This window comes from Culex pipiens, chromosome 1 (assembly GCF_016801865.2).
Source record: "Culex pipiens pallens isolate TS chromosome 1, TS_CPP_V2, whole genome shotgun sequence".
Classification (NCBI taxonomy): domain Eukaryota; kingdom Metazoa; phylum Arthropoda; class Insecta; order Diptera; family Culicidae; genus Culex; species Culex pipiens.
The window spans coordinates 46,331,482-46,475,660 of NC_068937.1; the positions used below are offsets into that span (position 1 = coordinate 46,331,482).

The 144,179-nt window shown below is 34.9% G+C and overlaps 2 protein-coding genes and 1 long non-coding RNA gene across 8 annotated transcripts; 1 reads left to right on the forward strand and 2 right to left on the reverse strand.

The window, feature by feature from the left end:
- Positions 1 to 2,164: 2,164 nt before the first annotated feature.
- On the forward strand, positions 2,165 to 8,552 carry LOC120417016 (argininosuccinate synthase). The gene is made up of 2 exons (XM_039578952.2): positions 2,165 to 2,744; positions 7,777 to 8,552. The coding sequence occupies exons 1-2, from the start codon at positions 2,238 to 2,240 to the stop codon at positions 8,503 to 8,505; spliced, it is 1,236 nt and encodes a 411-aa protein (XP_039434886.1). The 5' UTR covers positions 2,165 to 2,237; the 3' UTR covers positions 8,506 to 8,552.
- A 7,657-nt stretch (positions 8,553 to 16,209) lies between these two features.
- Positions 16,210 to 111,974, reverse strand: LOC120417026 (uncharacterized). Its single transcript, XR_005605416.2, has 3 exons — positions 111,909 to 111,974; positions 52,344 to 52,423; positions 16,210 to 16,513 (listed from the first exon to the last, which is right to left on the reverse strand). It is a non-coding gene; the product is annotated as an uncharacterized LOC120417026 (long non-coding RNA).
- On the reverse strand, positions 27,290 to 34,569 carry LOC120417025 (uncharacterized). 6 transcript variants are annotated; one of them, XR_008212137.1, is made up of 5 exons: positions 33,943 to 34,569; positions 27,735 to 33,880; positions 27,573 to 27,662; positions 27,405 to 27,469; positions 27,290 to 27,342 (listed from the first exon to the last, which is right to left on the reverse strand). XR_008212137.1 is itself a non-coding variant. In XM_052708263.1 (2 exons), the coding sequence occupies exon 2, from the start codon at positions 33,774 to 33,776 to the stop codon at positions 28,032 to 28,034; it is 5,745 nt and encodes a 1,914-aa protein (XP_052564223.1). In that variant the 5' UTR covers positions 33,777 to 33,880; positions 33,943 to 34,569; the 3' UTR covers positions 27,681 to 28,031. The 6 variants fall into 6 exon arrangements, 1 of the variants encoding a protein (XP_052564223.1); XR_008212139.1 differs by having other exon boundaries at positions 27,328 to 27,662; positions 33,943 to 34,007; positions 34,111 to 34,200; positions 34,273 to 34,569; XR_008212143.1 differs by having other exon boundaries at positions 27,328 to 27,662; positions 33,943 to 34,200; positions 34,273 to 34,569.
- Positions 111,975 to 144,179: the final 32,205 nt, after the last annotated feature.

Consider the following 144,179-nt stretch of genomic DNA (forward strand, 5'->3'; position numbering starts at 1 on the left):
AACGCATCTCCTGGAACTTGAATTTCACTGAAAAAGTGTTTAGACTTGGCTGCCGATGCGAAAAACCAAACGGCTAATATGCCACTCTTATGGGAAATTGCCTTGACGGAGATTTTGTGACAAACACTAAAACGCGTTTTTCTCGGAATACTTGATTTGGCATAATAGCCGAATTTTCAATTATGGGCAGTAATGAGCAAAAGCAACATTTTGATTTTGCCGTAAACTTTGAAAATTTAGTAAAGGAATATTTACAATAACAAGGAAAACTGAACTGATTTTTTTAAATTTCAGACCTAAACTTTACAAGGATGGCCAGAGTTTTTTTTTTTATAATAGAATAAAATAATTTAGGGGCCGATCCGAAACACTATTTATTTCCTTTAAAACGTTACATTACCTTATGTATAATTTTTGTGTTGGTTGTAACAGATGAGAAGGTTACATACCTAACTTCGTATAAATTGAAGTAGGTAAATAATTCAAACAACATAGTTTGAAGTGCATATGTCGGTATTAAAAAAACAGCTTTATTCGCGTAAGCTTTTAGCTCCCCAACTTTTCGGTTGTTTCAGACGAATACAGTTATTGGAATTTGGTAACTAGCTTAATTTGACCCTTTCTGAATTGGCAAATAAAGGATGCATTGGTCTAGGCTCAACAAGTCGTCATGGACTAGTGGTTAGCATTTTTGCTTAGCAATTCAAAGGACGAGGGATTGAACGTCGCCTCGAGCGACTTTGATTCATATTTACTATTTTCAAGTATTTCTATGTCCATAACTTCCCGTCTGGAGCAGATGGGAATCGAAACTAGAATCATTTGCGCTTACAAAGCGAAAATACCGTAACCAGTCAGCCATGGCTGTTCCTTGTTTAGATATTTTTAATGTAAAAATTCCCGAATCTCGAACAAATTTCCCTAGAATCAAGAGGCTCAAAAAATGCCCGCTTGTCACCCTCAGTACCACTTAAGTCACTTGAGATAGAGTGACCAGATCTTCAAAGTTTTTGTCATGAAAAATGTGAGGAAGGCTTCAACCACGTAGGTGGATTAAATTAGTGTATTTTTAAGAATAGAGATGATTTGCCAAAATTATAACGTATTGAAATAATTTCATACTTTTTCAAAATAAACCTCAATTTGCTTGCGCTGTGGCATTGGGATTGGTCATTTAGTTCAATTTCTATACAAATTGCAAAATCTGCATAGTGTGTCCTGGAAATGAGCATCTGCCGTGATTAATTTGCCACATAAACTAGCACATAAATCAAATCTGATTCTAGAGTTATTGGTTTTCAGTATTTGACACCAGATTCATCGAAACGATTTTTTTTCAATCACTTTTAATGTATTTTGGAATTTAAACACCCAAATCTGTTTACAGCCTACAACTCAATGTTGAGTTCATATGAGAAAAAAACATGCTGGACAAACGACACTGTTGAAGAAGAAATTACAACTTTATTAACATTAATGCCTTCAGCCAATTGCCGGAAGTGAATCAGACGCGGATGCCAGAGCTCAATGAATTGGTGTGCCAATTAAAGTGGGAATCGATACCTTTTATTTTTGCACCAGTTGCGATTAAATAAAATGGTAAATAATTTGGTTAATCACCGCACGTGGCGATTCAGCCGTAGTCCCGAGTAAGTTAATCGATTTTTATTTGAGCTGCCGGTAGCAGCGTGTGGTGTGATTTTAATTCGCGTTATTGTAGCTGGAATTAATCTTTTAAATTGGTATGGAATGCGGAAATATGGGGGAGGATTTCTGTCCTGTATGGATTGCTGGCGTTAATCGATACAATTGTTGCATTTTTACTTAATTTTATTATTTTATCAACACACATTAAGTTATTTTTTAAAATAAACAAAATAAGACAAAAATTATGAGAGGAACTCAAATACAATCTAAACTCAAAGTTTAACAGTATGAAATTCCAACAAATCTCAAAATAACTTATTGCATCACAATCCACAACAAAGTTGATAATGAGCTAGAGCCAATTCATTTAACCTCGCGATGTTTTGCAAAACTGATAATAAAAATATTACGCTAATCATCCAAAAAATAGACCATGTTTGTAAATAGGAAAGGTGTTATCGCTGGTTTGATAACCCACCGTTAACGAAAACTTTTTCAAATGCTAAAAATTGTACAGAGGATCATCCCACTCCAGTTCTAAACGATCACTGTAACCGTTAACGTCTCCCGAAAATCGTAGTCGTAGAAAAATGTCCCAGGAACGGATTCTGCTCGCCTACTCCGGTGGCCTGGACACCAGCTGCATCCTCAAGTGGTTGCTGGAGAAGGGCCACGAGGTGATCTGCTTCATGGCGGACGTGGGCCAGGAAGAGGACTTTGGGGCGGCCCGTGAAAAGGCGCTCCGGATTGGGGCCACGGACGTGATCGTCAAGGACATGAAGCAGCAGTTCGTGGAGCGGTTCGTGTGGCCAGCGCTCCAGATGGGACTGATCTACGAGGACCGGTACCTGTTGGGGACGTCGCTGGCAAGGCCGTGCATTTCGATCGGGTTGGTGGAAGCGGCGGCTCAGCGCGGGTGTACGATCATCTCGCACGGGGCCACCGGCAAGGGGAATGATCAGATTCGGTTCGAGCTGAGCTGTTATGCGTTGAATCCGACCATTAAGGTGATCGCGCCGTGGAGGTTGCCCGAGTTTTGTGAGCGGTTCCAGGGGCGGACGGATCTGTTGGAGTATGCGAAGAAGAATAACATTCCGGTAAGGCGATAAAGGGGTTGATTTTCAAGCGGTATACGCACATCATCGAAACGATAACACCGATCAACAAAATTTCTGCGCAGGCTCAAATCGAGGGGAAGCATGAAGTTTGGGGTCCCCAGCAACACGTGCAACACATATTTAGACAGGGCCGAATGGTTTTTCTCCAAAGTTTGTATGGAGAATTAGTGCTGTTCGCAACTCCCACATATTGCATGTAATTTTTGGTAGCAACAGCGACGAACCGCCCTAATTCTCCATACAAACTTTGAAGAAAAACCATTCGGCCCTGTCTAAATATTTTTTTAAAAATCAAAGCGCACATGATTCTGGGGACCCCAAACTTCATGCTTCCCCTCGAGTTGAGCCTGCGTAGTAATTTTTGTCAATTTTTGTAGGTCAGTGTAATCTATCGTTATCGCCATTTCGATAATTCTATCGGCGGTAATCTAATCGCTGATAATGGACGATAAATGATTTTTAATTTTTTTTTCTAAAATTGACTTAATTCAACTATATCATGTTAAATTTTCAATGCATTCACTAAGAACATATTTTTTGAAAATGTATATAGTAAGTTTTAAAGTTTAAATACCTTAAATTGTTCACAAAATACCGTATTTTTTGAAAGTACTCAAATTTCATAATTTCCGACGCATGAAATGAAGCGAAATTTTGCAGGTTTTTTGACTGTTTTGTTTTTTTTTTAAATACTAAAATTTTCTCAAAATACCGTTTTTTTGAAAATTTTCAAATTTTCGAAATTTGCAATATGGGTATCAAACGAAGCGAAATAATTTTGCATGCTTTTTCATATTATTAGACTTTTATGAAAATATTCAAACTTTCAAAATTTGCAATATGAGTACTAAACAAAGCGAAATTTTGTATGCGTTTTCACTTTTTATTAGAGTTTTTTTTGTTGAAAACTAAAATGTTAACAAAATATCGCATACTTTCGAAAACCCCATTTTTTTTTATTTACAATATGGGCATCAAACAAAGCGAAAATTTATGCATTTCAAATTGTTAGAGTTTTTTGGAAATCATAATTTAAAAAAAAAACACCGTATTTTTTCGTAAGTATTATAATTTTTATACTTTGCAATGTAGGTAGAGAACGAAGTGAAATTTGGTATGCATTTTTACTTATTTATATTTTTTAAATACTAAAATTTTCACAAAATACCGTATTTTTCGAAAATACTTAAATTTTTAAAACTCTCAATGGAAGCTTTATTTTTTTGTAAATCAACAACAAAATACCGTTATTTTCTGAAAATACATATTTTTTATAATTTGCATTACAGTCCAGACTCGATTATTCGAAGGCCTTGCCAAAATTTCACATCGGATAATCAAATAACAAATTGGAGATGATGAAATATTGAAAAATGCAATTTTTAATTTTATAGGCAAAAAACCATTCAAATTTTTCTAAAATGGGGTCGCAGAACTCGTATTTGAAGTCAAAAGTAAGAAAATTAAAAAAATACTTAAAACATGTCCGTGATTCGATTATCCGATTTTCACAATTTCGCTTCGTTTGTTACCCATATTACAAATTAAAAAAAATGCATATTTTCGTCAGTTAAATAATTTTGTGAGAATTTTAGTTTTTAACAATACAAACTTTAAAGAAGTGAAAAGGCATAAAAAACTTCGTTTCGTTTGATATCCATATTGTAAATTTGAAAAATTTGAGTATATTCGAAAAAAAAATTAATGAAAATTTTAGTATTTAAAAAAAATATTTAAAAATGTGAAAAAGAATACAACATTTTGCTTCGTTTGATACCCATATTGCACATTTTTGAAAATTTGATTATTTTCGAAATAAATACGGTATTTTGTGAAAATTTTAGCATTAAAAAAAACTACAAAAAAGTTCAAAAGCATACACAATTTTCACTTCATTTGATACCCATTTTGCAAATTATGAAAATTTGAGTACTTTCGAAAAATATTAAAATTAATGCATTGAAACTTATAAAATTTTCAAAAAGTATATTCTTAGTAAAAGCATTGAAAATTTAACATAATGACGTTGAATTAAGTCGATTTTAGAAAGATTTTGAAAATAAGATATCGTCCATTATCAGCGATAAGATTTCGATTAACAACCTTGAAAATGTGTTATTTCAACACTTTTATGCATTGTTACGATACTCCAAGATTTCAGATTAGGGGAAATATACCCATTCTAATCACTCTAAGCCGATCGACCAATTCTCATCACTTTTGCCGTTTTCCGCTATTAAATCAACATTTTCAGATGTATCACCAATGGTGAGTTGCTTGATCACTTTTATTTGAGCTATTTATTACTTTGGAACAGTCAAAAATAATTTATGAAAGCTGAAATTTATGATCAAAGTGCTGATAGGCCGATAATAGAAATAGGCTGAGAAAGGGTATAGTTCCCCTATATGGGCCGATTCGTTTGGACATAGAAAATTCAAAAATCAAACAAATACTTTTTTTGTTAAAGTTTAGTTTGCAAACTAAATTCGCACTAAATCGAATTTGCTAAATGTTAATTCTGTGAAAATAAAATTGAAACTAATTTGTCTTTCTGTTGTTGCAATTAAGAAGATTTTCATAGCTTTGAGATTTGGTAATCCCATAAAAAATACTTCAACTTCTTTGCCATATTTTATTTTTGTTATTTTGTAGATTCGTAGACTTATGACTCTTTTTTAAATTTATCTTTCTTAAATACAAATACCGTAAACCGGGGTAAGTTTGATAGGATTTCAATTTGTTTTCAGAATATTTTCCAACTGGTAAGATTAAGAATATTTTCCAACTGGTAAGGTTTTTCTCAATATTATTATTTTTAAAACATGTACTGGGGTAGACCACACAAAGTCCATGCACTATATAGTAAAAAAAAGTTTTTTCAATAATGTTTAGAAAAACAGTTACGAAGGGGTAGGCGTGGCTGAATGGTTACGCTGTTCGCTTTGCAAGCGGAAGGTTCTGGGTTCGATTCCCATCTGCTCCTATCGAGAAATTATGGAAAGAAGGAATTCTGAACACTTGAATATGAACGAAAAATTCATTAGCTCGCGGCGGGGTTCGATCCCCCGTCCTTTGGGTCAGCAGACAAAAATGCTAACCACCAGACCATCGAGGTTTAGTTGACAAGAAGGATTAAGAATGCTATAAGAATCCAAGAAACTTGATTGGAATCTGTGTGAACCAAAGAACAGGAAAATGCAATATTGAATGCAAGTTGAATTTAAGGACACTTACTGGTTTCATAATTGTTAGGCGAATATTGAACTTTCAACACAACCAGAATTCACCACAAAAAGCTTGGTGAACCGAATTGGAAAGCTTTCAAAATGAATCCAAGAACATACGAAGAATTAAGGACTAAAAATAGATTTGACCGGCCGCATCACTTACCACGGTGAATCCTGGCTTCACACCCATCTTACTAACACCCTCAAACCTCACGTGATACTTTGTCGAAGACGCAGCCGATTTAGCGGTCTTCATCACTCAAGTATCGGACTAAAATTCCTATCCACTTCCCCGTGTCTTACCACTGGTCGTGGCCAACGCTGTGATTGGCTAGCATGATAGGGACATTTGAAAGTTGCGAAGTGGTGATGATTGGTTCCTACTCTTCATCTGTGGTCCACGGAGCAATTCTTGGAGGTCCTGGTCAATAACAGAGTAGCAACTACGGGTAGACACCAATGCTATGCTATGCTATGCTAATGTTTAGAAAAATAGTTACGTTAAAAAATCTTAGTTTTAATTCCAGGGTGACTTTGATAGTCATAGTTTTTCTTGTTAAATCATATTTAAGATGTTCAAACTTTATTTGTACGCTAAATGTACCATCACTTAAGTAGCTGATATAGTTTTTAAGAAAAAAAAAATCAATGTTTATATTTAGTTAACGAAGTGCTAAAAAACTTTTAAAAATACATATAAATTTCAGGTAAAATTGTTGAAAAGTCGGAATTTTGCCTTAAATTTGTTAAAACTAGTTTTGTTTGTAAATTTATCGATTTATAATGCATTTTATACTGAATTCGAAGCACGAATCACAAGTTTTCACATTTTACATGAAATTTGAAATTGCCTATAAATTTGGAGATTTTTTTTAATTGTGTTGCAAAAACACATATTATTTATTATTTACAATCTTTTTTAACCTTCTCGTAGTGGAAAATTGTCCAAAGAATCCGAAAATTCATTCCGTTTTCCGATTAAAAATCATGTTCATTGAGAAAATCATGACACTTTGAGAAGTTTAAAATAATGACTTTCATCTACATTTTCTTAACTATAGTTAACTAACTTTTTAAACTTGTCGAAATTTTATGAAAAGTTCTTCTTGAGGTACTTTGAGCACTTCTCTACCACGGTCAGTATGTTTTTAAACCATTCCTTACGTATTTTAACTGTCTTCTTCATTTTGCGGAAAAATCACAAACCTATCAAAGTCACCCCGGCTATCAAAGTCACCCCGTTTTACGGTAATGTTTTTAGACCCTCTTAAAAAAGCTGTAGAAAATATCAAAATCTTTATCGATTTTACTATTTAATTTAACACCTCCTCTGAATTTTAAACGAGATTTTCTATGATGTTCGTAATCAGTCAAAAACGTGAAAAAACGTACCTACTCATCTTTAAAATCATTTTATGCCTTCAAAACCTAATTTTGTAACCAAATCAGACCACCGTCTCCGGCTTGCAGTTCCCAAGATACCACAGTTGCAAAAAGGAGATTTTTTCAGTAAAATAATTTAAATTTTGGGGTTGTACCAAAAAATAAGGGTGATTCGATTTGGATGAAAACAGATCTTTGCTTGTTTCAATGTATTTGAATTCATTGACTGCATTTGTTCAAGATGGAATGACAATATATCGAATTTATCGTTAGAAAGTTGTTGTCACGCTCCTGATGTTAATACATATAAAACTTTACAAAAATGTCAAACTTGACAATTCCTAGAGTTTTTCATTTTTAAAAATAAACAAAACTTAATTGATGCCTTTTGTTTGCAGGTCAGCGCCACCACCAAGGCGCCCTGGTCGATGGACGCCAACATCATGCACATCAGCTACGAGTCGGGCCTGCTTGAGGATCCGGCCATCGCCGCTCCCGAGGAGCTGTACCAGATGACGCAGTCACCGCAGAAGAGCGCCGAAACGCCCACAACGGTGGAGATCATCTTCAAAGATGGTGCCGCCGTTCGTGCTTCGGAGCTGATTAGCGGCAAGACCATGGAACGTCCGGTGGACATTTTGACGTTTTTGAACAAGATTGGTGGGGAGCACGGGGTTGGTCGGATTGATTTGGTCGAGAACCGGTTCTTGGGATTGAAATCTCGTGGAGTGTACGAGACTCCTGGAGCTACGATTTTGCACGTGGCTCATCGTGATCTGGAGGTGTACTGCTTGGATCGGGAGGTGTTCCGGGTGAAGTCGTTCCTCGCGTCCAAGATGGCCGACTATGTGTACAACGGGTTCTGGTACTCGCCGGAAGCGGAATACGTTCGGTCTTGCTTAGTCGCTTCACAGCGTAACGTTACCGGCAAGGTGGTGCTGGAGATCTTCAAGGGACACGCGATGGCCGTTTCGCGGGAGTCCATCAAGAGCGTTTACAACCAGGAGCTGGCCTCGATGGACGTGCATGGCTCGCTTTCTCCGTACGCCGCTACCGGTTTCATCGAGGTGAACGCCATGCGACTGAAGGAACATCACCGAGTGTTTGGCAGTGCCAATATGAAGTAGTTCGAGGAAGAGCGTTTTCATTAAAGTTGTTTAACGGTTCTGCAAAACATTGTCCTTTGATTTTGGGAAAAGGGGGGTTGTCCCTACTGTGTTGTGTTGACTTTCGGCCAACAATGTACGGTCACAGATGAACGGATGTGAAGCCCATCTAACTTCAGCACTAGCGCAATCTACTGTCTACTAGCACCAGCATTTTTGTCTGCTTGTCTATGGCAAGGTAGTCGTTTTACGTGCCGTTAGTGCCGACTTCCTGCCGAAGGGCCCATCCCAGCCCAGTTCAGCCTAGCCCGGTTCAATCAACCTGTTCAACGCCCCCTCCGCTACTGGGGCGATAGATTTTTATTTCCAGCCCATCGTCGAAGGCCAACTTCGGGAGAGGATGTTGCAAGCCGCCCAGGTCCACACTTTGTGGGGGTGGTCCGGCCAAAGGTTGTCCGTCCAACCTTGCACCATGAACCATGGCGGCGTCGTCCTCATTGCCACCGGGGACAACGGGACCAGTTCCCCGGGAGGACACCACTGGGAGAAGAAAAGTACATCAAATAAATCGAGATTGGGCGGTAATTTACATTTCCGTCGGTAGATAGACTTTTTCCATCGTCGGAGTGTTGGCACTATACGAGGGAGTGAATGTTACGAAAATTGCTCAATGTTAGGCGTATTTTTTTATTCGAATGTACTTTGTTCAGCCGATGATCGGGTGAGGGGTGAGGAGTTGAGTTGTTGAACATTTAATATAACAACATCGAATGTATTTGAAATGGAAGGATTTATTCAATTTGAGTGATAAACATTTAACTAATATCATTGCAATCATGGTTGTGGGGTATAAGTAAGTGAAGTGAACACTTTTTGATGACACGGTATCTACAATTTCCGATAGGCCGGAGTTAGCGTCGGAATCGACCTATACTGTACAACGTTGTATGGAATACATAATGTCAATTTTAGTGGAAAGTTAATGATGACGACTTAACAAACCCACACACTTGTGACAAAGTCCAATTTTTCATCATAATGATCGTGATATCTTGTTGCACTCAAACAAGTTTTTTGAAAACGCGGATATTTTTGCTTATTTTTCTCAAATTTATGTGGATATATATTTGGGTAATTCTCCGCCAACTCACACATCAGTTGCCCCGACCCCTCTTCGATTTGCGTGAAACTTTGTTCTAAGGGTTAACTTTAGTCCCTGATCACGAATCCGAGGTCCGTTTTTTGATATCTCGTGACGGAGGGGCGGTACGACCCCCTTCATTTTTGAACATGGGAAAAAAGAGGTGTTTTTCAATAATTTGCAGCCTGAAACGGTGATGAGATAGAAATTTGGTGTCAGAGGGACTTTTATGTAAAATTAGACGCCCGATTTAATGACGTACTCAGAATTCCGAAAAAACGTATTCTTCATCGAAAAAAACACTAAAAAAGTTTTAAAAATTCTCCCATTTTCTGTTAATCAACTGTAAAATTTTTTGGAACATGTTATTTTATGGGAAATTTAATGTACTTTTCGAATCTACATTGACCCAAAAGGGTCATTTTTTCACTTAGAACAAAAATTTTCATTTTAAAATTTCGTGTTTTTCTAACTTTTCAGGGATATTTTTTAGAGTGTAATAATGTTCTACAAAGTTGTAGATCAGACAATTACAAAAATTTTGATATGTAAACTTAAGGAGTTTGCTTACAAACATCACGAGTTATCGCGATTTTAAACCGTGTGGACACTTTTTTGAAATTTTAGACCTCTCCCCCCTTATCCCCCCTCGTGGACAATGTGGACAAAAGTGGAAGACACCTTCTACGACCTTAAAAGTTTGATTTTATTTCTATTTCTATTTCTATTTTCTTGTTTTTAACATTAAACTTGAGTTCTGAGATCCAATTTTAGTCAAATTTGAATGGTTGATTGCCTATTGAATAACTAAAAGCATTTTTTCAACATCTCATCACCGCCATTTTGGAAGACATTTGGATTTAAAAATTCTAAATAAGTTTAGAGTAGTTTAGGGGTACTTACATACTTAAGTTTGACAAATATTAATCGATTGTTTCGCAACGATTAAAGGGTTGTTGCGAAATTTTAATTTCTGTGCATATTTCATTTTCACTTCGAGTTTGAACAAATTCCACTGCACTATTTTTTGTGTAGTTTAATAAGCACACCAAATTTCAATGTTTAATTAGAAATTGTCCGGGACCGTGGTGTAGGGGTAAGCGTGATTGCCTCTCACCCAGTCGGCCTGGGTTCGATCCCAGACGGTCCCGGTGGCATTTTTCGAGACGAGATTTGTCTGATCACGCCTTCCGTCGGACGGGAAGTTAATGATGGCCCCGGACTAACCTAAAAAGGTTAGGTCGTTAGCTCAGTCCAGGTGTAGGAGTCGTCTCCCTGGGTCCTGCCTCGGTGGAGTCGCTGGTAGGCAGTTGGACTCACAATCCAAAGGTCGTCAGTTCGAATCCCGGGGTGGATGGAAGCTAAGGTGTAAAAAGAGGTTTGCAATTGCCTCAACAATCAAGCCTTCGAACACCTAGTTTCGAGTAGGAATCTTGCAATCGAGAACGCCAAGGCAATGCTGTAGAGCAAATAATTTGATTTTTTTTTGAATTGGAAATTGATCGACTTTCATGGTTACTAAATATAACTGGGTAGTTATAAAAATAGGTTTTGCTGTCTCTGATTACACAGTTCAACAAAAAATCAAATGTTTCCGGTCTCTGAGCACCCGAATCCGAGTTCAGAATTGCTTCAAATGGCCCCAATTTTGAGATACACCCAATTGAAATGTTAGTCTAGGGAAAAAATATCTACTTTGCAGACTATTTTACAAAAGAACTATTGATTAAACAACTAAACCAATACATGTACCTTAAAGTTCACGTTTTCCCTTTCTGAAACACTCCTGGTTTTTGAAATTTGATTGTTTCTATGCATATTTATGGCAATTCAAATATCAATATTTTTAAGTGGTTTTCATTCAAGTTTTCCCAACTTGCATGCAAGTCAAATCTTGCTAGGATATCAATAATAAAAATCAAAAATGTTTTGCAGAATGTTAAATGATGCTGTCTCGTCATTCTTAAGAATAATTTTTAATGTAATTTTGTCTGCTGAATCCATTCCCATCATTAGATTTATTCTAAAGGGTCAGGTTTTTGTGTAAAAGTAGGATTATTGATTAAATAAATTGTATATAATTCACTGACGAATAATTATTGGCATAACCTGTTGCAGAACGTTGTTTGAAATATTTGATTTCTAGTTTCCATCAGGCACAAAAACACTTTTTTTCGACCATTTCAAATGTTACGGTTGATGGCCTATCTACAATCACTTTACTTAGAAAATTGTACTTAGCGTAGGAATTTGAATCCATGCAAAGGAATCTGATCTTCCACAATGATAAAGTAAGCAAATTGGTGACTTGACGTATGGTTTGGAAAATTTCAAAACCTACGGCAAGTTGACGTTTCTATATCAAAGGTAAACAAACAACTGCATAGCAACGTATAACAGCCCAGCAAGTTTGCTAAGTTGATTGTAGATGACGACAGTAAGTTACGTACTATTTCTAAGCAATTTATCTTAAAAAAAAAAAAATTGGAAATAAAAAAAAAAAAATTTTCTTTCACTTTTTTTTTACTTGGAAATTTTGAAAACAATTTTATTCGAAAGATTGAATTTCGCTATGATTTCTTTTGTCATTGCAATTTGGTGTTATAGAGAACCTAATTTTTCCTGTTTGCTTTTCTTTTCAGAGGCTGTATCTCAGCTACTCAATGCCTTTGGAGCCAATTTTATGGAAATTGTCTCATAAAAAAAATGTTATCAGACTGTCAAACTGTCAAACTTTGTGAACGTTTTTCTCTGAACATCGAGTTGATTTACGGGTGCCACGATATCTCAAGATAGGATGGACCAAATTAGCTGAAATTTGCGGTCAAGACTCCCAAGATATCGATGCCTCTGTGCTCTCTTATGCTAACTAGGTAGGAAAACCAGCAAGCTTAGTACAAGAGAGCACAGAGGCATCGACATATCCCGGGTGCATGACGAAGCCCGATTCTGAAATTTTGCTTTAATAAAATACAAAAATCACAAAACTGACGATTTTTGCCATCCTCACCTTACCGACCTCGAAGACCCACCTTCACGTATATCTATCGACTCATCGACTCGACTTGTCGAGTTTTATCCAAAACGAGCAGGGCAGCGGACTGAGAAGTTCAGCAGCAGATTCTCCGTACAGCCTTACTTTCCAACCAGTGGAAGGCTGGCAGATCGTCAACGCTGTGTGTGATGTGAAAACCAACGCCACTGGTCTAGATGGACTGCCGATCAAGTTTATAAAAATCGTCCTCCCCCTGGTCTTGTAGCAAATTACTCACCTATTCAACAGCATCATCGCAACCTCAATCTTTCCTACCTGCTGGAAACACGCTAAAATCATACCACTGAGAAAGAAACCCCATCTGAGCGCTTTGACGAATCTACGGCCCATAAGCATCTTGTGTGCGCTCTCGAAGGTGTTTGAAAAGCTTCTAGAACAGCAAATGTCGTCTTTTATCACCGAGAACCACCTACTCACGGAGCACCAGGCGGGTTTCCGGAAAGGCCAAAGCATACAAACCGCGACTTCCCGTGTGTTCGACGACTTGGCACGCACGACAGACAGGAGAGGATCTGCGGTGCTGTTGCTGCTCGATTTTTCCAAGGCCTTCGACACCATACCCCATAACAAGCTGTGTACGAAGCTCGAAACGCAATTCAATTTTGGTCCATCCGCGGTGAACCTCATCAGATTGTATTTAGAAAACCGACGCCAAACCGTTTTCTGTGGAGATCTACAGTCAGTAAGCAGCATCGTAGATTCCGGGGTACCTCAAGGCTCGATTGTAGGGCCTCTGCTTTTCTGTTGTCACGTTAACGATCTACCACCTGTGCTCAGATATTGCTCGATTCAACTCTACGCGGATGATGTGCAACTGTACATTGGTCGACTGGGCCCATGCTCCCGAGAACTCATCAGGATGGTCAACGAGGATCTCGATAGGAACCAGCTATTTGTCAACCAAGCGAAGAGCAAAGCGCTGTTTGTGCAGGGTCGTCGTAGAAACAAAGCGCAACTCGATCTGCTTCCTCGTATCACCATGAGCGGCCAAGCCATTGAATGGGTAGACAGTGCGAAAAATCTGGGTTTCATCTTCCAAGCAGACCTGCAATGGGACGGACTCATCCAGCAACAGTGTGGAAAAATCTATGGCAGCCTACGCACACTCCGAAGCTGCACATCCGCTGCTCCAGTCAGTACGCGTCTTAAGCTGTTCAAGTCGCTGATTCTGCCTCATTTTCTTTTCGGAGAGCTGCTACATGTCAACCCTAGTGCTGGTGCATTGGATCGGTTGCGTGTTGCGCTAAATTGCTGTGTTCGTTACGTTTACGGCCTCACCCGATATGATCATGTCAGTCACCTACAACGGAACCTGGTTGGTTGCCCTCTGGACAACCTGTACGCACACCGCTCGTGTCTATTCCTGCGCAAACTCCTCACCACGCGCTCCCCACCAGAACTCTACCAGAAGCTGCAGCAGTTCAGAGGCCGCCGCCTGTTGAATTTGATCATTCCCGCCAACAGAACTTTGACCTACTCCAGTTCCCTGTTCGTTCGAGGTGTGGTCAACTGGAACATGGTGCCAACGGAACTCAAACACGGGGTATCGCAAGCAACATTCAAAAGAAACTGTTTAGAGTTCTGGAACAGGGAGTAAACCAAACAAACGCCGGGAAACGAGAGCAGCGTAAGAGCAGCGCGCAGCGTGTAACCACTGTCGCGCCCGGAGGTCCCGGAGCCCCCTAACCACAAGCTATAGGAAGAGTGGCATAGGGACAACCCTCCGGCTCCTCCGGGGTGCCTGGAAAACACGACACGCCAGCTGAAGAATCCACGGAGGTATCAGAGTGACCCGGGGCCCCCCTAACCACAAGTTACAAGAAGAGTGGAATAGGGACAACCCCCCGGGCACTCGAGTCCTCTGGATGAGGTCGCATAAGGGGCAAACCCCCATCCCCTCGGATGAAGCATGGACTACGCATGGACAACTCAACTCACTACTCGCAACTCAAGAGAACATCAAGAGAACACCGAGAAGAACGGCATCAACCAAGGAAAACCGTTTAGTTAATAAGTGTAATATTAGTTAGCAAACACAGATGATACCGGAGGTAGCAATTTAAAAGGTGCAAACCTTACGCTACCAGATTAAATAAATAAATAAATAAATTACTCAGAATCAAATTCTGAGCAAATGTCTGTGCGTGTGGTAAGTCCGTGCATCGAAAAATATGCACACGATTATCTCCGAACTGGCCAAACCGATTTGGACCGTTTTGGTCCATTCGATCCATCTTGGGGTCCCACAAGACCCTAGTTAATATTATGAAGTTTAGTAAAGTTCTTCAAAAGTTATGCTAAAAAACGATTTAAACAAAAGTCCGGAAGATTGTAAAAAGGGTGGTTTTTGTAAGAAATCTTGTCATGCTATATTTGTTTAGAAAGGTATTTGAAAGACATTTATTGTGCGACCCATTGTTGGATAGGTAATCAAAAAACCTTTCCAACGAGCAGAAAAGATTGAAGATCTGACAAACCTATCAAAAGTTATAAGTACTTTAGTGTTTTCAATTAATTGTGTGTATTTTGATAACAATAAGTATTATTTATACACTTTTTTGAGGCTGTGTAGTGTGTTAGCTTAATGAATGCGAAGAAGGCACCAACCACCTAAAGGTGGATTAAATAACGTTTTTATACAATACACATAAAAATATTTCCATTTTTTTTTAAATTAAGTTTTTTAAAATCGGCATTCGTCATCCACACAGGACTTGTTTACCGAGTCTGCACCAAAATAATGCCCTGCAAAAAGATTAAAAAAATTACATTTTTGACGATTGACATGTATGTAACCCCTTAAAATATTTTAATTTATTGTGAATTTCCGATGTACAGCACCGCAAATAGATTTTATTTGGAAAAAAAATGTTCCGTCATTACTTAGACATTTTGAAAATCAACATTTGGACAGGTGTATAATGCATTTTACCATTACTGAAAATTCAATTTATATATTTTTTTAGTTGTTTTCCACACCCACCTTCCCCCCTCGACTTTGGTCAGAAACGAAGGTTAAATTCAAAAAATACTTGCAACGGCCTTTAAAACAAAATTTTATGTTAAATTTTTTTATTTTTTGCGCTTTATTTTTTTGCGAGTAAAGACCATTAAAAAGTGGTTTGATTTTGTTTAGGGTATAGCTATTTTTTCTGAACAATTCTAAGCAATACCTACAACTTGCCTTGCATGGACAAACTAATGATGCAAAATGACTGTTTTTTTTTTGAACCAATCCCATTCCGATGAGATTTACTAAAAAGTTTCCACTTGGTTTATTTATGGGTCCATTTTCGAAATTAGCCACATTGTTTTGTTGGATTTTATAAAATAGTGTCGGTTAATTTTGCATTTCAGAACATTTAAAACAAGAATTACACTTTAAAATTCACTTCACTTCACTTACATAAAATAAATCACTTGATTTTCACTTTAAATCTCCAGTTGTTACAACCTTGCAGTGTGCAGGTTTCGTCGACAACGAACTGATTTTCCACGAATCAGTACAGCCCGTTTGCCGCGAAACCCGATCCAGACAAGGTGTTTTTGCTGTTGTTGCAGAATTATAACTGATGCCAGATGATTCCACCACCGTTCACTTTCACTTATTTTTCCGATCCCACCATCTGTTTTGTCATCATCTGGTCTTCTAGTTAGCTCATGTCGAAAAAAAGCGAAAGGTTAACCAGATACTAATTAAAACTTGTCTAATTAGAGTCCTTGCGACTGTGCCATGAGCTTCGCATATTTTTGAATTCGTTTGATTGCTGAAATACCTCAAGTTGAAGATTTGCTGAGCCCGTTGACTGATGAACTCCGATGAAACGTTGCTGCTGAAATACGTGAAGAACAAACAAAGTTGATTAAGAAGCTGTTGGGAAAGATTTTCCTCTTATTGTGAAGTGCCGGTGTGATAAAAAAATGCTAATTATTTCTCGCGAAACTTGTGCAATGTGCTTCACTAATCAGCATCCTTTGCTCATTTGTGCTGCCAGTGCAAACAAACTACTTCAACGGTCGATCTGGGTGGGAAAGTTGCCAACGGGAATGGCTGATTAATTGTTGATTTCTTTGTAATTTAGCCCACCAGTTTGCCACGTTAGGGGGTGCAAGTTTTTTTTTTGAGAAAAATTGTTTCAATCTTTAAAAATGACACTCCTTCCAAAAATCTAAATCACGATGACAAAGTAATCTGTCATCCTTTCTTCGTCACAAAGGTTGCTCGAACAATCCGACTGCAAATAATTCCCTCCGCACGTCTCAAAAAGTAAAAGTCCCATACACTTTAAAATAAAACAAACCAAATCAAAAAGGCTGCCATCTCCAGTTTTCCAGTCAGGGTTCAAAAGTAAAACTATTCCTAGCTGTCTGCACGGATAGAAATCCTGTCCGAAAAATCGTAAACAAATTGTTTTAAAATCGATAACATCGATTGTTTTCAATTTCGTTTACAATGTTTTCAAAAATGAAAACATTCTCCTCGATTTCGAAAACTTTTGTGTTCGAAAACGAAATTTTTCCGTCACCCTTTTACGAAGCGTAACAACTGTCAAAACGCAGCCTAAAACAAAACGTCAACCAAAAGATGACAGTTTGTTTGTGCCGTTCGCGCAAAGTTTTTTTTCTGGTTTTGGTGGAAGAAAATCTTTGCTGCCCAAGTGTCCAGCTGTAAACACAGCCAACAAAGGCGTTCCGGGTCGAACATAAAAGTGCTTTCCGAAGTGGCGAAATCACCTGTCCGGGAAAAGTGTAAGGTCGATCCGCACCGCCAGCGTCGATTCTGGCAAAAGTGAGTGAAAGTGTAGTTGCCAACGGCCACCCTCGGAGACGGAGAGCAATGATGAATGCATCGCCGGAACCTCCTCATCCTCCTGCTCCACGACCGCCGAGAAAGATGTCCAGCGGGAGTAAATCATCAACGAGCTTCCGTGCTTCCGTTGTCCTCAAGCCTTCTAACATAGGATGGTAGGTTCTGGTGATGCAATCACTGCGCCTTGTCGAGGGTGTCCGTTGGCAACGATTCCGTCTTTCATTCCAGAACTGAACCTGTACTGGTCCCTTCGAGCGTTTCTTTCAGAACCGACGCTGGCGATGCGGATCAAGACTTCTCCCGGACAGGGGATTTCGCCAGTTCCGGAAGCACTTTTAAGCCAGGTACCGCAACGACTTTGTTGGTGGTGTTTGCAGCTCCTCCTCCTCCTCCTCCTCCTCCTCCTCCTCCTCCTCCTCCTCCTCCTCCTCCTCCTCCTCCTCCTCCTCCTCCTCCTCCTCCTCCTCCTCCTCCTCCTCCTCCTCCTCCTCCTCCTCCTCCTCCTCCTCCTCCTCCTCCTCCTCCTCCTCCTCCTCCTCCTCCTCCTCCTCCTCCTCCTCCTCCCTCCTCCTCCTCCTCCTCCTCCTCCTCCTCCTCCTCCTCCTCCTCCTCCTCCTCCTCCTCCTCCTCCTCCTCCTCTCCTCCTCCTCCTCCTCCTCCTCCTCCTCCTCCTCCACCACCTCCTCCTCCTCCTCATCCACCTCCTCCTCCTCCTCCTCCTCCTCCTCCTCCTCCTCCTCCTCCTCCTCCTCCTCCTCCACCTCCTCCTCCTCCTCCTCCTCCTCCTCCTCCTCCTCCTCCTCCTCCTCCTCCTCCTCCTCCTCCTCCTCCTCCTCCTCCTCTTCCTCCTCCTCCTCCTCCTCCTCCTCCTCATCCTACTCCTCCACCACGGTGTGCAGCGGAAAATCATCAGGGAGCTGAAGGGGCCAACTCTATGCGAAGAGTTGAAGAAAGTAGTCAGCACTAGGCTGGCCACACATCTGATGCAGGTACGTCCTTCGTAAAAATTATAATGAAAAAAAACTCACAACATTCCCAATTCGCATTCCGCAACAGGCTGCGACGCCAACATCTTCACCAGATCTGCAGCCAATTCGAATGGAACCACGGCAACGAGGAAAGCGACCCGGACGCATCTACCGAACTCGAGCTCCGTCGGCATCCTGGAGGCGATTTCAGTCAAGCCCCTCCACACACACACAGCCCATCTACACACATTTTGTTACACCCTACCACTACAAAACTATAATCTAAAATTCTTCAATTCTACAATTGTAATTTCAAAAATTCTATGATTCCAAAACCCTAAAATTCAAAAAAAAACTGAAAATCTTATGAAATTCTATAATTCTAGATGTCTAAAGTTCTGAAATTTCTAGAATTCTAAACTTGCAAAATTTTCAATTCAATTCTAAACTTCTAATTTTTGGAAACTAAAAACGCTCAAATTTTCAAAACCAAAAAATTAAAAATTCTAGAATTTTTAAGTTTTAAATTTCTTATGTTTTAATTATTTTTAATTTTTCTAAAACTTCTAATTCTAAACTTCCGAAATTCTTTACTTGCAATATTCTTAAATTATAGAATTAAAAGTTCTTAATTTTGAAATTTCTACATTTTCTATGGGTCTTGAATCCTTAAATTAGGAACTAATACAATTCTATAATTCTTGCTATAATTCCAAATTTCTAAAATTATACAACAGCGACACTCTCATAACCTAAAAATTTAGAATTCTCAAAATACATGGTTTTTAAATTCTACATTTAGAATTCTAGAATGTTAGAATTTAAAAACATTTAAACTTTATGAAAAAACTTCCAAAATTTTAAGATCTAAAATATTAAATTCCTAAAGTCTAAAATTCTGATCTTCTAAAATTCCGATTTTTTTTAATAACTAAAATTGAAAAAAAAAACTGAAATATGTAAAGTGTAGCGTAAAACAACAAAATCTAAAATTATAATGTTGTTAAATTCCAATTAATTTTTTTATACAATTCTAAAATTTCTAAAAAATAAAAATTCAAAAACTCTATAATTCTCGATTTCATAAATTCTGAAAATTTACAATTTTAAAATTCTTATAATCTAAAATTAAAAAAAATAAATTTTGAATTTCTAAAATTCGAAAAAACTAGAATTCTGAACATCAAAAGTTCTAAAATTCTAAAATTCTTAAATTCTTAAATTCTTAAATTCTTAAATTCTAAAATTCTAAAATTCTAAAATTCTAAAATTCTAAAATTCTAAAATTCTAAAATTCTAAAATTCTAAAATTCTAAAATTCTAAAATTCTAAAATTCTAAAATTCTAAAATTCTAAAATTCTAAAATTCTAAAATTCTAAAATTCTAAAATTCTAAAATTCTAAAATTCTAAAATTCTAAAATTCTGAAATTCTAAAATTCTAAAATTCTAAAATTCTAATATTCTAAAATTCTAAATTCTAAAATTCTAAAATTCTAATATTCTAAAATTCTAATATTCTAAAATTCTAAAATTCTAAAATTCTAAAATTCTAAAATTCTAAAATTCTAAAATTCTAAAATTCTAAAATTCTAAAATTCTAAAATTCTAAAATTCTAAAATTCTAAAATTCTAAAATTCTAAAATTCTAAAATTCTAAAATTCTAAAATTCTAACATTCTAAAATTCTAAAATTCTAAAATTCTAAAATTCTAAAATTCTAAAATTCTAAAATTCTAAAATTCTAAAATTCTAAAATTCTAAAATTCTAAAATTCTAAAATTCTAAAATTCTAAAATTCTAAAATTCTAAAATTCTAAAAAATTCTAAAATTCTAAAATTCTAAAATTCTAAAATTCTAAAATTCTAAAATTCTAAAATTCTAAAATTCTAAAATTCTAAAATTCTAAAATTCTAAAATTCTAAAATTCTAAAATTCTAAAATTCTAAAATTCTAAAATTCTAAAATTCTAAAATTCTAAAATTCTAAAATTCTAAAATTCTAAAATTCTAAAATTCTAAAATTCTAAAATTCTAAAATTCTAAAATTCTAAAATTCTAAAATTCTAAAATTCTAAAATTCTAAAATTCTAAAATTCTAAAATTCTAAAATTCTAAAATTCTAAAATTCTAAAATTCTAAAATTCTAAAATTCTAAAATTCTAAAATTCTAAAATTCTAAAATTCTAAAATTCTAAAATTCTAAAATTCTAAAATTCTAAAATTCTAAAATTCTAAAATTCTAAAATTCTAAAATTCTAAAATTCTAAAATTCTAAAATTCTAAAATTCTAAAATTCTAAAATTCTAAAATTCTAAAATTCTAAAATTCTAAAATTCTAAAATTCTAAAATTCTAAAATTCTAAAATTCTAAAATTCTAAAATTCTAAAATTCTAAAATTCTAAAATTCTAAAATTCTAAAATTCTAAAATTCTAAAATTCTAAAATTCTAAAATTCTAAAATTCTAAAATTCTAAAATTCTAAAATTCTAAAATTCTAAAATTCTAAAATTCTAAAATTCTAAAATTCTAAAATTCTAAAATTCTAAAATTCTAAAATTCTAAAATTCTAAAATTCTAAAATTCTAAAATTCTAAAATTCTAAAATTCTAAAATTCTAAAATTCTAAAATTCTAAAATTCTAAAATTCTAAAATTCTAAAATTCTAAAATTCTAAAATTCTAAAATTCTAAAATTCTAAAATTCTAAAATTCTAAAATTCTAAAATTCTAAAATTCTAAAATTCTAAAATTCTAAAATTCTAAAATTCTAAAATTCTAAAATTCTAAAATTCTAAAATTCTAAAATTCTAAAATTCTAAAATTCTAAAATTCTAAAATTCTAAAGTTCTAAAATTCTAAAATTCTAAAATTCTAAAATTCTAAAATTCTAAAATTCTAAAATTCTAAAATTCTAAAATTCTAAAATTCTAAAATTTTAAAATTCTAAAATTTTAAAATTCTAAAATTCTAAAATTCTAAAATTCTAAAATTCTGAAATTCTAAAATTCTAAAATTCTAAAATTCTAAAATTCTAAAATTCTAAAATTCTAAAATTCTAAAATTCTAAAATTCTAAAATTCTAAAATTCTAAAATTTAAAAATTCTAAAATTTTAAAATTCTAAAATTCTAAAATTCTAAAATTCTAAAATTCTAAAATTCTAAAATTCTAAAATTCTAAAATTCTAAAATTCTAAAATTCTAAAATTCTAAAATTCTAAAATTCTAAAATTCTAAAATTCTAAAATTCTAAAATTCTAAAATTCTAAAATTCTAAAATTCTAAAATTCTAAAATTCTAAAATTCTAAAATTCTAAAATTCTAAAATTCTAAAATTCTAAAATTCTAAAATTCTAAAATTCTAAAATTCTAAAATTCTGAAATTCTAAAATTCTAAAATTCCAAAATTCCAAAATTCCAAAATTCTAAAATTCTTAAATTCTAAAATTCTAAAATTCTAAAATTCTAAAATTCTGAAATTCTAAAATTCTAAAATTCAAAAATTTAAAAATTCTAAAATTCTAAAATTCTAAAATTCTAAAATTCTAAAATTCTAAAATTCTAAAATTCTAAAATTCTAAAATTCTAAAATTCTAAAATTCTAAAATTCTAAAATTCTAAAATTCTAAAATTCTAAAATTCTAAAATTCTAAAATTCTAAAATTCTAAAATTCTAAAATTCTAAAATTCTAAAATTCTAAAATTCTAAAATTCTAAAATTCTAAAATTCTAAAATTCTAAAATTCTAAAATTCTAAAATTCTAAAATTCTAAAATTCTAAAATTCTTAAGTTCTAAAATTCTAAAATTCTAAAATTCTAAAATTCTGAAATTCTAAAATTCTAAAATTCAAAAATTTAAAAATTCTAAAATTCTAAAATTCTAAAATTCTAAAATTCTAAAATTCTAAAATTCTAAAATTCTAAAATTCTAAAATTCTAAAATTCTAAAATTCTAAAATTCTAAAATTCTAAAATTCTAAAATTCTAAAATTCTAAAATTCTAAAATTCTAAAATTCTAAAATTCTAAATTCTAAAATTCTAAAATTCTAAAATTCTAAAATTCTAAAATTCTAAAATTCTAAAATTAAAAATACCCAAATTCTCAAATTCCCAAATTCCTAAATTCCTAAATTCCTAAATTCCTAAATTCCTAAATTCCTAAATTCCTAAATTCCCAAATTCTTAAATTCCAAAATTCTTAAATTCCCAAATTCTTAAATTCCCAAATTCTTAAATTCCCAAATTCCCAAATTCCCATATTCCCAAATTCCCAAATTAACAAATTCACAAGCAAATTCATTTATTCTCAAATTTCCCAATTCCCGAATTCTCAAATTCTTAAATTCCCAAATTCCAAAATTTCCAAATTCCCAAATTCACAAATTCCCAAATTCCGTTATTCTAAATTTCTCAAAATTCCCAAATTCTTAAATTTCCAACTTCCCAAATTAACAAATTCACTAATTCCCAGATTCTCCAATTCCCAAATTTTCAAATTCCCAAATTCTTAAATTTCCAGATTTCCAAATTCCCAAATTTCCAAATTCACAAATTCCCAAATTAACAAATTCTTAAATTCCCAAATTCCAAAATTAACAAATCCCCAAATTCCCCGATTCCCAAATTCCTAAATTCCCCAATTCCCAAATTCCCCAATTCCCAAATTCCTGAATTCCTTTATTCTGAAATTCCTAAATTCCCAAATTTCTAAATTCCTTAATTCTCAAATTCTTAAATTCTCAAATTCCCAAATTCCCAAATTCCCAATTCCTTAAATTCCCAAATTACCAAATTCAAAAATTCTTAAATTCCTGAATTCCCAAATTCACAAATTCCCAAATTCCCAACTTCCCAAATTAACAAATTCACTAATTCCCCAATTCCCAAATTTTCAAATTCCCAAATTCTTAAATTCCCAGATTTCCAAATTCCCAAATTCCCAAATTCCCAAATTTCCAAATTCCCATATTCACAAATTCTTAAATTCCCAAATTCCAAAATTAACAAATCCCCAAATTCCCCAATTCCAAAATTCCTTAATTCCCAAATTCCTGAATTCCAAATTCCTGAATTCTCAAATTCCTTAATTCCCAAATTCCCAAATTTCCTAATATCTAAATTCTTAAATTCTCAAATTCCCAAATTCCCAATTTCTTATATTCCCAAATTCAAAAATTTTTCAATTACTAAATTCCCGAATTCACAAATTCACAAATTCCCAAATTCCCAAATTCCTAAATTCTTAATTTCCCAAATTCTCAAATTTCAAAATCCCAAATTCCCAAATTCACAGATTCCCAAATTCCCAAATTCTTTAATTCCCAAATTCCCAAATTCCTTAATTCCTGAATTCCTAAATTCTTAAATTCCTAAATTCCTCAATTCCTGAATTCCTAAATTCCTAATTTCCTGAATTTCTAAATTCTTAAATTCCTTAATTCCCAAATTCCCAAATTCTCAAATTTTCAAATTCTTAAATTCCCAAAATCCCAAATTCCTTAATTCTCAAATTCCAAAAGTCCCAAATTCTTACATTCCCAAATTCTCTATTTCCTATGTTCCTAAATTCCTAAATTCCTGAATTCCTAAATTCCTAAATTCCTAAATTTTTAAATTCCTTAATTCCTAAATTCCTAAATTCCAAATTCCTGAATTTCTAAATTTCTAAATTCCCAAATTCCCAAATTCCCAAATCCCCAGATTCCCAAATTCACAAATTCCCAAATTCTCAAATTCCCAAATACTTAAATTCCCAAATTCCCAAATTAACAAATTCACTAATTCCCAAATACCACAATTCCCAAATTTTCAAATTCCCAAATTCCCAAATTCTTAAATTCCCAAATTCTTAAATTTCCAAATTCTCAAATTCCCAAATTCTCAATTTTAAATCTCAAATTCACAAATTCTCAAATTTCTAAATTCCCAAATTCTTAAAATCCCAAATTCACAAATTCACATTTTCCCAAATTCCCAAATTCTTAAATTCCCAAATTCCAAAATTATCAAATTCTTAAATTCCCAAATTCCTTAATTCCTAAATTCTCAAATTCCTAAATTCCTAAATTCTCAAATTCCTTAATTCTTAAATTCCTAAATTCCAATTTCTTAAATTTCTAAATTCCCAAATTACCAAATTCTCAAATTTCCAAATTCCTAAATTCCTAAATCCTCAAATTCCTGAATTCCCAAATCCCCAAATTCCCAAATTCCTAAATTCACAAATTCCCAAATTCTCAAATTCCCAAATTCCCAAATCGCCAAATTCGCAAATTCCTAAATTCCTAAATTCTCAAATTTCTAAATCCCCAAATTCACAAATCCCCAAATTCTTCAATTCCCAAAATCCCAAATTCCCAAATTCTGAAATTCCTTAATTCCTAAATTCCTGAATTCCTAAATTCATAAATTCCTAAATTCCCAAATTCCCAAATTCCCAAATTCCCAAATTCCTTAATTCCTTAATTCCTTAATTCCTAAATCTCAAAATCCCACATTATCAGGTTCTTGAATTCCTAAATTTTCTTATTTCGATATTCCCAAATCTCTCAAATAACATAATACCAAGTTTCTAAAATCACAAATTCCCTAATTTTGATTCGGGATTCCCAGATTCAGAAAATCCCATATTCCCAAAAACTCCACATTCTTCAATCCCCAGATCCCCATGTTTCCTGATTGTAAAAACACTAATTTCTTGTATTCCCATATTCCAAACAAACACACACACACACACACACACACACACACACACACACACACACACACACACACACACACACACACACACACACTCACACACTCACACAAAGATTAGTTTGTTAATTAATGATGTATTTTTTGCCTCAATAAATAAAAAAACGAATCAACTGTTTTACTGAACCAAAAGAAATATCCAACGGTCAATTCAAAAACCAAAACCAACGGTCAATTCAAAAACCGATTAAACCGCCACCCTTCGTTTGGGATGGCTGCGTGCTTTTTGTTTTGAGCCAGGCGTACCCAATCGTCACGCTTCAGAATCGAGAACATTGTTGTCGATTTCAATGCAAATGTTACCGGACGACTGGTCGACAACATTACGAAACGAATTTTAGAGCAAATCGACAACAATGTTGTCGATTTCCCGGACAGGATTTCTATCCGTGTGGTGCCTACATTTTTCTCCATTTTTCTGCAAATATTATTACGAATTGAGGGAGCACACATACAGTAGTCACCCACACACACACACATACACACACAATCATATGCACACATAAATCGGAAACAATGTTTCCTCATCGCTTCTTTTTAGCATATTTTTCCTCACACCCACCGACAAAGTCACAAGGAAACGTTTTCCAGACATTTTCCTCCTGATCTACCTGTGTGGGTGTGTGTTGCACAAACAGTTTTTCCTTAGAACAAACCACCCCCACCCACACACACAGGTTTTCCCGCCAAAAACAAGCAGAACAAAACAACGAAGGAAAAAAAACTATGGAAAAGGAAGAGGAAAACTTCTTCGCTGGAAGAGCTTTTCCGATATATCGTCCCGAGAGCAGGATTTCAATTTGAATGATCCTGTTTTATAGTTTTGTGTGCTCGGTGGCGTTTTATTTGTTTCATAAATTTATGCTGGAACGTTTTCGTATAGGACGTATGAATCGGATGTTGGGTTGGGGGTTTTCTTATCGTTGAAAGGAGGGTTTTTCGTTGATGTTATATGCATTTATGATAACACAAAGATTTTTTTTATGATTGTTTAAAGACCATAAAAACCTGTTTTGAAAAAAAAGCTCACAACTACAATTCTTGAATATCATTATCTCAAGAGTTCAACCATCCCAAGGCCTGAAGAATCTAATTTCCAACCAGAAAACTCCCTCTTACAGCATCCCGTGCCTCATTTAACGTTCTCCCGCTAGTCTGATCTCGTCGCTATCAGCGACTTGTCAAAATGCCCACACGTGACAGACAGTCAAGGAAATTTGAAACTCTTTCTTCTTTCCCACCCTCTCTGGTCAAGGGTTGATGAGACCACATCGTTGGCCCAACGGTCATTGAAAGCGGTTTTCTCGTTCTTGATGTCTTCATTGGCGTTGTCACCGTCCATCATCGGACACCAAGTCCAGTACAGGCCAATTGGGAGTTGCCTGCTGTTTCTTCTGGGGTGCGATTAAGTGCCTTTTGGTATAATTGACGTTTGGCATAATGTTCGAATATACTATTTCATGCATTTACACATCCTTAAAAAAAAATAGGTAATTCTCCGTCAACTCACGGAATCAAAAAAAAGGTTCCGTCCCTTCTCCGGTTTGCATGAAACTTTATCCTAAGGGTTTTTTTGTCCCAGAAAAATTTACAGTTGAGTAACGAAAAATGGTAGAATTTGAAAAACTATTTCTATATTCTTTTCGATGCAAATACGTTTTTCGGAATTTGGAGTATTTCCAAAAAAAAGTTTCCGCCTGGTTTTTGGACCGTCCCATAGGAATTTTCAAAATAAAGTAAATAACGTCATGATTCAAAATCCGGACACTTAGTAGCATATTATTTTTGTTATAGCTGGCAAAAAATCATGTAATAAGTTGGAAATGTAGAAATATCATCAGGAATTAGTATAAACAGAAAGTTTTAAGAGAATGCATGCAAAGTATGTCTTTTCTGACAAATTTTTCATCAGAATTTGAAAATTAATATCACTTGTTGTGCTTCGAATCCCGGACACTGTTAAAAGCTGATTCGAAATCCAGACACTTTTGCTTCGAATTCCGGACACTCGATTTTGCTTATGAATCGCACAAATTTGGACTGAAATGATACTGAATGGCTGTTCGGACGCCAACGGAAATAAACCTCCTTGCGAATCAGCCCAATTTATTTGAGGCAGATCAAAGCTGCAATTTTAGATTAATATTTAGTACATGTTGTGTTTGTGTGTATGTGTAATTGTGCTTACAATTTGTTTGTTTCCTGTTTTCCGTCCAACCCGATCCGGATTTGTGTTCTACGTTTGTGTTGTAGCTGTAATTTTAGGTTAGGTTAGCACCGCGTTTTGTTTCTCTTCATGTTGTACAAGTTTTGCATGTTTCTGTTGTGTTTTTCATGTTTAACAGGTAAAACTTACTCGTACACAAAAGCGGTTCTATCCTGTCCGTCCTGAACCGTCTCGTCTTCCCTCCGTGGATCGCCACCCGGATCAACCCGCGTGTGGTTCCTGTGTCGCGTTTGCGTGTTTTTTGTGTTATTTATTTCACTGTTTTTTGTTTCAAATTTAATTTAAACTTACGAATTTGTGTCCGTCTACCTTCTGTTTATCCCGAACCACAAATCTTCCACCTTCAATCCTCACAATCCTCCTAATTATCCTCCTAATTATCCAAATCACTTCACGTTCCTTTTTCCCTGCCAAACTTGTGCTCGTTACTTTTGATTGTGAACATTGTTTTGATTCGTCGCCCTTTTTCTCGTGTGTTTCATCATTGTTTCTTCCTTCTTCCTCACGTCTCACGCGCGTGAGATGCCGTCGCGGCGTTCGTTCCCACGCAGCAGCATGGTGTCGACCCCGTCGCGGCAGTGAGCGGCCTCAACATCCCCCGGCCCGTAAACCCGGTTCCGAGGCTTCTGAAGCAGGTTTACCCTCGATCTCCAGCACGGCCAGCCTCGCTGTCGCGCGCTTCACCAGCCCGCTGCTGGTTCGCACCCATGCTTGGCGAATCCTCCCGTCGCCGGACACGATCGGCTCTTCGACCACTCCGCGGATCCAGGACTTCCTGTTCTTCCCGTCGACGATGTAGACCAGGTCGCCCGCCTTCAGCGGCCTCGACTCACCGAACCACTTCGTGCGTTGATTCACCGACGGCACGTACTCCTTGATCCAGCGCTGCCACATCACATCTGCCAACTGTTGCGACCGCTTGTAGGCGTCACGTAGAGCTTCTGCAGGGTGAGGGGATGGCGGGACCGTGTTGGGTTCGTTCGGTGAAACTCCTCGGATGAAGTGATTTGGTGTGAGGGCCTCCGCCTGCGACGATTCTTGAGCCACGTACGTGAGCGGACGTGAGTTTATCATGTCCTCCGCCTCCGCCAGACAGGTCACCAGAATCTCGTCCGTCAGCCGCCGCCCGTCGTCCAACGCCTCCAGCGCCTCCTTCACAGAGCGGACCAGACGCTCCCAGACACCCCCCATGTGGGGTGCAGCGGGTGGGTTGAAGGTCCACTTCGTTCGCGACGTTGTCAGCACCTCGGCGCAGTCGTTCCCGATGCTCCGCACCGTCTCCACCAGCTCCTTGCTCGCGCCCCGAAAGTTCGTTCCGTTGTCGGAGAAGAATTCGACCGGAGGGCCTCGACGACAGATGAAACGACGAATCGCCATCAGACACGTTTGTGCCGTCAGCCCATACGCCACCTCCAGATGCACCGCGCGCGTAACGAAGCATGTGAACAGCGCTACCCAGCGCTTCTCGGACCGGCGTCCAACTGACACGTCGAGCGGACCCAGGTAATCAACCCCGACGTAGCTGAACGGGCGAAGATTCGGTGTGATGCGTTGCACAGGAAGCGCCGCCATCCTTGGCACCAACGGCTGATTGCGGTGCACCTTGCACCAGACGCACGCCGCCGCCACTTGTCGAACTAGATTGTTGACCCCCAGAATGAAGAATCGCTGGCGCAGTTCGTTCTTGATCGTCTCGCGGTATCCGTGCCCGAACTTCTGATGGTAGTGCTGGACAATCATCCGGGTGACGTGGTGATCCTTCGGTAGAATCACTGGGAATCTCAGATCGAAAGGCAGAAACTCCGCGTTCTCGGTTCTCCCTTCCATCCGCAGCAGGCCGTCTTCGTCGACCAGTGGAGTCAGCTTGTACAGCGGACTTGACTTTTCGAGGGCGAGCCACTGATCCGCCGGACGATCCTTGTTCCTGGTCAGCACTTTCACCTCGTCGATGAAGCTCTCCGCCTGCACCATCTTCAGCAGGTACACCTCCGCCTGCTTGTACTCGTCTTGCTGCAACGCAACTCGAACCGACGGTACCGTCGTCGGTCTCAGCATCTTCGCCTGCGCCTTCGTCGCACGCAGCGTCTCCATCGGCAGCCCTTTCGTTTTCCGCTTGAGGTTCGACACGAAACGGTGAGCGCACGCCATGGTCCTCACCAACATCGTCCACCTTGAGAAGTGGTTCACCTCCACGATGGTGTCCACCACCTTCACGTCGTGTAGAAGAAGATGCACGCGAAGTTCCTCCGTGGTGTTCGGTGGGGGCAAGCTTTTCTTCGGCCAGTTTACTTGCTGGTCGTGGATGAACCTCGGGCAGCAGACCCACGGACTGTCAGGCCGGACGTTCGGATCCTTACCCCACTTCGTCAGGATGTCGGCGATGTTGTGTTGCGTTGGTACGAAGTTCCAATCCATCAGCGACGTCATGCTCAAAATGGCACCGATCCGAAACCCGACGAACTGTTTGTAGCGACGCTGATCGGAGCGGATCCACGACAGGACGACCGCCGAATCAGTCCAGAAAAAGGTCTTGCTGATCGGGAAACTGTGGTTGTCGTGAATCGCCTGGGACATGCGCGCCGCAAGTACACACGACTCCAGCTCCAGACGCGGGATGGACAGCATTTTCAGCGGCGCCACCTTGGACCGACTCATCACCAGCGCCACCACCACTTCGCCCCGGACAATCGCCCGGAAATACGCCACGCATCCGTATGCCTTGTCGCCCGCATCCGCGAAGATGTGCAGCTGAATCTCCTCAATCTCGTCCCACCGCGCGTTCCCGAAGTAGCACCTTGGTAGTTTGAAGTGCTTCGCGTCCGCCAAAATGTTGATCCAACGCAGCCACCTCTGGAAAGCCAGCTCGTCGATCATTTCGTCCCACTCGCACCCCGTGCGCCACAGATCTTGCACCAGGATCTTCCCGAGAATGGTGATCGGTCCGAGGAATCCCGCTGGATCGAATTGCGCCATGACCACACTCAGCACGATCCGCTTGGTCGGACGTCGCTCTCCCGCCAGAACGTCGCGGAACTCCGGCTTCGAGGCCACCGCGAAACAGAACACGTCCTGATCCGGTTCCCAGACTATGCCGAGTACACGCTCGTAGAAAGCCGACTTTTCCTGGTTGAAGTGCACGGATGTCTTCACGCTTCGTTCTCCCATCGCGTCCAGCACCTTCTTCGAGTTCGACACCCAGTTCCGGATGTTGAAACCTCCTTTCGAGTGGATGAACTTCACCTCGTTGGCCCGCCGAATCGCTTCCTCGACCGTGTCCACCGAGTCGTAGTAATCGTCCACGTAGTGTCGCTCCTTAATCGCCGCAGCTGCCTCCGGGAACTCCTCCGCATACTGGTCCGCGTTCAGGTTCTTCACGAACTGAGCCGAACTTGGGGAGCAAGCCGACCCGAAAGTTGCAACGTCCATGACGTACACCTGCGGAGCGTCGGCAGGGTTCTCGCGGAACAGGAAGCGTTGAGCTTGCTTGTCCTCCTCTCTGATCCTGATCTGATGGTACATTTCTTGGATGTCCCCACCCAGCGCGATCGGTCTCTCCCGGAAACGACACACAACTCGTGGCAGCGGCACCAACATGTCCGGTCCCTTGAGCAGCTGTGAGTTCAGCGAGACACCCCGCACCGACGCCGCCGCGTCCCAAACCAGTCTTGTCTTGTCCGGCTTCCGAGGGTTCAGGACGACGTTCAGTGGCAGATACCAAACGGCGTTGCTGGGCGTCTTCAGCTCCTCGGCCGTTGCTTTGTGCGCGTACCCCTTGCTCTGGTACTCCGCGATCTGTTGAGAGACGTTTTGCTTCAACGTCGGGTTCTTGTCCAGCTTCCTCTCCAACGCCTGCAGCCGCCGCGTTGCCATCGGGTAGCTGTCCGGGAATCGTCGCTCGTCCTCGCGCCATAGCAGACCGGTTTCGAACCGCTCTCCGGTGCGCTTCGTCGTCGTCTCCAAGATCTTCTTCGCTCGTTGCTCTTCGGCAGACTCCGGCACCGAAAACGACGCAACACCAGCTTCGTCCAGAACGTACTGGTCCCTCATCATGTCGTGGAGTTCTTGGTTGCTGGCCGGCTTGACGACATGCAGATTCAGGAACGTATGCACCAAGGGCTTGGGTGTATCAGGTCCGTACACGGTCCAGCCGAGCTTCGAACGGACTGCAATCGGTTCGCCTTGTTGACCGATTCTTGATTCCAGCGGCGCGAAGAGATGGATGTTGTCAAGACCGATCAAGATGGTCGGTTTCTCCTTGGCCTGCTCTGCAACCTGTACGCCCGCCAGATGACCGTACCGCTTCTGCACCTCCTTAAACCTCACATCTTGCTGCGGCAACTGCAGCTTCGAAACCGTCCGTACGTTCTCCAACTGGAACATCTCTCTCGAACCTCTGGCCGCAAGCGTCAGGCTCACGCGACGAGATTGGTTCTCGTGCCGATCGATCTCGGCTGTCCAGGACACGACCAGCGGCTCCAGCTTTCCTTGCACTCCCAGCTTGTTGGCCACGTACTCCTCCATGAGTGTACTCGACGATCCTTCGTCCAAAAACGCCAGAGTGTTGAACGCCTTGCTCCCCGCGTACATGGTGATCGGAATTGTCCGGAAGATCACCCCGCCGTCGACCTTGTGCGTGTTGCAGTCAACCCGTTGGAACTGCCTCGCAGCTTCCTCGCGGTGAAGTAGCGGATGATGTTGTCCTCGACAATTTCCGATCTGGCAGCGCATCTTCGAATGGCACGCGCTGTTGCCATGGCTGCTCAAGCACACCGTGCACAGCTTCAAGCGCTCCACGGTCTTCATGCGCTCAGGCACCCGCATTCCTCTGAACTCGCTACAGTTCCGTATCAAGTGGTTGGTTTGTTTACAAACGTAGCAAGCCATGCTCGTTCTGCCACCCGCCGCTTTCTCTCTCGTCGCTTCGTGCAGGTGCACGAACTCGTTCCGCTTGCCCTTCCCGCCATGTACTTTCGTCGGCTCCTGAAGCGAGAGCGCCGCAAACTCGGCCACCTCCGACACGTCCTCGACCAGTTCCGACAAGAAGTCGGACAGCATTCTCAGCGGAGTGTTGACCTTTCCCCGCCTGTAGCGCACCCAGTCGAGCTGATGACTTGTCGGCAACCTTTCAACCAGCTCCTGGACCAGCATCGGGTTGTTCAGATGGTCCTTCATGCCCGACACTTCCAGGTGATCACACAGTTGCTTGATGGTGATCCCGAAATGGATGAACGTGTCGAGATTTTCGCTCGTGGGAGCTGGCGCGTTCCGGACCTTCTGCAAAAGCGCCCGAAGCAGCTTCTCCGGCCGGCCAAACATGTGTCGCAAGTCTTCGATGACATCCGGTACCGCGTCCGGCAGCACGAGCCGACCTTGCACCAACGTCAGCGCTGGCCCTTCGAGACAGTCCACCAACCTCTTCAAGTTGTCTACGTTCGTGAATCCGCAGGCTTCAGTGGTGTACTTGAAGCTGCTTATGAAGAGAGGCCACACCTCCGGCTCCCCGGAGAACTTCGGCAGATGTCGCGACATGGCTTGTCTAGCCGCCAACTGCTCCTTCGTCAACTTCGTGACCGGTTTCCCCGGCCCGTTAGAGACCTCGCGCGATCCGGAAACCGGTGTCGTCGGGTCCTCCTTCTCGTCGCTCTCATCACCACTGCTGTCGGGATCGGAATCGCTGAGTTTGGGGACGGGTAACTTCGGCTTTCCTAGAACCCCCTTCGGAGTGTCCGTCGAGCCCGCGCCCGCTCCCTCGCCCTTGCCAGCCGGTGGATCCACCGCGGCCTTCTCAAGCTTCTGCTTGCTCTTCTTGATGAGCTTCTTCATCTCCTTCTGCTTCGCGAGGAACTCTTCCTCCGCAGCCTTCTGCCTATCCAAAAACTCCTGCTCCATCTTGAGCTTCAGCGCGCGCACCTCGTTCGCCGCCGCAAACTCCCTCTCCTGCATCTCTCTCTCGATCCGGAGCTCCTGCTCGGCAAAACTCTTCTCCATCTCGATCCGCTTCATACGGATCATCACCTCCTGGGCCATCTTCTTCTCCCGCTCAACTCGTTCCAACTCCAACTGTTCCAGCACGTCCTTTGGCAGGTCAGCAGCGCCGGAAGTAGTGCCCGCATCGCTCTTCGGCTTCTTGGCGTTCTTCCGGGTCTTTGGCACTTGCAGCGACTGAGAACAGTTCGGGCAAAAGTAGTTCTCAACTTTTCCCGTTTCTCCAGCGCACGCCAAATGTGCCCAAAGCCGGCAAGCTTCGCACTCCACCGTCTCAGCGTCGTCACCCTTCGCTTTGCCGCAGACTACGCAGTCGGCAGGAACATCCGGCTTGGGTTTGGGGGCCATCCTGAACTGTTCCACGCCGGAAACAAATTCTTTGATGATGTTCGGACGCCAACGGAAATAAACCTCCTTGCGAATCAGCCCAATTTATTTGAGGCAGATCAAAGCTGCAATTTTAGATTAATATTTAGTACATGTTGTGTTTGTGTGTATGTGTAATTGTGCTTACAATTTGTTTGTTTCCTGTTTTCCGTCCAACCCGATCCGGATTTGTGTTCTACGTTTGTGTTGTAGCTGTAATTTTAGGTTAGGTTAGCACCGCGTTTTGTTTCTCTTCATGTTGTACAAGTTTTGCATGTTTCTGTTGTGTTTTTCATGTTTAACAGGTAAAACTTACTCGTACACAAAAGCGGTTCTATCCTGTCCGTCCTGAACCGTCTCGTCTTCCCTCCGTGGATCGCCACCCGGATCAACCCGCGTGTGGTTCCTGTGTCGTGTTTGCATGTTTTTTGTGTTATTTATTTCACTGTTTTTTGTTTCAAATTTAATTTAAACTTACGAATTTGTGTCCGTCTACCTTCTGTTTATCCCGAACCACAAATCTTCCACCTTCAATCCTCACAATCCTCCTAATTATCCTCCTAATTATCCAAATCACTCCACGTTCCTTTTTCCCTGCCAAACTTGTGCTCGTTACTTTTGATTGTGAACATTGTTTTGATTTGTTGCCCCTTTTCTCGTGTGTTTCATCATTGTTTCTTCCTTCTTCCTCACGTCTCACGCGCGTGAGATGCCGTCGCGGCGTTCGTTCCCACGCAGTAGCATGGTGTCGACCCCGTCGCGGCAGTGAGCGGCCTCAACAATGGCATTCTTTAGGTCTCAAATAAGCTGTTAACATCAAAACAATCGATAGTTTATTTACAAATTTGCTAGAATTTAAGGAAATCAAAAACATAAATTTCTGCTTTGCCTCCCCGGTGCTTCGGACGCCTATGAAATATTTCAGTTGAAATGTTTCGCATTTTTGGTAAACTTATAATTTTATTTTATTTAATTGTTTTGACATTAACTACAGCGTTCAAACAAACTTTAAATTAAAGTTGATGTTAGAATTCATCAAATAACACAGTTTTGACATTCATAATGCGAACTTATATCCAAATTATTGATAAAACAAGTTGAAGGGTCCGGGTTTCGAAGCGTCCGGGAATTCGAATCATAACGTTACGTAAAACATTCTGAAAAATCATAGACAAATATGCTATGAGTGTGTTTCATTTGATCTGTGTAAGTGTGTTCAGCTTGGTTTTGAAAATGTCTTAATATTTTCATTCAATGTCCACCAAATCAGCTTTCTTTTAAACGTGGGGAGCTGAAATTTATTCAGTCGATCTGGAGATATGATTTTTTGAAATAGATTTTTTTAACAAGATCGTTAGAAAACGCATTTTTTGACCACTCTATTTTGGATAGAACCACTCTAATCGTCAAATAAAATACAGGTCTAGTCGTTTTGGCTATGGAACTCCCATGGAAAATTTGAGCCACATTTGAGCACTTTTGATCTGGAGCCTGATGGTTTGACGTGGAATCGCTGATAAATTTAGCATTTTTATATGATTCTTTTGCAAATCTTTATTAGCAAAAACCTTCTACTAAGTTTTGTTCAGTAACTCGAACAGAAAATTTTGCCATACAATTTAAAAAAAAAATTCTAGACCGTACAAAACAACTTGAAAACTTTTAGAAAAAAATAGATGACATCCAAAATGTCAAGTAGCGTTATACGTTGAAATATCGTTCGGTATATTTTCCACAAGTCCTTTTATGTGTTTCCGCATTTTTACCTACAGAATTGATCCCCAAATGCTCAGATCAGTGCGGGAAACTTTGTGCAAAAAAGATCAGCCTAATAGCGGATCACACTAAGCTTTTCGACTTACTCTCGTCACTTTTGCACTTTTATTCGAGCTGTTTATTACTTTGATATAGTCAAAAACACTTTATATATAAGCCATTTTTGTGTATACAGCAATTCCCCACGAAAACAGCATGATTCGAAAAAAAGTTCTCCGATCGGGCTCAAAATTTTTCTGGGGGATCCTTGGCCGAAATAATTAGACCCGTATTTTTTTGTTTGGCCATTAGGGTGACCTACGCCGTGTTAGGGTGGTTCGAAAAATGGCAATTTTCGTCGATTTTCGCAAAAACCACTTTTTTCAAAAAAATCATATCTCCGCGCCATTTCATCCGATTTTAGCTGTCGTAGACGCAAAAGAAAGGTGATTAGTTTGGCTATTTGGGAAAAATAGTAAGAAGTTTAAAAAATCTAGCTTAACATTTGAAAAGGTTGAATGAAAACATAAAATGCTGTTTTGAAGGTCTCGGGACCAAAGAGCCTATGTCTGAAAATATTTTTATCGGATTTCTCGGAAAATTTCACATAATATGTAAAAAAATGGTGAAGTTATGTTTTCGATACTCTGAGATACGATTTTTTGAAAATAAAAACTGGGATTTTCGACGCGCCACGCGCAAAAAATGGAAAATGACGAAAACGGGAAAAAATTGACTTTTTTCACTTAAACTACGATAACTTTAAAATTTCAGCGATGACCTATACATGTCAGGGTACCAAATTTTTTGTAATTAAAAGACACAACTTTTGATATCATAACATCTATAGGTCATCGCTGAAATTTTAAAGTTATCGCAGTTTTAGTGAAAAAAGTCATTTTTTTCGCGTTTTCGTCATTTTCCAATTTTTGCGTGTGGCGCGTCGAAAATCCCAGTTTTTATTTTCAAAAAATCGTATCTCAGAGTATCGAAAACATAACTTCACCATTTTTTGAAATATTATGTGAAATTTTCCGAGGAATCCGATAAAAATATTTTCAGACATAGGCTCTTTGGTCCCGAGACCTTCAAAACAGCATTTTAAGTTTTCATGCGACCTTTTCAAATGTGCAGCTATATTTTTGAATCTTCTTACTATTTTTCCCAAATAGCCAAACTAATCACCTTTCTTTTGCGTCTACGACAGCTAAAATCGGATGAAATGGCGCGGAGATATGATTTTTTTGAAAAAAGTGGTTTTTGCGAAAATCGACGAAAATTGCCATTTTTCGAACCACCCTAACACGGCGTAGGTCACCCTAATGACCAAACAAAAAAATATGGGTCTAATTATTTTGGCCAAGGATCCCCCAGAAAAAATTTGAGCTCGATCGGAGAACTTTTTTTTTGAATCATGCTGTTTTCGTGGGGAATTTGCTGTATATGGAGCTAATTGTACTCGAAAATGACATTTGAGAAGGGCGTAAGTTATTTAATTTTTTTTTTGTTTTGTAATTTGAAAATTTCTCGAATCCGTTGCATCGTATCAAAAAGTGGTTAAAGACAAACTTGTAGGAACTTGGACGGACTTTCTGGAAAAAAATACACTGAAAGAAAAATATAGTTCATTTCTATGAGATTTTTGATTTTTTAAGTTTAAAAGTTAAATTTTAAGGTGATTTCATGATTTTTTTTCGTTCAAAATTTGTGAAGATATTGCCTAAGATGTTACAAAAATGTAGAGCAAACTTATGGGAAATTTTACGAGCTTTCCGGTAAAAATATTTTCGAGACTGAAATATTAAGTCTGTCATATAGAAATTGCCAAATACCACAAAAAACCTGTTTTTCCAACATTTCTATTTTTAAAACCGCTGTATCTGCATAAGGATTGGACATAGGACAATGGTCAATATGGAGACATTTACGTAAAATAGTCTAGGGAATCGATTCCCACTTTCGGTTTAAACAGTTTTGATGTTTAGACCACGTTTCAAAATATAGTTTTAGTAAAGGTTTTTTGTATTTTTTTAGGAGAGATATAGCATCATCGTCAGTCTTTTTGTAACATTTTTGGCTTTTTCCTCCAAAATTTCGAACTAAACAAAAATCATGACATCACCTTAAAATTTAACTTTTATTTTTTTTTAATTTAAAAATCTCATAGAAGTGGCGTGTATTTTTGTTTCAGTGTTTTTTTTTTTCAGAAAGCCCGTCCAATTTTCTACAAGTTTGTCTTTGACCACTTTTTGATACGATGCAACGGCTTCGAGATACAGTAATTTTTAAATTACAAAAAATATCAAAAATATATAAATAACTTACACCCTTCTCAAATGATATTTTCGAGTACAATTGGCTCCATATACACAAAAATTGCTTATATAGGCCTAGGATAACATGTCTACAAAGTTTCATTGAAATCTGAGAGAGTCGGGTACAGAAGTATCAGAAAAATTCCTGATTTGAGCTGGAATTACTCTTTATGAATGCTGTTATATAAGATCAAAGTTCTTATAAGCAAATAATAGAAATGGGCTGAGAAAGGGTATGTTTCCCCTAAGTAACCATATTATACCAGAAAAGTGTTCCCATTACATTTTTGTGGAGGAGTTTAGTTTTTTTTGACTTAACTCTTGTAGGCCGGAATTAAAAAAATAAGTTTTTGGAAAATGATTTATGTGACCATACGAAATTTTTAGGCTAGTTTTGGATATTTTGATTTTTGGGTCATATATGACACATTTGGCCTGAAAGGATTGATTATTAAGCTAGGCTTTTCGGATTTATTATTTTAGCCGAATAAATAACTAAATCTTTATTTTGTAATACAGACATCTTGGTTTATAAGGCTGGTACAAATATTTTTAAAAGTTTTTGTCACCCCCCCCCCTTCAAAATTGGCCCGAAAAATCAAGGGGCAAAAAAAATATTTTTACAATAAACTTCAAAATTTCAATGAAAATTCAAGTGCAACCAGCTGAAATCAAATTAAAATACATTCTCCTGCGTTTAAAATCATTTTTAGCATGTTTGGGTTTATTAAAAAATCTTAAGATTTTTAGAAAATTTTCGATGCAAAATCTTTTTTTTCGATACAATTTTTGTTTTTGTCAGATCTTAGATTTTTTGAAAACTAATGTTTGCAAAACAACTGAACTAGTGTAAAATGCATTTTAAAACACTTTTTTCATTTAAATGTGAAAACTATGGCTTGTTATGCAAAATTTGAGCTTAACCGGAGTTGGGTGTTCAATTTTTCGAACATTAATTTTGCCAATATTTTAAATTTGAGTTAAAGTTCAGAAGTCCGCGTTAAGTGTTGGAGTTTGTCAAAAATAATATTCATATAAAAATACCATAAAAATCTACTTAAGGAAGATGGGCGGTACAGAGTCCAACTTCTCTTAAAAATTTCATTTTTTTCACAAAGCTCTCAAATTTTATGTTTTATACCATAAGGACCTTATTTCAAATGAAATGCACTCCAACTAACATCGACGTCACTACCGCATCACCCACGAACGGTATCTACAGTTGTCTCGAATAATGTGACTACGTGAAGTTCGCCACCACTTCAGGATGAGTCCAGCCTGGAGCAGCGATATGTGATCAATAGAGTGCCCAGATATTTTGAACAGTGCATCTTGTAAACTGTTCCTTACGCCTTTTTTAAACTTCTAAGTCAAAACTAAGTCAAATCGGTTAAATCGGTCAAAAATTCCATTTGTTGCAACTTAAATTTTTTTGTATGAACTTAATTGATTATTAGTTTTTTTTTAAGAAACCCAGCAACACTAACACAATGAAATGACAACGTGGGAATACACCGGAAATGGTACCACTCCCAGCTGTGCACGTTCCCACGTGAATCTGTGACCATATTGTTACTCCCGTTCTGCAAGCGTTCAACAAGTCCTGAAATCACCAACTTCTCACTCCTACGATTTCAGCCACTTCCGGTGACGAGCTACCTGCGCCTCAACTCCAAAGTTCTGGGAACACACAGTGCTATTCATTATATGCAAAAGTGACGACACACACACATACGTCGAGGGGGACGCCTGGCGGAAAAGACACTCAACTCTGGAGACAGGCGGCCCCGGCCTGATAACGGTGAGAGACAGAGAGAGAGATATCAGAACTAGCTGAAAAGGATTCCCGTCCCGGTAGACAGACGGTAGAGCCGAAAATGGCGCTAGTCTGGTTTGAAACAGAAGCAGTAGGTGACAGGTCCCTTTCCAAAATCTCTTTCAGGCCGGAAGTTGACTTGCCGTCGTCGTCATCAGAATGCAGAACTAGGGGGACAGTTTTTCAGGCAGTCGCAGTTTTGCAACGGGGGAGATAAGCGATTTATTGGTGTTTTTTGGTGAATTTTGAGAGTCTATTTTGCATTTGTTATTCAAAATATGTAATTTATGGGATAACGTTATTTGTTCTTATTAGTAAAAAACATGGATGTCATTTTAACAAAAAATACAGCAGTGTTGCCAGATTTTCACCTTTGTAAAGCTTTTCAATAATCCATCTGATGATACACAATAAAATGGTTTCAAAATTGAGTTATTACAACTTACTTTGCCAACTTAAAGGAATTTCACTTAAGTTCCCATTACTTTCAACTAGGTTGCCAGATACCAGGGAGGCTTTAAGAAACATTAACAAAAATGTCCTCTGACCACTTTATCTAACTTTCTTGCCCGACTTATTGCCACCTACCCCAGTAATCATTTACCAACTCACACATACAGCTCGTAACGTGTGCAAGGTTGCTCTGGCAGATAAACTTAAATAAATTATGCTTTTTAATTTAGAGCTTTTTCGTCGGTGGTATTCTCGAGGCCGAGGCAAGCAAAGTGTATCTTCTTACTGCTCTGCTCCGTAAGGTCGACGACGACAACGTGGATTGTAACTGAACCTGGTAGCTGTATCGTGTGTCCTTAAAGTAGGGTTAGGGTGTTTCAAAAGCAGTGGATTAAAGGTATTTTGACTGTATGTCGAAATGAAAACAGAAATCTTTATGTATAAGATAACTAAACTAAAAAAATATTTTGAATGCTAACAAAGTAGATTTTCTTTAATTTTTCCTGGCACAAATAATCTGTACAGCAAATTAAGATTTGGAACACCCTATTTGTTATGAGTACTAAATTGTACCTAGGTTCAGAAAGTGTGTTGCAATTTTGTTTTTCCTTATTAAAGTTTCGCAAGGGCGCATATCAACGAAATTATTTTACATGCTTTAGAAAACTTCCTAACTCAACTGAATATTAAGTTAAGTAATCCTCGAACGCAAATAATTACGATAAATATAGTTTAAAATGGAAATGAAAAGTTATAAATGTCGCACTAGGCTAACAATAAAAATTTGTCATCCGGGATATCCCTTAACTCGATTCATTAGGGCAAAATAAGTAACTGTGCCATTTTTTAGCCAAATTTTGCCGGATTTAGCGTGACGTACTTTATGGATGAAGCCTAATGCTGTTTTCCCTCTTACATTTTTAGGAGTTTTTTCCATACAAACTTCAACGATCTTAAGGGACCCGAACCGATTTGGCTCAAAATTGCCCAAAGATTTTTTCTATAGATTTTTAAATTTTTTCGTTTTTTTTTGTCATTCTAATGTCGTAGTAGTGACTTTTCTTTCTTATATTTTTGGTTGCAAAAGTGGCATTTTGAGAATAGGAAATCATTTAAACTTTTCTTCTTTCATTCTATTGTTGTTCAACATCATCTTGATTAATTTTCATTATTATGATAGCTTAATACATAATATTCAATTAAAATATTTAGCTTCTTTCTTTTGTGTTTTCATATTTTTTTTATTACTTATGTTCTTACTCTGCTTTATAGTTCAGTAATTTGCTTTAATTAAAACTTTTTTGCTTCATCTTCAGTACCGTCATTTAGGGAAAATCGGGGCACATGGGGCGAATTGGGAAAGCTTATTTGGGCAGGTTCTTGCACTATTTTGATATTTTAGGTTGATTTTGGTAAGAACAGATACAGATCAATTGAATTTGTAAGATGATTTACTTATTTCAAGCTTTTAAGTGCTCTAAAAAATGCTGTCCCTGTTCAGACTTTAGTCCCGATTCACCCCAGTTGACGGTACATCAGAAAAGCCAAACCCTCAAACTTAAATGTAGAACAATTCTTCCAGAAATCAATCTTTTAAGGAATTGTTTTGCCTGACGTAAAATGACTTCTATGGCAAGCTTTTCTGTTATAAAAAGTTAAGGTTAGTCGAAAAATTCCTAGCTGAAATTCTGCATGAAAAACTAAACATTTTTTTATATTGCTTAGAATCATTTCATTTTGATTTTTCAAGTAGATGTTTGGATAAATATAAGATTTTTCAGGTGACAAACAAGTAAACACAAATCAATCGCTTTTATTTGAATTTTTCCAGTTTTATTTTTCGTATTTCATTGCAGAATTGGATTTGATATTTATTTTGCAGATTTTAAAGCCTACAATCACCCGTTTTTCATTCCTTTAGAGTAGTCCTCTAGAATTACGCAAAATATTTCGCGTTTTATTTGGATGAAACTTTGTCAATTTATTTCCTTTTTTAAAAGAAGTAATGTGGCATCATTACTTTTTCCATACTAATTTCCATACAATTAAATATACATAGTAAAAAATATTATGGTAATATTACGTCTGGGAATGAGAACATATTTTATTTAAAAAAAAATGAAATATTACCTCTAAAAACGTTAAAATCTTCCACTTTTCCGTTGTACTGTCACTGTTTTCAGTCCAAATTGAGGTAATATTACACCATTTAAGCGGTTATATTCAACCTTCCAATTTTTCACCTTAAAATTTACACAATTTTTGCTGCGTAAGAAAATTTGTATCTTGAGATTTTCTGATCGATTTGGTATCTTCATCAAGTTGTATATTATAATTTAGGACTTTTTATAAAAATTAGTCACAAATTAAAAAAAAAAATTTTGTATCTATCCTTTTCCCATTCAAAGTTTGATGGTGATGGTGCAAAACTTGGTTCCAAGGATATGATTTAAAAAAAAAAAGATTTTGAAAAGTATTGAAAATGTGTTAAAAAAATAAAAATAGAAGATAAATCGAATTTGTAATCGAAAACTAATTGTCGATCAAGTGCACCGTTTTGGAGTTATAATTACTTTCAGGTTAAAATTTTCGTTAATTTATCAATTTTCGTATTTTTTTAAAACAACCCCCATTGTCAAACAATTGTACCAGATACTTTGAAAATCGGACAATTAGTTTCTGAGATACGGTCTCACAAAGAATTTGAATCGAAGAAAATGAGTTTTATTAGAAACCTAGTTAGTCTCAAATTTTCATCTGACGATGTCTCCAAAACTATTAGTTCAATTTTCAATGTTATAAAATGAAAATTTTGTGAAATTTTCTAATGTTTTTGGTAAAAATAATTTTAAAATTTTATTATTTGCGCTGAAATATGAAATGAAGAAAAAAAAAATATTTGAAGACCTTTTCAAAAGTCTTCTACAACCCAACCCAAAGGCGGGGCCTTTAGACGGGCTTCGATTTAAAAAATCGCTAAAAATCCATTTTGTAACCAATTTTTGATCTCTAAAAAGCATTGGAAAGAATGTTTTTTAGAAAATTGATGGGTTGGAAGTTTTACTTGTTATATGTGACTTTGCCAATGTTTTTAAAAATGTAATTTTTTAGGGGTCAACTTTGTCTGTGTTTTTTACTAACATTTCCAATATTTTTTGTAAAAAGGAGTATGCAGCAATTTTTGTAGTGTCCCAGAGTATGTCTCTAAGCATTTTTTTACAATTCAAATGATAATAGCGCCATTCTACAGCAGAAAATGTGAAAAACAAGCAAAAAAATTAAAAAGTGACTGTAAAAACATGAAAAAATTAGATAGGCAAAATAAAATGATAGATGGTGGTAGAATAAGCCAAATACTACCAAAAACAAACATAAACTAAACAAGATAAATGCAAATTAAAATACTAAAATTGAAACAAGAAAAACATAAAACAAGAGAAGTAAAGTTTTTCGTAGAACAAAAGTTGCTCAAAATGACCTCCTAAACACGGGAAAAATAAAAATCTTCGAAAAAAATGGGGGGTAGAGGGTTAAAGTTAAAAAAAACTGAGATGAAATCGTAATGAATCGCATTTCGAAAAATAATAATAATGTTCATTTAGCAATAAAAGCTTTAAAAACATCATTATTATTTTGGAAATAAAAAGAGTAAGTGAGGAATAATTATTTTGAAATTATTGCGTTGCTGTTATTTGAACTAAAAACTTATTTTTTTAAATAAGGTGCTTCACAAGTTTGGTTATTTAAAACAAATTTGAAAATATTTTCGATTAATCCTCGAAAACAAGAACTGATATTGTTCAAAGACCACTCTAAGCCCCCCAATAGAAATTTCTTGCGGCTCGCCAATGGTCCGGATGGTCTTTTTACTCCCAGACACACTATCTTTATTTGTTTTTCCCCGGTAAAATTTATGTGCGTAGACGGACATGACCGGCCACTGCTATTTTTTTTATTTGCTTCATCTCTTTCTATTTCCAGCAAAATCCGGACAGTAGGAAAACGGAAGAAAATCCCGTCGTGGAAGTGCAACGGGCCGGCCACTTGTTGTGAATCTTGTTTGCTGCTAAAGTTAGAGTGAGTTGGTGGTGGGGGGAGTCAAGCGGAAAAGCAATAATTGGTTGTTATTAAAGTTTTGATAAATTATCACACAACATCTTGCCTGGAAGGTGGTAAGCTTAAGGAAACGATTTGGTTAAGCTTGGTGGAATTTGTTTTATGATGGTAATTGTGGGATTATTTTGCGTTAAATTGTGTTTTTCACTGAAATAAAAAAAATAAACAGATTTACTTCAAAGTTGAGATTCAAATGCCTCTACTGCTGCAATCTACCTAGAAAAATAGACACCAGCCAGCTTTTCCCGCGTAATCGAATTTATTTTATTGCATTTTCCACCAGCCGGGAAAATCCTCGAACCAAATGGAGCATTTTCCAGCCTCGGAAGCTCGTCGTAGCGCGAATCTGAGCTCGGGATTAATTAATCGTCGAGTCAATGTCGTGACAAATTTAAAATAACTGCCCGGGACTTGGGGCCGTGGTTTGGTGATGGTCCTCGTTGAAACTCGAATCTACGGTGCTCTCGCCTCTAAATGGCTAACGAGCGGCATCAGTTGAGGCGGCAGAGTACCCATCCGAAAGTCATTGTGGAATTAGCAGGTGTTTGACAGAGGCCAAACCGAGCCACTGGAGTAGGCCCAGGTCATCGAGTGGGATAGGGCAGGGGTTCTTTTGCTTCGTTTAATAAGGCTGATCGTTGATTTTTTTAATTTTTTGTTATCGAAAGTTTAGAAATTAAAACATTTTTTTTGACTTTGAATTTACCTAGAATTTAAAGTATTCGTTCCAATTTTTGAGAACCTCTGCTTCCCCATCGTGATGACCCCACAAACATTCAACTGACCAGGGGGCCACAACCCGGGTCCAGGTCCTGCGGCCAGGTCGATCCAATAAAGCGTGAACGTAATTAAAATAATGCAAATTTTAATCACTCTGGCTAGGCTGTGCGCACTAGCCAGTGCTCCCAGTTTGGCGGTGTTGGGCTGAATTGGGGACTTCAAATGAACTCTCCGGGTGCTCACTCCAACTCTTCTGTTGACTAAATCTGAGCTTCAATTGAACGTGTAACACGACGTTATTGCTTTTAACCCTCTACTGTCAAGATGTTGAAGTTATTTGATTTATTTCAAATATTTTTTGAACTTATTAATTAAATTAATTAAAAAAAGTTAAAACTTCAGTAATTTTTTTAACTAATTTGTAGCGATATAATCCATATTGTGAAGGGTTAGTCAGCCGAGTCAAGGAGGTGTCGTTGAACGCTCGACGAAAACATCCACTTTGAAGGCACTCATCCACAAAATCACGTATTTTTGTTTATAATTTCCATCGACGAGCTCGTTCGAACGGTGCTTGTTGGTGGCGCCATCAAGCGGATAGAATATAAATTTTAAACTTGAATTTATTTCTTGATGGTCTCTCCTCTAGTCCTGGAAGAAAACCGCTCAAGGAAAAAAAAAACCCGGGAAACCCAAAGGTGGACGGGGAAAAACTCCCGGTGAAAAATTGCAATTACCTTTTCTTCGTTCGTCATCCTCCCTCCCTTACCAACTCCAACTCCGGGATAACGATCAACTTCTCGTCGTCGTCGTCTTCCGCGGACGCCTTTGACGCCGCAGGTCGGAAAAGGACGATGACGAGGACGCTTAACTGGACCACCCGCCGGGCAACCGACGGGAGACGCCGCCGACGACGGTTTGTCTTGATTGGACAAATTTGGCGTGGTGAGAGCGAGATAGAGATAGAGAGAAAGATGTTCTTTGGGTTGTGCGAGAAAGTTTTGATTAAATTGTAATGACTGCAGAAGGAGTGTTGTGGGAAATTGAGGTCTAATTTCTTTTCCTATTAAATAATGAACGCATGATGTTTGATTTTATGAAAAACATTACAACTTTTAAAAAAAAAGTGTTGTTCCTCGACGAGATTTCACAGTGCTTCAAGCATGATGCTGTTTTTATAAACCTTATTGAAATGATCTTAAAATAACAGCTTTCGTGTTTTGAAATCTTAAAATTTTATTTCAAGTCCCCCCTCTTAAAAATTATACTACAGAAAATGAGCGAACAAAACAAAAAAATTACTAAAATTTTAATTTACGTTGAAAAAACGTGTAAAATTGATTGTAAACTATTCCAACATCATTGGAAAATACTTAGGGTAGAGTAGTCATCAATGAGACGAGACACTTTTGTTTTTTAACTTTCAATATTTTTTGTATTTTTTTCTTCAGGTTTCATAATGAGCTGTTGCCTATTGCTTCTTTTAAAGTGTTTTAAGTTATTCAACTTTCTCATTGTAGACACACTTGGCAGGAACAATGAGACACTCAACGAAAATTAATACTTTTCTAGCAAAACATCATCCTTTTGTAATGTTTCATTGCAGGCGACTTGTCATGAAAATTTAAAAGCAAATTTGCCAACTTGAAACTTTAATTAATGAAAGTTATACTAAAAAGTATTAAAATTATATAAAAACTTCAGCCGGGACCGTGGCGTAGGGGTAAGCGTGGTTGACTCTCACCCAGTCGGCCTGGGTTCGATCCCAGAAGGTCCCGGTGGCAAATTTTTCAACGAGATTTGTCTGATCACGCCTTCCGTCGGATGGGGAAGTAAATGTAACCTGGAGGTTAGGTCGTTAGCTCAGTCCAGGTGTAGGAGTCGTCTCCCTGGGTCCTGTCTCGGTGTAGTAGCTGGTAGACGGTTGGACTCACTATCCAAAGGTCGTTAGTTCGAATCCCGGGGAGGATGAAAGCTTAGGTGTAAAAAAAGGTTTCCCATTGCCTCAACAATCAAGCCTTCGGACACCTAGTTTCGAGTAGGAATTTCGCAATTATAAAAGAACTTTACATCTTTGGTTAAATGTTAAAACTAAATAAATGTGCCAAAAATCACTCCCACTTCATGTTTTGTAAGATTTCCATGGATTTTGAAAAGTTTATTGAAGAAAAATCAACGTGTCTCATTAGGGTGACAATAAAAAAAATCAACATCAGGGATACCCCCTGGCTCGATTCTTTAGGCAGTAATAAGTAACTGTGCCATTTTTGAGCCAAATCGGTAAAGGTTAAGGGGTCGCTTATAATCGTTGAAGTTTATATGGGGAAAATTGCTAAAATATATGGGGGAAAACATCGCTTCAGGGTTTTTGCAGGTCTCGCCCATAATTTTCCAAGTATGAGATTTTTGTAGGAAATTTAATTTCCTACTACTTTGCCGAAGGGTGGCCTTATACCCGAAAATCAGCCTGATTGCTTAAAACTACGATTTGTGAGAGCAATTTTATCGTTGTTGCCCGTGTGTCATTGATTACTACTCTACACAGCTAAAAAAGAAGTAATCCAGCTGCGTGTAAAATAAATATTGCATTATTTTATGCAAATTTATTTGATTTTACACTCTGAAATATGTAGCCAATCAGTATGAGAAACCTACTTGACCGAAATGTCAAGCTCATATATGCGTTTATCCTTTCAGATTTTCATCGGTCTGATGGCCGAGTGGGCTAAGGCGCCAGTCCTTACTGTTGGTGCTGGGTTTGAATCCCGTCGGTTGCAACTTTTTTTGTGTGTTACAAAAATTGTACATGCAGTGTGTTATATTAAGTGTTTATTTTGACGAAGGTGCTTTTGCATGCGATTTTACCATCGGATTTTTTTCTGTGTACTCTATTAATGTATTTTTTAGAATTGAAACTTTTTTTTATGTTTGGATCACATAAGAAAAAAAAACGTAATAGTTGAAGAAAAAAAAATTCTTGACATAATCATAACTATCAAGTATTTTGTGATTATTTTTATATAAATAGTTTAAACATACACAGTAAAAAAAATCTGTGTAAAATCGCATGCAAAAGCATGCACATCACCTTTGTGAGCAAAAGCATGTAATATTGTATGAGAAAACGTGTACACAAAAAGCATGTAAAAAAATAAATAAATAAATTTTGCACACCACAAAAATAACATCAATCTGGTGAGAATAATTTCCAGATTACCAAGTCCGCGCCCCAACCATCACGGCTATCTCGCCGCTGTGATTTATGCTGGATCAACACCGATGTAGCTGTACGTTCCCCATATATCGTATACAGTTAATTCAGTATACGACGTACGGGAAACCTATTGGTACATCGGCGTTGAACACCAAATTTACAAGACGGTGAGATAGCCGAGACGGTTGGGGCGCGGACTTGGTAATCTGGAAATTATTCTCACCAGATTGATGTTATTTTTGTGGTGTGCAAAATTTATTTATTTTTTTTTGTTACATGCTTTTTGTGTACACGTTTTCTCATACAATATTACATGCTTTTGCTCACAAAGGTGATGTGCATGCTTTTGCATGCGATTTTACCATCGGATTTTTTGCTGTGTATGGCTTGACAATTAAAACTAAGCTTTTTATTATTTTTTGCCAAACATCTTTGCAAAAACTCCAATTCCAGGGGGTAAAAACATATTTTGTCAAAAACATTATTGATTTCGAAGTATAGCACCGCACAAAAAATTCCCAAAAAAATGTCTTTTTATATTTTGAAAACTAAAATTGGTTAAAAATATAATGGCTCGTAATTTCATTTATACATTTTTTGTTTGCTTTTGACACCTATTTAATTTTGTTGAACACACTTGAAAATGACATTGCAAAGTTACAAAGAAAAAAAGCACTTTATCTTTAGAAGAACATTTGTTTTCAATAAATAAATGATACATATTTTTTATTTCTTTTAATCATGAACTTTAATCTCTAAAAAAGTAACCCATGCGAAGTTACAAAAAATAAGAAGTAGTGGAAAAAGTAGAAGAAGTAAAAATTTTCTTAATGAAAAATACCTTTCTTGTTTTAGTGCAGATTCAAAAAGTGGATAAAGTGAATTGAATTTCGTAAAAACTAAAATGTCTAATGATTTTTAACAGTCGAGTAACGAGGAATAACAGCATAATTTTCTATTGTTCACAAATCAAATTGCCTTTGCATTTAAAAAAAAAAATATTTTGATAAACTTTGTCCAGAAGCAATTTTGCATCACTAGTTTTTCCATAAAAGGCTCCATACAACTTTGCGGGCTGGTTATACAAAATGAGTATAAGATTATTTTTCGCTTACTTTTTCAAGAGGTCCTATGTACATACGAAACCCATGGCGGATTGGTTGTTTTGAAAAAGTAATGTAGATGATCAACTTTCTGATCAACTTGGTGTCTTCGGCAAAGTTTCTTTTCAAATAAAATAGGAAGAAATACTGGAAAAATAACTGTTTATCACTGAAAATGAATTGCTTAATTAACGTATTTTTTTATTTTCGATTTCTTAGGGGGGTAATTCTATACCAACTCACACGAAATCGGGAAAAGTTTCCCTGACCCCTCTTCGATTTGCGCGAAACTTTGTCCTAAGGGGTAACTTTTGTCCCGTTTTTCGATATCGGTGGAGGCGGAACATGCGAAAAAAGACATGTTTTTCAATAATTTGCAGCCTGAAATGGTGATGAGATAGAAATTTTGTGTCAAAGGGACTTTTATGTAAAATTGGACGCCCGATGGCCTACTCCGAATTCCGAAAAAACGTATTTTTCATCGAAAAAAACACTAAAAAAGTTGTAAAAAATCTACCATTTTCGGTTACTCGACTGTAAAAAAAATTGGAACATGTCATTTTAAGGGAAATTTAATGTACTTTTTGAATCTACATTGACCCAGAAGAGTCAATTTAGTTTTGCTTATAAACATCACGAGTTATCGCGATTTTAAGAAAAAAAGTTTTAAAAAAGTTGGTCGTCGTTGATCATGGCCTGCAAAGTTAGAAAAAACACGAAATTTTGAAATGAAAAATTTTGTTCTGAATGCAAAAATGACAGTAAAAAATGTACATTTAATTTCCCTTAAAATGACATGTTCCAAATTTTTTTACGGTTGAGCAACGGAAAATGATAGATTTTTTAAAACTTTTTTTGTGTTTTTTCGATGAAAAAATCTTTTTTTTCGGAATTCTGAGTACGACACTAAATCGGGCGTCTAATTTTACATAAAAGTCCCTTTGACTTCAAATTTGTATCGCATCATCTTTTCAGGCTGCAAATTATTGAAAAATACCTCTTTTTGCGCATGTTAAAAATTGAAGGGGTCGCCCCTCCGTCACGAGATATCAAAAAATGGACCTCAGATTCGTGATCAGGGCCAAAGTTACCCCTTAGGTCAAAGTTTCACGCAAATCGAAGAGGGGTCGGGGCACTTGCTGTGTGAGTTTGTGAAGAATTACCCAGGGACTAAAAATGCGCTAGAGTTTAGGATGGTGCTAAATACGTTACCGGAGATCTAACTTTATGAAAAAAATGTGAGGTTTGGAAAAAAAATCTCAAATATTGTCAAACTAAATACAAAGATGCAAAATTAAATTTGCAATCGAAAATTACCAAACACATTTTTTTATTAAATGCACCGTTTTCAAGTTATAGGCATTTAAATGAGAAATTTTTGAAAAAATGTTTGTTTTTTACAATGCGAAAAATTGAAGGAAAAGCACCCCTGTTGTTTGTCGCACTCCTCGTTGTGGCGATACATTTTTGAAGGGTTTTTTAGGTCAGAGATTTAATTTTCAAATCTATCAGAAGATTTGATTATCCAGAAAATAAGTTTTGTCAATTAAAAACACTTTATCGATTAGAAAATCTGAATCTATTTTATTGCATTGTATCTGATATTGAACTTTAAATATATTTAAGAACCATCATGGTGCTAAATACGTTACCGGAGATCTAACTTTATGAAAAAAATGTGAGGTTTGGAAAAAAAATCTCAAATATTGTCAAACTAAATACAAAGATGCAAAATTAAATTTGCAATCGAAAATTACCAAACACATTTTTTAATTAAATGCACCGTTTTCAAGTTATAGGCATTTAAATGAGAAATTTTTGAAAAAATGTTTGTTTTTTACAATGCGAAAAATTGAAGGAAAAGCACCCCTGTTGTTTGTCGCACTCCTCGTTGTGGCGATACATTTTTGAAGGGTTTTTTAGGTCAGAGAATTTAATTTTCAAATCTATCAGAAGATTTGATTATCCAGAAAATAAGTTTTGTCAATTAAAAACACTTTATCGATTAGAAAATCTGAATCTATTTTATTGCATTGTATCTGATATTGAACTTTAAATATATTTAAGAACCATTATTGTATGGATATTTGCCAAAGTTGTATTGAGACTTGTAAGAACACATGGAGTAAATGGTTTCTTTTTTTTCCACCACAAAGTTTTGGCCTAATCGAAAAACAAATATTACAGCAAAAATATAACATTTTTGCACAATTCATTGTGTTTTTACTTGGTAAATTGAAAGCTTCAAAAATACTACGAAATTTTATTTTTATTTTCGATCTCACCCTAAATCCGACACAAAATTGTCATTCCTGTTGCGCGACGATGACAACGATGACACTCCTCGGCGCTGATGATGATACATCGCTTCATTGGATTTTGTCTGTTGCACACACACCGTCGTCGGTCGTTCGTTCGCTCCTTGGTGATAGTCTTCAGTCCTCTTACTCAACAGGTTAGCCCGTGATTGCGGCTCTCTGTTTTCTACCTTAGTCCTGGTCCGTCTTCCTTCGTCGTCGTTGTTGTTCGTAAAGGTGAAGTGGCTAGAGGTTCAGGATGGTCGTCGGATGATTGGAGGCCAGTTCCAGAACAGCGTCCAATTTAATACTAGAGAGAACACAAACAAGCTCCTCTCGTCTTACACGGCTGGGTTTTTTATTTGCTTCAGGGTGGTCTTTAGTTAGGTCTGTAGTTTAGTTGGGGCGGCTTTACAGACTTTTTTATATTTTACATTTTTTTTTGTTTTAAATTTTTGTTTTCAAATTTTATGAAAAATATTTGAAAAGTCAATAGAGAAGAATTCTTCCGATTTCTACCCTGAATGATAATTTTATAATAAAGTTACTTAAAAAAAAAAGATTATTTTGAAAATGATACCTATGCACTTGAAATTTTCTAAATAAATTTGATGTCTTTCCAAAACAACTAAAAGGTAACCCAAGTTCATTGGCACCTCACCATGCGATTAAGGGGGTTATTTTCCGTTCGGTGATTTCACTCGACGCATCCTGAATATGCTCAGTCAAGGGTGTAAACCTTACACACTCTCTGTCTTACCTCAGTTTTCCAGCAAAAAACAACGATTTATCTTCCGAGGCGAGGTGAAGTTTACATTTTCCACTGCATAATAATCATTGCTGAAAAGAAAATTGGAAAATCGAAGAAATTGGTTAGTTTGAGTGATAAATATTGAAGCTTTAAATAAATTATCATGTTTTTCTTTAAAAATTTTAACTCAGAAATTCTCCACTTCCCATTTCCGTGACATTTCAATCTGTTCTTCAAATGGTTATGATCACATTTGAATGGATTATTATTATCACAATCATCACCACCAGCACCACTAACGTCGCAGCACGTATTTGCCTATTGTCGTGGGAGCTGTTATACTATTATTTATTTCATTGATGCCGCCCTCCTTCCCACAATAATAACACAAACACAAAAAGCACACCAAGACTAGTGTCAAGAAAGGAGTAGGAAAAAAAATCCTTTTCCATGCTTTCTTATGCGAAAATCACGGCCAAAAAGGAGACAACTTTTATTGTGCACTTGAGCAGCAGCCTCGACACACCCACACACTCACAGCGATAAATATGAAATGATTTTCAACGAATCTCACTCGTTGGCGAGACAGGATCAGGATCTGATCCGTATCCGGAGACCCATTCAAGCGCGGGGGATAAAGTGCGAGTGACATCCCCACAACAGCAGCAGCAGAATCACAAATGCCAATCCAATCTCCAATCGTCACCGCCGGTACGACGAGTTGCAGTTGTTGAGGTTATGCTCAGTTGGCGTAGATGTAACTTCTGGGTTAAAGTTTTGTTTGAAATGTTTTTTTGAATCTGGTTTTATTGCTAAGAATTTTGATTTTTTTTACTATGTGGAGAAAATAAATAAAGCAGATAAAACGAAAATTTGGCAGCCCTGCCTCAAGATAAAATTACATGAGTGAAATCATCTTTCCATTTCTAAGCAGGAAAACTTGAATTTTGATTAAATTTACTTCTACATCGTAGTATCGCCTTAAGTAAATTGTTTTGATATACATTCAGTATAATTAAAAAAAAGGAAATTCTGGCAACACTTTCGTGTATCATTATTATAAGGTTTATCCAAATTTCAATTTTCTTTAAAATGGAATAAAAAGTTCCACAATCATGCTTCAAAATGGCGCTTACGTCAAGCAAGCGTCACAAACAGTGTGGTGACATATGTATGATGGGCCACATGGGTGGCGTGAAACGATGTGAATGTGTGATTATGGAATGGTCCTTTGTTAAGGTGGTGTTGACGGGGCTGCCTTTTAAAGTGCATCGGTGGATAATCGCACACAATTTCAATGGGATGAGGTTGGATAGCAGAATTCAAATGGGCATTCAATTTTGGGGAAATCAGTGCAGTTTTAAGTTCTTATTTTTTATAATGGAAAGAATGGCATTTTCACACAAAAAAATGAGGTAAAATTACATCGAAAAAAAGGTAACAAAAATATTTAACCTTCCAAAATTAAACCTGTTTTTTGCAACAAAAATAAAAATTTTAGAACACTTATCTGTATAAAATTGTCTAAAAAACAATTTTTTAAATGCTTACTGAGGCGTTTTAAGGAAAAATGTTTTTGTGAGCGATTATTTTGAAACAAAAATCAATTTGCAATTGGAATCAAATCAATAAAACATTTTTCGATAATATTAAATAAAAGTGTTGAACTTTTTCACAATGTAACGTACGCTCTTTATAAGCATAATTAACCCCATACAACTCAACCCCGCGTCTAGACTTGCTTTGATGTAAAATTCACCAAATATCAATTTTCAACCAATTTTTGGTTTTCAAAAAGCATTGTTATTTTGGTTCTGTTATGACTAACATTCTAAACAATTGCAGTCAAAATTAGTTTGCAGACGCATTTTGTTTCAATTTTAAAGATAAAATTTGTAAACCGCTACAGTAAATAAGCAAAAGATAACTAATACAGGCTGTATAATTTGCTTAAAACTGACAAAAACAAGAAAAGTTACGTTTTTTGTGTTGAACAAAAGTTGTTCAAAACGACCCCCTGAACACGGAAAATCCAAATTTTGAGTACTCTTTGTAAATGATTTTGACCAAAATTTGCAAAATATTAAAAAAATACATGTTAATATGTTTTAATCGATTTCACTGTTCCCGAACAGACGGTAATAACTAAATTCATGCCATTTCAATAACAAATACTGTTAAAATAACAGAAAGTGTTATGGAATATTCTTGCAAAATCCATTTTTGCATAAGAGTTCAATAACAGTTTATGTTATCATAACAAAATTTGTTATCGGTCTGATATTGATTGAAGGCCAGAACAACTTGAGAATAATATTTTTTGTTATGGAAGAATACCTTAAACTGGTATTGGGATGATCGGATTAGATGTTAAAATAACAAAAAATAATAACAAAGATTTGTTCGAAGAAAAACTTAAAATGTTATTAGTCTGTTATTACAATAACAATCCAATAACAAAAAAATCATAACGGCGAATAACAAATCTTGTTATAAATAACATAAAATGTTATTGGCCTGGTATTTTCAAATATCAAAAAATGTTATTCCCGCGTTATTTCCGTCTGCTCGGGTTTTGCCGTTGCAAAAGTCTTTATTTAATCAACCCTGTTTTCCCAATTTTATAAAAACTTTTTTTTCAACATTGAGAAAGGGAAATGTTTCTGTTAGGTATGATTCTGCGTAGTGAAATGAAAAAAAAAATCATGCAGAAAATGTCTGTTTCTTAGCAAATCTTTTTTTCAAAACAAATCTTACTGGTTTGAGCTCATAAATAATTAGATAAGCATTAAATTTACATTGAAAATCTGTTTTCACTTGAAATACCATTCATATGAAATCACAACACAAATTTTTCAAATATTTGCAGCTGATTTTTAATTATGTTAATATGTTTGCATTTTTTTGGGCACAGATTATAAAATAAGTAGTTGTTTTTTTGTGATTTAGCTTAACAAATAACTCATTTTAAAGAAATTTCATAGCAAGACAGAGAGGTTAGATTTTTTTTTAATATTTGAACATCTTTCGCCCTTGATAGCTCTAGAAATTTTCAACTTTTACCTGTCATTTTTCGAACACATTCAAACAAATTAATCATTTTTTTCTTGAACAATATTCAAACAATGGTCACAGTATACAGAAACGTAAAAAAACTCATTTTCAATTTTAGAAACAAGAATTATCCCCAGTTGTGAATTCTTCATCAATTGATGTTTTTTGAAATTAACCTTGACATAATATTTTCAGATAAGCTGATGAATGTATTGAATGAAATAAAATTGAGTTCTTTCTTTATTTTTTTGTAAATTTAAAAAAAATGTAAAAAAGTTACAAAAAATTCATCCGCTCGAAGTTTAGGAGTTCCCGGGAAATTAACAAAATTTCCGGGAAACGGGAAATATTTTTTTTTCGGGAAATTCCTGTAATTTTCGGGATTTTTTCCCGGGACGGGAAATAGGACGCTCTAGACCTCACTAATCCTGAAAGTCCTTGGTCTAAACTCAGTCAGGGGTCTCGATTCTCAGATTAGGCATTTTAAGCTTATAAATAAACTGTAAAACTTTAACTAACAAAAGTTATAAATGCTCGTATTTCCCTCCTAAATTCAAGATTTTTTATCAATATTCCGCATATTTTGTTAATATTTTTGTGATCGCATTTGGTCCAAAAATTAAAGAATCCTTTAATGGTTTTTGAATTATAATTGTTTACAATGAAAACAATACTCAAATTTTATATTTATTGAATATAACTCTCCAATGAGACGGAATTGTAAAATTGTTTTAATTGACTTTACCAACAGTTCTTGTAATTGAATGCGTAAAAAAAAACTAATGCATGGCACTTTAGAAATTTCTGTGATAGTCCAGAAGCAATACAATTTTTCGAAGCATAACTTTTCAAAATATGTAATTACCTTTTTGAGGGTTATCTTTTTTTAACAGAAATTTATCATTTTTTTTTTAATTTCTAATAATTAAAAATATCAGAAACATAATTTTATGAATACAAAGAGACGAGGTGTTCCTTTGAATTCCGCTATATATTTTAATATCTTGTCCGAGATTCTGTCAGATACGTATTTCGTCTACTACTTGCAGACTTCATCAGTTTTCTGTTCTCGACTAGAGTCGAGATATTTGACACTTTAGTACACTTTAAGGCTGCTTTTGAAAAAAATAAAGAAATTTACGTAAAAGTCTTAAATTAAACTTCGTTGGCTTTATAAATGTGGTTTGTTGTCATAAATAAATTAATAATTTGTCCCGATGGTCATATGCAAAGTCACCAGACACTTTTACAACATGTTGACGAATGAGTCCATGAGGTTGAAACCATAAACAATGGTCTGATTTGTGGAACAAATTACGAATTTAAAAATAGACTTCTTCAAAACTCCAATTGAAGTGATACCTCATTTCAAATCAGCCTCATTTTCCCCTGAAATCTGTGCCAAAATTCCTCCCAACATTCCTGCATCACACCTTAATTAGATCTTTTCGGTTCGCCTAACGCTCCAACAGAGGTGACTGCAAAAATACCTTTGATGGCCAGCTCATCACATCCTGTCGGAAAACCTCTGCTGCTGCTGCTTCCTTTTCCGGGTGGAACTTTAAAAGCAACCTCAGGAATTCGAGCTGGAATGCTGTTTTATTCCTTCTTTTGAAGAGGACTCGTTTAAGGCTTTAGCTCGCCCCTGTTTTTTTGGGCGCGTTTGGAAAATCGATTTTCCGCCATGTAGCGAAACCAATTCAATTAAGATTTAATATCGGAACGAAATCATGTCACACGTGGGGCACCTCGACACGCACTTTTCCACCAGTAGTGGCGTTAAAGTCGTTTGGAACATCCCGGCTTTTTTGGAGGGGGTGCAAGTTAGGGATGGCCAATTTATTTGAAAGTTGATTTTTCATAAAAAAAAATGAATGAGAAAAATAAAACTTGCGTACAAGTTTTGCATATTTATGAAAAATGCAGTATTTTCATTTATATTTTAAATTTTAAACAAATTTCATATATTTTTGAATCCCTCCCTCGTCAAACAAACCGGAACAGGATAAATCCAAATTTCAAGTCGATTTGCGTGAGTAAACACGGAAATGCTCTGCTCAGGGTAATACACGCGGTGAAAGCACGCAAGCAAATCGGCCTGCGGCTATAAATTCACGATGATGGCACCTGATGATATCGTTACACGGCGTTGATGATGACAGGGCTGATTAAGGGGGATGGCTCTGGACAGGGTAAATCGTTCCGGGCCCCTCGGCGAAAACACTTTATCGACCATGGGGTTGCAGTCGGGAAATTTAACGCGGAAATTGTGTTGGAAAATTCTCGTTTAATTTCTGAGCAGATTTGTTTGAAAAACGCCAGAAAGTATGCTTTTTCCAAAAGTCAAAAGAGAATTTTTGCATACAATGTTGTATGCAAGCTTCAAGTGCATTCAAAGCAATTATAAATCGAGACCGTAACGTGTTTTATTTAACAGAATGAAACTTGTGACACCTTCAGCTTCTTCCTCAAATAACTTTAAAATCTCCAAAAAGTTCTCAGCAAATCATCTTGGCCCCCTCTCCTATCACCACCCCTCCCAGCCAGTAAAAGTTGTTATTTCTATTAGCCTCTTGTTATTATGACCTCTCGCCAAATTGCTCAATCGGATTGGGGCGGCAAAACTTTTCTGCGGTGGAAATGGTGGTGACGACGACTTTGTCGGAAAAGTCGGTCATTAGAGTGTATCAATTTCCTGGGGGTGAAACTTTTGATGGGATTTACTTCTTTGCCGTTGTTTCAACCTTATTGATAAATTTGATACTTTGAAGATCAATTTGAAAAATAATTCCCTTAAATTAATCAAAAATCCACTCAATGAAGCACCCTAAAACCGGTCAATGGAGGTTTACCGGAAAATTCCGATGAACTTTCTCCGGACATCAATTGGGGGTTTTCCAGGAATTAGTGCTTCAAACCTGAAGATGATGGAGTAGGAAAATTGGCTGCATCAATTTGCGGCTTCTTCCTGAGGTCATTGTGCGGAGGCTTTTCACTCTTTGTGGTGAAAATTGTAATCCGATTACACAATCGTAGCTCCGGCAAGCAACAAGCTGCCTGTAAATGTCCCTTCCAGTTGACCTGTTTTTGTGGAAAGTTTTCCTGGAGAGGTGAGGAAGTGTGGAGAGGTGTTGTTGTTTGAGGATTTCAGGAGTTTTTGATCTTTTCAATTGGCTTGGAATGAGGTTCACTAGGGGATTTTTTCAAGTGATATGCTTTTGCTTTAAGTTTGAAATCTTGAGTTATTTCTCGATTTCTCGATATTCACTTCCAAACTAAGCAAATAACTGGTTCGAATTTCATCAAATGCTGCAAATGGCAGCATAATTACAGGATATTCTCTGCTTTTCCTCCTCACTTGTTAACGGAGTGTCTGCTTGCATCCAGTGTGCACTCCAATCAACACCTTTTGCAAGAATATGTTCATCGAACTGGACGTTCAACAAGTCCCGGTTCCACAGACTCAACACTGGCATCTCGGGACACGCTCAAGCAGCCATCGAGCGTCGTCGTAAAGGACAACGTAATCCGATATATTACACTCTTGAAGATTCCATCATTTCACACTTCTCTCGTCGTGAGGTCCTTAACCCTCGAGGATCCACTGCATGAAATAAATGACAAACTGGACATTTTTGTGGAAAATATTTGATTTTTTATTAATTAAAATGGATTGGTCTCCGCTAAGACATCTATATATATAAAATTTCGACGGTTTTGTTCGAACGCGAATCAGTTCAACACGGAGCGTCGGATCGAGGTGCTTTTTGTTGCGTTGGGTTCGTATAAGCCCAAGGAAGGTTCTTACGCCAAAAAGTTACAACTTTGGCCACTCTGGAACCGATTCCGGAAAATCTGCGGATTGTATGGGAAACGTTACGTAAACTCAAATTTAGATCACAGGAGGCTGAATTAGCAAACAAGCAAGAAACATCAGGAAACCAAAAAAGGGCAGGACGAAGTTTGCCGGGAAGAGATTGTAGACTCATAAATGGTTTATTAATGAAGTCATACCCAATCCAACTTTCTGAAAGTCATTTTGAATACAATTGTGTTTCCATTGCTTATACTGCCCATGTTCACATAAATGTCCCATATGCAAAAACAGCAAGCTGAGAAAAATGCATTTCTAGAGTTTTTTTTGAAAAGGTCCTATAAACAAAATTTTCAATTTTTGCTTTTTGGGTGTTTTTAGAACCGCCTTGAGTCAGGGTTATTCAAAAACACCCAAAAAGCAAAAAGTGAAAATTTTGTTTATACGACCTTTTCAAAAAAACTCGAGATTTGGAGTTTGTCCCACACATAAGGTTACGTGTTAAGTTTTCACGAAAAAACTGGATTTCCTCCTGATTTCTAGAACAAAGTACTGGATGTTATAGGTTTTTCTGAAAGATCTCGCGATTCTGAACAAAACTGCATCAATAACTCGAAAACGATGAAAATGCATATGGGACATTTATGCGATCAGGGGCAGTATAGCCCTCTTAAAATGTTGTAGGAAAAGTACCCTTTCTACACTCCAACATCCAACTTTGAACATATTATGCATTAGTTCAATTTTGTTTAGTGTTGGATGTTTCGGATTATGCAACTGTTTTGATTTTTAAGCTATAAGTACAAAGTAAATTTTAATTTTCCATCTGAAATAGGTTAAATGTTGTTGGTTTCCTTTTGTTTGTTTATAAAGTATCCATTTGTTTTGAAAATCTTTAATTAGGGACCATCCATAAACCACGTGGACACTTTAGGGGGGGGGGGGGGGTATGGCGATTGTCCACGCTCCATACAAAACATATTTTTTTAGTATGGACTATTGTCCACGAAGGGGGGGGGGGGGGTTCGAGACTCCCAAAAAATTGTCCACGTGGTTTATGGATGGTCCCTTAAGGTTCTTCAGGGTTTAATTGAAATCATGAGCAAGTCTCCAGAATTACGATGGATTTTTTTTTTTCAATTCGGTTTTATTTGTGAATAATCAAGTTACAATGAGTTCATTTAGGTACATAACAGAGTTTTGGTGTTCCTTTCAGCTGTGTTTTACATCGTATTTCAATCGAAAAATTATTACTTATAACTATGGAATAGACAAGAGTAAGAAAAAGTTTTCAAAAAACTTACAGAAAAGCGATGGATTTTTATTTCGATTCAGTTTAAACTTTGTGAGACTCATTGTTATGACAAACGAAGGCATATTTACATCGTTGGTTCGTCCATACAAGTTTTTGTTTAAAAGCAGCTGCTCATATAAAAATTGCATCATAAATTTGAAAATATATAGCTCGAGAACGTAATTTCTAGTAGACTTTTTTTCTGCAAAGTTGTAGCTATCGATCAGAACAATTTTGTTGAAATTTGAACAATTATTATTACTTTACAAGCCTTACCCGACAAACTTCGATCTCCCTTTTTTCGTTTGTTGACGTTTTTTGATTTTTTGCTTATTCAGCCTCCTGTGATCAAAATTTGATTTTACGTGACTTTCTCCGTACAATTTGCCGATGCTCCGGAATCGGTTCCAGAGTGGCCAAAGTGTCAATTAGTTAGCGTATAAACCTTCCTTGGGCTTATATGAACCCAACGCACCAAAGAGCCCCTCGATCCGACGCTCCGTATTGAACTGATTCGCGTCGAAACCGTCGAAATATATTACTTTATTGAATTTCTCCTTATTTACAAAATCGATGAACACAAAACAGTTTTTTTTTAAATCAGATTTGTTAACTGAATAAGGCATACAGTCATGCCCCGGTTATGATTCGTTCAGCTGACTCGGTTAAGCACGGCCCAGTGCATAGCTGAAGCACTGAGCTTATGGGATTTGGGCTGTATAAGAGACATTGGCTATAATCCTATGAAAAATCACCTAAACTTTAAAAAATATATAGTGTTTTGGAATCGGATTGATGTCAGCTATCCATTGCAATTATAATTATGTGAACATTTTCAAAAAATGTGTATTTTTTCCTGTACTTTGAAAATGCAATATTTCTCGAAAAAATACTCAATACTATTGTTATTACAATATGTGTATCAAAAGATCGGAAATTTTACAAACATTTCGAAAGTTATAATACATTTTTTTGAAAATACTAAAATTTTTCACAAAACAACGTATTTTTGAAAAAGTATTAAAAATTTCAGTTTTTTACAATATGGGTAAAAAATATGTGTCAAAACTTTCGAAATGTTTGAAAAAATCTCGATCATTTGATACCTATATTGCAAGAACAATAATTTTTAGTATGTTTTTTCAAAAAAAAAAAAGCATTTACAAAATATAGGAAAAATACGTATATTTGTAAAATATTCATGTAATTATAATTGCAATGGATAGCTGACACCATCCCGGTTCAAAAACGACATAATTATTTGTAGTTTGGATGATTTTTCATAGGATTATAGCCAATGTCTCCCATAAACCCCAAATCCCATAACCTCTGTGCTTCATTTATGCACGTCTCAGTTTTGCATCCCCCTTATGCGGTGCTAAACCGGGTCATGACTGTACACTATCTGACAGTGTTGAAAACTGTTTTTGAAAAAAATATGGTATTTTGAAATCTTTGAAAAAAACAAACACAAAATAGTTTTTAATTTACGATATTTATATTTTGTTAACGTACAATGTTTTCGAAACAAGTTTACCTTAAGAATGATTTTTGCGTAAATCTTGAATTTTGTTAGCTTCCCATAATTGCCCATGTCTAAAATGTTTGTTTTGAGTAATTTTCTACGCTTTCATAAATAGCCTTTTGTTGTTTTTTGCTTTGAATGAAACTTTGTCCATTGATTCTATTGGTCTAAATAAGTAATTTGACATGATTTTTGTTTCATAAGAGTCTCCATACAATTTTGGGGGCTTTCCATAACAAAATTTATGCAAATATCAAAATATCTGTATTAAAAGAAAAGATTTTCTTCAGGAAAGTTGTAGGTAATAATTAGGACTATTTGAAAAAAAAGGTACACTGAAAAAAATTAAATTATCCCTAATACTCGATTTTGACAAACTTTATCCCCTTCGATATTTTTCATTTTTATATGTTTTAGGCCGGTGCAAATATTTCTTGAAGTTTATGTCCCACGACTCTGACCAAAGTCGTAGGGAGGGGGGGAGGAGGTTGTTAAAAAGTTAAAAAATAACAGGCCACGGTTTCAACATTTAAATGAAAGAAATGTTTTGAAATATACAACTGTCCTGTTGTTTTGCTATCATAAGTTTCCAAAATTTCTAAGTGTTGCCAAATTTTTTTTTGTGAAAGAAAAAGTTTTGTCAAAAAATGTATTTTTGAGACTTTTTGTAAAAATGCGCCGTTTTCGAATTAAAGCCATTTTAAGGTGAACAAAAAAAATCCAAAAATAACTCGTTTTAATTTATTTTAAAACGTGTCCATATTCGTTTATTGCTCTTAGAAATATATTTGATAAGTTTAGAAAATTCTCTTATTTTCATATTGGACGTTGTTGATCTGACCTTCAGTTGCTGAGATAAGACCTGGCATCGATTTTAAATTACAATAAATGAGTTTTTATTTACGAGTGCTACCTAACTGGAAATTATTGTTGAGATTTTTAATGTTAAAATGTGCAACTCCTGTGTAATTTGTCATACTTTCGAAATAAACATTTTCAGAGTTTCAAAATCACGACTTACACTTAATTTTTTGCATTCGATTCGATCTACGCAATGACTTATTTCGTCGACCAAAGGGATCAAAATAAAAAAAAGCAAAATAAAAAACAGATTCTTTCTGTGAATTTTTAGAGAACTACCCTTTTGCCACTCCGTTTTTAAACTACATTTGCTGTCATTTTCCAATGCCATAACTTTTTCATCGCAAAATATTAATATTCATTTTAGTTCAATAAAGAACAACTTTTCAACATTTGTATCAAAAAGTATTACTTTTTTATTGCTGTTTTAAAGTTTGACAGTTATTTTGATGACAAATATCATTGTAATAAGAATAACGTAATAATTTCACCGGTTTAGTTTGGCGTCAATGTGTTAAGGTTAGGTCAACCCAAAACCAAACAGTGCCGAAAATTAGAAGCTTTCGATACAAGTGCTGGAATTGCAAACTATTTCGACATGACAATTTTTGAATTCTCTATTTTCAGAAGTGTCATAAAATATCTATCTACTATTTTAAAGTAGCCATTTAGTCCCCATATTTTATTTAAAAGACTGCGTTGTTTCAGCTTTTTAACAGTCGTTTTCCTATGCTGAGATATGGACTTCCTTTCAACGAGCTTGCTAGTACAGAAAACAAAATTAGCTACAAAATCAATTTTTGTTTTTAAATACACGATATCTTGAAAATTTTCGATTCGATTTTCTATGTTAGAGTGTACAGATTCCCGAGAAACGTTTGGGAATTTTCTTATTCTTTATTTCAATTAAGTTGTTTTTTAACAGCAAATTTGAGGGTTATAATCTCACGTACTCGTGCACCAAGCAAAAGTGCTGCATATAAACTATCTTGTTATAGAGTGGGAGGGATAGAGCAAAAAGGGTGCAGAAAGGGGTGTGTGTGTCTTTACTGTTATTGCATCATTGCATAAATGATGATGATCGTTTCTCTTCGATGTGTCCAAGTACCCCTGGTCGAAGTCAACCTGCTGGTTCGATATGCGCTTCGTCGTCTTCAATAGCTATAAAATTTTAATCAAAACTCTCGCACCCTTCTGCTTCTTGCAGCAAAATGGAACGATTTTCCGATTTTCCTTTCAATTGAAGCTTAAGGTCTAGGGGGGTGGTAGTTCATCAGCTCTCTAACTTGCTTATCACCTTTGAATCTGGTTTTAGCCGTCGATGCCCTGCCTCGATTGGGTTCATTTAATCGGTTATTTAAGATTCCAATTAGGCTGCCATGCCGGGACCCCTCTCGAGGACGGGTTTTCCAGTGACTTTACTCTAGTGTGTGTCTCTTCTGTAAAGCATGAAGGATTGTTAAATTGAATAATTAAATAAAGTTATGCTGCCAAACGCTTTTACGTGTGGTGAATCTGAGTTGTGAGAGAGAGAGTCAAATGCGTCAATTGAATTACAAAGGGGCTCTTTATGAGGGTAGCAAGTTTTTTGGGGTAAGGATTAGGGTAATAAACTATTTTAAGTACAATTGGTTATTTGATAAAACTTAAACATTCTAAAATTGTAAAAAAATGAAAATTTAAATCCTTCACCTTGGAACGACTAGCAAATTGGTGTTAATCCCAGCATCCAGACGAAACCCAGAAGCCAAACCAGCGCGATATTCCAATTAAGGGTGAAGATGACCGTCGTCTTCTTCGAATTTCCTGAACCTTGAGTGGCCCTTCAAATTCCTGTCGTCCTAGCCCCAAAGCCAAACACTCTACCGACTGGCTTGACACTGTCATCGTCTCCGGCCAAAGTGTGTTTACCAACCGGAATTGTCTGCCTGCTCGGAGAAAAAATCTTCTTCAGAAAAAGAGGGTGGGAGGAGGAAAACCCAAAGAAAATTGCACTTTAATTGATTTCGAAAATGTGATTTATTGCCTGCGGTGCAAGCGGTGGTGTTGGCGGCGGGAGAAAAAACGTTGAAATGATTACTGCTGGCAACACTGCATCCACCCCTGCTTAGTCACAGCTTCGTAATCCCACCCTAGTTCTGGTGAAGTGATTTAGACTAGGAAAGCAGCTAACCCGAAAGGCATAAACTAGTCCAGAAGGAGGAACTTCTTCTTGGAGGTGTCTTTTATAGGGTTACATAGAGTTTTAACGGGAAATATGAAATTTTGTTCCAACATTTAAAGGTTGTCATTATTTGAAATTTTGATTTGATTTTTTATCAAACAATTTTCACTTTAAAAAACTCTCACGTTGCCTAGTCTAACAACCTTCCCCTAAACTACGGAAGTGTATCCTACTTTACCACTTCCACGAATGGTAATTTTGGAGGAAGAGGATCCTCTAAGGCGCGGCTGACAGCCCGGTTCAGCGAAACAATGAAAAGGTGGGTTTGCTAAATTGCACAACTGGAAGCCAGCTAGTTGGTTAATGAGCAATTGCACAGTCCTTGGAAGTGTCAAGTGAATGCTATTAATTAGGATGAATGAAATTGGAGAGAATCTTGTGGTGACCTTAAAGTGGGTTTAAATTTGGATTTAGAACGAATGCTTTCATTCAAAATCGCATAAAAACTTGATATAAGGAAATAACTTGAAATTGTTTAAAAACTTTCTAAGTCGGCATAAGAACAAGCAAAAAATCCGATGGTAAAATCGCATGCAAAAGCATGCACATCACCTTTGTGAGCAAAAGCATGTAATATTGTATGAGAAAACGTGTACACAAAAAGCATGTACAAAAGAAAAATAAATAAATTTTGCACATCCCAAAAATAACATCGATCTGGTGAGAGTCATATCCATAATACGAAGTCCGCGCCCCAACCGGGTCGGCTATCTCGCCGTCTTATGAAAGTTGTGTTCAACGCCGATGTAGCAGTAGGTTTCCCGTACGTCGTATACTGAATTAACTGTATACGATGTATGGGGAACGTACAGCTACATCGGTGTTGATCCAGACAAATTCACAGCGGCGAGATAGCCGAGATGGTTGGGGCGCGGACTTGGTAATCTGGATATGACTTTCACCAGATTGATGTTATTGTTGGGGTGTGCAAAATTTATTTATTTTTCTTTTGTACATGCTTTTTGTGTACACGTTTTCTCATACAATATTACATGCTTTTTCTCACAAAGGTGATGTGCATGCTTTTGCATGCGATTTTACACAGAAATTTTTTATTGTGTCTAAAAGAATTACCTTTGAAATTTGCTTAAAAAAGAGTAGCTTGACATTGCTCTGCCATGTTCCGGGAAGCACGGAAGTGTGTTTGCATCTCCCCAGCAAGAGTGAAAAACTCTGATTTTTTTTGTCTTGAATTTTTAATATTTCGTCCTTTATTCTCAAGCTTAATTATTTAATCATACTTTGCAATCTGTGATTTGCTATCTTCAAATTTATGCCTTTACTTTTCAATTGTCAATTTGTATTTTTGATATTCAGTTTCAAATTTCCAGTCTTCAATACTTTTTCAATCAAAAAAAATTTCGCTTTAAATACAATTGAATTTTTTTTATTAGAAGTTTTAAATTTAAACTTACAATTATTCATCAACAATAATGAACCATGTTCAATCTTCTATCATTAATTCAATCAATTAATAATTTGGTGGACTCCAGATAGATCCAAATACCCTAAGTTACCCGAGCAGGGGTAAATAACAAAGGAAATTCATAGCATAGTAAAACTTTTCTCTGGTAGCAGTACCAAATTTTGGTATTCTTAAACCCTAGGAAAATTGACTCAATTATTATTCAAGAGCAAAATTCGGTAACCAAATTGTTATATTTTGTTTACATTAAAGTTGACTACAAAATTCATCTGAAACTATGGATAAATTTCGACCTTCTTTGACTAGGTCATTAATTTTGCATATAAAAAATATCTCAAAACACAATCCTTTTTGAAAATTAAAAATACCAATATTGTTTTAAAATATTTGATATACCCTAAGAAAATATCTTAAAATCGTTTAAAAAATTCTTAGTTGCCAAATTTAGAAAATTTGAGTATTTTCACAAATGTATTTAAAAAACATGGTGTTATTTCCCAAAAAAAAAAATATTCAATGCAATATTTGGATACCAGATTGTGGTATTTTGCTGGTATTAAAGTTATCTACCTCATTTCTCTGAAACTATGGTTTAATTTAGACCTTCGGGACCATCCATAAACCACGTGGACACTTTTTTGGGAATCTGTTCCCCCTCCCCCCCTCGTGGACAATTGTCCATACAAAAAAAAACTTTTTTGTAAGGATCGTGGACAATCGCCATACCCCCTCCCCCTAAAGTGTCCACGTGGTTTATGGATGGTCCCTTCTTTAACCAGGTCATTATTCTAAATTGTATCTAAAGGACATATCAAAACGAAAACCTATTTGAAAATTGAAATATGAATTAAAAAAAATCTTAGTTGAATAAATTTTTTGTATTTAAGGGGTTTTTGAGTATTTTCATTAATAAAAAATATTTTTCTGTCGTTGTTTTATGAAAACTCATATAAACCAAAGAAATTGCTGATCAAGTGCCTCTTGAACTGATTGATATATTTTTGGTTTGGTTGTTTCATGAAAATAATAATCATTTAGCAAACATTTTTTAAAACTGCTCGAGAATTAAAAATGGAGAAGGGGTTATTCTGGAATTCAAAGGGAATCAAATTGAGCAAAAAACATCAAAATCAGATAATATTTGACTGAAAACCAGCTATTTGAATTTCAAATTCCGTCTAAAACCTCTTGATGCTGCAGGTGGTAATGTTCACTAAAAATTTTGAGAAAAGTGTTGCATAAATAAATAAAATTTAAATTTTAATGTGTTATTCTCAATCTTTTATTTATTTTTTTTCATGATTTGTTCTATTCATGTAAGTTTTTTTTTCAACGTTCATAAAATTATGAACATAAATATTTTTGTTCAATATTTTAATTTTTTATTCTGATTCTACAACGATTAATATCTAATGATCAACACTCAATCTCAAATTTCCATACTTAGTTTTTTATATTCAATTTGAAATTGCCTTTTTTAAATCACATTTTCTTGTGCTCAATGTTAAATTTTCGAAAAAAAAAATATAATTTCTTTATCTTAATTTTTCGATCTTCCTTTTGCCACATTTTTTTTTGTTTTTTTTTTATATTGAATTGAAATGACGTTATAAAAATTTCTGAGAAAATTAAAATAAAATCAATCAAACAAAAGATTTATGTTATTTCACTCAGTTATTACCAAGTATTAAAACTAGATTCAACTTTACATATCTGTAAGATCCTTGCTTTCTTCGGAAGACTGCTAGAAAAACACTTGGAAAGGTTTAACCTGTTTATTCACCACTTATTCGTTCCACGTACGATCTTTGACTGCCACGAGCGGTCTTGCTCGCAGTTGCACCTAGTCTCTCCCCTCTCAATGTTGGCTCTTTACTCTCCCTGACCAGGGTCGTACTCTAGTTACATAGTTCAACTCTACAATATCCAGTTCCACTTCCAGTTGGCCACAATCCCAACCAGAGAGTAATGCCGATAATGATGCTATCATAACGATGATTATATTTCTTTCCTCCGGAGGGATGCGAAAACCCACCCGGAAAAGCCCAAATCACGACATGACATCTTTTGGGATCACCACACTGTTGGTGACTGTGAGAACCAACATCCGCTACCTGCCATTGGGGAGAGGTGCGAATGATTGATTGAGGTTTTCACCGAGTTTTCATACGAGTTTGGGTGAGTGTTGAAAAGATTTGCTTTATCATGCCCTAAAAGAGAAAGTTTATCATTGACTATCACGCAGAAAGGGAGTTGACAGTCCGTAACGATTTGATTTGGATATCTGGACGTCATCGCTGTGTATTTATTGCTGATTTATTGGGTCATTATTGTAACTTATGTAATGTGATGAAGCAACTTTATATCAAATAACTTTAGAAAATCTTTTATTTTGAGGGAAACAAATGTTACTAGATTACGCCTGAATGTATGCTCTTCGCGTTTTGCACCGGATTTTCCACCAATTTTTCCAACTTAGGCTCCGACTCCGGAGAATCTCTCCGCGGGATGCCTTCCTGTGTGAGCACAAACCACGTGCACACACTCACAAGGCACGTGGAAAAAAAGAAACTAGGCTGAAGGAGGTAGCAACCGGCGTGTTCGAGCATTAAATTTAATAAAAAGTACAGGAAAAACTTCCTCCACGCAAGAGATTAAATCTGCGGGGTTTTAAAATGCCTGCAGGGATTTCCTTTGCTGCTTGTGGAAAAGGGGGAGGGGATGGTGAAAAAGTGTTTTATGCTGTCGGGGAGAGAAAAAATGTACTTCCAATTGGTACCAACATCGAGATTTTCACCCAAGTAGAAGCGCCAAAGCCCCGGTATAACAGGATAACAATCAAAAGTCGATTTGTCGGGCGGAAAAGGGGCCGAAATTGGAATTCGTAACCGAATTTCCGGCCGGGGTGAAACTTGGGGTCTTCACTCTTCGTAACACGGTGACATTTGATCGATTTGCTGTCAGTTTGGGAGGTGAAATTGGGTAACATTTTGGTGAAAACATCTCGGTTTCCAGTTTAAAGGACGCTTTAAGTGCAGAAGAGCGTTGCAACATGAGCTGGTGCTGGTTGATTTCCCTCCAGACATTTCCATCCACTGACTTCACACAGGATGTTTTGTCACGGCCAATTTGGAGGAAATCCGGTGCTCGAAATGCCTTGCAGCAGTTTGCAACATATGTCCTAGCAATGCAAGATCTGGTGAAAATATTTTCTGGACCGTATTTGGATTTTTCAAAAGAAAAAAAAATGTGATTTTTACAGTTGTTTACTACTTTTTAACATAAGTTGACAGAAAAATATAAAATTACATAATTTCATCGCAAATTCACCTTCCGTGTGCTGGCAATTCAGACCAGATCACGATGACAGCTTACCGTGGAAAACTTTTGCGAATAAAGCTCATCATAGCTTTGAAAACTGTCTCCGAGGGGAAAACTCTGCAAATGGTGATGTTTGCAATGGTCCACTATATGCGAGACGACGAGGTGTTTTTTGTTTGTTTTTAATGCTAATGAAAGTTATGCCTGCAGAAAAAAAATGCATTTAAAAATAAACATAATGGTCAATTCCACAAAGAAGCATTGTTTAATTGTTAAAAAACTCCGAAATTGTTTAAAAGTTTATTATGTTTCTGATGTTTTATGTCTGATCAATATAGTAAATGTTTTCAGAACATAAGTGCACTAGCAGTCAAACCAGCAAATGGACCTTTTAGTTATAAATCTAAAATTAGAAACTAAACAAGGATTTTATTTCTTATAAGTGGAAACAAAAATCACAAAAAATTGCTTGATGTTCAAAATGATTTCAATCAAATAAATAATTTTTCCTTGTTTTCTTAATCTTGTATAAAAATTGATTGACTATTCAAATTTATATGTAAACGACACATTTTCAAGACCAAAACGCATTTAATAAGCTTTGAAGAAGTGATAAAGTTGCAAAAAGGCATTTTTTTAATCTAAATGGTATCCTACACTTACATACAGAAAGAATACCTTATGTTAGATGGCCGAACACAAATGCATATTATCAGGAAATTACAATCTGGTCTATTGATTTTGTGAGGCAAATATGCATTATAAGGTCTTTAATTGATGTATCAAAAAATCAAACCATCCACATTCACGACCCCCAGGTCTCTATTGCAAGTTTCTGCTCGAACCTAGGAGTCCGAAGGCTTGAATGGGGAGAGCACCCAAATCTCTTTCTACTCCAAGGAACCTTCCACCCCAGTGTTTGAACTGACGACCTTTGGATTGCGAGTCCAACCGCCGCCAGCGATTCCACCGGAGTAGGCTTGGTTTGGTGTGTTGTTTGTACTTAGGGCATAGAGACGACTCCTACACCTGGAATGACTTAACGGCATAACAACCAAGGCCGGGACCGACATTTTACTTCCTCATCCGATGGAAGGTTGGAGCAGATGGGAATCGAACCCAGAATCATCCGCTTACAAAGCGGACAGCGTAACCATTCGGCCACGCACTGCCAGTATAGAATCCATAAATCGGAATTGGATTCATGTTGAATGCAAGTTGAATACTTAGACTAACAATATTGCAAAACTCATAGGTGCATTTAAAAAAGAATACCACTCGGCCTCACATTTCCAAAAATCACACAAATCCAAGCACAACTTACTAGGGAATGTCATGGAGAATTTCCCTTATGTCCTTAGAAAAGTGAAGCACCAAAACTTTCAGTCTTCCAAATTAACTATTTTCTCCACCAAAGTATACCAAACCTTTTAATATTACACCCTTTTGAAATGTGTCTTGATTGAAGAGATTCGAAGAGATCGGAAAAGATATTTTAACATTGAAAATCGGAGTTGCTGAGATATCGACATCAGAAAAAAGAGGGTTCTTTGTGTGAGACTAAGATCACATAAATTTTCCTGTTTCTTTATTTTAAGCCGCTGTATCTCAGCAACCAGAGGTCCAATCTTCAATGAACTTTTCGAAAAAAAAATTTTCAGGAATGGACAATCATGGACACTATTTTAAAAAGTAAAAAAAACTTGAATATATCAGACAAAATTTTACTTTGAATGGCAATATTTTGAATACGGTGCACTTAATTAAAAATAAATTCGATTGCAAATCCGATTTTACATGAAAAAATGAGGTCACAAAATTTCATGTACAAAATTTGAATTTTCTGCAAAAATCACTATTTAAAAAAAATCATAGCTCATTGGCCAAATTTTGGTCCATACTTCTAAATGGCTGATGCGGGGTTTTGTCCCCTAAAACATATGAAAAAAAAATAAAAAAAAAACGGATTTTGAGAAATTGATTTTTTGCAAATAAAACATAATTCCAAAATCACCATTTTTTTTCCTTGTACCAATTTTTTTCTGAATAGTCCTCATCAATACCTACAACTTTGCCGAAGACACCAAATCAATCAAAAAAATCCTTGAAAAGTTACAGATTTTCGAATATCTACGTACCATTTTTGTATGAACAGGTGATAGGGAAGGTCCCCACAAAGTTTGAGTTAATTCAAACAAATACAAAAAATAAAAATGGTCGAAATCGGCCGATTTCGTAGAGAATTGCTCAATAAGCAATATTTAACAACCCTTAAAATCACGCCTCTAGGCGTGCTTTGATCTTAAAATTTGCCAAAATTCCATTTTTACACCAATTTTTGATCTTCAAAAGTATTGGAAATAAGAACTTTTAAAGTTTTGAAAATATCAAGGTTGGAAGTTTAACTTGGATTATGCAAAGTTTTTAAAAATGTCCTTTTAGTAACTTTTTCAATATTTTATGCATGAATCAATTGCCGTAATTTTTGTAATGTCACAGAATATGCCTCTAAGGATTTTTATTCAATTTAAATGATAATTGCGTCATTCTTTTGTTGAAAACTTGAAAAAACTTGAAAGACAAAAGGTTAGTATAGGACGTGGTAGGACGTATTCACAATATGAAATATAGGTTTGGACCACAGATTTTAACAAAATAAAACAATGGGCAATTCTCTCAAGAATGCGTAATGTGCTGGCCATTCATTTTTTATTTATTTTTTTTATTAGGTTGAAACTTTGTGTGTATTTTTTTTTCTAAAATCAAAGAAGTCATTTTGCCAATTGTGGCAGCTGTCCATTCAAAATGCCATAAACATTTTAAAAAATATGTATCTAAAAACCGGACTTTTTAATCGATTTGAAAAATTGTAAAAATTGTAGGACTGTTCAGAAAAAATAGTTATTTGACTTTTCACACAATAAATATGATTTCATAAAATATATTTTATCAATATTATTTTTAGATAAATGTATTTTTTTACATGACAAAAATGCAAAATTATGAGCTTTGAAAAGATGGTCAAAATTAACTTGGAATGTTGCAAATTTTTTAAAGATAAAGAAAACCGACAAATTTGGCCTATAGGCGTGCTTAGATCTTAAAATTTGCCAAAATTCCATTTTTAAACCAATTTTTGATCTTCAAAAGCATTGGAAAAAAGAACATTTCAAATTCTATCAAGGTTGGAAGTTTGACTTGGATTATGGAACGTTTTTAAAAATGTCCTTTTAGTAACTTTTTCAATATTTTATGCATAAACAAATATGCAGTAATTTTTGTAATGTCACAGAATATGCCTCTAAGCTTTGTTGAAAACATGAAAAAACTAGAAAGACAAAAAGTTATGATAGGACGTGGTAGAATATGCGAAATATTATCAGAAACAAACATCAACTAAACATTATAAATACAAATGTCCTCCTGAACACGGGAAAAATAAAAAAATGAGCTTCATTTTTAAAATGTTATCATACTTGTATTAAATGAATCATCAAACTGTTGTTTCAATGTTCTTTTTGGCACCATCATCCTGGTCAGCACAAAAAAAAGTGACAACCAATTTGAATATAAAGAGGAATATCTAAACACTGTCCATTTCCACCCGCAAACACCCTTCGCAACCAGCCCAAATGAAGGGGCGAAAAAGGTTTCACTTACTCGAACGCCCTCGCGCCACGTGTCCTTTGGTCCAAGGTTTTCCTCTGCTTTTTATTTCACATGTTTTCCCTCTGCCACACTGATTAGAGTCGCTTTTCCCCGGAAAGAGCTAATCTCAACCGGTTTCATCAGCCCCTTCAGTTATGCAGACTCATTTACGCGGCCGTCCTACCTTCCCCCGAAGGTTTTGTGGGGGCGAATCCCACGTGGACATCACCACCGCTTCTGCAGTCATATGTGGCACCACTCCCCCCCCCTGAAGGTTGTTTATGCTCATTTCCTCTTTGAGTAGGATCATAATTAAAATGTTTCTCGTCTTTTTCTGTTGTCTCGTCCGGAATCGCACTCACTCACACTACAATAACAACCAAAAGTGAGGGAGGACTTTTTATGGGGTTTTCCCCCAACCCCACCTTTGGTTTTTCACTATTTGCAAACCTCACAGGATGAAGGTGGAACAAGATCCTTTATTTTCCACAGATTTCCCTCTTCTCTCTCTCTCTGTGATGAAGCTCATTACACCAAACTGTTACGAGGAGTTTTTAGCTACCTAGTTAGAGTCACTAACCTTTGTCCCGAATCACCCTAAACTCGGTCATAACTTGGAAATGATAAATGATCCACTTGAAATTTATAGTTTTTGAAACCCATAAAACCTCAAACAATCGTGAAACCATATTTAGACCCCTTCGACGCACAGCTAAGGGATAGCTCGGTTGAAAGCCATAAAGTTGAAGTCATGACCGAAAGCGGGAAACCGAGCTCGGGCACAACAAGGTGGGTCAAACATTTGGCTTTGGCATAGTTTACAGTTTCATGCGGGCTTATCACTGGTGCGTCTCTGTTTTTCCGGAAAATTGCTACAGAAATGCATTGCAACCGAACGCTAACGTGCAGGGAAAAGGACATTTGAAAATTGTACGGTTTTATTTTCAACGTAAGTTTTTTATCATCAATTTAATTCATTTAGCTGTGGGTCTAAATGTTGCACTCAAGATTTTGTTTATTTGATTTTTTTTTCTATGTTTTAGGAAAAAAAACTAAATGTTTATATTTCGGAAAATAACAGTAATCTTCATTTTTTTCTAAAATTAATAAGGATAGAAATACTCTCAAAATTTAACTTTTCAAAATATCAAAAAATATATATTTCATGCAGTTATTATTAGAAGCATGTTGCATGTTGATGTTGCGAACTTTGCAATACATTTTTGACAAAAAAATGAATTTTTTGACCAGAACAAACATGCAGAGCTTTCTGTTATGCCCTCAGCCATGGTTTTATGTTTTTACTAGCTGTCCCGGTGAACTTCACAATCGGGAAAAGGTTGTTCTTGGGCATCAAAAAAAAAATGATTTTAATTTAATTGTTTATAAAGATGGTAAAAACACAATTGGAAGTGCACTAAAGGTAATCCATTTTGAAATACTTCATATAAAACATAGGTCATATGTAACATAGGTTTGGACCACAGATTGGACACACAAAAAAAAACATGGGCAATTATCTCAAGAATGAACATTTTTTCGGTCTTTTTTTATTGATTTTTATTATTAGCATGAAGCTTTGTGTGAACTTATTCTAAAACCAAAGAAGTAATTTTGCCAATTTTGGCAGCTTTCAAAATTGACTTTTTGATCGATTTGGTGTCTTCGGCAAAATTGAGAGACTTTTCAGAAAAAAAGTGGCACTTTAGGCTGGTACAAATATTTTTAAAAAAATTTGTCAAATAAACCTTAACATTTGATATGGTCGAAAATAAATATTTGTTTGGTCCATTTCAGATGTTGAGGCTGATTTAATTTTTTTTTGAATATTTATATTCAAAGGATCGGAAAGTTTAACGATTACATTTAAAATCGAACTCAAATTTGATAAGATATCTTCTCTTAATAATTTTGTACTATCTTTTTGTGAATGTTGTTTTGAAGCGAGATCTGAACGGGTTATACGGGAACGGAAATATTGGAAAAATTTTACCACCCAGTTTTTTGATAACACAAGATTTAGAAAAAAAATTGTACTTTTATTCAAATTTATGGATTTGCTTCAAATTTTTCTTCACTTATTCATTCTCGTGATTTTTACTTCATTTGATTTTTAAAGATTTGTTCAATTTTGCAATTAACTAAAGATGTTTTGCTTTGCAACAGGCAGCAAGATGATTAGAATTAGAATTCCGTGTCAATCCCTCCTCAAGAATTTTCATCTACTTAAACTGTGCGCGAAAAAAATGTTTGGAAAGTTATCTCTTTAGGTACGTATTTAATAAGATTGGATTTGGAATGAATTCTTTTTTTAGCTTGAACGTTTTGCTACTCTTTTCAATGATTTTTTTTAAAAATGAAAGAATTTTGAAAGTAACATTTTCAGAATATTATCTTTGTAATGATTTTTTTTTCAAATTCATTTAGAATAATATCATAGAAATTAAGTTTATGCTATATAATAAAAAAATATGTTGTTTTCGAATAAAAAACTGCGCTTACTGTCGAAAAAAGATTGAAGTTTTTTTTCTAAATCATTGCGACCTGGCAGTAATAGAACAAAACCTTTTTCAAAATATAAACAATTCCATCTTTATTTTTACTAAGCAATGGTGACAGATACAACATTATCTTAGCACGAACAAATTTAAAAAAAAATGATTGTTTTTGTAAAATTATTAAAAATGTTTTATTTTTTATTAAATAATTCAACAGTTGAAAAATTAAATTGAAAATAATCCAAAAACATTCTTTGATTGATTATTGATTTTTTTTAAATTAATTTAATATTTCACAATTTTAAAGCATAGATATGAATACAGTAACAATCATTGAATTCATAAGAATAATAATTTTATCGTAAAAAAAAATTATTGCTCTGATAATTTAGGAATAACATTATTTCTAAAACCAATATTTCAATGAAATTTTATGTCATGAAAAGCATTTTTTCATCATCAATTTCTAACATGTGATAAAATTCTGCTGGCCACTTAAGATCCTGCAAAATTTCAGAATCATATTTTTACCGTTCGTCTGAAAAAAAAATTAAGATTTAATTTTATTGTCAAAATATTTTTATAATTTACCCAAGTTGGTAACATTTCTGAATGTCCATTATAATTTCCGAAATTTCAAATGATTACTTAACAGTTCTAATCCACCAGTTTCTTAGACCGAATTAGATAATATCGATTTGAATTATTTTTTCCTAAAGTAAATTAAAAATGAAGTACTATTTAGATTTCATTGGATAATAAATAACTTATAACTTTGAGTATAGAATAAAAATAATGTTTGGAACTGATGGAATTGTTTTATGATATTTACGGAATTTATGGGATTCACGGAAATGGGAGTTTTCATTCTTTTAACTTTACAACTTTAAACTTTTTATAAATCCTTATGAATGATGAGATAACGCTTATTTAATACTTTACAAACACAAATTGAATTGAGAATCCGGATTTCTGGATAAAAAAATATATTTTTTATAATTTTTCTTTATAAAAGAAAACTCAGGTTTTCATTTTTTTTCTAGCGAACTTAACATGAGGAGGCTGGAGTGGGCTGGATTACATCATAATTTCAAAACCAACCCGCGGGCTGCTTAGTGACCACTGGGCTAAACAGAGCTTTGATTTTAAATTTTTTGATTTTCCGTACGATCTACTCAACTAGTGGGGCAAGACGAACAACCCGTTTGGGCAAGAGGAACAATGCATGAAAAAACATGTTAATTTGCTAACAGTTGAACTGTTATCACTTAGATACATCAGATTAGAATGGATTTGGAACGTTTCTTTCATTTTTAGATTAAATAATAATATTTTACTAAAAATTTGATCGTTTTTACGAAAAAAAAATATTACCTGGATGATAAATGGTAAACTTTCATAATATCACTATATTTTGTATGGACAATTTTTTTTAACAATTGTTTATAAGTTTTTAAGTATTTTTATGTATTTATTTCCTAATAAAATATGTTGTTGCAGGAATTCCTAATTTTTTTCCATACTAAAAATCCATATGGTACACTTGCCCCACCTGAACAAGATTGTTTAAAAGCTCTCAACAAAAATAACCAAAAATTAAATCATACTTTATAATAGGTGCAAGTCATTGGTAAGGACTCTACCGATCTAAGAAAATTATCATTTTGATAAAATGAGCCTCAAAACGAACCCTAAGCCTTATTTGTACTTTCCAAATATTATGAGAAAACAAAGGTTTTGAAGAAAACTTCATTTAATCTTATGCCCCGTGGCGTTTACGTAGTTTTGGCGGTTATGTGGTAGTAGAATCAACTAATTGCATTGCTAGCAACAATTTCTCATACTGGAAATAATCAAAATTGTAAAAATTACGGCCGTACGAGCGATTGTTCCTCTTGCCCCATATGGTCGTCTTGCCCCACCTTCCCCTAATTCTTATAAGTTTGAATTTCCTCCTTGTTTTCTTTATAGTTTTTTAATGGTATCGTATAAAAATAACCTCAAATTGTCTCAGCCTCCCCAAAACAGGTAAATTTACAAGATTCAATTTCACAAAGAAGATGCAAAACTTTCCCCATTCTCCTCTTCCACCCACTCCGGCAAATTCCCCCCAACCCAGCATCGATTGTGTGACTTCCGGGGCCGAGATCGAAAAAGACGAACCTTTTCATAAATTCTACGCAGACCTTTCATTAAAAATCAATTTCCTTGCAACCGGGACGAGGCTTTTCCTTTTCTTCGGCTTCCCCGGGCATCGATTCTGGGACATGTTCCGAGGCCGGATTATAAAGCTTTATTATGTGGCCACGGTTCGGTGGTGGTGCTGGTGATACTAGATGTGTCACTCAATGGCGACGAATTTGAATAGAAAGATGTGACTTTTTGATAAGATTACCGGGATTTTACACTAATTTGATCGCCATTAGCCTACCGTTAGGCGGCCGTTCGGGCCGGAAATCCCCGCCCGGTGACCCTTAGCCCCATGATGTAGGGTTGTGTATTGAGGAGGCTGGATCCCATATGTCCTGCCAGTCCTCCCAGACAGATCAATTATCCCTTTTGAACAAATGGTGGGGAAGATTGGGGAGGGAAAATCTTCGATGTGTCAAACAAGCGAACGAAAATCGATTTTTTTGTGGGTATCCTTTTTTGAGGAATTTCTTTCAGAAATTATTTCTAAGTTTTATTTAAATTCAAATATAATCAGAAGTTGAAAACATTTCAAAGAAATTTTGTTTGTATAAGTTTATGCGATTGTTTTGTTGAATTAAATGAAAAACAATTTCAAAAAAATAATACTCGAATATTTCTTAGAGAACTTCCCAGCTTCATCCCGAAACCATGGAGAAAGAGTGACAAATTTTTATTTCAAGCTAACCGGAAAAGCGATCTGAGCACGGTGCTCCGGGTATTGATTGATTGTGCCGTTCAGTCACGAGTCACACCTTCGTCGTGCCACGGTTACTGGTTCACGACCTGGGGAGGGGGCTGAGAATGACACCCAGGAGTTGGGATAGCTGGTATGAAATGGGAAAAAGAAGGGTGAAATTTTGAGACAAAAGGTTGGATGCAAAAGAATTCATGTTATGATGGCCTCTGAGCATTTTAAATCGATTATTGTTCATAACAGTCCTTTATTGCATAAAAAAGCAGGAGGATAATGATTTTTCTTATTATTTCCAAATCTGAAGTCAAGAATTGTTTACTAGAAATACATTAAATGTAGAATATTTCATCATTATTTAAAAAAAAAATATTTTGTTTAACATTTGTGGAATCACATTTCACAAGGAAAATTTGTATTTTTTTAGATTCTCTACACGGAGAAAAATCAGTTCCCAAACTCATGAAAAAGTATTCATGATTTTTTAAACCCTGAGTAAAGTAATTTTGACCTCAAACTTCGTGAGGCCTTCCCTATCACCAAAGAAGCCATTTTGTGTCATTGGTTCACCCATACAAATCTCCATAAAATGGGACGTAAATATTCAAAAATCTGTTACTTTTTAAGGATTTTTTTTGATTGATTTGGTGGCTTCGCCAAAGTTATAGGTTCTGATGAGGACTATTCAGCAAAAAATAGGTACATGGAAAAAAAATGTGAATTTTTAATTAACTTTTTTACACAAAAGTTCAATATTCGAAAATTCGTATTTTTTAATTTATGATTTTTTTATATGTTTTAAGGGACAAAACCCCGCATCTTTTAAGCCATTCAGAAGTTGCTGATTTTGCCAACGAGCTATGATTTGTATAAATATAGATTTTTGTTAAAAAATGAAATCTTGTACTTAAAATTTTTTGACCTCATTTTTATGTAAAATCAAATTTGCAATCGAAAAGTACTTTACAATGTTTGTGATAAAGTGTACCGTATTCAAAATATAGCCATTCAAAGTTAATTTTTTTTTCCGATAAATTCTGGTTTTTTGACTAACATCAACTATAACATTTCAAAAAGGCGTATTATTGAACGCTTGGCTCCGTAAAAAACAATCTGAAATTTTCGAAAAAAATAATTTAAGGAATGGACATTAGGCCGTCCCAAAAAAGTTAAAAGTTGTCAAATCTTCGGTGCTCACCCCTAGAATGATAGATTAGGATGTCAGGAACAATGTTTTCATACAACAAAAAATTCCCAAAAATGGTTTACAACTCGCGCGTGGAGCTTAAATGAAAAAAGTGCATTTTTCGAGTATTTTTCAGAAATGCGCATAACAATCAAGACAAACAGTCATTCAAATTTGGTCGCCGTGGGCTTCAAGTTATAGTTTAATGTCCCCTGAACAAATTCCTGTACAGACATAGTCCATAAAAGCTTGTGTTTGGGCATGGCATGGCGTTTTAGCGAGAAAAATTTGTATTTTTTAGCCAAAAAATTCAAAAATCACTCCCATCACATTGTGAGAAAATCTCATGTTTTTTCATGAAATGTTATTAACAAATATCGTTTTTGAGCGAACAAAATAAATATATCCAAAATATATGCTTTCTCGTTTGTAATCATAGTAGCCAATGTTTTATGCTAAAAACGCTTATATATCAAGAATTTTGAAAATTCGTCACTTTTTGTTCACTAAAATGCAAATATCTCGGCTTTTCGTAAACATAAATTCATTGTTAAAAAAAGCAAAATATTCTTCGTAAAATCTCCTATAAGCTGAATGCATAAGTTTTGGCTGCGAAATTTTTTGGCTCGTTTTGGGGAGTGATTTTTGAAATTTTTTGGCTAAAAAATACAAATTTTTCTCGCTAAAACGCCATGCCATGCCCAAACACAAGCTTTTATGGACTATGTCTGTACAGGAATTTGTTCAGGGGACATTAAACTATAACTTGAAGCCCACGGCGACCAAATTTGAATGACTGTTTGTCTTGATTGTTATGCGCATTTCTGGAAAATACTCGAAAAATGCACTTTTTTCATTTAAGCTCCACGCGCGAGTTGTAAACCATTTTTGGGAATTTTTTGTTGTATGAAAACATTGTTCCTGACATCCTAATCTATCATTCTAGGGGTGAGCACCGAAGATTTGACAACTTTTAACTTTTTTGGGACGGCCTAATGGACATTCATGGACACTATTTAAAAAGAAACGAAATTTTTCGCAAAAAAAAATAATTTTGAATGGCCATATTTTCAGAACGGCTATTTTTTATAAAAATCGCTATTTAAAAAAAATCATAAAAACAGTCAGTAAAATGTTGGTCCATACTTCTGAATGGCTGAATGGGAAATTGATTTTTTGTTAAAAAAAAGTTATTTAAAAATCACCAATTTTTTCCGTGAACCTTTTATCTTTATCAATACCTACAACTTTGCGCAAGACACCAAATCAATCAAAAAAATCCTTGAAAAATTACAGATTTTCGAATATTTACGTACCATTTTTGTATGAACAGCTGCCAAAATTGTATGGAGATTTGTATGGGTGAACCAATGACAAAAAATGGCTTGTTTGGTGATAAAAGTAAATCTTTCCCAGTTCCTGAGGGGAACACCCTTGAAGAGTATAGGGGCCGGCATTTACAAAGCGGATTCAATGGCAATTTCATTCTCAACTTAATGTTAACATGTTAAGGTTAATGTTAACATTCCATAGGTCGCCTCCCTAAGGTGTCGTGATAAGGTCCAGTTTGTGACGATACACTACCTTCCCTTTACTAAGCAATCGAATCCAGAAGAGAAAAGATCACCAGTTGTGTTGGTCCGAGCCGGGATTTGAACCCCGATCTACCGCTTACGAGGCGGAAGCATTACCACTGGGCTACGTGGCTCGTGGTGATAGGGCCCCCACAAAGTTTGAGCCAAATTAAAAAATATAAGTAAAATCCATATCCGGGTTTGGTGGAGAATTGCTCACGTATATGATACGTTTTTCATAAACCTACAGTGGAATTTGAACACTTTGGTCGTAATTCCAGATTTCATGAACACTTGTTCAAGATTTTGCGAAGTTGCGTTCCAGATTCCAGACAATTGCTCGCAAAATTCAACAAATCAAACAAATTTGCAAAATGTCTCGGCAAAAAACCTGCACCAAACAAAACTTTTCGCAAACCACTTCGTAACGACACCAAAGAACAAAGAAAGAAACTGTCTCGCAGATAATTAAGCGAAGCAAAAGATTAAACAAGCAAAGTGCGAGAGCAAAAAAAACTCGAAAAACTGCACAGAGTTATGCTGGAAAAACAGCAGGGAAACTCAGCGGACACAAAAAACAGAAACCCAGGAAAACTTGTTGCTTTAATCAGTGAAATGCGATTCCGCGTGGGTGGAAAAATCGGGTGAGGATAAAAGTTTTCCACACGGTCGGAATCCCGCGGGGACCACCTGTGGCCACGCGGATGATGATTGTTTGCTATTGCGGGGTTTTAAGTTTTTATGTCTTTCAGTGTCTCACTTTTTTTTGTCAACTTTTGTTGAAATTGTTTCTTGATTTATCGTTAAAATGCTGGAAAAGTGTGAGACTATCACTTTTCCCCTTCCCATCCTAGACGAAACCTTTCTACTTGCAGTTACTTTTCGATTTTCCTTAAATTGAATGAAAATTTAATTTCGTTCCTTTAATACATTTATACGGTTTATGATCCCTTCACATGGTCTTGGTTCGGCTGGTTCCTGTCTTCTTGTTCGTCGAAAATCTTCGCTTTTTGGTGCTCTCGACCCTCTTCCGCCTCCCCCAAAAATCACTCCACAAATCCGTCACAGATCCCGGCTAAGGACTTTAGAGAGCAAAAGTAGGAGAAATGGTAGGGACTGGTGGTTTCACCTTTTCGGATTTGCCACCACCAGCCCAGGGTTCATTCAAGGATTTCGTGCGGAGCCTGTCGAGCAGATTATGTAGTCAGCTCCGATTTCCTACCTTACCCAAACCCCATTTCTGTCCCTGATCCACTTGGGGAACGCCTCAGTTTAAACCCTCAATTTTCGGAATCAGGGTTACTTAGAAAATCATTAAAAAGATGTTTTATGTAACGAAAACTACAACAAAGAGGTTTCAAGAGCATTGTAAAAATTTAAAGCAATTTAAAAAAAGTAAAAAAAAATCATTTAAATAATGAAGCGATTGAGGGTTCAGGATCAGACACGGCTGCTGCTGGTGTCTTCCTTCTTGAAGGATTACCGCGGTGAATCGGTCGGTAAGAAACTTCCCCGGAACGATGTACTCCGGGAGTCTGGGAGGATGTTGTGTTGTACATCGATATGATGAATATGTAATATGACTGTCGCGTGCCACGTCTTGGGCGGGATATTTTGGGAAAGGATTCTCTGCCCAGGGAGACCATTGAACAAGTTGACTCAAGTTGAAAAAGAATATTCCCTAGTATTTTCTAAAATAAGAACTGAATTCAAACTCAAAAAGCAGAATTAATGCTGGTTTTAATAAATATGTGAATGTATCATCAAAACCCTGAGCAATTACACAGCGTAACAAAATTTTTTTTTTTTTGATTAGCAGGACGATTCAAAAAACTCCCCGAGGGATCGGCTTCCTGAACACAATGCAACCTGGCCCATGTCTTAATTGTTACCCTAGCTCGAGATATTCAATGCAGAAGTTTTGCATATGAATCACCCCCCGTCGAAAAAATATTTTTTATTTTGTTTTCACTGTAACTTAAGTTCTATTAGGTCTTTTTAGATGCTTCTGGTGTCATTAGACGGTAAATTGTTAGAAAAACACAAAATATGGTCCCATTGGTCGGTTCCCGTAACCGGTTCCGGTGGAAATCCGGATTATTGGCCAAAATTGTGCGAAATCTTCAAAATTTTGAAATTTGTTGCTCTTTATGCGAAAAAAACATACTATTGCTTCAAACAATCAATACAAACTCAAAAAATGGTTTGTCCAAGCATATCCGAAGGTGTTTTATCGAAAATGTGGCCATTGAGAACCGGTTCTGGCCAATCCGGATCCGGAAACTAGAAAACATTTAAGCAGTTTTTTTTTTTTTAATTCCTATGTGTCAGACAATTTAGAAAAACAAATGTGGTGTTGAAGCATTTTTTGCTACTCTATACTTTCAGAATCCCAAAATATGGCCAAGGGGCCAATGGGAACCTGTTCTGACTGTCCCGGATCCGGGAAACAGTGGTCACATGACATTTTTATTGAATTTATTAAAAAGTTGTTTTAGTTACCAGAATTTCAAAATTCCTTGAAAAAAAATCTGAATTTATTTATAGCCAGAATCAGAAATGTGGCCATCGGGAATCTGTTCTAAATGTTCCGGATCATGAAACCAGTGGACACTTGACAATTTTATTTAAAATTAAAAAAAAATAAGTTTAATTTTTTTTTAATTAATCTAAATTTTATCAAAATTAGATTCAGACATGTAGCCAAATGGCCAACCGGACCCTGTTTATATATTCCGGATCAGGGAACCTGTGGACAAAATTCAAGATTCCTGGAAAACAAATCAGATCAGAAATTTGGCCGAGTGGCCTACCGGAACCTGTTTTAAATAAAATAATGTCAAATATTTTAATTAAGAAATTTTCAGGATTCCTTAAAATGAATCTGAATTTATTTAAAATCAGATTTATAAATGTGGCCAATGGGAACCTGTTCTAAATAATCCGGATTAGGAAACCAGTTGACACTTGACATTTTAATTAAGTTTATTCAAAAAAGAGATATCGAATTTATAAGATTCCTGTTTAAAAAATCAGAGTTTATTTAAATTTATTTTTACATTTTCATTTAATTTATTTTAAAGACATAGTTACTGGATTTATAAGATCTAAATTTATTTGAAATCATTTTGAAATTTTAATTAAATTTATTATAAAAATAATTACACGACTTGAAAAAAGATTCCTGTAAAAAAATATGAATTTATTTAATATCAGATTACGAAATGTTGCCAAATGGCTAATGGGAACCTGTTCTTAATAATCCGGATCAGGAAACCAGTGGACACTTGACATTTTAATTAAATTTATTTAAAAAAAAGCATAGTCACCGGATTTATAAAATTCCTGGCAAAATTCTGAATGAATTAAAAATTATTTTGACAGTTTAATTTCATTTATTTTAAAAACAAAGTATCTGGATTTATCAGATTCTTCGGAAAATCAGAATTTATTTAAAATCATTTTGAAATTTTAATTAAATTTATTTCTAAACATAGATACTGGACTAAAAACATTCCTGGAAAAAATCAGAATTTATTTAAAATCAGAATCTGACGTGTGGCCAAATGGCCAAATGAACCTGTTCTAAATAATCCGGATCAGAAAACCACTGGACACTTGACATTTTAATTAAATTTATTTAAAAAAGTTACTGGAATTATAATATTCCTGTTAAAAAAAAAGATTTTGTTTAAAATTATTCTGAAATTTTAATTAAATTTATTTAAAAAAAATAGTAGCTGGACTTTACAGATTCCTGGAAAAAAATCTGAATTTATTTAAAATCAGAACCAGAAATGTGGCCAAATGGCAAATTGGAACCTGTTCTAAATAATCCGGATCATAAAACCAGTTGACACTTGACATTTTAAATAAATTTATTTTAAAAACATTACTGGATTTATAAGATTCCTGTTAAAAAATAAGAATTTATTTAAAATTATTTAGACATTTTAGTTAAATTTATCTAAAAACATAGTAACTGGATTTATAAGAGTCCCTGAAAATTCTGACTTTACTTAAAATTATTTTGACAAATTAATCAAATTTATTTAAAAAAAACATAGTTACTGGATTTATAAGATTCTTCGGAAAATCTAAATTTATTTAAAATCATTTTGAAATTTTAATAAAATTTATTTTTAAAAATAGTTTCTGGACTTAACAGATTCCTGAAAAAAATCTGAATTTATTTAAAATCAGAATCAGAATTTAATTAAATTTATTTAAAATCAGAATCAGAAATGGGTCAAATGGCCAATTGGAACCTGTTCTAAATAATCTGGATCATGAAACCACTTGACATTTTTATGAAATTTATTTTAAAAAAAATACTGGATTTATAAGAATCCTGTTAAAAATTCAGAATTTATTTAAAATTATTTTGAGATTTTTGTTAAATTTATCTAAAAACATAGTAACTGGATTTATAAGAGTCCCTGAAAAATTCTGACTTTACTTAAAATTATTTTAACAAATTAATCAAATTTATTTAAAATAAAATGGTTACTGGATTTATAAGATTTTTTCCAAAAATTCTTTATTTATTTTAAATTATTTTGAAATTTTAATTAAATTTATTTCTAAAAATAGTTACTGGACTTAACAGATTCCTGGAAAAATCAGAATTTATTTAAAATCAGAATCTGATGTGTGGTCAGATGGCCAATTGGAACCTGTTCTAAATAATCCGGATCATGAAACCAGTTGACACTTGACACTTTAATTAAATTTATTTACAAAAAATACTGGATTTATAAGATTCCTGTTAAAAAAACAGAATTTATTTAAAATTATTTTGACATTTTATTTAAATTTATTTAAAAACATAGTTACTTGATTTATAAGAGTCTCTGAAAAATTCTGACTTTACTTAACATTATTTTGACAAATTAATCAAATTCATTTAAAAAACATAGGTACTGGATTTATAAGATTCTTCGAAAAATCTGAATTTATTTAAAATCATTTTGAAATTTTATTTAAATTTATTTCTAAAAATAGTTACTGGACTTAACAGAATCCTGGAAAAAATCAGAATTTATTTAAAAACAGAATCTGATGTGTGGTCAAGGGGCCAATGGGAACCTGTTCTAAGTGTCTTGGATCCGGGAAACAGTGGTCACATGACATTTTTTTTGAATGTATTATAAAGTTGTTTTAGTTACCAGAATTTCAAAATTCCTTGAAAAAAAATCTGAATTTATTTATAGCCAGAGTCAGAAATGTGGCCATCGGGAATCTGTTCTAAATGTTCCGGATCATGGAACCAGTGGACACTTGACAATTTTATTTAAAATAAAAAAAAAATAAGTTTAATTTTTTTTAAATTAATCTAAATTTCATCAAAATAAGATTCAGACATGTAGCCAAATGGCCAACCGGACCCTGTTTATATATTCCGGATCAGGGAACCAGTGGACAAAATTCAAGATTCCTGGAAAACAAATCAGATCAGAAATTTGGCCGTGTGGCCTACCGGAACCTGTTTTAAATGTTGTTAAAATATTGTCAAATATTTTAATTAAGAAATTTTCAGGATTCCTTAAAATGAATCTGAATTTGTTTAAAATCAGATTTATAAATGTGGCCAATGGGAACCTGTTCTAAATAATCCGTATTAGGAAACCAGTTGACATTAGACATTTTAATTAAGTTTATTTAAAAAAAGAAATATCGAATTTATAAGATTCCTGTAAAAATCTAAATTTATTTGAAATCATTTTGAAATTTTAAATAAATTTTTTTTTAAAATAATTACACGACTTAAACAAAATCTGCAGAAAATCTTGATTTATTTAAAATAAGAATCAGAAAGTATCTGATTTTAAATAAATTCAGATTCATTTTATTGAGTTTTGAAATTATCCTAATTAATATATTCGACAACATTTTAACAACATTTAAAACACGTTCCGGTTGGCCACTTGGCCACATTTCTGATTCTGATTTAAAGTAAATTCTGATTTTTTGCAGAAATTTATAAAGTCAAATATTTTTTTTTGAATAAATTTAATTATAATGTCAAAATAATTTTAAATAAATTCTAATTTTTTAACAGGAATCTCATAAATCCAGTAACTTTTTTTTAAATAAATTTAATTTAAATGTCAAGTGTCAACTAGTTTCCTGATCCGGATAATTTAGACAAAGTTACCATTGGCCATTAGGCCACACTTAAGATTCTGATTTTGAATAAATTGCGATTTTTTCAGGAATCTGTTAAGTCCAGTAACTATTTTTAAAAATAAATGTAATTAAAATTTCAAAATGATTTTAAATAAATTCAGATTTTTCGAAGAATCTTATAAATCCAGTAACTATGTTTTTTTTAAAATAAATTTGATTAATTTGTCAAAATAATTTTAGGTAAAGTCAAAATTTTTCAGGGACTCTTATAAATCAAGTAACTATGTTTTTAAATAAATTTAACTAAAATGTCAAAACAATTTTAAATAAATTCTGTTTTTTTAACAGGAATCTTATAAATCCAGTATTTTTTGTAAATAAATTAAATTAAAATGTCATGTGTCAACTGGTTTCATGATCCGGATTATTTAGAACAGGTTCCAATTGGCCATCTGGCCACACATCAGATTCTGATTTTAAATAAATTCAGTTTTTTTCCAGGAATCTGTTAAGTCCATTTACTATTTATATAAATAAATTTAATCAAAATTTCAAAAATATTTTAAATAAATTCAGATTTTTCGAAGAATCTTATAAATACAGTAACTAAGTTATTTTTAAATAAATTTGATTAATTTGTCAAAATAATTTTAAGACAAGTCAGAATTTTTCAGGGACTCTAATCATGCAATTAACTATGTTTTTAAATAAATTTAACTAAAATGTCAAAATAATTTTAAATAAATTCTTATTTTTCAACAGGAATGTTATAAATCCAGTATTTTTTTTAATAAATTTAATTAAAATGTCAAGTGTCCACTGGTTTCATGATCCGGATTATTTAGAACAGGTTCCAATTGGCCATTTGGTCACATTTCTTATTCTGATTTTAAATAAATTCAGTTTTTCTCCAGGAATCTGTTAAGTCCAGTTACTATTTATTTAAATAATTTCAATTAAAATTTCAAAATAATTTAAAATACAATCTGTTTTATTTTAACAGGAATCTTATTATTCCAGTAATTTTTTTAATCTAATCTAATCTAATCTAATCTAACCCTAGCGCAGCCATTCTTTCGAGGGCATCCTGGAAAATGCCTTAGGTTGATTAACGCGTAGCATCCTCTTGTAATTATTAACAGTTGCAGTGCCCCAATGCAATAAATTGCTTTGAAACATCACAAACGTTAAAACGGCCAGGCTAACTGCGTAAAGTTTACCACAAGGATGATTCGTTGAATTGGATTGAGTTTGAACACGAATGTTCAAACAGCAATACAGTTCTGAATCTACAGGGGAGGAAGAAACGTGGGGATCCCCCGCTCACGTTCCTGTTTGTTTAGGCAATTTATCGTTGGGAGCCACCATGCTAAGAAGTTTTGGTGCTCCGGGACCCTCGGGGAAATAAATAAATAAAATTAAAATGTCAAGTGTCCACTAGTTTCCTGATCCGGATTATTTAGAACAGGTTCCCATTAGCCATTTGACCCATTTCTGATTCTGATTTTAAATATAAACAGATTTTTTTTAGGAATCTGTTAAGTCCAGCAACTACTTTTAGAAATAAATTCAAATAAAATATTAAAATGATTTTAAATAAATTCAGATTTTTCGAAGAATCTTATAAATCCAGTACCTATGTTTTTTAAATGAATTTGATTAATTTGTCAAAATAATGTTAAATAAAGTCAGAATTTTTCAGAGACTCTTATAAATCAAGTAACTATGTTTTTAAATAAATTTAACTAAAATGTCAAAATAATTTTAAATAAATTCTGTTTTTTTAACAGGAATCTTATAAATCCAGTATTTTTTGTAAATAAATTTAATTAAAGTGTCAAGTGTCAACTGGTTTCATGATCCGGATTATTTAGAACAGGTTCCAATTGGCCATCTGGCCACACATCAGATTCTGATTTTAAATAAATTCTGATTTTTTCTAGGAATCTGTTAAGTCCAGTAACTATTTTTAGAAATAAATTTAATTAAAATTTCAAAATAATTTAAAATAAAAAAAGAATTTTTGGAAAAAATCTTATAAATCCAGTAACCATTTTATTTTAAATAAATTTGATTAATTTGTTAAAATAATTTTAAGTAAAGTCAGATTTTTTCAGGGACTCTTATAAATCCAGTTACTATGTTTTTAGATAAATTTAACAAAAATCTCAAAATAATTTTAAATAAATTCTGAATTTTTAAGAGGATTCTTATAAATCCGGTATTTTTTTTTTTAAATAAATTTCATAAAAATGTCAAGTGGTTTCATGATCCAGATTATTTAGAACAGGTTCCAATTGGCCATTTGACCCATTTCTGATTCTGATTTTAAATAAATTTCATTAAATTCTGATTCTGATTTTAAATAAATTCAGAATTTTTTCAGGAATCCAGTATTTTTTTTAAAATAAATTTCATAAAAATGTCAAGTGTCAACTGGTTTCATGATCCGGATTATTTAGAACAGGTTCCAATTGGCCATCTGGCCACACATCAGATTCTGATTTTAAATAAATTCTGATTTTTTCTAGGAATCTGTTAAGTCCAGTAACTATTTTTAGAAATAAATTTAATTAAATTTTCAAAATAATTTAAAATAAAAAAAGAATTTTTGGAAAAAATCTTATAAATCAAGTAACCATTTTATTTTAAATAAATTTGATTAATTTGTTAAAATAATTTTAAGTAAAGTCAGAATTTTTCAGGGACTCTTATAAATCCAGTTACTATGTTTTTAGAAAAATTTAACAAAAATCTCAAAATAATTTTAAATAAATTCTGAATTTTTAACAGGATTCTTATAAATCCAGTATTTTTTTTTAAATAAATTTCATAAAAATGTCAAGTGGTTTCATGATCCAGATTATTTAGAACAGGTTCCAATTGGCCATTTGACCCATTTCTGATTCTGATTTTAAATAAATTTAATTAAATTCTGATTCTGATTTTAGATGAATTCAGATTTTTTTCAGGAATTTGTTAAGTCCTGTAACTATTTTTAAAAATAAATGTAATTAAAATTTCAAAATGATTTTAAATAAATTCAGATTTTTCGAAGAATCTTATAAATCCAGTAACTATGTTTTTTTTTTAAATAAATTTGATTAATTTGTCAAAATAATTTTAGGTAAAGTCAAAATTTTTCAGGGACTCTTATAAATCAAGTAACTATGTTTTTAAATAAATTTAACTAAAATGTCTAAATAATTTTAAATAAATTCTTATTTTTTAACAGGAATCTTATAAATCCAGTAATTTTTTTAAAATAAATTTATTTAAAATGTCAAGTGTCAACTGGTTTTATGATCCGGATTATTTAGAACAGGTTCCAATTGGCCATTTGGCCACATTTCTGGTTCTGATTTTAAATAAATTCAGATTTTTTTCCAGGAATCTGTTAAGTCCAGCTAATACTATTTTTTAAAATAAATTTAATTAAAATTTTAAAATAATTTTAAACAAAATCTGTTTTTTTAACAGGAATCTTATTATTCCAGTAACTTTTTTAAATAAATTTAATTAAAATGTCAAGTGTCCAGTGGTTTCCTGATCCGGATTATTTAGAACAGGTTCATTTGGCCATTTGGCCACACGTCAGATTCTGATTTTAAATAAATTCTGATTTTTTCCAGGAATCTGTTAAGTCCAGTAACTATTTTTAAAAATAAATTTAATTAAAATTTCAAAATGATTTTAAATAAATTCTGATTTTTCGAAGAATCTGATAAATCCAGTTACTATGTTTTTAAAATAAATGAAATTAAATTGTCAAAATAATTTTTAATTAATTCAGAGTTTTGCCAGGAATTTTATAAATCCGGTGACTATGTTTTTTTTTTAAATAAATTTAATTAAAATGTCAAGTGTCCACTGATTTCCTGATCCGGATTATTAAGAACAGGTTCCCATTAGCCATTTGGCAACATTTCGTAATCTGATATTAAATAAATTCATATTTTTTACAGGAATCTTTTTTTAAGTCGTGTAATTATTTTTATAAAAAATTTAATTAAAATTTCAAAATGATTTCAAATAAATTTAGATTTTTACAGGAATTTCATAAATCCAGTAACAATGTCTTTAAAATAAATTAAATGAAAATGTAAAAATAAATTTAAATAAACTCTGATTTTTTAAACAGGAATCTTATAAATTCGATATCTCTTTTTTTGAATAAACTTAATTAAAATGTCAAGTGTCAACTGGTTTCCTAATCCGGATTATTTAGAACAGGTTCCCATTGGCCACATTTATAAATCTGATTTTAAATAAATTCAGATTCATTTTAAGGAATCCTGAAAATTTCTTAATTAAAATATTTGACATTATTTTATTTAAAACAGGTTCCGGTAGGCCACTCGACCAAATTTCTGATCTGATTTGTTTTCCAGGAATCTTGAATTTTGTCCACAGGTTCCCTGATTTTTCGAAGAATCTGATAAATCCAGTTACTATGTTTTTAAAATAAATGAAATTAAATTGTCAAAACAATGTTTAATTAATTCAGAATTTTGCCAGAAATTTTATAAATCCGGTGACTATGTTTTTTTTTAAATAAATTTAATTAAAATGTCAAGTGTCCACTGGTTTCCTGATCCGGATTATTAAGAACAGGTTCCCATTAGCCATTTGGCAACATTTCGGAATCTGATATTAAATAAATTCATATTTTTTACAGGAATCTTAAATTTAATTATAATGTCAAAGAAATTTTAAATAAATTTAAAATAGAACAGGAATCTTATAAATCCAGTCATTTTTTTAAATAAATTTAATTAAAATGTCAAGTGTCATCTGGTTTCCTTATCCGGATAATTTAGAACAGGTTCCCATTTGCCACATTTATAAATCTGATTTTAAATAAATTCAGATTCATTTTAAGGAATCCTGAAAATTTCTCAACTAAATATTTGACAATATTATAACAACATTTAAAACAGGTTCCGGTAGGCCACACGGCCAAATTTCTGATCTGATTTGTTTTCCAGGAATCTTGAATTTTGTCCACTGGTTCCCTGATCCGGAATATATAAACAGGGTCCGGTTGGCCATTTGGCTACATGTCTGAATCTAATTTTGATAAAATTTAGATTAATTAAAAAAAAAATTAAACTTATTTTTTTTTAATTTTAAATAAAATTGTCAAGTGTCCACTGGTTTCATGATCCGGAACATTTAGAACAGATTCCCGATGGCCACATTTCTGATTCTGGCTATAAATAAATTCAGATTTTTTTTCAAGGAATTTTGAAATTCTGGTAACTAAAACAACTTTTTAATAAATTCAATAAAAATGTCATGTGACCACTGTTTCCCGGATCCGGGACAGTCAGAACAGGTTCCCATTGGCCCCTTGGCCATATTTTGGGATTCTGAAAGTATAGAGTAGCAAAAAATGCTTCAACACCACATTTGTTTTTCTAAATTGTCTGACACATAGGAATTTAAAAAAAAAAAAACTGCTTAAATGTTTTCTAGTTTCCGGATCCGGATTGGCCAGAACCGGTTCTCAATGGCCACATTTTCGATAAAACACCTTCGGATATGCTTGGACAAACCATTTTTTGAGTTTGTATTGATTGTTTGAAGCAATAGTATGTTTTTTTCGCATAAAGAGCAACAAATTTCAAAATTTTGAAGATTTCGCACAATTTTGGCCAATAATCCGGATTTCCACCGGAACCGGTTACGGGAACCGACCAATGGGACCATATTTTGTGTTTTTCTAACAATTTACCGTCTAATGACACCAGAAGCATCTAAAAAGACCTAATAGAACTTAAGTTACAGTGAAAACAAAATAAAAAATATTTTTTCGACGGGGGGTGATTCATATGCAAAACTTCTGCATTGAATATCTCGAGCTAGGGTAACAATTAAGACATGGGCCAGGTTGCATTGTGTTCAGGAAGCCGATCCCTCGGGGAGTTTTTTGAATCGTCCTGCTAATCAAAAAAAAAAAATTTTGTTACGCTGTGTTATCTACGAAACAGACCTTTTTTTTTATTTTTGTGCTTTTTTATCCAGCTGAAACTTTTTTGATGCCTTCGGTATGTCTAAAGAAGCCATTTTGCATAATTAGTTTGTCCATATAATTTTCCATACAAATTTGGCAGCTGTCCATACAAAAATGATATATGACAAATCAAAAATCTGTATATTTTGAAGGAACTTTTTGATCGATTTGGTGTCTTCGGCAAAGTTGCAGGCCAAGGGTGGAATGATACCTTTTCGGTTGACACCCGGTGAGGAACATCCTGGAAGGAGCGGAACTACATCCGTCGTGCTGTAAGTTGATCTTGGTCAAAGCAGCTGCTCTGGTTCCTTGCAAGTTACCCATTTTCTTACCTCCACGTTGGCTTGGTTTCGTCATCATGATGACAACACGTGACCTTGCTGGTGGCCTGTGGAAACGAACTCGTAAACCTTTGACCAGCGAGGGTCAGAGTAGAGACGGCCAAAAGAAAGGGATGCGCAATGTGGGAAGGGAAGATTGTAGACGGTATTGTTTTGATTCACAGCATGTTGAGTTAACTGTTGTGGATGTACCTGATACATCGCAATACGGGGTTTCTCTTCTTTCCACTTTCAGCTACTATCTATCTTCTATTTCTTTATTATGTATAACTGATTTTCTAATTCTGCTTCTGTTTACTATCCACCATTTTATTTTGATTGCATGATCTTTCGTTTCTCTTATTTTCTTATACTAATGCATCTTTTTTGTTTTGTTTTGTTTTTGTTTGTTTCCATTTTCATGTCGTGTCTGGGCCTGCGGTTGGAGAACGATTGCACCACGATAACCACTTTGGAGTGATATTATCACACTGGAGACAACAGCAACAACATTAGAAACCCTGATGTCACTCAGGTTCACGAAAGTAACTGTATCGATATTTTATAGTGTTTATATTTTACTAACATCCCTTTCTTTGCAGAGCACGGACTACATCATAAAGCGGCAATGTGGGAAAGGGAAGTAATTTGTGATTGTAGAAGGTATTGTTTTGATCCACAGCATGTTGAACGAACTGTTGTGGATGTACCTAGAACATCGCACCTCGGAGTATCTCTTCTTCTTATCTCCAACTACTTTAGTCCTGTTTCACTTATCTGTCAAGTCTCCTCTACTTTATTTGCCAGTTTTAACTGCTATGTGTTTTCCCTAACATCCCCAATCGGCTCCTGAAGTTGTCATTAATGCTATCTAAGCTTATATGATATTATTTATCCTTTATCACATAGCTTTTTTCATAAATTATTGCCTATATTTTTAATCTACTTCATACAGCTTTTACTCTTCTTTCCTTCAACATACACTTATTCTTTCAGTATCGAACTTTATGTAGTTTGCTTTCCTTTATGGTCTATTGTTTTAATCTACGCCCTTTTCTTCAAACAAGTAAGGTTTGAGTCCTTACTCAATATATTGAATGATCAAAGTCACACACATAACATTATTGTACTTTTGGTAAACTTTTGAACAGGCCCGTAGCCAGGGGGGGGGCTACCGGGCTGCAGCCCCCCCCGAAATTTTTCCCATTTTTTTAAATTGTACTACCTTTAAAAAATCTCAAAATAATGATTGTATGTACTACCTTAAAAGTAATCTCAAAACAATGATTGTGTGTTCTCTCCACAGAAATAATTTGTAAGATAGAGAATCAAGAATAGATTGATAAAACGAAGTAATTTGCCTGTCCATTGCCGAGCTCAGTTTTCTTAGATTATGGATCCAATATTTAAAAGTTGAGCTGCAGATTTGAACATCGTTCCATTCAGTAACATTTCATTTATCTAATAGTTTTAGCATTACATTGGTTAGGGTGGGCCAAATCTGGGCTTTCTGAGGCTACCCCCTGAAATCAAAGATTGATCACTAGCCTATGTTCCAAATTTGAGCTTTTTCTGACCACTGACCACCAAGTTTGGGAAAAAACGTCAAAATGTATGGAGAAAAGCAACTGTTTCAGTTTTTGACCTGTGGAAGGCGCAATAACTACCCAGTTCTTACCAATTTTCTTAACTAATATCTTCTTTAAATTTTGAAAAACTTTCTCAAAGATACCTTATTTTTTGGGTTTTTTTGCTAAAAAGTTATAAGCCTTCAAAAATAGCAATATCCGGGGCTACATAGAAATAATTAATTTTTAAACTCATGTCTGTGCTAGCTTGCCTGGCAATGCACCTGTTATGTTGCGCAAAAATGGCCATTTTCGGAAGCTAATAATTTTTCGTTGTCTTAATTATGGTAGTCTTAAATTTCGTTGTCTTAATTATGGTAGTCGAACATAAGTAAAAAAAAAAGTAATCCACTTTAACGATCCCCGGGTCTCATTTCTAGGCGTCCGAAGGTTATGTGTGGTGAGCCACCCAAAATCTCTTTTACGCAAATGGACCGACGTTTAACTTCCCCATCCGATAGAAGGCTCGAACTTAAGTATGACCCCTGAAGAAACATAAAATAATTTAGAATTTTTAGATTCAAAGTGGCGGCCAAAATGGTGGCCAAGAAATATTGTTCAAATCTAACTCAAATGTGGTTGCAGATGCCGAATTTGATGTTAAAAACAAGCATATAAAAAAACGATTTCAATTTGTTCATGATTCGATTATCCGAAGTCTTTCGAACTTTTGGATAATCGGTTTGTCGAATTTGGACTGCAAAATTAATAACCCTTCTTTATTTGCATTAAAACCCCTTATCTTTTTGAGGACCTTCATACTATTAACAAATGATTTTTTCTACATTTTTCAAAATATGCCATAATTTCTACAAAATTCAGATTTTGTTTTCAAAATTAATTTCGACTATTATCAGAAATACACTTCTAATATTATCTATTTGGGTTTTAGAATATGGTTAGTTACATATCTGAGACCTTAAAGAAAAATGCTTAAGAAATATCTGTGTGTAATTTTTATTACTTTTTCGTAATCCTTTTTCCCGAAACCACTCGTCCAAAATGCTTACTTTTGGTCACATTTATTTGTTTCCACCGTGGCCACTCTCCAATTTTTATTTAATATATCATAAATCGAAAGATCAACTAAGTGAATCCTTATTATCAACTTATTTTCACTTTGTGCATGAGCTTGCGATTTTTGAAGCAAGAAATAAAATGATAAAAATATTCAAAGTGTAAAAAAAGAAAATTAAAGCTTGGATTCAAAAACTCTGCAGTTAAATTAATTAAACATCATTTTCAAATTGTTAAATTTCTGATAAATAATTCATTTTTAAACTTTTTCATTTCAAATTTTTGATTTTATGGATTAGAATTTCCATTTTGAAGATTTTAAAATTTCTTTATTATTTTTTTTAAATTGTATTTCATTGTAAATATTTTCCAAAGTTTATGTTGCCACCCTTTCAAAAGTGGCAGAGGGCAAATGCAATATTTTTTTAAAATAGCTTCACAGCTTCAATGGAAATGGAAGTCTAATTAACTGAAAACAGTTATTTCTGTATTCATAACTTATTTCGATTAAGTCCTTTTAGGAGCAGTGACAACAAATTTGAATTGTTTTTTTCTGCGTTGATAATCATGTACGACATGTTTCGGCTCGTTTAAAAATATTTAAATTTTTTTTAACATTTCGTTGAACCGCGGCAAGTTTTTTTTCACGAAAAAAGCTTTTCGCCAGTAACTAGATATTTTGAAAACTAATGATGCAAAACAACTGTACTGATTTAAAGTGAGGTTTTGAAACACTTTTAAAATGATAAACCAATGGCTTGTAATTTAAATTTTAATATTTTTCATTGTTTGCTCTACCCTGTCGACTTTGGTCAAAGTTTAGTAACATAAATAATATTTGCAACGGTCTAGTTGAGAATTTAAAATTTTACTGCTTTTAAATTTCTAAATTTTAGATTTCAAATATTTTGGTATAAGACAAAGAAAAGCCAGAAATCAAAAATAACAATAATAAAAAAATCACAAAATTTATAATAAAAATTAAACATAATAATTTAAAAAAAATCAATAGAACAAAAAACCAAAACATAAATAAAATAATTAATATTAAAAAATATCAAAATTTTAAAAATACCATTATTTTCCCATTGATTATTGTAATGATTTTTCTCTTATTTCAAACTTAATTCTGAGCAAAAAACAAAATCCATTCTTAACATATTCGGCATTTTAAGATTCAGCATTTTGACATCCGGCTTCTTGTGGCAATTCTTCAATATTATTTTAGCGAATACATTTTTTTCACACGTTATTCTCAGTCGCATTCAAATAAACAAATCAAAATCTCATCAACACATATTGCACCCGAATAAATATCCAAAGCCGTTTTTGTTCTGTTCCTTTTCAGCTGCGTACCGCTAAAGCAAAATCTTTCCGTAAATCTTTTCTTGACTGTTTCTTGAGCATTTTTTGAATGGAGTTTTAAGAGTCTCCGTATACAGGACATTTATTTTAATTTTCATTTGAATGTAAAATATGATTCTTGTAGCAAAATTCATACTAAGATTAGATTTACAGGAATAATCTACTTGGTTGAGGAATTCTTACATAAAGTTTTCTTTACTTTTAAAACATCATAAATTTAAGATTACAATAAACACTTGATAATTTTAAAAAATCAGAAATTGCAAAATAACAAAAACTATAAAAATAATAAAATAATTAATGCTAAAAATCCTGAATTTTAATAAAAATAAATTTTGATCATTTCAAAATAAAGATATTCAATAAAAAATATTCAAACATTTCAATAAATTATGTTTTTTTAATCTTAATTTTTTGATGCTTCAAATATTTTTATGTTTGAATTCTAGTGCAGACTAAGATTAGATTTACAGGAAAAATCTAATTGATTTATGAATTCTTACATAAAGTTTTCTTTACTTTTAATTTAGCAAGGTTTCTCAAATATAAAATTTCTAAACCAAAAAATGTGCAGGATTTTGTTCCCAGAGTCAAGATATTTCTTGAATAAACATCGATTCTAATAAATGGTTACAATTCTATATTATTCAATTATTATTCATTTGTGTTTTTGTTTAGAAAGATACAGAAAGGCTTTCTATAACCAGCACAACCAACTCACTTTTGCGTTATTTTCCTCCTTTATCTTTTAATATCAACACTTATTTTAAAAATTAATTCAGTTTTGACAGTCATTTCAAAATAAAAAAAATAAGTAAATTGAAGATTTTAATTTGTTAATCGTGTTCGCATTTATATTTTTTATCGCACAAGTTTATTTTTTATTTAAAGAAGATGTGTCTCAGGAACTAATAGACCAATTTCCAATGGTTCTTAGTCCTTATATGATAAGAACAATACAAACTTTGCTTGAAGTTGCTGTTATATCATTTTCATTGAAATTACTTGCACAGCTAAAAAAGTAGTAATCCAGCTGCGTGTAAAAGGCCTGGGTGTAAAATAAATATTGCATTTTTTTATGCAATTTTATGTAATATTACACTCTGAAATATGTAGCCCATCAGTATGGGAAACCTACTTGACCGAAATGTCAAGCTCATATATGCGTTTATCCTTACAGCTTTTCATCGGTCTGATGGCCGAGTGGGCTAAGGCGCCAGTCCTTACTGTTGGTGCTGGGTTTGAATCCCGTCGGTTGCAACTTTTTTTTTTGTGTTTGCAAAAATTGTACATGCAGTGTGTAATATTAAGTGTTTATTTTGACGAAGGTGATGTGCATGCTTTTGCATGCGATTTTACCATCGGATTTTTTGCTGTGTGTTAAACAGTTTGTACACTAGTTTCAATAAATTTGATAATGATAATTTTTGCGTTTTAATGAAATAAGCACTTCGAAGCACTGTGCATTTAATTTTTTTGCCGATAAAAAAATCAATTATTTCTATGAATTCATGGACTTTAAAATATGTTGACTCTGGATATCACTGGATAAGAATACATATGTCATTAAGCATTTTTTGATACTCGTTGGTTGAAATTCCCGCCCGTGTGGATCAATCGGACCGCGCACTGGACTCACAATCCAGAGGTCGCTGGTTCGAATCCCGCGGCGGGCGCTCTAAAATTCTTTGTGTAAATATGGGTATTCGGCGCCGTCGCTCCGTGCCATACTTTCATACACTTAGGAGCCCAGGGCGGCGAAGTCCTTGTAGATAAAAAGAAAGACACTAGTGGTTGGTACTAGCAATGGTGGCCGACAGCTATAAAGTCAACTTCGTTGGTTGAAATTTAACCGTTTATTCGATCGGAAAATTTATTTTTAATTTATTTTTTTTTAATTTCAAAGATAAGCAACACTGAAACGATACATTGAAATTTTATTTAAAAATTACCTTTAATTAAGATCAGATATATTTTCTTGTCATTTTTTTAAATCCTCAAATTCTAAAACAAATTTGTCAGATAAACCATCACAGTGATCACACAGCTGAAAATGTAAATCCAGACGGTTTGAAATTTGATAGTTCAAATTTACCAGTTTGTTCGTGGGTTTTTCTCTCAGTATAAAGTACAAAAATATAATACTTATGGTTAGATAAATCGATATTTTTTCAGGATTTTTTTTGTTTCAATATTTTTATTCAAGTTATGTATATTTTAAATTAAGCGACAGTTCATCACAAAATTCAATTACAATTAAACAATTCAAGAAAATGTAAAAAAACACTTTCTTCTCTACTCCTTTAATACAAACTAGCTGTATGAATAAAGAGAAACTTTTGACGAAGGAGTTTCTTCGATAAAGACATTGAAAACTTAAGAAGAAAATCTTTTTAAACATTTTTGCATACATTATTTTACAATTTTACAATTCATCTTAATAATTATACCATAAACCAAGTGATGGTAAACATAATTTGCTGGTTTCTATACTCTTTGAATTTTTGCACCCAAGCCCCCCCCGAACAAAAATCCTGGCTACGGCCCTGCTTTTGAATAACATGCTTAGGTTCAAAACATTGTAACAAAACACCGCGACAGAAGAAATAGCAACAGATAAACACGACTCAACACTAGGAAAGATTTCAGGAGAAAACAATGCACAGTAAAATAACAATTAGTTTTTGAATTCAAACTAAAAATAAAACAGTTTTTGCTTTAATGAAAGTTAATAGGCACACTATAAATGGTTAGGCGCTTATACTTACATCAAACCCTACGTAATGTACCACCCCCGGCCGAGTTAAAATGCGTAACCGGAAAAGAAGGTGTGCATGCCTGGCACGAACACTCAAAGCGTGTTCTAGCGTGCTGCTCGTACTGACTCAGAGCAAGGGTGAGATGTAGGTGTAAGGGCAGTGCGTGTTCGTCGGGAACCTGGTGCATAAGATCGGTCAAGGCCCGTTCTTACACTGAAAATTGCGAATTGCGAATTGCGATTTGGTGTCTTCGGCAAAGTTGTAGGTATGGATAAGGACTACACTGAAAAAAAGTTATACACGGTAAAAAATGTTGATTTTTAATTTCAGTTTTTGTCACTAAAACTTGATTTGCAAAAAAACACTTTTTTATATGTTTTAGATGCCAACTTTTCAGAAATTTCCAGAATGTGCAAAAATTCTATGACCGAGTTATGAATTTTTGACTTTTTTTTTCCAAAAATCGAAATAATTTTCGCAAAAAATTTTCAATTTCATTTTTCGATGTTAAAATCGATTTGCAATCAAAAAGTACTTTAGTGAATATTTGATAAAGTGCACCGTTTTCAATTTATAGCCATTTTCAAGTAACTTTTTTGAAAATAGTCGCAGTTATATTTTTTAAATAAGTACCCACGTCTGCTAACATTAAAAAAATATCTTTGAAAAGCTGCCAAAAATCTCTCTATTTTGCTTTTTTGAACTTTGTTGATAGGTTTGAAGGTTTAAAAACAGAAAAATTGATGTTTTCTAATTCTAAACCCACCATTTTCTTATGTCGATATCTCAACAACTAATGTATGTATGTATGTATGTATGTATGATCCCCATACCCGCAGGCAACTTGGTCCTGGAACACATGTGAGCGCTAGGTGAACAATTCGATCATCTTTTACTCCATAATCTGTACACCCACGTGCATAAGTTTTTTTGCACGAATTTTTATGCTACAAATACCGGCGCATAAAATAAAATGGTTTCTCTCTTCCTACCCCAAGCGCCGGAAATTTGTAGCGGGTGTAGGGACACTTTGCATAGACGCCCTTGTTCCCATCACGTCACTGAGGGTATGGAGCGACGAGAAATTAATAAGCATGCCCCCTCAGTCGAACCTTCATTAGAGAAGCAGGCAATCCACAACTCACAGCGAACGACTAAGGGAACACCCTACCACGTATATAATAAGGTTGGCGTAGGTTGACTTTAGTGAAATGTGAGAATGTTAGAGTAGATGAAGGAATATGTTGTTATTCAAATAGGAAAGGTCTCACCAAATAAGTAAACCATGGTTTAGGGCTTGATCAAACTTGATGGAACTTGAGATCAGGTAGCCGAAATCTTGCACCACACGAACGACAGCTACCGGCTTGACCTTAGAAGTTTCAGGACGATGGCCATCACTCAGTACACTCAATCAGGAAGCAATTGTTTAAACCGGTGGGAAATGTTGAAGCAAATTCTCGTCCACATCCAGCAGTACTTGAATGGCGTTGGACATTTCTGGTTTCACGGGGCAGGAACAACATGAACGTTTCATTGATGGCCACTTCGTAATTGCCACAGCTCCCATAGTTGACACTTCGCCGAAAAGGACAGCAAAGTCTCCAAAATTAAACAAATTTCACTCTTTTTAAACGAAATTTAGGGGCCAAAAAATGACAGAGGAAAAAAACGCGTCCGGTCGCACGCACGGTTTACTTCGATCCCATGGGGGTCGTGCATAAACCACGTGGCCTTTTTTTGGATAATTTTTGACCCCCCCCTCCCCCCTCATGGTTTTTCGTGGTTTCACGCCAACCCCCCACCCCCCCCCCCCCCTATATGGCCACGTGGCTTTTTCCTCCCAGGTGAAAAATCTTTAAAAAAAAACAAAATAAGTATAGATTTCAAAAATGTTTATCCACAAATGATGTACCGTCAGTGGTGGTGACTTTTGGTCAAAAAACGATATTACTGTTGTTATTTTAACACAATAAAAACATTTCAAATTATATCGAAATAAATATTGTTGGGGAATGCTCCTGAATTTACCAACATTTTCCCAGAATATGGCTAGTATAATCACACCGTTCATAAATGCCAATCGTTTTAAAATTAACTCAAACTCACCCTTTAGAGGGGGTGACATTGGGTCAAATAGAAAACATTTTAATTTGTGTAGGTGCTGTCACACCATTAAAACCATTTTAATAATATATAAAAAAAAACAGAAATTCACTTAAAAGTGTGAAAAAAGTATGATATCACAAAGTTTAAGGTAAATAATAACAGTATAACAATTTATTGAAATGGTACAGAAAGTAAAAAATACTCTCAACAAAACAAGCAACTTAGTAAAAAATATGTATTCAAAATTATGGAATTGCAGTGCAATTAATTGCATCCAGAATAAATATGCTTTAAGAATTAAAGCTATTTTGAAATATAAACAGCATTCATGATTTAATTTAAATGCGCTTTAAAATATTTTCTTAAAATCGAAATTAATTGAATAGAAAAGTTTTGTTTCAGGAAAAAAATATTTTCATTTTATTTTAAGGAAAATATTTAGTTATGAAAGCTCCTAGTTAATATTTATTTTATTCCAAACATTCATAAAAATCCAAACTAAAGTAACTTTTCTTTTTAATTAAACATAATTGATTCCAATGATTCAGTGTGTCCAAAAAAGTCGAGCTGTTTAATTTTTTTCTCCATACAAGAATCAGAGACAGGGACAAACATTCAATATTACGACCTTTTGAAATGTTAGTCTTATTTTTTTTTGAAAATATTGATTTCGAAAAGATCGGAAAATTTCACGAAAGTTTTATTTATAAACATTGAAAATCGCACCATTAGTTGCTGAGATATCGACATAAGAAAATTATGGGTTGTTTGGGTAGTAAACATCCATTTTTCTGTTTTAAAATCTTTGCATGGCAACATCTTAGCAACAAAGCAACAAAGAATTTTCTCAGCATTTCAAAAATATTTTTTTTTTTCAAAATTAGGCAAACATGGGCACTAAATTTTTTAAATTAATAACTGCAACTAATTTAAAAAAAAGTTACCTAAAAATAGCTATAACTTGAAAACGGTGCACTTTATGAAAATTTCACTTATGTACTTTTAGATTGCAAATTCGATTTTACATCGAAAAATAAAATTGAAATTAAGTTGCGGTCAATACTTCGATTTTTTTTAATCAGTATTGATTCAAAAATTCATAACTCAAACAACGATTTTTTGCCCGTTCTGAAAATTTCTGAAAAGTTGGCAAAATTAAAAAAATAAAAATAGTGTTTTTTTGCAAATCATGTTTTAGTGACAAAAAAATGAAATTAAAAATCAGCAAAGTAAATTACCATTTATCATTTTTTTCAGTGTAGTCCTTATTCATACCTACAACTTTGCCGAAGACACCAAATCGACCAAAAATTTCTTCAAAAGATACAGATTTTTTTAATTTTCATTGCTGCCAAATTTGTATGGAAAACTATATGGACAAACTAATGATGCAAAATGGCTTGGGCACCAAAAAAGGTTTCAGACGGATTAAAAAAATCAAAAAAATAATATTTAAGAATAAAGACCGATTTCGTATAGAATTGCTCGAAAATCGATTTCGTGTCTTTGGAAACGTTGTAATTTGCTATCGACTACGTGTTTTGATAAATTTAAAAAAGATTAAGCTAAAATTTGGAATTTATTTTACATTTTTTTTTTCAGTTGTTTAAATAGGCAATTATCTACGATTTAAGATTTTTGATCCAACTTTTGGTTGGAGATATTACCTCAAAATAAATACAAAAAAAAATTAAATAAGTTAATTTTTCAATCTTTTCAATATCTTTGAAATTATTAACACTGGGACGCCCAACCCATGTCCCACGGATGCCAAAGCCTCCCTAAAACGTTGGAACAGTAACTTCAACTCACAGGTTTTCGGGCTTGTCTCCGCGGATTTTCGGGCGATTTTTTTTACTAGAGCAAACAAAAGTTGGAACGACGTTTTTGATCGCATAAATTACAGATTTGATCATATCGAGTTCTGCAAAGTTTAAGGATCATCTAGACATCCTTATAATTCACTCAAAAAAAAATGTACCGGTTGGTTGAGTTATGCCCGAGAACCAGCGAGTTGAAAGTACCGTTCAGGACTTCCTGTGGGATGTCAACGAATCCGCTCATCGAAGCACTCCTCCGTCAACAACTGTGATATTAGTCTTAAGCCAAACATAGATCTAGGGTTTTTTCTCAAAATTTATTTTCCCTAAAAGAGCATGCAGCTAGCAACATCTAAACTTAGAAACATTGATCTCAGTTGAAAGGTTCTCCAAATCTCTGAATTGCAAATGTAACATCCTGGAGCAGAACTGTTAAATTCTAATAAACACCAATTGAATTGAATTGAAAGTACCGTTCCATCTTTTTTAATGAATTTTATTTATGTTGATCTTGACGGCATTGTATTGAAATTTATTTCACAAATTGATATCGGCATTTGAAAATTAAGTGACTCTTTAAAACTTAAATTATTTTAATGTGTCTATATATTTGAGTGGTTTTATCTCAAATATGAAGTTGAGGGTATAGTATATTTTCTCAGCTTAAAGAAAAACTAATATTTTCAGGAAAGGGCACCTTTGGCCCCTATTTTTTGTAATCTTCAATTAATTAATTAATTGAGAAACAAAAACAATGTTTGCTTGAAGCTCGTTTTTTTTCTCTAAAAATCTAAAATGTTTGCCCATGTTTCTCTTTGGCTCAAGAGATGGTCCCTATTAACATAAAAAAAAATACCTACAACTTTGACGATGGATAGTAAACGTGTATTTTATGAAATGTTATGTAATATAACAATCCGAATTGTGTAACCCATGAAATAAGGAATATATTTTAGACCAAAATATTCATCAATTTTTTTGGTGAAACTTAAAGTATGTATCGTTCGTTTTTTCGTTACTGGTTATTTTTTAATGTTAGACGTTTCACTTGCAAATGAGGTAGTGAAACTGAAATTTTGCGCGATAATCCTGAAATTGGGGTTTTTAGTTTCTTTGAACTTAAAAAATATTGCATGAGAGAGGAGATACAAGATATCTTGAGTTTTTTTCAGTGTCAAAAGGAAATCTTTCGATTAAGATTCTTCGATCACTTATAGGACCAGCTACGGTAATTAGCTAAGATCTGAGATTTTGATTTTTTTTTTTTGCACAGAGAATCATTTTTAGACACTTCATTTATAATACATATTTAGTTTTTTGCCTTGTTACGAAAATTTTATAAAATTGTCAGCAATATTTATTTTTTAAGTTGTTCCAAAATAGAACTATCGAAGACTACATCTACTTTCAATGCAAATTTGCAAGCACATTTTTAGCTACTTGATACCATCAACAAAAAAATGAAATTGTGTTTGCATTTTGGTACGCATTTTTTAGGGTATATTAACTTTGGATACTGTCACTTTATTTTTTAACTGCTTTTAAACTTTTGCAAAACGTTGTTACATGAGTATTAAAAAGTGTACATTCAATTACAGGCTCAAAGTATTGATATATATATATAATTCAATATTGAATTGGAAAATATTATGACATTGAAATATAAGTAATAATTTTAAACACAATAATTGTATGGTTTTGAAGTGTAACAAAAAATGTATGCATATAAGTAAATTCAAAGCGCGTATTTTTTTGTTTTTTTTTAAGAAAAGATTTTTTTTAAAGGCCACGTGGTCAGCCGTCGACCCCCCCCCTCCCCCCCCCCCATGGCTTTTCATGGTTTTTTTCGGTCGGATTTCGGACCCCCTCCCCCCCCCTAAGGAGACCACGTGGTTTATGCACGACCCCATGTCGATATCTCAACAACTAATGGTTCGATTTTCAATGTTAAAATATGAAACATTCGTAAAATATTCCGAACTTTTCGAAAAAAATATTTATTTTTTTTTAAATCAAGACATTTTAAAAGAACGTAATATTTAATCTTGTTGTGCGTATGACTCTTCGTCCTAATCCTCATCTCTTTGTATTCATACAGCAATTCCATTTGAAAAGAGCCTAAACCGAGAAAAAGTTCTCCGATCGGGCTCAATTTTTTTCTGGGGGTTCCTTGGCCAAAATAATTAGACCCGTATTTTTTTGTTTGGCCATTAGGGTGACCTACGCCGTGTTAGGGTGGTCTGAAAAATTGCCATTTTCGTCATTTTTCGCAAAAACCTCTTTTTTCGAAAAATCATACCTCCGCGCCTTTTCATCTGATTTTAGATGTCTTAGACGCAAAAGAAAGGTGATGAGTTTTGCTATTTGGGAAAAATAGTAAGAAGTTTCAAAAATCTAGCTTACCATTTGAAAAAGTCGCATGAAAACATAAAATGGCGTTTTGACCGTGTCTGGACCAAAGAGCTTATGTCTGAAAGTATTTTTATCGGATTCCTCGAAAAATTTCACATAATATAACAATAAGTTGGCGATGTCGAACCGTACGTTTCGGAGATATGATTTTTTGAAAATAAAAACTGAGTTTTTCGACGCGCCACGCGCAAAAACAGTAAAATGACGAAATTGGCAAAAAATCAACTTTTTTCACTAAAACTGCGATAACTTTAAAATTTCAGCGATGACCTATACATGTAACGGTACCAAAAGTTGCGTCTTTTAATTACAAAAAATTTGATACCAAAACATCTTTAGGTCATTGCTGAAATTTTAAAGTTATCGCAGTTTTAGTGAAAAAAGTTGATTTTTTGTCGATTTCGTCATTTTCCTGTTTTTGCGCATGGCGCGTCGTAAAACTCTTTTTAATATGTAATGTGAAATTTTCCGAGGAATCCGATAAAAATACTTTCAGACATAGGCTCTTTGGTCCAAACACGGTCAAAACGCCATTTTAAGTTTTCATGCGACTTTTTCAAATGGTAAGCTAGATTTTTGAAACTTCTTACTATTTTTCCCAAATAGCCAAACTTATCACCTTTCTTTTGCGTCTAAGACAGCTAAAATCAGATGAAATGGCGCGAAGGTATGATTTTTCGAAAAAAGAGGTTTTTGCGAAAAATGACGAAAATGGCAATTTTTCAGACCACCCTAACACTGCGTAGGCCACCCTAATGGCCAAACAAAAAAATACGGGTCTAATTATTTTGGCCAAGGAACCCCCAGAAAAAAATTGAGCCCGATCGGAGAACTTTTTCTCGGTTTAGGCTCTTTTCAAATGGAATTGCTGCATAGTATTATTTCTTGTTTGACCCTGCGTTACTAAACATCGAAAATTTTAGAAAATTCTAAACGCAAAGGAATGCATTTTAAATTGATTTCAGCTGATTGTACTTTAATTTCCATTGAAAAAAAAAATGGAAATTACAATTGAATTCAAATACGTGCAATATTCATTTTACTTTATTAATTTATACAAAAGGATTCATAATACGTTAAAAGTCTTAAAAGATTTTAAATCGTTTGGTGTGTGCTGTTTATACTTAAATTCTAAATTATGGGCTATTTTTTTGTAAAGCAAAACTTCGAATTGAACATCAACAAACATTAAACTTTAAAAAAGTGAAAAACGATATTTTTAAATCTTAATTTTGTGAAAACAAAATTGGTTCAATATTATCTAACTGCAATCAATACAAGGATCAATAGCAGGAGGTCTAAATTATTCATCCAAGCAAAAAAATAAAATAATAATTAATTTGGTCCTGGAAACGGATGAATTACAATTATTTTTGTACTTATTTCATATACACCAAATATCTCTTTAAAAATGTTATGGTAATATTACATCTACGAATAATTTTGTATAAAAAATGAATTTTGCATAAAAAAATATTTTGCAACAACTATATGTTGAATTCTACTATCTGACCAAAAATTTGCGTTTGAAATTATTAAAAAAAAAATATTTCAATTTTGTTGTTGTTCCGATATTTTAATTTTTGTTGAAAAAATAGGGAAAGTTAAAATTTGGTACAAAATAAAATCGATTTGATTGTATTTAGTTTTGTTGTCGATTCAATTCCCTTTTTTAATGTTGAAATATTAAATAGCAGTTTGTTTTACACAAAACATTCTTTATTTGTTTAGCAAAAATCTGTGATGTCAGTTTGAAGTCATTAAAAAATTTGCTTGAAATAGATTATATTCCGAAAATTTTCTTTTAAGAATTCATCCAAATTATTAAAAAATATTTGAAATTTGTAGCAATGTTTCAAGCATAAAGAGAGATAATTTCAAATAAAATTGTAAAACTAAAAAAATATATCATTAAAAAAATCCTCACCGGTTGAGAAACACTGATCTAGTTGAATGAAAACTTTATTTTTGCGCAAGAAATGTTTCATATCGACGTTGTCGTGCTATCTTGTCATACGTAGCTTTTTGACATTTCTAGAAATACGCGTTTTATTGCTTGGCCTTGTTTGGTTGGCCATTCTGTGCGCTGTCTTGAAGTTTAGTGGAATTTGGTTGCCGGATTTCCAAGTTGTAATTAAAAAATGTTTACGGTAGTCGGACGTGTACGTGTGTCAAACGCGTTCTGACCTGAAATCCCTCTGGCCATTTGTCGCATTTACATCAATTTTAGGGTGTGTCAAGATAGCAAGACACGATTGAATATTCTTACAATGCTGCACAAAATAGCGTTCATAACTCAATTTGGCCCAAAATGTACGTGCGACAAGATAGAACGACAGTGACGGTACACACTTAAGGAGGTATTATTATAATTTGTTTGTCATAGGCTAATATCTGCTTTAGGCTACAACTGTAGGAAGTTTTGGGATAATATAATAATTATTTGAGTTCAGGCAGAATACCAAAAATGTGAATATTTTGATTAAACAAAAAATGAAAAAAAAAAAAAACCGCTAAGTCAGAGTCAAGCTACGAGTCGAGTTATTTTCACCAACAACTTTATAAGAGTTATTGTTGGAGTCGGAGTCGGTAGATTTGCGAATTATTGAAGAGCTTGAGTCAGAGTTAAAACTAAGTCACTAAATTTTCTGAAATCGCAAAGCAATCCACTTTAACGACCCCCGGGTCTTTTGTGGTCTCTGTTGCAAGTTTCTGCTCATTTCTAAGCGTCCGAAGGTTATGTGTGGTGAGTCACCCAAAACCTCTTTTACGCAAATGGACCGACGTTTTACTTCCCCATCCGATAGAAGGCCAGGAGGATAAGGCGGGAATCGAACCCGCGCCTCACAGCAACTTAGGGATCGGCAGCCGAAGCCGCTAACCACCGCGCCACGAGGCCTTCTGAAATCGGTGTCGCTTAAATAACTAAGTGATTGTGCAGTCCAAATTTAATAAGTTATTTGGCTATAAAATAACTAAAAATGGTTGACCTTGAGTTGTTACTGACAGAAATGACAAGAATTATTTTTTGTAGATAGTAACGGCTTTAGGGGGCCAAATTCTAACAGTTTTTTTTTGAGAATCTTTCTCACTTGCCACTCGCATTTAAAATTAATACTTGAATTTTGTGCAAAATCAATCGATTTTCTAACCATTTCATCAGTTAGAAAGAGAGAATTCCCAATGCAAAAGCTATCCAATTTCATTTCCATCAATTAATTTTTTTTATTTCCTCCTTTTTTATTCAAATTTAAACTCCCAAACGATGTCAACTCCACCGGAGCAAATCGCCACAGAAAGCCAACCTTTCCTCAGTTTGATGGAAGCAAAACATGAAACCAAATTAAATTGCTCATTATTTTGCGGGTAGCCCGTCTCCCGAAAACAGAACCCAACCCAATTTTCCTCAAATCCACCCACCCCCATAGATCATGAACGGTCACACTTGATGGAATGAAAAGGTGGGGGGAGGGAGGTTTGAGGTGGAATTTAAATAAATTGTACTCTCTTTCGCTTTCCACTCTGTTATTTCGGGTGGCGATGGAGTGTGATTGTCGGGTTGAGGTTGATGAATCTATTTTTGTGTAGCTTTTTTTTTTGGGGGGGGGGGGGGGATTACCTTTTTTTGAGCCAGTCTGACCTGCAAAATGGAAAGTGCTGAATTGGAAATGGAATTGAGTTTTTAGAAAGTCGAACATTCGGTTGGGAAAAAAATGTTGGGCAGGTTTCTAAATGGTTTCGGAAAAACTAACAAGAATTTACGAAGCTTTGATTGATGTTTTGTTTTTATGGTAATAGTTTCAACTGATTCCGTTTTTCAGAGTTGCAGGTGTCAATGGTTTTGTTTAATTCATTTTATGGAGCCGATTTATTCATGAATGTACTTTTTTGTTTGAGAAATCTGCTTCGACATCATGTACGAAAATTTACCAAATAATAAATGAAATACCAGCATTGCGATATGTTTTCAGAGCATTATTACGTTATTATTTGGCAAGCAATATTTGTGGGAACTGTAAAGCTTGCTGAAGAAAATTTATTGAATTTCCCTAAAAAATCAGCACCAGACAATTCATAAAATGAATATTTACGAGACCAGGAGACACTGGTTTTAAAGAAATCAACAGTTATTTTGAGTTTTTAACAATAAAACTTGATCTAATAAAATATAAAAATACTATTTTCTAGCTACATGAATTCATAAAATTGCAAGTTTTTATCCTCAAATTCTTGACTCAAGTCTCATTAGGAGCCCTTAAAAGGAAATCAAGAACAACTCACACGTGCAGCTGGCTCCAGAAATGGCCACTTTGCAGAACTTACATCCCCAGGACAACCTCCACGACCAGAAGGCAAAAAACAAAAAAAATACAAAAAAAAAATGAAGTCACGTGCTGTCGGTTAAATGATTCCACCGGTGGGACGTGTTCAAATTAGTGCCCTCTTGTGTAACCGTTTGCCGCTCCGGAGAATGTCCACCGGAGGCAAGTGCCTGTCCCAAACCCCGGGGAATCAGGACATCAGGACCAGGAAGAGCAGAAGCCAAAGCGTAGCGACTAATTGTTGACCCGAGAGCTGCACTAATGTGAGGGGGTTGGAAATGCAACGTTTCGGTGAGGAGCCCCTCGTGTGTGTTCGGGTGGATTCTTGTAATGCTAATTTATAGTTTTAATAAAAGGGGTTTGCTTACCATTTAGTGTGGGGTTAGGGCTACCAGTGGTCAGGCGAAAATGACTTCATCTTGGTTGAGGAGATCTGTGAAAGGAAATTAGAGAAAAGTACTTATTAGCAATTGGACGTTAAAACTTCAACACCGTCATTATCATCAAAAATTAAATATTAGGTTTTTATTCCCCCTCTCATAATTGTTCTTGGTAATCGTTGCTCGATGAACTAATTAGTATCCTGCTTGGTTCAAAATTAGCAGAAGTTTTGCTTCGGGACAAAACTATTTTATACAAAAATAATTGCTAGGGTGCTTCAAATCGGTCGTTTTTCTAGCAAAAGGTCATGGCTTTTGAAAAGGTTTTTTTTAAATCCATGCTTGCTGTAAAAATCTTAGAAATATTTAAATATTTAAAGCAAATTTTATTTTTTTAATTTCTTCAAATGCTGTATTTGTTTTGTTTCTACAACATAGCTGCCCACATAACCTTGGGCTATTTTAACGAAAAATAAAATAAAAGAAATATCACTTCCAAATTTGACCTTAAAAAACCAATACTATGAAATTAATTTGAATTTTGGCAACATCCAAATTAATTTTATATTTTTGGTCTCGTAATACTTTCAAAACATAAATCAATTAGTTACTACTCAAAAGATAATTATTTTTAATGCAAAGAAAATCTTTTTTCATAAATAAAATATATTTTTTATAAAAGTAAAAAAAATCATTTGTTCGTTCATTAAGTGATTTATGAATTAGTAGTTAGTAGTTTTTCTTAAAAATACTCATTTTAGGATTTTCCTGTTTTGGCAACATCCTTGTTTTAGTAATATAAATATCACATAGTGTTGCCAAAAACGGGATGGCGTGTAGTCCTGAAAAATATGCACCAAATCGAAAAAAAATATTCAGAAATACTAATTGCGACCTTCAACTGGCAATTGGGAAATTTAATTTCAAGTTTTTTCTCACCCCCTTCAAAAATTCCGCAAAAAATCAGAAGGCAAAACAAAATAATGTTGCCGAAAAAAATGTTTTTATTGAAATTAAGCTTTGAAATTTTGTTGTAGACCATTCAAAATACAATGAATTATATTTATTTTTGAATTTTGACTGAATTTTTAATCAGCAAGGGTACTTTATGAAATTTGCAAATTTTGAATTTTGGGACTACAGATCGGAAAAGATAGCAACAGCAATAAAAACTAGTTTCAAAAATTCATTACTTTTTTTTTGCAAATTTTCGGTAGTAGCATAACTGTTATAATGTAAAACATATTTTGTGAATCTTTCTGCTTTTTTTTAAAGTTGGGTTTGAAATTTAAAAAAATAGTTATTTTTTTCAAACCCTCCCCCCCCTACTTATTCTAACCCAGAGTTGAAACACAAAAACATTGAATAAAATTTGTACCAGCCTTAATTGAAAACGATGAATTTATTTTCGATTTAGCAAATTCGATTAAATGTTCTTCATGAATGATATTTTCAAAATAAATTTATGTTAATTTTCATTTATTTCCCAAATTATTTTTTCTTCGACAAAAATAACTATGGGTCATTCCAGGTCAACTGAGTACACTTTTGGACTCGACCTTCACCGATTTGGACCAAATTTGGAGGGAACGTTCATATATCGATAGTTAACAGAAATCCCAAGTTTGGTGCTGATTGGACCATCCCTCTATTTTTGGCACCGCCCTCTTTTTTGACGATTTTCTAAAAAACTTTTTTTTCTTTTAATCATAACTTTGCAACTATTTGAGCAAAAGACTTTCTACAGGTTGCATTTTATAGAAAATTGTCCAAGGAATTCGATAAAAATAAAATTTTAACCCTTAAATGCCCACTAGTATTATATTTTAACGTTTTAAGTATAAAAATTCAATTTTGACCAATTGCTTATATTTTTATTTGCTTTATTTTATCATCATCGTGTTCCCCGGACAATTTTACATAATAATCAATGTAGACCTCAAACTAAAATGAACTATTGGCGAGATACAGCGATTTTACTGAAAAAAGTTTGATTTTGCGCAGCACTCGGAAGTACATGGTGTACTTTTCAACATAAAGGGATGAATCCCGCATAGTTCGGTTTTTATATGTGAGAAACTTATTTCGGAATTGAATTCATAGGACAGAGTGCAGCGCAAAATCAAACTTTTTCCAGTAAAATCGCTGTATCTCACCAATAGCTCATTTTAGTTTGAGGTCTACATTGATTATTATGTAAAACAAGCCTTACCCGTCAAACTTCGTTCTGCATTTCTTTTCGTTTGTTGACGTTTTTTGCTTTTTTGCTCATTCAGCCTCCTGTGATCAAAATTTGATTTTCGTAACTTTCTCCATACAATTTGCCGATGCTCCGGAATCGGTTCCAGAGTGGCCAAAGTGTCAATTAGTTAGCGTATGAACCTTCCTTGGGCTTATACGAATCCAACGCAACAAAAAGCACCTCGATCCGACGCTCCGTATTGAACTGATTCGCGTTAAAACAAAACCGTAGATTGTCCGGGGAACACGATGGTGATAAAATAAAACAAATAAAAATATAAGCAATTGGTCAAAACTGAATTTTAATACTTAAAAGGTTTTTATAAAATGCAACCTGTAGAAAGTCTTTTGCTAAAATAGTTGCAAAGTTATGATTAAAAGAAAAAATAGTTTTTTAGAAAATCGTCAAAAAAGCGGGCGGTGCCAAAAATAGAGGGATGGTCCAATCAGCACCAAACTTGGGATTTCTGTTAACTATCGATAGAAGAACGTTCCCTCTAAGTTTGGTCCAAATCGGTGAAGGTCGAGTCCAAAAGTGTACTCAGTTGACCTGGAATGACCCCTATTTATAATGAAACCCAATTTTGTCTTCATAAACTAATAAAAAATACGAATTTCGGAGTTTAGTATTTCTGTGATATTATACATAATTTTTAAATATTTTAATATCAATTTTGTACGGTTATCTGTCAAATTGTATGGAAACTTAAATGGGTAAATCAAAGATACAAATTTAGTCTTGGAGAATGCGTCCATAAAATTTCAGCCAAACAAAATAAAAATTAAATTTTCATGAAATCGGAAGATTCATCTTTTATGTAACTCTTTTTGTAGAACCATCTTTTTTAAATTGGATTTGATAGCATAGCATAGCATTACGGGTCTGTACCACGTTGTAGGGAGTTTTTTTTTAAATTAGATTAGTTGCGTAGTAATGATTTTTTGTTCGTTTAATTTTTTTTTAATTTTTTTTGTTAAACATAAATATATTTTAGATACATCGATTCTGTAATAACATCATGTATTGACTCGAAATGAGTTAACAATATGCTTGTTTAATTCGTAAGGTATTATATGGCTTATTACACAACTCCACATATTTTAGGTTGATATTTGTAAACACTTCAGTTTCGTCATGTTATTATAGATTTCGGCTCCCTGAACATGCTCCAACTAACAGAGTTGAAATTTTAGTAAATCTGTGCCAATAAATAAAATTGTAAATTTCGGGTGTAAATGGTATGGAATCGTCTTAAGCACGTACCCACGTTTATCTGTATCTGTTTTTGCTACCCCTACAGATAAAAGTGGGTGCGCATGGTTGCTTAAGATGATTCCATACCATTTAAACCACCCGAAACTTATAATGTTGTTTGTGCAAGAAATTCACTTAAATTCAATTCTGTCGATCGGAGCATATTCAGGGAGCCCAAATCTAGTATACCTTGACGAAACTGATGCGTTTCCTGTTCGAATCTAATTTTTTTTTGAGTCCAGTTTCTATCCTGAAAATAAAAAAAAACTATCCTGAACAAACTGCTAAAACTCCAGAAATGCTTTAGTCATCTTAAGAAACAATTCGTAACCACTTGTTTCTGTGGGGATAGCATAAATCAAAGAATTACACTAAAATTTAATTCTTTTTTCCACTTTATTTTTTTGACCACCCTACTGGACCTCCACCGGTGCAACAAGTGGCCAAGTTCCAGGGCAAAACTCCCCGGGAAAAAGAAGAAACTTGATTGCGAGAAATCTCCTCCACGTCTTGGTTTGTGTGTTGTTTCACGGATAATTAAGCTCCGGTTTGTAGCAGGTAGCAGCATCGGCAGTAGAAGCTTGCCAAGAAGACGACGCTCCCCCCCTTAAAGCTGTGGGGGTGGTCGCAAGAGTGTGGGATGATTGAATGATGATGCTCTCTGCGCTGGGTGGCGATAAGGATAATTATGCCGGGGGCCTGTCGAAAAGCTGGGCAAGCGGAAAAATGAGATTTAAAAATTAGTTTATGCGATGCGATGCGAATCTCTGTCTGTCTCTCTCTCTCTTGGAGGAGGATGGAAGGTGTTTGCCGTTTGCGTTGGCTGATGGAAATAGACGAGCCAATTAAGGCTAGGGAATTGATTGCTTAATAAACGTGCACGCAGGTATTAGGGCGGAAAAAGGATATTGTTAGTTATTGGTGTGGAAAAGTGTATTTTTTTCGTGGGATCATCAATCGATTTAGTTTAAATGTGATCAACATCATTTGAGATTTTCTAAAATCCACCATTTATAGGTGGAGTAGAGGACCTAACTCCGCCTTTAGACGGGCTTCGATCTAAAAAAAAAATCCGCGAAAAATAAATTTTTCAACCAATTTTTTTATGTTTAAAAAGCATTGGATACACAGAAAAAAAAATTAATTTTGGAATGTTGAAAATTTGGTTGGTTGAATATTACCTCTTTTTGAGTAATATTACATAACAAATGTGTAAAAATGTGAATCTGATGAATATTCATCAAAAACTGATGAACATACATCATTTTTTTTACACAAAATCTGTCACCATTTCCTGGTGAATATTACCATCACCATTTTTTTGTGATAGAAGAACTTTTAAAATTTTAGAAAATTTTAGGGTTGGAAGTTTGAATTGTTTTACATGACTATGCAAATATTTTTAAAAATGTTATTTTTTTAGGGTTCAATTTTAGTTTAAGAAAAAGAAGTATGCAGTAATTATTGTAGTGCCCTAGATTAAGCCTCTACGCATTTTTTAACAATTTAAATGATAATGATGCCATGCCAGAGCAGAAAATATGGCAAACAAGCAAAAAGTGAAAAAGTTTTCCGTAGAACAACAGTTGCTCAAAATCATCTCCTAAGCAAGGAAAAAATAAAAATATCAGGGCTGCGGAGTCGGGTCATATTTCAAGCGACTCCGACTCCGACTCCGACTCCGGCTTTCTGAGATTAGCCGACTCCAACTCCGACTCCGGCTCCGGTTTTCAGCTCCAACCGACTCCGACTCCGACTCCAACTCCGGCCTAACAACTCTAGCCGACTCCGACTCCGACTCCGACTCCAGGTTTCAAAAAATGGTTGGCTCCGACTCCGACTCCACATATTTTTAAATGTTTCAAAAGTTAGTTAACTATTATTTCGAAAACGGAAAAAAAGTTTCTAGTTTTACAAGTTTTTTACGTTATTCAAACAGATATCAAAAAATATTTTCAGTTTTGAAGGCAGTTTGGTTAGTAAATTTGGATTTATTAACTTAACCTCAAATTTTAATTAAATATATTAAAAGCTAAAATATTAAATTGTTATTTATTGAATGACCATTAAAAGGAAGCTGGACTTACCGATAGATTTAACATATAAATTCATAAATAAATTGTTTTTTTTTAAATAACAATTTTAAACGCAACTATTTTTTAAAGCTCCATTGATTTTTTTAAGACGTACATGGACATCACGCCATGCCTGAAGAAGATTATTATTACAATTCAATGTATCTAAAAAAATCTTCGTGGTAAGGACGCCTTTTCAAATATCCGTGACCTAGAAAATATTACCTAGGAATTTTGGATTTATTTTATTTTTAAAATTTTCTATACATTTAAAAGGAGGCGCGCAACACATCTTGAATCTTCCCCTAAAGCTTTTATGTCGCGCCTCCATCAAAATATATGATTAAACTTAGAATTGGATAAAAAACAAAAATCCACTTGTAAAACATTCTCTAGGTCACGGATATTTCAAAAGGATCCTTCTAAGAAGAATTTTTTTAGCTACATTAAGTTGCAATGATAATAACCTTCTGTCATATTGGCGTTGGACAAACAGTATGAGAAAATTCTTACCGGTTTAATAATATTTCGATTTGATTATTTTGAATAGAATTTGACATATAAATTAAAATAATATAATTTTTCTATACATTTTTTATCTTGAAATCATATCCTATCCTGAAATCTTGAGGTTTTTTCAACGATAATATGCAACAATATCAAAATAGTTTAGTTTGCCTAAGGATCAACATTCTCAGATTATAGTAGAGAAATAGTAAACAGTAAGATAATCGATATATTTTACATATTCAATGATTATTTCAAAATTAGTTGCATTTTTTTGATATGTTGGTAAATGACTGTGTGTGTACTGTCTTCAGAAAGAATTGGATTAAATTTGGTCAAAAGGAAGCAGTGAAGAATCAAAAAAATATTGTTTTTAATTTTTTGAGTTATGATGATACTACATACTTGGGTAAGAGTGGATGAACAGGTAATCATTTAGTGATCATAGATCTCTAAAAAATGAAAAATGGCAACGCAGCGCATGCGACTAGGAAAACAATTATAAATATAAAAAGTTTTGTAAATGTTATAGCAAATAAAAAAAAAAATTTTGTTAAATTTAAGATAGCTCCGACTCCGACTCCAACTCCGGGTTATCAGAAATTTTCGGCTCCAACTCCGACTCCGACTCCAGCTAATAAAATTTAGCCGACTCCGGCTCCGACTCCGACTCCAGCTGTTCGAGTTTTGACGACTCCGACTCCGACTCCGACTCCAGGTCCCCCAAAAAGACCCGACTCCACCGACTCCGGCTCCGACTCCGACTCCGACTCCACAGCCCTGAAAAATATTCTAAAAAAAGTTCGGGCAGTAGAGGGTTAACGTTATACTCAAGTCACATCAAACCGGACAAGTTTCGTTCAGCCAATTCTGAGAAGAGAATTTTTGTCTACACCAGGATGGCGACGCATATCTGTTTAGCTTGGGCCGATTGTTTAAAAAAAATCCCGATTTTGCCAATATACCAAATCATAAGCAAGGATCTGACCTAAACGCTAGCGATGTTGAAACAAACGCGTTGGTTTGATATTATTGAAAACAAAAGTCTTTTCACGGGTTAAATCTCATTTAAAGTTTAATGGCAGAGCGCCAGCTCCCGTAATGTTAAATCAAGCTCATATTTTTTTTTTGTTTTCTTTTATAATTCGAGATTTTTTTAATCATTTTCAGAATTGTTAATCAGAATCAGAATTTTTTCAATTTTAATGTTTGCGAAATCTTAAAATTAATTTAATTTATTTTTTTGATTTTGGCTTATTGGAAAAAAATAGTAAATTTGATTTGTTTCAATTTTCATTATCTGCAATTCACAGCAATTATTTATCCAATTTACGAATTTTGTCCGGATGTAGTCTACTCGGCCCAGTTTTGGGTCCCCTAGCTTGTTATTGAAAATTGTAAAGTTTCATTAAGTTTTTTAAAAGTTTTGATTAAAATACTATTTGGCCGGAACTCTGTAAATGAGAGGAAGGTACCAACCACCTAAAGGTGGATTAAGTAAAGTTTTTACCTGAAAAAAAACCCTTGCTTATAAAATGTGCATTAAATAAACAAAAGAGAAGAGCACTTTTTGATTATAATTTACCTTTAAAAATGTCATTTGAAAAAAAAATTAAGCATATTTTTCATATTTTTGAAAGAAAATTTTTTTTTGAAAAAATGAATATCTTCGTGGATTTTTTTTTCATACTTTTCTATAGATCAATATTAAATATTAAATATTAAATATTTTCAATCGATCCTAAAATTGCTACATAAGATGTGGAAAGTGTATTTCATATTGTTTTCAGTTGGATCAACTAATTGTTTGCCCCCTTATTTTTCGGGCCAATTTTGGAGGGCGACGTAGGTCAGTGAGGAAACTCCTCCAAAATACAGATTTTCAAAGTTTTACAAGCTATTTAAGCATAAATAGCTACCTAACAAAAGCGCTGCAAAAAAAATATGTCTAGTCAACTGATTTAATATTAAGGCGGCAGATGGTGTGTTTCACTTTTGAGGCAATGACTGTCAATGTTGGTTCGGAATTCAGGGTCTAGAAATAGTAAATGGAAATGAAAATATAATCACTGTATGTAAAATGCTTCTACAAACAATACAAAGAAAACCATTTTTTGATTGAAAAATTCTGAAACAAGATTTGAATGTTTTTCTAAAACAAACTTGGCAGCCAAATGGCCGATCTGGAATGATGCCTTCCAGAGCCTTAAATGGCCTGATGGTTTAAAGATTGATATTTTTAATAAAAAAAACAATCATTGCTTTGATTTAGAAAAGCAAATTCTTCGAAAAAATATATAAAAAACAAACATTTTTCTCCAAAATTTATTTAAAAAGGAACAATTGCATTAGCAATCAAGCGATCTTATGTGATAATAAGATCAAATGTATTTTTATTAATTTTTTTAATTTATTTTCACCTTTGGAATTCTTTTTGCAGTGCTATTAAATTTTTGTTATTATGTTGCTGTCAGTAACGTACCCATACTATGACAGAAAAGGGGCACTTGAGCCAAAAAATAAATATTCAATAAATTCGATATTCTATGCCAAATATTCAAAAACATATAATGGAAAAAGTATCAAAAAAAAAAAATGCTTGATAAATTATAACAATAATGCTGCTGTTACAAATTTGCAAAATTTCATTAAATTTATGAACCTTTTGTTTTCCTAAAGTACGTATAGTCATTACTGATCTGTGGTTTTCAAATTCAAAGTTTGCGAAAAGATTAGAAGATTTTATTGGATTTGAAATGCATAAATTTACCTTATATATTGTAAAAGTATTCTTTATAGTTCACTATCGATTCTACGAGTTTATTTTTCAATTAAAATTGAAATAGTTTTTTGTTATAAAAAATATGAGATTGTCTTTTAACTAGAAAACTATTGTATTCAATATTCACTTTCGAATAATTTAAAACTCTGTGGTCGGCAACCTAAAAATGACAGTTTGCAAATTAATTGATCAAGTATTAATAATACAAATAAAAGAGCTTGAATTGATAATATTTTATTTGCTGAAACGAGTTTTCATTTCTACTTTACCTTAATTGTTTAAATTATGGTCATCTGGACTTTTTGTCAAATATTTTGATTTTATTGGTTTGTATGTCATTGGTGGCTCTATTTTTTTAGTTTTTTTTTTATGGAACTGTTGTAATATTAATCAAATTAATTCCACTTGTAAGTGACTACTTACCAAAATTGTGCGCCTTCATCGCTTCCACCTTGCAGCCTAAATTCAATTGCGCACACTAACCACTTATGTTCAACTAAGCCAACACATATCACTCAACAGCTCACTTCACAACTCAACATTCACACACTCACATAGTCACAGCTACCAGTTTGAAAGAACTTTCTTTTTTATCATCAACGAAGAGAGTTGATTATCCGTTAGCAGTTCGTCGTCGTCGTCGTCTTCGTCGTCGTCAGCCTGTTGCTTCCTGTTTCGTTATCAGACCAACTGTTGCTCTCAACGGTTCTTCGTCCTCGAGGAAAAAAAAACTTTCCAAATTGAGTTTTCAAGCCGGTGTTGATGCGGTTTTCCCGAAATTCCTCTTCCCGATTCTGGCCAAGTTTTGGGATGATCCTCTGTTTTCTGGAAACTCCAAGTCCTCAAACTTCAGTTGACGCTGCTGCTCCGGCTCCAGCTTAGCGAACCGCTTTAAATCACGTCAACTATTGAACTGATGCTGGCTAGTTCCGTTCTGTACCATTACAGGCCAGGCTCGCCGATGGTGGTCCAGAGGAGACTCCGGGAACTGTACGCCGCACTCCCAACACCAACTTCTTCCCCCTCTCCCTCTCTCTGAACTGAACATCCCTGTTGCGTGTCTAGGATCGGTGTTCGGTGCAGGGGGAAAAAGGGAGAACGCAACAGTTTCCTTCTCTCTCCAGCGCAGAGTGCAGAGTGGATTCTGCACAGATTTGAAGCAAGGGAGGGGAGGGAGGACCTGGGTTCCGTGTTTCACGGGAGCTAACGGCAATGTTTATCGCTGCTGGAAGTACGCGACACGACACGACACCGGAGAGAATCCTGGATGAGCAGCAGAATGATGACGGCGATGATGATGATGACGGTTATGGTTGCAAAACGGATGGTCCCTCGGGGTGGCAGCACATCTTCAGAGGTTGCGAGTTTTGGGTGAGCAAGGGTGGCCTGGTAGCGGGTGGACCCTGGTGGAATTGGAGGGGGATGGAGGTGAAATGAGACAGGACAGGTGTAGGCTTGCAGGAGAATGATGAGACAAGCACATGAAATGGACGGGGGTTGTTGGGAGCAAGGTTGAAGTGCACTATTTTGTCTGAATTTGGGTGAATTTTTGAGTTAATTGGGTAAATTTTATATTGCATGAAATTCATAAATAACAGTTGAGAGTTCATTATTCCGCTTTAAAATTCAAATATTGAATATAACGCCCATTTAAAACGTTATTCTTGGTTTAAAAATGTTGAAAATATTTTTCTCGAAAAGATTGGAAAATTTCACGAATGTTTCATATTCTAACATTGTAAATCGGACCATTAGTTGCTGAGATATCGACATTAGAAAACGGTGAGTTGTTTGGGTGAGACTTAGAAAACATCAATTTTCCTGTTTTTAAACACATGCATGGCAATATCTCAGCAACTAAGGGTCGTATCAACAAAGTTCAAAAAAGCAAAATATAGATAATTTTTTAAAATTTTCAAAAATATTTTTTTCAAAGGTTGGCAAACATGTGCACTTATTTAAAAAATTAAAAACTTTAACTATTTTCAAAAAAGTTACCTTAAAAAAGCTTTAACTTGAAAACGGTGCACTTTATCAAAATTTCACTTAAGTTCTTTTTGATTGCAAATTTGATTTTTTATCGAAAAATAAAGTTGAAAATTTTTGGCGACCAATATATCGATTTTGGGTCTCGTGGCGCAGGGGTAGCGGCTTCGGCTGCCGATCCCGATGATGCTATGAGACGCGGGTTCGATTCCCGCCTTATCCACTGAGCTTCTATCGGATGGTGAAGTAAAACGTCGGTCCCGGTTTCTCCTGTCTCGTCAGAGGCGCTGGAGCAGAAATCCCACGTTAGAGGAAGGCCATGCCCCGGGGGGCGTAGTGCCAATAGTTTCGTTTCATATCGATTTTTTGAAAAATTCAGTATTGAAACTAGTATTTTTTTGCAAATCAAGTTTTAGTGACAAAAAGTTAAATAAAAAATCACCAAATTTTTTTTACCGTGTATCATTTTTGTCAGTGTTGTCCATATCCATACCTACAACTTTGCCGAAGACAGCAAATCGATCAAAAAATTCCTTCAAGAGATACAGATTTTTGAATTTTCATACATCGTTTTTGTATGGACAGCTGCCAAATTTGTATGGAGATTATATGGACAAACCAATGATGCAAAATGGCTTCTTTGGTCATACCGAAAGCACCAAAAAAGTTTCAGTCGGATTAAAAACACAACAAAAAAATCGAATGACCGAAATCTGAGAGAACTGGTCACTATTAATAAATTCCATATAGTCCTTTTGAGGCGCTTTTAACTATGTGTTGATATAGTTTATCTAAAGCTCAGTTCGAGATAACATTTTCAAGCTGTCCTATCTGCGTAGCATACTTGAGAATTGATGAATACAAAATGGCTTTTTTTTATTACTTATGAAATAATTTAATAGTTTAAAGTATATCGCAGGCAGGCCCGTAGCCAGGGGGGTGGGCTTCGGGCTGAAGCCCCCTCCCCGAAATTTTTGGAAGACATATGGGAGAGAGCGAAGAAGAAGAAAAGAAGAAGAAAATTTCTACTTCCAGCCCCCTCGAACCAAAATTCTGGCTACACTGCTGATCGCAGGTGATGAGAAATTATGATGCGAACATAAGATTTTTTGATTAATAGTTATTGCGGACAATATTGTCCAGACTCGGTTATCCAAAGTTCGATTATCCAAAAGTCTTCACAGGGACTTTTTTCTTATTCTTTTTTATACACAAGAGAAATTCTCATAAGTTTGGCAGCTTAAGCACGCGCCCTAAGCTCCATCCAATCAGCTGATTTTCATTGTTTAAACAAGCTATTTTGTATCACTTTTGATAGATTTCAAATTCGATTTCGAATTCAAATTTTGGATAATCGAGTCTGAACTGTATTGGACAAAAGTCGAACATAATTTTCAACATAGTTTTAAAATTCTTCTATTCTAGACTGTTGTTACCAGGGTCGCTAAAAAATCGTTTCGCGCGATCAATGAGTGAAGATATACACACACAGTAAGCGCCACTGCTCTCAACAAAAACAACGCGTTGCTAGTCCCGCTGTGTAACCAAGAAGGAACTCACACCAAAGCGATCGTTCACAATCATCCACTGGGTGGATCTCACCCGATTCGCGTCGTCAAGGGGTTTGTTTATTTGGGACCGCAACGAATCTTGAATCGCGAGCGGAGAGCGATTTCCAAAAATCGCGACTTGTAACAATCCATGATTGTTACAAGAGACGATTTTGGTGTTTAAGGGCAGGACCACGATTAAACGGTTTGATTGAGAATAATTGTATTTAATATTTAATGTTTTCTAGAACGATTAGTTTTAATATGAACGATTATAATAAATGAGTTTAATCGATTACTTATTTCTGGAGTGTGTTAAGCTCATTAAAACTGCATGGGCACGTTGAATGCGTTTCCGTTTGTTTCAGCTCAAAGAACGTGTTCGTGTTTGTGTGTTAATGCAGTTAAATTTGAAGTAAAGGTTGAACAAAGTTGCACAAGCTGTTAACTGCATAAAAATGCGTGATGTGGTGAAGCGCTTTCGACAAGAATTACCTCCCAACAAAAGAGCAACGGGTTTTTTTTGTACCGTAAAACGGGGTGACTTTGAGAGGTTTGCGATTTTTCCGCAAAATGAAGAATACAATTAAAATACGTACAGAATTGTTTAGAATCATTTTAAACTTCTCAAAGTGTCATGATTTTCTCAATGAACATGATATTGAATCGGAAAACGGAATGCATTTTCGGATTTTTTGGACAATTTTCCACTAGGAGAAGGTAAAATAAGTTTGTAAATAATAAATAATATGTGTTTTTGAAACACAATTTAAAAAAAAAAACTTCAAATTTATAGGCAATTTCAGTTGAACAAATTTCATGTAAAATGTGAAAACTTGCGATTAGTGCTTCAAATTCAGTATAAAATGCAATTTAAATCGATAATTTTATAAAAAAAAACTAGTTTTTGCAAATTTCTGGCAAAATTCCGACTTTTTAACAATTTTACCTAAAATTTATATTTATTTTGTTAAAAAGCTTATAAACTTTGTTAACTAAATATAAACATTGACTTTTTTTTTCTTAAAAACAATATCAGCAACTTCAGTAATGGTACATTCAACGTACAAATAAAGTTTAAACATCCTAAATATGATTTTAACAAGAAAAACTCTGACTATCAAAGTCACCCCGGAATTTAAACTAAGAATTTTTAACGTAACTATTTTTCTAATCACTATTGAAAAAACTTGTTTTCCAAAATAGTGCATGGACTTTGTGTGGCCTACCCCAGTACATGTTTTAAAAATAATAATGTTGAGTAAAACCTTACCTGTTGGAAAATATTCCAAAAACAAATTGAAATCCATAATGCTATACACAGTAAAAAAAAACATGGTAAAATTACATCTAAAAAGGAGTACATCTTTTATGTCAGAAAAAAGCTTTAATTTTATCTCTTATAATGTGTAAATCTACATCTGGCAGACGCTAGGAAAAAATATCTGTAATCCTAAAAAAATATCAAACCGGCGATAGTTATATCTAGCTTACTAAGTCCGCGCCCCAACCCGCACGGCTAACTCGCCGCTGTGAAAACTGGATGATCAAAGCTAATGTACCTCTATGTACCGTATATGCAGTAAATACAGTATACAATGTACGGAGCACATAGAGCTACATTGGCTTTGATCGTCCAGTTTTCACAGCGGCGAGTTAGCCGTGCGGGTTGGGGCGCGGACTTTGTAAGCTAGATATAACTATCGCCGGTTTGATATTTTTTTAGGATTACAGATATTTTTTCCTAGCGTCTGCCAGATGTAAATTTACACATTATAAGAGGTAAAATTAAAGCTTTTTTCTGACATAAAAGATGTACTCCTTTTTAGATGTAATTTTACCATGTTTTTTTTTACTGTGTAACATTTCAGTTTTATTTAACCCTAACCCTGTATTTCTAGTTTTCAAACGATTGGCATTAATGCCAAGTTTCGACATATTTTAGGGAAATATGAGAATTACTTCTCTTCGTAAAAAGTAGTTTGATTTATTGTTTGAAAAACTTTTTTCATTTAGAAATTGCGGGACAAATGTAAGGAATCAGGAAGTAAATGATTCGTTTCATTCTTATAAGATACTGTATACTGTAGGGACCATCCACCACGTGGACACCCCCCCCCCCCTATCGTAGACAATTTCCATACAAATAAAATCTTTTTTGTATGGAGCGTGGGCAATCGCCAACCCCTCCTAAAGTGTCAACGTTGTTTGTGGATTTGTGGATGGTCCCGTATACATTATACTGTATTATTACCTCATTCTTGACCAATATACCACAATAGATCATTCACCTGAAAGTCAATCCCCTTAACCCGCTACTGCATTTTTTTTTGAAAAAGGTTATTTTGAGCAACTTTTGTTCTACGAAAAACATTACTTCACTTGTTTAATGTTTTTCTTGTTTCCTTTTTTAGTTTTTTAACACTGGAACGCCCAACGCATGCCCACCTTACGCGGACGCACAAGCCTCCCAGAAAAGGTGGAACGGTAACTTCAACTCGCTGATTCTCGGGCATTACTCAACCAATCGGGACAATTCTTGTTTCCAGTGATTTGTAAGAATGTCTAGATGATCCTAAAATTTTGCAGAACTTGATTTGAACAAATCTGTAATTTCTGCGACCGAAAACATCGTTCCACCTTTTTTAAAACGACTGCCTCCGCGGAATTTTTGGCGAATTTTTTTTACATGCGAAAAAAAAAAAGTTGGAACGATGTTTTTGATCGCAAAATATACAAATTTGATCAAATTAAGTTCTGCAAAGTTCTAGAATCATCTAGACATCCTAAAAAATCACTGGAAAGATGAATCATCTTGATTGGTTGAGTGATGCCCGAGAACCATTGAGTTGAAGTTACCGTTCCAACTTTTTTGAAGCCTTGGGCGTTGGAATGTGTATTAGCATTTATCTTGTTTAGTTAATGTTTGTTTTTGATAGTATTTGGCCTATTAAAAAAAAAAACTCTTAAATAATTTGTAAATAAAACCTAAAATACAACTTGAATGTGAGGAAGGCACCAACCACCTTAAGGTGGATTAAGTAACGTTTTTAAATACAATTTTTGAAAAAAAAAATAGTTACAATAATCTGGAAACAATTATAAATATTTTTTTTAAAGTCTAGCGTATTTAGATAATTTGGGTTTATTTTGAAAATCAGTTTTTTTTTTAATATTTTTATATCTGTTTTAGTACATAGAGTGATTTTAACTTTGAGTGTAGATTTGCATCAAATGGTCACAACTTTGAACTTCGTCTTTTTGATAAATTGATATGTACGATACTGAGAATAGTTTAAATGCCTCTAATTTAACAACAATGCTAGGGTTCAAATATTTGGGAAGGGGATTTTTAAAGATCGTTTTGGAAATCTTTAAAGCAATAAGTTGTTTTTGGTGAAATACATACTGTACCATGCCATGAAATTTGTGAAGAAACTACTAAATAGGGCCAATATGCAGCTTCAAAGGAGAGGGCTGCACGGACACTTTTTTGATACTCTGTATTTCAAATCACACCACAAATTGTCGTAAAAGAGCCGACTTATATCCGAATATACTGGACTAACTATCCCAAAAGTCGCTGGTTCGAATTAAAGCGCAGGAATTCGGCTTCATCTCCCCGAACCATACTTTCAAGCAAACAAGCAAACCAATTTCTTATAGAAGCTTTTAAAAGAAACATTAAAACTCTTGCTAGAATTGCATTGCGTAAGCAAGCAAAAAGAAAACACGTGGCGCGCAAATCACAGTAACCAATGAGGAAATTCGCGCCGACAAGACCACCCCGGCGCTCACTGGGTTCCACCTTCAGTGATTGCTAGGAAAAGCAATCGGTAGCGCTCTCTGTGCGACAGCAAAAGTTGAGTCGCGGGTTGTAACAAGAGACGACTCGAGAGAGTCATGAGGGTTTTTTCTCTCGAGATAGGTTGTTACGATCGCAGATTGTTACAACCCATGATTGTCACTGAATCAGCTCTTGTTCGCGCTCCATGCACCCCTGGTTGTTACCCAATTGAAAAAGTCGTTAAAGAAATACGGCTCAGACTTGCTGATCTGTAGCCCCAGGAAAAATTTCATTTCCGATAATTGAATTTTCGTATCGAGTCTCAATTTTTTTTCTTTGTTTTATTTTTGGTGATGAAATATTGAGAAAATGCATTTGGTTATTCAATAGGCAATCAACCATACAAGTTTGACTAAAATTGACCACAGAACTCAAATTTGATTTTAAATGTAAGAAAATAAAATAATTTGATCGTTCGAAGTCTCATACAAACCTTCGCATAATCGAACTTTTGGAAATCGAGTCTGGACTGTACTTAATATTACAATTTTATTAAATATGATACATTAATATAATTTGTACGAAATTTAACTAAGAATAATTTTATTTACTGATTGGCTGAGAGAACGTGTTTTTTTTTTTCAAATTTCAAACACGTAAAATAAACATTGCATATAATGCCGATTGTTCATGATCTCTAATTAAAAGTAATTTTGGTGGACCACACTAAAAAATACCTCTTAATCCCTTAAAATCTCAATTCTTACAGCCATATTCAAGATTTTTATAGAATCTGACATTTCTACACAGAAAAAAATATAGTATCAGGGTAAAAAGGATTAGATTACACCAGAAACTGGTAAATTTTAATCAGTTTCTGTTGAATTTTTATCAGGTTCACATGTTTACACATTTTTTATTTCAAACAAGCTCTTCCCGACAAACTTTGTTCTGCCTTTTTTTTCGTTTGTTGACGTTTTTTGCTTTTTTGCTTATTCAGCCTCCTGTGATCAAAATTTGATTTTACCTCACTTTCTCCATACAATTTGCCGATGCTCCGGAATCGGTTCCAGAGTGGCCAAAGTGTCAATTAGTTAGCGTATAAACCTTCCTTGGTTTTATACGAACCCAACGCAACAAAGAGCACCTCGATCCGACGCTCCGTATTGAACTGATTCGCGTTCGAACAAAACCGTCGAATTTTTTTTTTATATACTAGCCTTACCCGACAAACTTCGTTCTGTCTTTTTTTTCGTTTGTTGACGTTTTTAACTTTTTTGCTTATTAAGCCTCCTGAGATCAAAATTTGATTTTACGTAACTTTTCTCATACAATCTGCAGTTTTTCCGGAATCGGTTCCAGAGTGTCACTTTTTGGCGTAAGAACCTTCCTTGGACTTATACGAACCCAACGCAACAAAAAGCGCCTCAATCCTACGTTCCGTGTTCAACTGATTCGCGTTCGAACAAAACCGTCGAAATTTTTTATATATATAGATAATGATTACTCAAAAAACGTTACTTAATCCTCCTTTAGGTGGTTAGTGCCTTCCTCACATTCATAAAGTGAATACACGGCCTCAAAAAGTGTATGAATAACACTAAAGTGCTTAGAACAGAAGACAGGGTTGTTAGATTTTCACTATTTTGAGTTTTTTTTTTTTTTTGAATTAAATATACTTTATTGAATCTTTCTTATAATAATTACATTTGGTTTACATAATAAGTGGTCAGCTGTGGCTCTTCAGCTTTAATTTGCTTTTCGTGATTTAAACACTGTTCATTTTCATAACTTTAAAAGTATATGATTTATCATTTTTGTAACACTAGGTACATTGAGGAAGAAAAAAAAAATGTTAAGAAAACATAACCTAACCTAAAACTAACTTAAACATACCATAAACTAAACCAATCCTTGAATCAAGGGGTATTCAGAAATAGCACATTTTTCCCTGAATTTCAAACATTTTTCTTGAATCTTCTGATCCAACATTTTTACTTCTGCTAATTCATGAACCTCACTTGATCTTGTCCAGCCAGGAACATTCAAAACCATTTTGAGTACCTTGTTTTGGACACGCTGGAGCTTCAATTTATGAGTTCTAGCGCAACACTCCCAAACAGGTACTGCATACTCAATAACGGGGTAAATTATTTGTTTGTAAACTGCTAGCTTATTTTTCAAAGAAAGCTTTGATTTTCTGTTAATTAAAGGGTACAAGCACCTGATGAGAATGCTGCACTTGTTCAATATTTTGTCTACATGCTGCCGAAACAAAAGTTTCGAGTCAAGTATGAGACCTAAGTAGACAACTTCCTTTGACCAGGGTATCGAAACATCATTCATTTTGATCAAAACATCATCCTTTGGGGCAAATCTGGCCGATTTGGAAAGAGGAAAAATGATGGTTTGAGTTTTTGCTGCATTTATACGAATTTTCCAGTCGCCAAAGTATTCGGAAAGAACGTCAAGACCCTTCTGAAGACGGCCAACTAAATATCTGGTTATTTTACCCTTATAAATAACGGCAGTGTCATCAGCAAAAAGTGACAACACACCATTACCAGGAAGAGTAGGCAAATCAGATGTAAAAATATTGTACAGAAGTGGGCCAAGAATACTTCCTTGGGGAACCCCAGCATCAACGTTGAATAATCCAGAAGCAATCCCATTCAGAAAAACCCTGAACGATCTCTCCGAAAGATAGTGCTGGATAATTTTGATAAGATACATTGGAAAACCGTACAAATACAGTTTATGTATCAAACCATCATGCCAAACATTGTCAAAAGCCTTCTCAACATCCAACAAAGCCATAGCAGTTGATTTAGACTCAAGCTTGTTCTGCTTGATGATTTTAGTTACTCTCGTAAGCTGATGAGCAGTATTATGTCCCTTACGGAAGCCAAACTGTTCATTCAAAATTATATTATTATCGTTGGTAAAATCCAAAAGCCTTGAATAGATGACCTTCTCAAAGAGTTTGGACAGACTACTCAAAAGACTTATGGGACGATAACTTGTTGGCGATGTTGGATCTTTCTGAGGCTTCAAAATTGGTATGACTTTACCCAGCTTCCAATTGGTGGGGAAATAACCAAGTTGCAAACATTTATTGAAAATATTGGCTAGATGTTGAAAGAACTGATCACTCTGTTTTTTCAACACTAGATTAAAAATGTTATCAAAGCCAGGAGCTTTCATATTTTTCATTTGTTTTACTGCAACTTTGACTTCCTCACCAGAAACATGGGAATCTGCAGGAAATTCAAAGGTAGAGTTATTGATTGTTGAAATACTATTGGCAACTGATGTTTCTTTACGGCTGGTCATGGAAGCGCCAAGATTATGAGAACTAACAAAATGAAGCCCAAGTGCATTTGCCTTTTCCTCGGATGTAATCAAGGGAGAATCCTCAACAATAAGAGGAGGAATAGGCTTTGGTTTGTTTTTAAGAACTTTTGAAAGTTTCCAAAATGGTTTTGAATAATTCCCAAGCTGGCTTACATGTTTTGAAAATTCTTGATTTCTGATATTGTCAAGTCGGTCTTGTATGATTTTGTTCAAATTGTTCACTGAAATCTTTTTGTCATAGTCCCCAGTCCGTTGATATTGTCTCCTATACACATTCCTTAGTCTTATCAAGTGTTTAGTATCTACGTCAATATCAGTTACCTTAAAATTAACAGGAACCTCCCGAACGTTGGCAGCCTCTGCTTGGTTGATAGCCTGCTGGATCACCTCCAGCGAACGATCAATATCGGCAGAAGTTTCCGGGTGTTGATCATAGTCGATGTTGCTGTCGACCACTTGCTGAAACTGCTGCCAGTCAACGTTGTGGTAATCTTTCCGGGTTGGTTGCCGCTGCGGAGTAACGGAAGCTCCAACCTCCACAACCACCGGATAGTGATCAGAACTCAGCTCTTCAAACACCTCAGGATGAGCCACGTTCTCAGCCATATTGGTAATGAAGAAGTCGATGATTGAGTGATTCCCAGACCGAGCCACCCTCGTTGGACGATCTGGACTCACAACGTTGTAGTATCCGTTTTGCAGATCGTTGTGCAGAATCACTCCGTTCCGATTCCTCCTGCTGTTGCCCCAAACTTCATGCTTCGCGTTGAGGTCACCAGCGATGATGTACTTTGCACTCCGCCGTGTCAGCTTCTGGATATCGCTCTTCAGTTTTGCTGCTGAACCATCTCTGGAATTCACCTGACGTGGGCAGTATGCAGCAATGAAGAGTACTGGGCCAACAGAAGTGGGAATTTCCACCCCAACGGCCTCGATGATGTCCAGCTTGAAGTGTGGCAGCCGGCGTGGCTTGAGATCACGATGAACAGCAACAAGCACACCTCCTCCTCCAGAGGTGGTCCTGTCGAGCTGCGTCGCGATCTTGTAGTTTTGCAGATAAACTTTTTCACCGGGCTTCAGATGAGTTTCCGTGATGGCAGCTACGTCGATCTCCTTCTCGCGAAGAAAATCCACCAGCTCTAAGTTCTTCCTCCTAATGGAGCAAGCGTTCCAATTCAGCATCTTGAGGGACCTACGATCCATACTGGATGACGAACGAGGTCAGCACTTCAATCTGCTGGGTCTTGGTTTTGCATCCACGCAGTGCAGCGGACATCTGTTTGAAAATATTGAGGAGTTCGGTTGAGGTGTAAAGATCATTACCATTTTCCTCAACTGCTGGTTCTTGGGTTGGTCTTGGCTCCTGGCTGAAGCCCGGTGGTGACGGTCTCGGCTCCTGGCTGGAACCCGGCCGCGGTTGATTCATCTCAGCTCTCTTCCTGGGATCCAACGGCAACGGTGCCAAGTTCGGGACCTGGCGTCGCGGTTGAAGAGGTGGAAAGTTTTGCTCCACCAGGGCTGGAGGAGTTCTACGACGCTGAGGCTGATTCTTCGTCGATGCTTGCTGCCGAATTTTCACGAACTCAGCTCTCTTAGGGCACTTTCGGTCGGTTGACGAGTGCTCACCGTTGCAGTTGAGGCACTTCACCAGCGAATCTTGGATGCACTGGGATGTGATGTGCGCATCGGTACCACATTTGGCGCAACGACGCTTTAGGTGGCAGTTCTTACCTCCGTGCCCGAAACCCAGGCAGTTGAAGCATTGTGTGACGTCACGGTGCACTGGTCGGTATCGCTCCCACGACACGATAATGTTGAAAACCGCTCGAATTGCCTTCAGCTCAGGAAGCGTCGTCGATCCCTTAGCCAAATGCAGCAGGTAGAGCTGGTCACGGTACTTGATGTCTTTGTTGCGTCGGCTCATTTTGTGCACGGCCAACACATCCAGTTTCAAAACTTTTAGCTCGGCAGCTAATTCCTCCACTGGCATGTCGTACAGACCTCTGACGACGATTTTGTACGGCTTATCCATGGCGACATCATGGGTAAAGTACTCCGCCTCGTTTTCGGTCAAGTAATCCTTGACCAGTTGATAGTGCTGCCTGGATTGCACCAGCACCTTAAATCCGTCCTGACACAGACGAATGTTGCCTTGGACTTTCCCAGACTTGATGAGTTCAACCAGCCCCGCTCGAAAGTCGATCGTTGCTCCTGATTGCCGTACATAAAAAGGAGGCAGTTTCTCCTTTCGCTGTTTCACTTCATTCTCCTTTGCTTTCGCTACCTGGTCCTCGTCAGGCAGTCCAGCGAACTTGTTGTTCTTCAAAAGCTGCTCCTCGTGCGACGAAGAGTTCTCCTCCTCCTCATCCATCGGTACAGTACCGTCGCTCTTTTTCGTCTTTTTGCTGTTCGATGTCACTTCCAAAAGCACCTTCCTTTTGGAAATTCCCGGTTTTTGGCCATCAGTTGAGGCCTCAACCTTCCTTTTGGAAATTCCCACTTTTTTGCCTGCTTGAGCCGCAGGTAGGGCGATATTGCCGGCGTTTTGCGCCGGGACGCGACGAGTCATGTTGAATCAGACAACCTTCTCCAACGAATGCTCGGATAACAATGACACTATTTTGAGTTCGTTAGAAATGTCTCTTTATTACCCATCCAACGACGGGTCGCATGATGGATTTGGGCATCATTTTTATCAAAATTTTTATGATTCGGCCTCAAAAAAGTGTACAAAAACAGTTAAGTGCTTATAACTTTTGACAGGGTTGTCAGATTTTCAATCTTTTTGACTCTTTGGAAAGGTCTTTTCATTACCCATCAGACGTTGCATGATAGATCCGAACAACGTTGATCAAAATATATCAAGGGTGACATGGGGGGTGAGATTGGGTCATACAAATTTCACCATTTTTTTATGGGGGTTTCTTACAAAAACCACCCTTTTTACAATCTTCCAAACTTTAGCAGAAATCGTTTTTTTAGCATAACTTTTAAAGTACTTTACTAAATTTCACAATTTATAGATAGTGACTTATGGGACTCATAGACGGATAGAATGAGACCAAAACGGCCAAAATCGGTTCAGCTAGTCCCAAGATAATCAAGTGCAATTATTTTGATCAACATCCAACCTAGAGCGTCCTATTTTCCGGGGTTACAAAATTCGCGAGAAACGGGAAATTTTTAACAAATTCCCGGGAAATTTGAAATTTATTGAAAATTATTCTGATCCTGCTTCTGAATTATTTCGCAACAAAGTTGTATGGAACAAAAACTTTAATGTTCAAAATGAGTGTGAGGATCAACTAATGGCTTGACTGCTTAAAAAAAATCATACAACTTCACTAAAAAATATACAAATTTTCCATTTTTATATGCTGCTTTTCAAAAAATATCATTTGTAGTTTTTTTTGTTGAGGAGTATAATTATTTAATCAAATTTTAAACCAGTAAGTAGAATCCATGCTCCACGACCATAAACAAAAATTTATCTCTGTGACTCGTTCGAGAGTGTTTTTGATCTCAGTCGGAGGGTGTTAATAACTTATTTTCAAATGATTTAACAACAATTTTCGCTTAAAAAAGTTACCAAAAATATAATTGTTTGTGTGTGTCTTTGTATTCACAGTAATGCATTCTGCTAAAACGCTCAACCAGACCACCATTTAATCGTTTATATTCATTCCATACTTGTAATTTTTATTGCCAAACAAATAAGTAAGATCTATTTCAAGATGTAAATGATTCAGAAATAAATATTATCTGAAATAAACCTGAAAATAATCTGATTATTTTCTGCTAAGTTCGATATGAACAGTTAGGTACGCGCATTTTTTTTTGTTGTAAATTTTCGAAACATTGGGACCAAAAAGTTGGGAAAATGTTTACTTCCGCTTGAATTTCGGGAGTTTCCGGGAAATATTAGTTTTCGGGAAATCCCGGGAATTCCCGTGATTTTTTTTCCTGGGACGGGAAATTGGACGCTCTAATCCAACCACACACACATAAATTTGCTGAGTCGATTTATATACGTGAAGGTGGGTCTACGAGGTCAAATAACGGAGTTATTTTTTCGAGTAATTTTATAGCCTTTCCTCATTGAGGCGAGGAAGGCATAAAGGTAATATGCAATTTTGACAAAATTGAACGTTAGAATAACTCTATCATACATTTCTTTTTTAAACGACGATTAAATCTTTTCAAATTTGAATAGAGGAAGAGAATAATAACCCGTCATCCCCTAAATAACGATTCCCGATGCTATTTTCCGTTCCCGTATGTGTCGTCATCACCTCAGAAAAGCACGTTTGGTTAATTTTAAAACAGGATGCAGACCAAGTTAGCAACAAACCCGAACGACATCGTCATCAGTCATTCTATCATCATTCTGTGGAAATTCCTAAAAGGGGAAAAACCACCCTCACGTGTTGGTGTTGGTGGCGGAAGAACGAGACGGCGCATCGCACACTTGTTGAGTGTCCAAGTGAGAAGCAACTAGTTGCTGCCGGTGTGTTTGTGGTGGGTTTCCCCTCCGCAAGTGGAAAACGGCGCAGATTTTCCAAGCTTTAGCCACCGGATGGAGGGGAAAACGTCGCAAAATCGGAAACTGATTCGGGAGCCGAGTGTGGGAAAAACACGAAGTCCTCGCGAGAATGTGGTTGTCTCTTTCAAACCCTGTTGCATACCTGTTTTTCACCTTGCCGGTGGGTTTTAGGAGTGATGTTCAGGGATGATTTGATGATGATGACAGTTTTGCGGGTGCTGCAACGAGAAGATGACCGAAAATATGTTACAGAAAAGCTTAATTTGCGGTTGGGAATCTAATTGTTTTTTTTTTACAGGATTTGAGGCCAAATATTGTTTAGGAAAAATCATTTGGAGATTTCAGCAGAGGCACAAGCTTTTTCTTCAATCTATAACAATTTGTTTAAAATTTGCTCGGGGTCATTCACAATCAAGTTAGTTATTTATCCAAACGAGTGTTTTCTTTTCTGTCCTTGTTTTGTTACCTAAAATAGTTTTCCTACGGTACACGTAGTGATTTATTACGGAGACGATTACCCTTTTTTTATGGATATATGAAAGATAAACAATGATTGCCGATTAGGACGTCAATGACCGAAGAGAAATTCTCCCGAAAACAAGATATTTTTTGGAAGTCTTATTTTTGGATTTTCTTATTTGGAGCAATTCCCTAGCAAAACCGGAAATGGATTTTATTTTTTTATTTGGCTTAAACGTTGTTGGGGCCTTCTCTATGACCAAAAAACAATTTTGTGTTATTGGTTCACCCATACAAGTCTCCATACAATTTTGGCAGCTGTCCTTACAAAAATGACACGCAAATATTCGAAAATCGAATTGTTTGGAGGCAAAGTTGTAGGTATTGTTGAGGAATATGCAGAAAAAAAGGTGCACGGTAAAAATTGTCGATTTTTAATTTTTTTCGAGTTTTTTTGATATGTTTTATGACAGAAATCCGCAAGTTAATCATTTTGATAAAAGTGATTTTTTGGTCAAACTAAAAAAAATCTGCAAAAATATTTTTGACCTGATTTTTTTTGTAAAATTGTATTTGTAATCGAAAAGTACTTCACAGATTTTTTGATATAGGGCCCGTTTTCAAGATATACCGTCATCAGGGGTGACATTGTGTCTGGGGGTGAGATTGGGTCATACAAAAAAGCTGAAATTTGTATGACTCAATCTCACCCCTAGACCCAATGTCACCCCTGATAACGGCAGCCACCGAAAGTTTGATTTCAGCGAAATATTTGAAGCTTTTCGATTTTTAACAAAAGGGCCCATACAAAAAGGCTCATAAAATATTCAAAATATCTATATCTTGAGATCAAACGAAATTCACTTGGCGGTGACGCCAATTTTTGAAAATTTCACGATTTTTGAAAAATGTAAAAAAAATATTCTGACTTTTTTCGATATAAAATCAAATTTGCAATTGATAAACTTTACATAAGTTTCGATATAATGCACCGTTTTCGATATAATCAACCAAAAGTTGATTTTACATATATTTCATGCAGCTTTTTGGAGTTTATCTTCAAAAAAATTAATTTAAAATTTTAATCCTATTATATGATATGGTCGAAAATGAATGTTTTTGACCGTTTTCAAAAGTTGTTCAATAGACTGGAAACTTTCACAATGATTTATATTTTGGCATCGGAGATTTTACCCATATTTGATAAATTATCGCCATTTAAAATATTTACGCTATTTTTGTGTTGTTGTTATTTTGTTTTACTTGTATATTTTTTCGGAGGCTGTAACTCAGCAATCATTGCACAGTGGGCGAAATGGAACCCAAAATCGGACTTAATTGAACGCGGCTGTTTCTCTGTAATGAAAACTAGTTTCTCTTATGTAAAAACAATCCGGGAAATCGATTGGTGATGGTTTCATCCATCGCACACTACGGCAAATGGTCCATTTTGCCCCAATTCCCCATTTTTCAACATTTTTTTCTTGGCTTTACGCGGCCATCCAAAATGCACTTAACTTATGTGAAAATGTCCCAGGAATCCAGTAAATAACCACTTGCAAAAATCACAAAAATCATTTAGGGTCCATTTTACCAAAATTCCGCTATAAAAGCATTTTCGACTGTTTTCAATTGTTAGGTTACATTTTAAAAACCTGAACATATTTTAATCGTAAAAATCAGAAAATTTTTCATAAAAATGACAATATGCACTTGATAATTTGGCACATGTATGTTGGTATCAATAACAAATAAATAAAATGTTTGAAGAATCAGTTTTGGACTAATTTACCCAGATGCAGAATAAACTGCCGTTTGCATAATTTTTATTTATTTGTGGCAAACTATCAAGTGGATATTGTCATTCTTAAGTAAAATTGTCTGATCTTTAAATGTTGTACATGTTATATGTTAAAAAATAACTTAAGATATAATTCGAAAACGGTGTACGATATCGAAATTCATGAAGTACATTTCGATTGAAAATACGATTTCAAAAGTCTAAATATTGTTATAGATAATTTTCCAAGTTTTTCAAAAAATCTTGGTTTTTTTTGCGAAGAATTGGCAACATTGTCTAATGTTTTCGGCTAAAACATAATCAAAAATGAGATTATATGAATATGGTTGTTTGTCGCAGTCAATATTTTGTGTGAAAAGTCAAAATAATAAATGAGTGTTTTTTTAGAGTGCATTTCTGAGAATTTGTAAGCAATATTTGCAACTTTGCCGAAATACAAAAAAAAAAAATATTGAAAATTTGTTCGAAGTGAAAATTTGTACAGAATTGTTAAAAACATGCATTTTAAAGCTTAAGTGTCCCATTGTTACCAATTCAGAATGGAAACTCTGGTGGGTCCATTATGCGAATTATGCTTGAAAAAATTGTATGTTTTGCTCGAACTAAAGATGGTTAAGATATCAATTTTTAGTACTCTTTTTCAATCGATAACTGGGACTTCCTCAGTTGGTAACATTTTGCACCAATTCAGTCAAACTTCATCTTCATCTCTTCAACAAATTCATTGCCTTCGATGTCACCGTCACACAACCCGTCATTTCGTGCAACCGTGCGTGCGTGCGTGATTCCCCGATGACCCCGATTAGGGGCAAACCACATCGACATCTGACCGCTGCTGCTGCTGCCAGGCTGCTGACAAGTACTTAGCGCGAGGTGTCCTCTGCTGACGATGACACGGGGCCAGTCGTCACCACGTCCACCACCACCACACGTTGATTATGTTATCAGCTTGTATGCAGAGTAAGGTAAGGTGCGCTTTGTGTGAGTGTGTGTGTGCTTTCGAATAGGTGTGGGTGCGTTTCGAAGAAGGTCCTTTTGCAGGACTTCCTCGAAGGGATATTAGATTTCACTCAAAGGTGAACCTCGCAGTACGAGGCCCTTAAAAAGAAGGTTGGCGCAATTATGTTTTGTTTTCCAAGTTAAGATTTCTTTTTTGAATTATTGTTGACAGGAAAATTAGTAAAGTATTTTATTGTAACTATTTATTTTGAGAATTTCATACTTTCCACCAACCTTATAAAACCTTGGTAACAAGATGCCTCTCTTGGCAGCTTTTTGCTAGATCAAATGTGCATCCGATCTTGCGTGCGCGTGTGTTGCATACATTCAGGAGCCTGTCTGGTAGGAAATCCCTCTCCAAAGTCGGTGCAACTGATGAATTAAACTATGAAGGTGTGTGTCAGAGAGAAACAGAACCCAGCATGAAGGAGCCTGAGAAGGTGTTTGAGATAAGAGGATTTTATGCGGATCAGTGTGCAAAGATTCGATGACACTTTGGGAAAATATTATTTGAATTGTAATGAAAATTAGGATTGCTTGTTTTAAAATCATGTTATGTTACAATTTGATTTATTTCAGAAAATCGACTGATTCAAATTTTCATAAAAAAGCTTATATTTTCAACAGTTTACACCTTACTGCCAGAGGCTACCAGCAATAAACACCTCATTGCCAATGAATAAATACATCAATTGATGAAGTGTGCGTGTGTGTCCGTTACACGAGCAACACGTGCACTTCACACATCACACACGTGGTGTTGTGTGTGGGGGAAGGCAGGATGTCGGCTGACCGCTACAATCATGGCTACCGGACCACTTCAGTCAGGGTTTGTGTGTGTGTGTGTGTGTGTGTGTGTGTGTGTGTGTGTGTGTGTGTGTGTGTGTGTGTGTGTGTGTGTGTGTGTGTGTGTGTTTTTACCACATCCTAACGATATGCAATGCATAACATAGTTTGCTAGAGGGAGTGTGAGTAAGCGGAAGGAAAAATGTTAATTAATAATTACACAAAACAATTACTAATCCGTTCGTGTTACAGGTAATATAGAGCTAGATTTTCCCTACTATATGAGGAGTCCTCTGTTGACATAGGAGCAGTTCTCTAGGATTTCGGTCATTCGATTTTTTTGTATTTTTTAATCCGACTGAAACTTTTTTGGTGCCTTCGGTATGCCCAAAGAAGCCATTTTGCATCATTAGTTTGTCCATATAATTTACCAAACAAATTTGGCAGCTGTCCATACAAAAATGATATGTGAAAATTCAAAAATCTGTATCTATTGAAGGAATTTTTTGATCGATTTGGTGTCTTCGGCAAAGTTGTAGGTATGGATATGGACTACACTGGATAAAAATAATACACGTTAAAAAATATTTGGTGATTTTTTTATTTAACTTTTTATCACTAAAACTTGATTTACAAAAACACACTATTTTATTTTTTTTTATTTTTTGATATGTTTTAGAGGACATAAAATGCCAACTTTTCAGAAATTTCCAGGTTGTGCAAAAAATCATTGACCGAGTTATAAATTTTTTAATCAATACTGATTTTTATTAAAAAATTCGAAATTTTGGTCGTAAAAATTTTTCAATTTCATTTTTCGATGTAAAATCAAATTTGCAATCAAAAAGTACTTTAGTGAAATTTTGATAAAGTGCACCGTTTTCAAGTTAAATCCATTTTTAGGGGGACTTTTTTGAAAATAGTCGAAGTTTTTCATTTTTTTAAATTAGTGCACATGTTTGCCCAGTTTTGAAAAAAATATTTTTAAAAAGCTGAGAAAATTCTCTATATTTTGCTTCTTGGGACTTTGTTGATACGACCTTTAGTTGCTGAGATATTGCAATGCAAAGGTTTAAAAACAGGAAAATTGATGTTTTCTAAGTCTCACCCAAACAACCCACCATTTTCTATTGTCAATATCAAAGCAACTAATGGTCCGATTTTCAATGTTAAAAATGAAACATTTGTGAAATTTTCCGATCTTTTCGAAAAAAATATTTTCAAAATTTTCAAATCAAGACTAACATTTCAAAATGGCCAAACATTCAATATTACGCCCTTTTAGAATGTTAGTCTTGATTTGAAAATTTTGAAAATATTTTTTTCGAAAAGATCGAAAAATTTCACAAATGTTTCATATTTTAACATTGAAAATCGGACCATAAGTTGCTGAGATATTGACAATAGAAAATGGTGGGTTGTTTGGGTGAGACTTAGAAAACATCAATTTTCCTGTATTTAAACCTTTGCATTGCAATATCTCAGCAACTAAAGGTCGTTTCAACAAAGTCCGAAGAAGCAAAATATAGAGAATTTTCTCAGCTTTTCAAAAATATTTTTTTCAAAACTGAGCGAACATGTCCACTAAATTAAAAAAATGAAAAACTGCGAGTATTTTCAAAAAAGTCACTTAAATATGGCTATAACTTGAAAACGGTGCACTTTATCAAAATTTCACTAAAGTACTTTTTGATTGAAAATTTGATTTTACATCGAAAAATGAAATTGAAAAATTTTTACGACTAAAATTTCGATTTTTTGAAAAAATCAGTATTGATTAAAAAATTCATAACTCGGTCAATGATTTTTTGCCCAACCTGGAAATTTCTGAAAAGTTGGCATTTTATGTCCTCTAAAACATATCAAAAAATAAAAAAAAATAAAAATAGTGTTTTTTTGTAAATCAAGTTTTAGTGATAAAAAGTTAAATAAAAAAATCACCAAATTTTTTATACCGTGTATTATTTTTTCCAGTGTAGTCCATATCCATACCTACAACTTTGCCCAAGACACCAAATCGATCAAAAAATTCCTTCAAAAGAAACAGATTTTTGAATTTTCATACATCATTTTTGTATGGACAGCTGCCAAATTTGTATGGAAAATTATATGGACAAACTAATGATGCAAAATGGCTTCTTTGGGCATACCGAAGGCACCAAAAAAGTTTCAGTCGGATTAAAAAATACAAAAAATAAAATTGAAGAAAAAAGACCAATTTCGTAGAGAATTGCTCATAGGGGTAATTCTCTACCAACTCACACGAAATCGGGAAAAGTTGCCCCGACCCCTCTTCGATTTGCGTGAAACTTTGTCCTAAGGGGTAACTTTTGTCCCTGATCACGAATCCGTTTTTTGATATCTCGTGATGGAGGGGCGGTACGACCCCTTCCATTTTTGAACATGCGAAAAAAGAGGTGTTTTTCAATAATTTGCAGCCTGAAACGGTGATGAGATAGAAATTTGGTGTCTAATGGACTTTTATGTAAAATTAGACGCTCGATTTGATGGTGTACTCAGAATTCCGAAAAAACGTATTTTTCATCGTAAAAAACACTAAAAAAGTTTTAAAAACTCTGCCATTTTCCGTTACTCGACTGTAAAAATTTTTGGAACATGTCATTTTATGGGAAATTTAATATACTTTTCGAATCTACATTGACCCAGAAGGGTCATTTTTTCATTCAGAACAAAAATTTTCATTTTAAAATTTCGTGTTTTTTCTAACTTTGCAGGGTTGTTTTTTAGAGTGTAGCAATGTTCTACAAAGTTGTAGAGCAGACAATTAAAAAATGTTGATATATAGACATAAGGGGTTTGCTTAAAAACATCACGAGTTATCGCGATTTTGTAAGAAAACCCGTTATGCTATGTATTGTTAGAAAGGTATTTGAAAGACCTTTCCAACGCGTTTAAAAGATTAAAGATCTGACAACCCCATCAAATGTTTTGAGCACTTAAGTGTTATTTAGACACTTTTTTGAGGCCGGATCTCAAATATTTTGTTGAAAAAGTTGTCCGGATCTATTATGCAACTCATCGTTGGATAGGTAATCAAAAGACCTTTCCAACGATCTCGACAGATTAAAGATCTGATAACGCTATCAAATGTTATAAGTACTTTAGTGATTTTAATACACTTTTTCTTAGGCCGGATCTCAGATATTTTGATAAAATTAATTCACATTATGAATGCGAGGAAGGCACTTACCACCTGGACTAAGTAACGTTTTTGTAAGAAAGAATCTCAAGGAAACTAAATCTAAGAAAAATCGCTTTTAAATTAAATTTCCCTGAATAGATCGTTCCCATCCGCAACCCTTCCGCAGGAATATTTTTTTTTAATTTTAAAATTTTTATGAACAACAAAAAACAAAAAACCAAAAAACAAAAAACAAAAAAAATCCAAAAAACAAAAAAACTACTGGGCTACATATTTCAGGGTGTAAAATTACAAAAAATTGCATAAAATAATGCAATATTTATTTTACACCCAGGCCTTTTACACGTGGCTGGATTACTTCTTTTTTAGCTGCACAGCTTGTAATTTTACACCCTGAAATATGTATCCCATCAGTATGGGAAACTAACATGACCGAAATGTCAAGCTCATATATGCGTTTATCCTTGAAGCTTTTCATCGGTCTGATGGCCGAGTGGGCTAAGGCGCCAGTCCTTAATGTGGTGCTGGGTTTGATTCCCGTCGGTTGTAACTTTTTTTTTTGTTTTGCGAAAATTGTACATGCAGTGTGTAATATTAAGTGTCTTTTTTGACAAAGGTGATGTGCACTTTGGCATGCGATTTTACCATCGCACATTATTGAAAAACACATCTTTTTTCGCATGTTCAAAAATGAAAGGGGTCGTACCGCCCCTCCGTCACTAGATATAAAAAACGGACCTCGGATTCGTGATCAGGGACAAAAGTGTACCCTTTAGGAGGAAGTTTTACGCAAATCTACACTGCAAATAAAGTAGTAATCTAGCTGCGTGTAAAAGGCCTGGGTTTAAAATAAATATTGCATTATTTTATGCAATTTTAAGTAATTTTACACCCTGAAATATGTAGCCCACCAGTATGGGAAATCTACTTGACCGGAATGTCAAGCCCATATATGCGTTTATCTCTTCATC

Coding starts and splice junctions, on each gene's coding strand:
- LOC120417016 (XM_039578952.2), top strand. CDS start 2,238: ATGTCCCAGGAACGGATTCTGCTCGCCTACTCCGGTGGCCTGGACACC. Junction 2,745..7,776: donor CGAAGAAGAATAACATTCCG/GTAAGGCGATAA, acceptor TTTTGTTTGCAG/GTCAGCGCCACCACCAAGGC.
- LOC120417025 (XM_052708263.1), bottom strand. CDS start 33,776: ATGGCCCCCAAACCCAAGCCGGATGTTCCTGCCGACTGCGTAGTCTGC.